This window comes from Martes martes (assembly GCF_963455335.1).
Source record: "Martes martes genome assembly, chromosome: 1".
Lineage (NCBI taxonomy): Eukaryota > Metazoa > Chordata > Mammalia > Carnivora > Mustelidae > Martes > Martes martes.
Genome location: NC_137888.1, coordinates 214,948,288 through 215,085,652, shown reverse-complemented (window position 1 = coordinate 215,085,652; position 137,365 = coordinate 214,948,288). Strand labels below are relative to the sequence as shown.

The window sequence follows — 137,365 nt, the reverse complement described above, 5'->3', positions numbered from 1 at the left end:
TCATACCTAGAGCCCCGGCTGGGAGGCATCCGATGCTGCACTGGCTCTCCTAGCGAAGCTGCAAAGAAAACATCAGACCCATTTTACAGATGAGGAAATTAAGACTCAAGGAAGGGAAGGGGTTTGCCTGAGCAAACACGGGCAGACACAAACAAGTCTTCTGGTGGCCATGGAAGGTCTCATTCCACAGAAGGTGGCATTTGGGTGGGGCCTGGAAGGATGAGGGTCAAGGCCAGAACAAGGGCCCTGGCTACAGGAAGGCATGAGCGAGAGTTAAGCCATGCTGTTGTGAAGGATGAGATCAGCGGGCAACCTGAGGGGAAGATCCTATGGGGCCAAGAGTCAGGGAAGAGGTCCTGAGCTAAGAAGTCTGTCCTGGGGGCGCCTGGGGGGCTCTGTGGGTTAAAGCCTCTGCCTTCGGCTCAGGTCATGATCCCGGGGTCCTGGGATCGAGCCCCGCATCGGGCTCTCTGCTCAGTGGGGAGCCTGCTTCCTCCTCTCTCTCTGCCTGCCTCTCTGCCTACTTGTGATCTCTCTCTGTCAAATAAATAAATAAAATCTTAAAAAAAAAAAAAAGAAGTCTGTCCTATGCAGAGAAGAGCGCTGTGGGCAGCTGATTTCACGGATACCCACCTTGGGTCCCTCCAGCCCTTGAGTGCCATAACCACGAGAGTACGGCAAAGGTGATGGTGTCACTCCCATGGTTAGGTTACTTTCCTCCCTCTTGTGTTTTTTTCTCCAATTGTGGTAAAATGAATGAAACCATTTTTAGGCATACAGCTTAATGGCACTAGGCACAGTCACACAAGCTATCATATAAGCATTTAATGCTGTAATTTTTCACCTAAGTCCTGTTTTAGTGGCATCTCATAATTTTTAATATATTGTTTTTTCCTTTTCATTGAATTAAAAGTATTCTCTTATGTTTTATGCTTTCCTCTTTGATCTGGGTTATTGAGAAGTTGGTTGTTTAATTTCCAAATATTTGGAAATTTTTTTCACATGTCTCTTTGATATTGATACAGAGTTTAATTTTGTTATGGTCGGAGAACATAATGTTGGTGACTTGAATTCTCTTACATTTATTAAGGTTCATTTCACAGCCTATGGTCTCTCACGGGGGATATGGTCCCCCTCTGAGAGAGACACATGAATATAAATAAGCGTGTAAAAGAATATGGTCTCTCAGGGAATGTTCCATGTGGACTTGAAAAGGATGCCTACTCTGTTGTTGGATGGTGTGCTCCGTACGTACCATTTCAAGCTGGTGGACAGTGTTATCTAGCTCTTTTGGACCCTTGCAGACCTCCTGTCTCCTTTTCCTTATCAATTGCCAAGGGAACAGTGTGGAGGTCTCCAAGTATAATTGTAGACTTGCCAATTTCTCCTTTAAGCTCTGTTTTTATTTCTTATGTTTTAACTGCCCGTTCTTAGGTGGTTTGCTGATTGTACACGCTTAGCTGCACACACATTCTGGATCAGCCCACAGAGCCCATCACTGGTATATCCACCTTGCCCTCGTGTCTGTTTTATCTGCTTTTAATGTATCCACTCCCGCCTATTTTAACATCTTGCTCTCTTGTACATTTCCCCCATCCTTTAATTTCATCTGTCTTTTAATTTAAAGTGGGTGTCTTGCTAATCATGAAATTTTTTTCAGCATTTGTTTGCTGAAAACCCTTCCTTTCGCCTTCATTTTCAAGCGATACTTTCATTGGGTATAAAATTCGGAGTTGGCAGTCTTTTCCCGTCCTCAAGATATCCCTCCACTGTCTTCTTGCCTGTCCGCGTTCAGATGAGAGGTCTGTGGGGAATCTTACTGTCGGTCCTCTGTACGTAACGCGTCTCTTTGTCCTCATCCCCCTTCAAAATTTTTCTCTGTATCTTTAATTTTATGCGTTTTGAAAATGACATATCTGAGTATGTGTTGGGAGGATCTTTATTGTGTTTGCTATTTTCTAAACTTTGGGATCTGTGATTTAATGTCTTTAATTTTTGAAAATTATTGGCCATTCTCTCTTAAGATATTCTTCTGCCTCTTTTTCTTCTTCTGGGATTCTGAGGACATGTGTGCTAGGTCATTTGGTCCTGTCCCACAGCCCTGGGATGCTCTTAACCCATCTGTAAAACCTCTTCAATATTTGGTTATCTTTTTAACAAAGAGAGAGCAAGCTTTAGGGTTAGGGTCAAGGTCAGGGTCAGGGTCAGGGTCAGGTTTAGATTGCAGTGTCTGGTGCATTCATCTTCACTGCTGACCTTGACTCATGGCAGCCCAAGAGGTGAGATATACTTTTCCCTTTACATACATCTCAGTCTTTTTACATAAACAGTTTGATAGAAAGAAAAATGTCTGGTGATACACACACAAAATGGAGAGGGTGAGTCACCGAAGGCTGAATGGGGCTTCCCTAATCTAGCCTGCTCATTCAGCACCTGGGGAAACTGAGGCACGGAGTGGGCAAAGATTTGGGGACCTGGGCCCTCTGCCCTTGGTATTAGAGGACAAGAAGTGGGGGGACTCACAGGGATCCAGGCCCTGGCCTAGCTCAGCTGTGGCTGAGGCTTTGGGCTGGTTCTCAGGGGTCTCCGTCTCCCTGAGCCAACAGTGTAGCTGACCAGCCAGGCCCCGGGGGCTGGAAGTGGGGGGGGTGTGACCCAGCAGCCTCCTGTCAGATGGGGTGTGGCTGGTCTCCTGGCCTTTCTTGGTCTGTCCTTGTGTTAATGTCTTTCTCTGTTTCAGTTCCTCTCTCTGCCATCTCTGTCTCTCCCCGTCCCCCACCTCTCCCTCTGTCTCTTTGTCTCTGTCTCTCTCTCTCCCTCCCTTCTTGTTTGAAGATTGCCTCCCACATCTGCCTTCCGCCAAGGCCCGGGCTCTGACCCGCCGTCTGAATGCCTTACTCCAACCGCACATCTGTGGGGTAATTGTCTCCTACGACCACAAGGTACTGAGGCAAATTATAGTTACGGGCGGGGGCCTCCATGTGGGCGAACCGCGTCCGCTGGGCTGGGCTGTGCCGGCCTCCGCTGGGTGAGGCGGCTGAGGCCGAGGGGCGGCCTCGCTCAGCCCCTGTGAGCCGGTGCCCGGCTCCTTGCCCCTCCCCACCCCACTTGCCGGACCTGGATCTCTTGCGGCAAGATGAAAATGCCTTTTGTGAAAGTCAGCAGGAAATGCCATTGTTTGCAAAACCCTGGCCCATTATTTATTCATTCACTCACCCATTCAACAGATATAGTACTGAGCGTCCATTCTGTGCCAGGCCTGTTCCAGACACCGGGGCCGGGGCCGAAGCAGTAAAGAAGACGGTGGAAAGTCTGCCTGCCAGGAGCTGACCCTCCGCAGGCGGACCGTCCCCAGGGGGACTCTCCGCAGGGGATGCAGACAGGAAATAAATAATCGTGATAAAGAGCAAACAAAGCCAGGAGGGGAGTAATTTTAAACACGGGGGTCAGAGGGAGCCTCCCTTTGGAGGGGACATCAGAGCGGAGACCTCAAGGAGATGAGGGAAGTCGGGGGGTGGATACGCGTCCCTCTCACATCTCAGGGGTGAGTTCTACCTGCCACGTGTCCCTAGGCTCCTGACCGGACTTCTCTGAGCCTCAGTTTCCCCTCTGTAAAAGAGCAACAATCAAAGTACTGCCCCCCCCCCGCGGCTCTTGGACAGGTGATCGCACACCTGGCGCGTGGTGAGCGGTCAGTAACAGCCCCGTGCGGGGTGATGCGGGAGTCCCCGTGAGGGCTCAGCTCCCGGTCCTGTCCTCCAAGGGCCCCCAAGCAGGGCACAGATATTCTCAATCCTGTGTGCTCAGAGCTGGGGCCTGGGCCTGGGCAGGTGTGGATCACACGGGTGTCTTCTTGTCCAGGAAAGTGTGGCTGATAATCCAAGCCTCTTGGGGGGAGGGGGGTTAAGTGTCTGACCCAGACAGTGGACAGAGCATGCTCTCTCTCTCTCTCTCTCTCTCTCTCTCTCTCTCACTGACTCTCACTCTCTCTGTCTTTCCATCTCTGTCTCTCCCTTTGTCTCTGTATCTCTGTCTCTCTTTGTCTCTCTCTGACTCTCTGTCACCCTTAGAGGGAGGAGCGGAATGTTGGGCTGGGTTTTGAAGGATGCATAAGAGTCCCCAGGTGATAAAAGAATGAAGGGTGTGCCAGGCAGAGGGAATGCAGGGAAGCCAGGCCCTTGAGTCCCCAGGGCCTTAGCTGGGGGACCCTGGGAACCATGGAGGGCTGCAGGCAGGTGAGAGTAGTCAGAGCCCCATTTAAGGAAGAGTGGTCCTGGTCGTTGGGGGACAGAACGGAGAGGGTGAGCCTGGGCAGCCATGTTCCTCCTGTGCAGCCCTGTGTGTGCACCACCGGGGGCTCAGCAAATCTTGCCTCCTCCGCCAGCTCCTACTCGTCCAACAGCAAGGCCGCATGAAAACCCAAAGCCAACTGCTTTCCAGCCAGACCCCCTGCCGGCCATTTCAGAGCCCGCGGGCAGCCCTCACCCGGCAGTCCTTCCTGCTCCCTACCTTCCATCCCTCCTACCACCAGTGCAAGGCCAGGACATCTGACCCACACAGAGCAGGGACCTTCTCATTGAGATTGGGCATACACTCGGCGCTCCATAAATGCACAGCAATGATTAGACGATGACCTGGAGAGAATGTCCCGGGCTTGCCTCCTCTCCGAGGTTGGGAGAAGGAAGGGAAAACGGGAAATAAAAGGACAGTAACAGCCCCTCCTATGGGCTCCGGGATTTTGTCTCCGCCCCCGCCCCCATTCTCAGTGACTCTCTGCCCTTTTCCAGAGAGGGAGCCTGGAGCCCAGAGAGGGGCAGCCACTCTCTGCGAGCACCACAGCCAGAGCTCAGCACCCATCTCCTCCTCCCCAGATCCAGGGCCCTGGAGTCCCACCCTCTTCCCACACTCGGCATCCAACCTCTCAAACCTCACCGTGGGCCGCCCCACTGCCTCAGGCCTCGGGCCTGTTCCCAGGGCGGCTGGGGTGGGGAGGTGGGTGGGTGGGTGGTGGGTCGGCCTAGGGCTGCAGGACCCCAACGCCCTCTGGCCCCAGGCGCCCCTCCCCGATGGAGCCGATGGGGAGGCAGAGAGGGGGGGGGGGCGCCCGGACAAGCCACACTCCTTCCGGGGGTGGGCGGGGGGATATTCCCAATCAGAGCCTCATTCACAAATCCACGCTCGGGCTGGTCGCCGCCGCACGCGCGCGCACACACACGCGCGCGGCCTGCGACGGCCTCCTGGGGCTGTGGGTGGCCCCTCGGCGGGGATGGCCCGGCGTGTCTCAGATTAGCGCCTCCGCACCCCTCCCGCCCGGCCCGGCGCTCCCCGCAGCGCGCGCTCCCCAGCTGAGCCGTAGGACCCCCTTCGACGCCCCCGGGAGGGCCCTGCGGGGGCCATGGGAGCCGGTTGCCCAGACCCGCACGCCCGGCGGCCGGCCCGGCCCGCGCTGCGCTCCGAGTGAGGCGCCCCGGCCGCCCGCGCCCCCGGCCGAGCATGGAGGTGCCCGGGCCCCCCGTGTCCAGCAAGCCAGGAGAGACCTCGGTCAAATGGCAGCTCTGCTACGACGTGACGGCCAAGATGTGGTGGATGGTGAGTGGGGCGGCCGGCGGGCGGGGGCGGCCGGGGGCCCGGCGCGCGCGCTCCGGCCTCTCGGACTCGGGGACCCCTGGGCACCGGGGCCGGGGGCCAGGCAGAGCTGCGGCCGTGCCATCCTTCCCCGGCCGTTTGCACGATGGGGAGAGGTGGTCACGAGGGGGGAAACTGAGGCCAGGCGCCGGAGAGACAGCACGCCCGGGCCTTCCACCTGGAAGCCGGTCCGGGGCTGCTCGGCGGGCGCCCGTGGCGTGGCCCCGGAGGGCAGCGCGGGCCGTGTCCTCTTGGCAGGTCGGCAGGCCGGAGACCTTGCGATGGCCCGGCCTTGACTCCTGTCGCCCCCGGGGGCCTGTGGCAGGCAGTTCCCAGCGCAGGGAGGGCTGGGGAAGGCGTGGGGGGGGCCCAGATGAGCTGGCTGGCCAGGGCTCTGCCCGTTTCTGTTCCCCCTGACCCCGGGCAGGGAGCGGTCGCCCTGCAGCATCCACCCTTAAAACGGAGCACCCTTCCAGAAGCTTCCAGGGAGTGTGACCAAGTTCCCCGAGCTAGGATCCCGCAGATGGGGCAAGGTGGGCAGGAGAGGCTCCGGCTGGAAGGGTCACGCTCTTGGAGCCAGCGTGAGCACACTAGAGGCCAACACGCCGTTGTCTGCTCCACTGGGACCCGTCCTTGCGTCCCTCCAGGGCTGGCTCATGTCCCATAGTCAGACCCTGAGCACTTCGCTCAACAGTTGTAGATCCTACAGACCCGGGTTTGGACCTGGGCGTGCTCTGTGACCTTGGGTCAGTGGCTCACCCTCTCTGGCTCTCAGGTTGTCCACCGGGAAAATGGTTTGGGGCCTGAATGTCTGAGGCTGTTCTGCCCGAGCTCTGCTGGTCCCTGAGGAGGTCGGACTGGGGGTGCGGTGAGGAGGGATGACACCCCACGACCTACCGCGACCCCCCGTACCTGCCACCTCTCGGGTTCATCTGACTTGGTTGGGTTGGGGGCAGTGGGATTTGTTTCCTCATGTCAGTGTCGCCATCTTGGGATCCACAGGGACAGATTTTCCCCGCGTTGCTGCGGAAGGCCATATGCTGGTTTCGTGTTTCATTCCTCGTTCAGCCAACATGTACTGAACACCTACTGTGTCTCCAGCCCCGTTCACCGGCCGGGGACACGGCAGTGAGTCAGGCCAAGATCCCTGTCCTCTGGGCTGATGTTCCAGTGGGGGAGACAAAATGAAAATATCAGGGCACAAAGTAAGACAGTTATGAATGTGGAGAGGGTTGTAAGGATCTGGAGGCTTTGAATAAGACTGGGCAATCTAGGAGGGCTTCACTGAGGAAGTGACATCTGAGCTGAGAGCTGATGAGGTCTGAATGAGACAGAAGTCATTCGAAGAGAAGGGGGAATGGCGTTCCACATAGGAACAGCCCGTGCAAAGGCCCTGGGGCAGCAGCGGGCCTGGCCTGTTGGAGGAACAGCAAGGAGGCCCATGTGGCTGGGGCAGCATGAACGAGGGTGAGCGTAAGGGGAGGGGAGGGCAGGTTGTGCAGGGCCTTGGGAACTGTGCAGAGGGCTTGGGCTTCCACCCCAGGGAGCTGGGTGCCCTAGAGGACTGTGGGCGGAGGAGGCCTGTTTTACATTTTTTAGAGCTCCCTTGGGCTTCTGTGGGGAGAAGGGATCGTCTGGGGCTGACGTGGCAGCCAGAGACCAGGGGGAGCCTAGGGCGGCAATCAGGCCAGTGATGATGGGGGCCTAGGGGTGGGAGGAAGAATGGCGGGAACTTGACAATTAACTTGAAAACTCAGACAATGGAGTCCCATAGCAAGTGGAGGGCAGAACCGGGTTGAAGGGGAAGAGGCGTGTGGCTAGATGTCGGAGGGGAGGATAGCGAGTCCCCATCGCCCATCTCCAGCATCAGGGGAAAGTCACACAGAACTGGCAGCATGAGACACATTTCTGTGCAAGCTTGAGGTCTTATCAATAGAGGTAGGAGCCCCAGTACAGGGGAGGTTTGGATCCAGGTGTCAAACTGGGGCATATCCTGAAGAGGAAGAAGCAAGGGCTCATCGGCCTGCAGGGAAAGACAGAGAGTCTGGGCTTCAGCCTAAAACACAAGAAACTGGGCAAATTTCGTCAAATTCGCCGTGTTCTCCTCTGGGCTCAGCCATAAGCTGTGTCATTTGGGATCCCTCAAATGAGCTCAGCCTGAGCCCCACCCATGAGCAGCCCCCAAACACAAGAACTGGGACAGCCAGACCTCAGACGGGTCTGAGATCTGCAGGCAGGGCCGCCCTTGGGCACAGGAAGTCAAGGAGGACGGGCAGGAGGGTCTGTGTGGCCCGGAGGGCAGAGCTTGACCTCTGCAGGCCTCAGCTCCACTGCGGTAAAGACTTTCTTCTACCCAGGTGAAAGGTAATGAGGCATCCAAGACGGGAGGCAACCAAGCCTTGATTGGTGGGAATTCCATCCTCAGAAGCAGAGTGGGCCAGACGGTTCCGAAGAGGTCCCTTTATGCTCGGAACATCAAAGACCCCAGCATGGCTGAGGGGCTCTAGGCAACATTTAACATATGGGACCAGAACGTGGAGGGAATCCAGCCTTGGCCCCCAAGTCCCAGGGAGCCTCAGTGTCTCCGTAGCCAGAGAGGGCCCAGCGCCCGGGCCCCAAAGATGCTCGGGGCCCTAGGAAATGTTGTCATTTTAACTTCTGGTACAATCAGAGAGAAACAGTGCACACGATAACAATAACTATACGGTCATGGACCGGCCTGGGTGGGTAACAATCACGTTTAATACTTTAATTTTTATGGAGGAGTCAGGAGTGTCAGGCCCTCCAAGGTCCTCGTGCAGCCTCACTGCCTCGCTTCATCTGGTCCAAGAACAAAGCTTGCCACCTCCCTGCCTCCGTGTCCTCCTCGGCGCGGCGGGGCGGGCCGTGAAGAATGGAGCCTCCTCCCGACGGCGTTCTGCAGGAAATCCGGTCAGCTGATGGCCCGGGAGGTGTCTCGCAAACTGTGAAGGGCTGTGCCCAGGGCACGGGTGGTACTCAAGCAGCTACAGCAGGAGAGACTGCGGTCAGAGTCCAAGAAGACTTCCGTGGCCTCGCTGCCTTTTCAGTGAGTGTGCGCTCCGGCCGCCGGCCACCGAGCACCAGGACCCCCCAGCCCCGCCCTTCTGGGGCTCTCAGTCCAGCCCAGGAAACAGTAAGAGAGAAAAGGAATAAACGCATGAGACTTTCAATTGGGGAGGAGGGTTACAGGACTTGGGAAGAGGGTAACAGAAGCCGGATGGGGAGGGCAGGCCTCTCTGAGGAGGCAGCGTTACAGTCTGAGTGATGGCGAGCACAGCACGTGCAAAGGCCCTGGGGCAGGACCGAGTCTGGTACGTTGGGGGTGGTGGTGAGGAGGTCCATGTGCTGAAGCAGAGTGAAGAGGGAGGGCAAGGAGGGGTCGGGGTAGGTCACGCAGGCCTTGTGGGTCTGGTGGGGTGGAGGGGGAGGCTGGGCTTTACTCAAAGGGCACTAGGGAACCCTGGGAGGGCTCTAAGCAGGGGAGGGCCTCCCCCATCCGCCTGTCTGTGAGTGCTGCCTGCCACCTCCCCCCGCCGTGTGCCCGGCGCTGGGGTGGGGGGTCGGGGGGGTGCACAGTCTCTCCAGTCCCCAGCCTGCGCCCGCCCGGCCGCCGCCCACTCTGCCCACATCTGAGGCGCCGAGGAGCCGGACAGTCTGCTGCAAACCACGGAATGTTTCCCGGAGCGCCCGGGCCGGGAATGTCGGCAGCGGGGAGGGAAAGGGCGGGGAGCCCCGGAGATGAGAGTCGGGGAGACACAGAAGGCAGGAGCAGGGTGGGGGGCGGACCCCAGCATCGCTGGACACCAATGGTGAAGCTGTCATCCGTGCCTGGGTACCACGATGTGCCCCGCTTTATGGATGGGGAAACTGAGGCACGGAGCCATGAAGGGACTCGTCCACAGAGCTGAGGAGAGGCAGCGCTGGGATTCGAACCCAGACCACCTGGCCAGAGCTAGGGTTCCACGGCTGGCCCCCAATGGAGGGGTCCGGGCAGCCTTCCTCAGTGAACGAATGAGCCGACCGTGTGAGTGAATGAAGGCAGCAAACGCCGCCCAGCCTGCCCCCAGTTCAGCCTGACACGAACCCGAAACCGGGTGGCAGCCATCAGCCCCCACCCGCCAGCTCCCAGCACTTCTCCAGCTTCTAGAAGTCCTTCCTCGGATGCCACCTGGACTCCCCTTCCTCCTTTCCTCTCCGGGGCAGACAAGCGCAGCATTCAGACTCTCCCCTGGGGGGTCCCTGCGCCTGCCCCTCCGGGAGGCAGATAGACCCGGGGCTCCGCTCGTTCTAGAAGTCATCAGAGAAGGGGAAAGCCGCGGCCCAGAGAGGGTCGGCACCCTCCCCAAGGTCACAGAGCAGCCCGCCGTAAACTCGCAGCGCTGAACAGAGGCAGCAAGGTAACAGCCTGTTGGCGCCAACGGCTGGCGGAGCCTCCCACCGGCCATCATGTTCAGTCCTCCCGCTAAGCGTAGGAAGAAGGAACTGCTGTGATCACCATCTTAAGGGTGGGGAAACTGAGGCCCGGAACCGGGCAGCCACTGTATGGGGTCGAGGAAAGTGACCAGGGTGTGTGGTGGTTCAGAGCGAGCAGAGAGGTCAGCGTCTGGCTCTACCTTCCGGGAATGGGTGTTCTTCTGGGAGGCTGCCTTGCCCGGTGGTGTGTGCCTCGCCCCCGCCCCGTGCTACCCGCTCGTGAGCTCGTGACGCGGTGCTTTCGATCACCTTTGCACTTGGTGGCCTTGCCAGCCTCCAAGGGGAATTCTCCGAAGGGCAGAGGCGCCTGGTCCTTTGATAGAAACTCAGGGAGAAGGGGAGTGGCCCCTGGTCAGGGGGTCCCTGTTAAAGGCGGTATTTGAGCCAGGCCTAGCAGGATGCTAGAGATTGCAGGCGGGCGTTCCTGGCAGAAGGACCCGCTCAGACAAAGGTGTGGTGGTGGGAATGTGCTGGGCACTGTAGGGGGAAGGTGAGGTAAGGGTGGGAGGGGAGAGCAGTGTGGACCTTGAATGCTGAGTTGTAGAGCAGGGGCTTTCTTTCCAGGGCACTAGGGAGCCATGGCAGGTGTTTGAGCGGAGAGCAACATGGCCAGATCTAAGGCAGGTGTGGGATTCGAAATGGGGACCACGGAAGCCATGATCTGGATAGGAGAAAGGAAGCCCTGAGCCAAAGCCAGGACCACGGAATGGACAAGGGGGAGACCCCAGGCTGGAGGGACCCCAGGCGGGAGAATGCACAGAACCTGGGAACCTACAGTCCGTGGAGAGTGACAGGGAGGGAAGAGGCAAGGTCAGCGCTCCGATTCCTGCCCCAGAGGTGGGGAGCGATGGGGGAATTGCCCATGAGACGGGGACGCTAGGGGAGAAGCGGGTTTGAGGAGGTCTGGGGACCCTGGGGGACCCTCAGGGCTGGGAGAGTGCGGAGTGAGGTGTGGAGAAGCCTCCTGGGGCTTCAAGGAGAGCCTGGTCCATCCTTCGTGATCAATAATTGCTTGGCAGAGGCCTGGAGGAAAGGAGGAGTGAGCCCAGTGGGGGAGGATGGGTAGATGGATGGATGGGTGAGTGGGAGGATGGACAGATGTGTGGAGGGAGGGAGGGAGGGAGGGAGGGACGGGTGGGTGGTTGATGGACGGATGGACAGAGGGAAGGATGGTGAGTCGATGGACGGGTGGACAGACAGAGGGCTGGGTGACTGGAAGCTGGAGACAAGTGGTTGTCCTGAGTGAAGGGCAAAGGGTCGGCACAGCCCTAGGAAGCCCCCAGTTTAGGCAGGAGTGGGGAGACTCAGGGTCCCAGAAGCCAGAGCCGTTGCCCCCACAGTTGTCTCTGAGTGAGGCCCTCCCACCCAAGCCCTTGGCTCTGCCCTCACTCCCTATAATCGGCTCTGGGATTTGATGTTCCCGTCCACACACACACACACACACACACACACGGCTCAGCTCTGGGGGGCCCACCGCAGGCAAATCAGTGGAAAATTAAAATAGTGCCTGCGCGCCGGTGATCGGCGGCCTCAGCTGGGCCACTTAATGAGCCCTTTCTGGGGATTGTTCCCAGCTGGAGGTGGCTGGGGGAGGGGGTCAGAGCCAAGCCACCCAATCTGAAAGGGACAGGCAGGGGTGGTCTCTGGAAAGAGTGCTGCTGGGAGGGGGAAAGAGCCATATGGTGGTTGTAGTTGAGGGCGGGGGGCGGGGGGGGGGGAGAAGGTCAGGGGAAAACACGTCCCTGGGCTCCAGGGATGGACTCCGCTAGGTCCCCGCATCCCCGCGGGTCCTCTTTCAGGATCTTTGCCAGGCAATACCTCCTGCCCACCGGCTGTTTCTCCCCCGTTTTGTCTGGGTAACTCCAGCTCATCTTTTAGGTCTCAGGTTCATGTCCCCACCTCCAGGAAGCCCTCCTAGACTAGGTCAACTCCTCCAGTTGGTTTACTCTGTGATGTTATTTTTTGGATATGCAAGGGTTAGGAGCAAGGACTCCACTTTGTCCCTGGTCTGCCGTGTGTCCTTGCACAAGCCACTTCCCTCTCCGTGCCGCACTCTCCTCACCCGGAAGCCGGGGTGATAATAATCCCTTCTTCACAAGGCTGTCGAGAGGATTAAGCGAACTATTAAAAGCCCGCTGGTGTGTGCCGAGCATTTATTACGTGCCAGGTCACAGACCGAGTCTGGTCCCCAAACCCTAGCAATCCCATTTTAGGGGTGGGGTCACGGAGGCCCCATACCATCCCCGTTGGCCTGGACCAACACAATCTCTTCTGCTCTGGGCACCCCGCTGCCCCTCCCCTCCACCCACCTCCTGGGGGGCGAGGTCCCCACAGTCCTGCCTCCCCACAGCGGCCACCAGAGGGCGTCTGTGAGCCCCTGAGTCAGGATCGCGCCTCTGCCCGTAGCCCTCCAGGGCTCCCACCTCATTCTGGGTAAAAGCCCAAGTCTTCCCTGAGGCCCCGAGGACCTGCACGACCCCCCCCCCCGCCCCCTCCCTGCCCTCCTCTCTTCCCGGTCATGCCTCAGCCACTCTGCTCCAGCCACACGGGCCACCCTGCTATTCCTCCAACAGTCCAATCAGGTCCTGCCCCTGGGCCTTTGCACAGGCTGTGCCCTCTGTTCCAGATCCCGTTGTCCAAGTTGGTTTTGTCTCTTTCCTCTGTTCTGTCTCTGGCCCCGCTCCCATCATTCTCACTATCGCAACAAGCACACTTTGAGATTATACTCTGCGTAATTCGGTATCCCCCACTTGACTTCCGCCGTGGTCCTCTCTGGGTCCCCAGCGTTCAGCACTGGGCGTGGCATGCAGCAGACGCTGAATAAATGTTTATTGGGTAAATGAACAAAGGGATGAATGAATATCATACAAACAACATGGGACAAAACGGTTGCTTGAGCTCCGATCTCTGCAGCTCGGCACTTCCGTTTCCCCCTGCCCTGGCTGACTTAAGGCTTATTTTTAAATAGTACGTCATGGATTCTGCTCTGGTTATTTTAACTTTCTGTTTTTAAGAATTGGTTATATATGGAGCAAGGCAGATCCAAGGAGCAGAAATAGACCCCAACACATTTGGGGGCTTTTCCATTTGGTGGAGAAATGACAGATTCTTCGGTAAATTTTTAAGGAAAAAAAAAAAACCTCATATGTTTTATTTTAGAAGAATTTTGGATTCAGAGAAAAGTTGCAAAGGTAGCACGGAGAGGTCTCAGATACCCTTCACCTGATTCCCTTAATGCGAACATCGTTCTTAATGGTATGCTTTCGTTTCTTATCTGATACTGAATTATGAGGGTTTTGCTCTGATTTTCCCAGCTCTGCTATTGGAGCTGTTTCACAGGGCTCCTGTGGGTAGGACGACATTTTAGCCACTGTTTGGGGGGGGGCATAAATTGCTTCCCTATACCCTATCACTCACAATATGCATCACAAAAGGATCAAAGAGTTAGCTCTTTAAAAATTAAAACATAAGGGGCACCTGGGTGGCTCAGTTGTTAAGCATCTGCCTTCTGCTCTGGTCATGATCTCAGGGTCCTGGGATCAAGCCCCGCATTGGGCTCCCTAATAAGTGGGAAGCCTGCTTCCCTCTCTCCCACTCCCCCACTCACTGACTCTCAGAAATACGTAAATAAAATCTTCTTTAAAAATTTTTTTTTTAAATTAAAACATAAAATGCTTAGGAGAAAACATGGGAGAAATGGTTTATAGAATCAGAGTGTGAAGGCCTTTCTAAGCAAGAAGAAAGCCCCAGAGACCATAAAACAAAGATTTAAGTTTCATTACATAAAATTTAAAATTTTATGGGTGGCAACAAGTCCAGAAAACAAACAAACGTGAGAGAAATATCTGAAACATACTTGCAAAAGATTATTTACCAGGCCACAAATATGTAAAGAGCATCTGCAAATCAATAAGAAAAGATTAACTGGAAAAAAATGCAAAGGACGTGAACAGACCATCACAGAAAAGACAACAGATAAAAATGGACAAAAGAGGAAAAGATGTTTAGCTTTATTCATAGGAAGAGACGTTCACGTTAAAACAACAAAGGGATATCTACCATTCCGATTGAGAAGAGTGAAAGTCTTCTTATACCCTAGTTGTATGGGCTCAGGGCGCTGATTCTCAACCAGGAGTGATTGCAACCCCAGGGGATACTCAGCAATGTCTGGAGACATTTTTTATTGTTATAACTCAGGGGAGGAGACCATTGGCATCTAGTAGGGGGAGGTTAGGGATGTTTCTCGACACGCTGCAGTGCACAGAGAGCCTCCCCCTCCACAAAGAATGATCCAGCCCAAAGTATCAATCAGAAAGCAAGCTCTTTTGTGTACCATGTGTGAGGACATACGCCTTTTAGAGGTAACTTGGTAACATCTGCCAAAATGTTCAGGGCGAACACCTTTGAACACCATTTCCACTTCCTGTAATGGATCTTAAATACCTGCAAATCTGTGTAGGCGAGGGTAGTCATCCCAATCTCATTTACGGTGCTGAAAAACGGGAATTAACAAAGACAAGTCTCAAGGGGAGACTAACTTAAAGAAACTGCGTATGGCCGGTACTATACGACCCAGCCATTTCACTTCTGGGTCTTTATCCCCAAAAACGAAAGGAAGGGGCTTGAAGAGACTTGTACACACCTGTTCACAGCAGCATTGCTTACGATCTCCAAAAGTTGGAAGCAAGGCAAGCGTCCATTGATGGATAAATGGATAAAGAAAATGTGGCCCATCCATTCGATGGAATCCAGCCATAAAAGGGAAGGGACCCTGACCCCTGCCACACGCGGAGGGGCCTTGAGGACACGGGGCTCAGTGAGAGGAGCCAGACCCAGAAGGACCCGTCCCGCAGGACCCCACTCCCAGGAGGTCCCCGGAGGAGTCCTGTCCACACAGACAGGGAGGAGAGGGTGGGAGCCGGGGATTGGGGCAGGGGGTGGGGAGTCCGTGCTTCATGGGGACAGAGTCTCCTTGTGGGGAGATGGAAGGTTCTGGAAAAGGATGGTGGGAATTGTTGCACGACGGTGTGAGAGACGCCCCTGAGCTGTGCATTTAAAAATGGTTAGTAGGGTAAATTACAGATAATGTCTCTTTAACCACAATCTTGAAAAACCGCCGCGCATCCTGCAAGGGCCCACAGGAGCTTCCAACAAGGTCAAGCTCCGGCTGTCGTGGCGCAACCAAGACCCGCAAGAAAGGCTGCAGTGCTCGTCGTGCCCACGAGAGGGCAGCACAGGACCGGGAGACCCGCCTTCCCGCCCGGCGCGGCCCTTGGCAGTTTGGGTGGTTTTCGTTCTCTTGTTCCTCCCTCGTTGTTTGCTTTACGGGTGTATCTCCGTCCGCTTTCCCCTTTTCCCCATTTTGATCTTTCAGTCCGTTACCTTCCCTGCACACACAAATTCTCCAGTGTCCAGTGTGTCTTTTCTACTTCTACGTGTCCTTGAAAAATGCATCTTGTTGTTGTGGGTTACACGTAGACGTAATTTGCATCTGAAAGGGCTACGTAAGTGAGTGGGTGTGGCTACGCGCCAATAAAACTTTATTTATAAAAGCCAGGGGTGGGCCGTGTATGGGCCGGGGTTCTGCAGAGAAACCCGACCAGCAGGGTGGGTGGGTGGGTGGGTGCGTGCGTGTGTGTCTCATGTGGATGGATAGAAATGGACATGGAGATATGGACATAAAGAGAGAAAAATATTTATTTTAAGAAGTTGTCTCATGGGCTGAGGCAGCTGGAGAGTCCAAAATTTGTAGGACAGGCAAGCATGCTGGAAATTCAGGTAAGAATGAATGTTGTGGTCTCCAGTCCCAAACGTGTAGGGCCGGCTGGGAAGCTGGAAACTCAGGCAGGCTTTCTGTTATGGTCTATGAGGCTGAACTCCTTTCCGGGGAAACCTCAGCGTCGGTGCTTAAGTTCTGCAACTGATTGGGTGAGGCCCACCCTCGTCGCCGTCATCTGTCTCCCTCACTTAAAGTCGGCTGATTATAAATCAGGGATCACATGTACAAAACAGGTGCGCAGCTAGACCGGCGTTTGCCAGAACAGGGGCAGGAGTGGGAGGGGTTCCTCTTGTGAGGGGCGTCAGAAAGGATCTGCTTCCGTCCTCTCTGATTGGCTTGTGCACCTTCGAGTCCCCCCCCCCCCCCCCCCCCCCCCGCTCTGTGGTGTTCCCCTGGTGCGTGCATCTCTGTCCACATTTCCCACTGATGAAGACACCGGGCCTGTTGGACTGGGGCCCCTCCAGCGACCATGGTGTTAGCTTGCTTACCTCTGGGAAGACCCTGTCTCCTTTAGGGTTCCAAAATATGAGTGTTTTTTGGGGGGCTGGGCTCCCAGTGGTGAAGCTGCCGTGAACGTTCGTGTGTGCCCGGCCAGCTCATTCCGTGTTCTGTTCGGAGCACCTGTTGCGGGACAGGAATCCTTCCCTTTATTGTCAAATGTACACACACGTCGCAAGTTCTACTTAAGAAACCCCTTCTGGTTCCCAAGCCATGAAGCTCGTCCCCTCCAGTTCCTCCTAGGAACTTTCCCATATAAGTCCTTAACCCAGGTGGCCCCCGCTTGGGGGGACATCTGTCAGAGGGCCAGACTCCCATACTCTGCAGGTGACAGGTGGGGAAACTGAGGCTTGGGGAGGGAGAGTGTTGCCAGAGTCGTGCTGGTGGAGCAGGAGGGGTGAGGCAACCCGGAAGTTGGGACAGGGCTGAGGGATTTCATCGGTTTGACGTCTCACCATTAATCTAAAGCAGGAGCTGCAAACTGTGTAGAGGGCTAGACAGTCAGTCCTTTCGGCTTCGTGCGCTGGATGGTCTCTGTTGGGACCACTCAGCTCTGCCTTGCAACACAAGAGCAGCTGCAGATGGCACGAAACAAGTGTGTATGGCCGTGTACGAATAAAACTTTATTAGTGAAATAAATGTTTATTGAACTCCTACTGGGTACCGAGCTCTGTTCCAGGCACTGGAGATCCAACAGTGAACAAGACAGATGTGCACAGACATGTAAACAGATAGGATAACATCAGACAAGCGGCCAGCAGGGAGAAGGGAGGGCAGGAGAGAATGTTCCTGAAAGATGAGAAGAGGACAGCATTGGGGAAGGTGTTCCAGGCAGAGGACACAGCCAGTGCAAAGGCCCTGGGGCAGGACCGGGCCAGGTATGTTGGAAGAGCAGCCAGGAGGCCCATGTGGCTGGAGCAGAGTGAGCTACAGGGAGAGAGTGAGGATGGGAGGGCAGGGGCCCTTGTGGGTCCCTGGAAAAGAAGATGATTCTATCTGAAGGGCAATGAGGAGCCATTGAGAATGTAAGAGGCATTTTAGGGATAGGAGGGGCTGTGGGGCAGGACTGAAATCGAGGAGACCAGGGAGGCCCATGGTTGCACCGCTGGGCTCCCCTGTAAAGCGGAACTCAGGGCACCCACCGACTCACACAGCAAAGCAGGAGCCCCAGGGACATTCTCGGGCGCAGGTCTCAGCCGCATGCAGCCAAGCTCTGAGCTGAGTTGGAAGCGAGATGTGCCCGTGTGCCTGCCGGCGGCTTGCCCTGGGCCCATGCAGATGCCAAGGGGCGGGAGCCGTGGCCGGAATCCAGCCACTGCCCCTCGGAGGAAACAGGGTTTGGGGCAGGAGCCTTTCCCGCCTACTGCCCTTCCTGCTGTCTGGTTCCGTGCCGGCCGTGGGGAGGGCCCCAGAAGCTGCCGTGACTGTCCTATCCGGGTCTGGAGACGGGTGGCCGAGGTGGGACCACAGAACTGCGGGGTGGAGTGCTGGAGAGAGAGGGGCAGCCCGTGGGAACATCTGGGGCATATCTGGGGTCAGGGAGCCTCTCCCGTCCCCTCCCTGCCTCCAGGGACACCAGACACCTGCAGGGGGGCAGCCCTGGCCAGGCTCCAAGCTCGGGGCCGCAGGACTTCCGGACGCTTCCCGGCCCAGTCCGGCTCCGGGGGACCTGGCAGAGGGGAGGCCGTGACCTTTCTCCCAGATCCCTGAGCTGAGTAACGGTGACTGGAAAAGTAGCTGCGCCCGCCGAGCGGCGCCGCAGCGGTGCCCTCGGGAAGTGGGGTGCACGGGCTTGGTCCCCAGCCTGGCCGCTGGAGGTGGGGGCTGTGGGACTGGGCTGAGAGTCTCCCGTTTGCACGTCCTCCGTTGCCTCCGACGCACCCACATGCCCCGTGCCCCGTGGCAGGGAGGCCCTGCGGCAACAGCGCCCCACACCTGGGCTCGGGCCAGGCCTGGTGGGAGGGCGCAGAACAGCCCCAGGCGCCCCCCCGGCTGCCCCCGTGGCCCCCTGCGCCTCGCTCGCGGTGCGCCTGTGTCCCGGAGCAGGAAGTGAGCAACCGGCCAGGAGCCTGGGCCTCGAGGGGCTCTGGGGTTAAACTCCTTGCCGTAGCTTGGCCTTGAGTTGGGGGCCCCCCCGCGTCCTGAGGCTTGGTTCTCTGCTCTGGGAAATGGGAGCTGTGAGACCGCCCCCGCCCCTGCTCTGCGAGACTCTGGGACAGTCGTGTCTCCGCAGGGCACGGCCTGGCCTGTGGCACCGAGTGGCCAACACACGCCAGCGTCTCAGCCACCCGCTCCCCAGACCCGGGCGGGGGCCTCTAGGGTAGCAGGTCCTGTTCTGGACCCTGAAGGCACCTGCCTTCATGGAGGGGACTTTGGGGGGCTGGGGGGAGACGAACACAGAATGTCCAGGAGCGCTGAGCACCGCGGGGCAGACGGGAACCGTCTCGCGTTGTTCTCGTCGTGCTGGCCGCCCCCGGTACCCTCTTAATGCATCCCCCGCGCCCACAGCCTTCCAAGGCACGCGATTATTTAGCCCTGACTGTGTACCGCGCTCCGGACGCGTCATCCCGCGAGCCCATTTCCCGGAGGACCAAGTGAGGTCTCGGGTCTGTGCAAGGGCCCTGGCTAGCTGGGCCGGCAGGGCCTGGGAGCGGATCTGCCAGGTGCGAGCTTCCGGGGCCCCACCCCGTCCCCAGGCAGAGCCGGCAGCCTCCCAGCTGCGCGCGGCCCTCCACCCGGATCTTCCCCGAGCCAGGGCCGAGGTGGGCGGCGGCCGGGCAGGGCGGGAGCGGGGTGCCAACCACCCACCCCCAGGGCTGCCTGGGGAACGCCAGCGCCTGATCCTGCCTCAAGAGGACATGTTGTACTAGATCAAGTAAACCGGCCTCTCCCTTTGTTTGTTTAATTTTGCAGGCCCCCCCACTGCCCCTCCCCCATCTGTCCCCCCCATCTGTCACCCCTCCATCGTCCTGTTCGCGGGGCTGCAGGTGGGTACTTCGGGCTTGGCCTCTTCAAGGAGGAGGGTCTACAGCCCAACCAGCCCTTCCCCCTGAGCCCCGGCCACCCTGTTCCCTCTCCGTGGAAATCCAAGTCGGGGCCCTGGCCCCCCAAAGAGGGGACCCACCTGGTTTGAGGGGCAGCCTCTGGCAGTCTGGGTGAGCGTGTTGGAGAGACGGGAGCACGAGGAACCAGAGCCAGGGCACCGAGGTCAGGCTCCGGCCCTGCTCTGGCCCTGGCCATGTCTCTGTGCCTCAGTTTCTCCCTCCTCCGGAAAATGGGGGTCCCGAAGGTGTCGACCTCCTGGTGGTTGAAAGGAGGGAGCAGGCCTGGCAAACCATAGGTGCTTACTCAGTGCTGGTTATCCACTCATTATGAACCCTAAGAAGTGTGGATGCCGCCCACACCCACCCTGGGGCCCCCAGCCCTGAGGGCCCTCACTAAGACTCGGGGTTTCCATCTGTGGAAAGGGGAGGCCAATATGAAACCCCCCAACTGTGAGTTTCGGTGGGTCTGGACAGGGAGGTCCGGGTTCGGATCTCAGTTCCTTTACCAGCCGGGCCGTCCTGGGCCCTTTGCCACTCAGTGTCCCCGTCTGTAAAGGGGGGATCGTGAAAGTGTCCCCTCCTCCTCCGGGGTCCCTGAGAAATCCACAGACAAGGGTTTAGAATGGGTGCGGGCAGACAGGAGTGTGCTAAGAAGAAGAAAGGTAGGACTGACGTTCAAGTAAACAGATAGGCCGGGCCCACTGGACAGATGGGCAAACAGAGGCTGGGGTTCACGTGGCCGGTCAGAGGCCGGGCTGGGAGCTGAGGAACTAAGTCGGCCGCCTTCACTCCTCCAGGAGGGATGGAGAGTGTCCAGCCCCAGTCGGCCGGATTCAAAGCCCTGCCCTGCCCGGCGGCCCCAACACAGTAAGCTTTGACCCTGCATTTCCCGCCTAGATGGGACGGGCGTGGGTGGCGATGTCCGGGTGCCCGCCCCCCACCCTGCTGCCCCGCCCCTCAGCAGCCGGAAATCACAGTGCCAACGACTCTCTCCCTCTTTAACCCACTTCCTGCCGTTACTGACCCACCTTGGGTGCCCGCCACCCGCCCCCCACTCTCTCCCCGGTCCCACAGTGGCAGAACAAGGAGACACCCCCCCCCCAGGGGCACAGCCACCTCGTGCCCGTGGATCACCACGCTCCCTTCTGCCACCTGGCTGGGAGGTCACTTGCTGGCCGGCTGCCTTCTCCTTCCCGCTGGAGGGTAACGGGCAAAGGGCAGGGAGCCCCCTTTGCAGGTGGAGAGAAGCAGAAATTGTCCCCCAGCTTGCAGAAGGGAACGTGGAGGCCACCAGCCCAGTCCTGCCAGGAGGGATGGCCACAGTCTTCATGCGGCTGCGCCCGTTTTATAGATGGGGAAACGGGCACAGATCGAGCACGCTACTTGGGCAGCCTGCCCAAACCCACACAGAGCTGGGGTTTGACCCTCCCAAGCCCTGACCGCCCTGGGCATGGGGTTGGAGTCAGAGAGGGAGGCCCTGGGGGGCTCTGTGGGGCCAGAAACCCCAATGGAAAGCCCCACCCCACGTTTCGGCCCAGAAGCAGACCATTCCCTCTCCCCTGCGGCGAGCCCTGCCAGGCCTGTTAGCGAGTTCCTGTTGGACAGATAGGGAAACTGAGGCCAGGAGCACAGAAGCTACTCGCCCAAGTTCCCACCACAGGGGGGATCCCCAATCTGGGCAGTATTGGGGGCACGTGTAGGCAGGGTCCCCGGGCCCCATGTCTTCTGCTGGCTCCCACCCGTGAGGTTCTGGCACGCTTGGGCCTCCGTTCCTCCCTCTGAAGGTGTGCGCACAGGCCTCGGGAGGCTGGGCCCGGGGCTGGCGTGTGCGGGCAGGCTCTGCCTTGCCAGGCGGTGCCCGGGGCCACACCCAGGTGCCCGCACCCAGGTGCGAAGGGGCTGGGCGGAGGCCTCTCCCCGTCTCCTCCACGGAGGTCTGGGCTTGACTCTGGCGGCTGGCTGCTCCGCCTTGCAGCTGTCCCCAAGCCGCCCGAGCTCTGTCCCACACAGCAATCAAATGCAAAAGCAACTCAGCCCAACTCCAAACTCCAACATCTGCAGAATCCCAAGGAATTCAGGGCCCCGCTCCCGGGGCTACCCGGCGTCCCAACCCCCGCCGGCGAGGGGCTACACCCGCCTGGGCCGCAGTCTCCTTACTGCTCCCCAAAGTGGCCTCACTAACCTGCTCCACCTTCAAGGGTATGAAACGTGTCCACAGGGGGAGAAACTTTGGGTACATCTCCTGCTCCACGGATTCGCAAACCCAGGAATTGCTGGCGGGTGTCTCACTGCCGTCTGTCTTGCTGCTTGGATCCCCCTCCCAGCTGTCCGGAGGGCCACGGAGTGGAACCCCGAAGCCCTGGGCACGGCAACAGCAGTACGTCCCACCTTGGGGAAGGGATGCGGAGAGGCTCCGGGAGCCCAGCTCGACAGAGACCCGGGCAGACCTGCAGCCTCTGCGTGTCCCATCATGGGGCCCCGCCGGGCCCAGGGAAGTCGGAGGTGACCTGGGAACCCGCATGTCGTAGGAGGCCGCAGAGCCCCAGAACAGATGCCTGCCTGTCTGGGCCCTAGCTCCCCATCTGCAAAATGGGGTCGGTGCGGTGGAGCGTGTAAAGGATTTAGCTCCGGGTCCGGCGTCCAGCAGGCTTTTGGCAATATTCACTATTGATATTCCTGTTGTGGTATGAGTAAGTGAGTCTGTCTACACCGCTCGGTGCCACCCAAAGCATTCAACACCCACCAGAGCCCAGGCTGACTGACGAGAGCAGACGCTGGCCGTGGCCGCTGGGGACCGGCCCCGGGGGTCGAGCGGGCGGCGCTCTCCCAGGCAAGCAATGGGGGCCGCACCACTGGAGCGCCTGCCCCGCGCTCTTGCGCAACCCACGGCGGGGGTGGGGGGCAGGGAGGTGGACAGGGGTCACCAGGGAGGGGACCGAGCCCCAGGCAGGACCTGGCCTTGAGGTGGAGGGCTCCTAAATTGGCTTCAGGCTGTTTGCACAACTGTGAAATAGGTTGTGCCGGAGGGCGCGAGACGAGCTCCTGGGCAGAAGCGGCGGGCGCCGTGCCCAGCACGCACGTAGTAGGTGCGCGATAACCCTTGTCTGCACCTCCCGGAGCTCTCACGGCAGGAAACCCGGGCTCGCTGGCAGCAGCCAGGGCTTGTTGAGTAAATAGTCAGGCAGCGCCTTTCTCGCAGGCCGCGTTCTCCTGTCTCCTGAAGGCTAGGCCGCTGCCGCGCGTTCCCCTGCTCCGCCGGTCTGACCTCCCGCAGGGTCGCTGCGGGGCGGCCCCAGAGACCGTGGTTGGGGTAGGGGGGTGCCCAGCAGCGTCCCTAGCCCCCTCCTACTCCTGCCTGGAGCACCCCGTTGTGACAACCAGAGATGGCCCAGTCCGGGGGGGGGCAGTACCGCCCCCTCGGAAACCACTGCTCTCTGGCCTCGTTAGCACCCCGAGCAGCGGGCCTGGGCGGCTAGGTTCCGAGAGGGCCCGCGCCGCACCCGGGGAGGAGCCAGCCCGGCCGCAGCCTGGGGCGTCCCCGCCGTGCGCGCGACTCTGGGCGCACCTGGGGAGGGGTGGGCATCAGCACCCCGGCCATGCCTGGGTTCCAGGAACTGGCAGAAGGAGCCCAGGGTATGCCACAGTTGCAACATCGGAGGGCGGCATGCCTGGGCAGGGCCACCGCCTCGGCCCGCGGGCACCGCCGGGAAAGGAAAGGCAACTCGGAAGCGGGCGGCAGGACAGAGGCTGGAATCCCGGGCACCGGCCGGCAGGGGGAGAGGCGGGGCCCGGGCGGAGCCTGAGCCCCGCTGCGCGGCCTATCGGGAGAAGCTGGGTACGTTCTGGCCAATGAGAAGGCCCCAGCGAGTCAGGCCACACCCCCCGGAGCCCACTGGCGCGGTGAAAGCGTTGGGAGCGGGTCCCTTAGGTCCCCCAAATCCAGCAGTGTCGGTCCCTTACAACTGTCCTTCTGCTAGGGCTTCCTAATATGGGGCCACTGAGGGTTGGTTGGAGGGAGCACTCGCAAACCTCCTCTGGGATGCTTAAAAGTTCGTTAAGTCATTCATACACCGCAAGAGAGGGAGAGCGGGTCCCGGCAGAGGGCACAGCGCGTGCAAAGATCCTGGGGCAGCTCTGGGTGGGACGTGTTGGAGGAACAGCCAGGCGACCCCTGAGGCTGGAGCAGAGTGAAGGGGGGGCGGCGGGCAGAGGGAGAGGGTGGAGGACAGGGAGGGGACGGGGCAGGTCTCCCTGCAGGGCCTGTTGGTTGTGGGGAAGGCTTTAGACTGTAGATATGATGTGCCACCTAGGCCCTGTGGGATTTGCGGCAAAGGCCTTTCCGTCTCTGGGCCATAATCTCCTCGTCCATCAGAAGGGGGAGTAATAATGCCTGTTTGGGGAGCTGACGTGAAGAGAGGCTCAAGTGAGGGGGGCTGGCACATAGTAGGAGCGCAGCCTTCATCTGCTCCAGCCCTCGTCGCCGCCCACCTGGAGCAGTGCAGTCCCGTGGGTCCGGGTCCCTAGGCTCCCGCCGTCGCCTCCCACAGCCCGTCCTCCCTGAAGCGGCCACCAGAGGGCGCGCCTGAGTCCTTGAGTCAGGTCCCGCCCTTCCCTGCCAACGCCCTCCAGGGCTCCCACCCTCCTGGGGGTAAAAGCCCAAGTCCTCCCCGCGGCCCCCAAGACCCTGCACCACCTATCTCCCTGTCCCTCTCACCACCTCACTCACTCTGTTCCAGCCACATGGGCCTCCTGGCTGTTCCTCCAACGTGTCAGGCCCATTCGTGCCCCAGGACCTTTGCATGGACAGTTCCCTCTGGAACCCTCTCCCCCAAGACATCCACCTGCCTCCTCCTCCTCCACCTCCCAACATCTCAGCTCCTTCAAAGTGCACCCCCAAGCCTGACCCCCACTTCCCCTCCCTCTCTGCCCCAGCAGGGTTTTTCCTGGGGCATACCACCCCTCAGCCCTTCTCATTCCCTTCTCCAACTTGCACACCGTCTGTCTCCCACCATTGGACCATCAGCTCCATGAGGGCAGAAGTGTTGACTTTTTGGTCCCTGCTTCATCCTCAGGGCCCAGAGCGGCCCTTGGCACACGGCAAGTGTACAACAAATGTTGAATGAATTCATGAACGGTGACTATAACTATCCTTGTCGTCCCCCCCCCCCCCGCCGTCTCACGCTCCGGTCAGTATCTGTGCCCCTTCCGGTCCTGCCCCACCCCCCAGCCCCAGGGGAACTCCAGGGGTTCATCGGGCTACAAGAGGGAGAAGCAGGCGTGGCACAGAAAACCAGGCAGGGCCCCCCCCACTCTGTGCCTCGAGAGGCTGGACAGGACCCCCATGTGTTGGCAGGCTCCGGCCCCCTTGTCTAGCACCACAGGATTTCTGTTTGAAGTAGAGGTGGGGGAGGAACCGAGGCGGCCCCCGGCTTGTGTTTGTGGGAAGGTTCTGTGGCCTGCGAGGCTTGGCTAAGCCGTTAGCTGGGCCTTGGTTGCGGCCAGGGTCAGAAGTCATCCGGCCCGGATCCCGGGGAACAGAGGACGTGGGTCCGTGTGGGTATGTGTAGACAAGTGTGGGGGTCTCGAAACCCCACCCTGCCCAGAAGCCCAGCTTGGACCAAGGGGGTCAGGTGGCTGAGGCCTGGGCCAGCCCTCTCCTCCTCCACTTTGGGCCCAGGGCTCCTGGCCCGCAGCTCCAGAATCTCTCTGCCAACGAAACCCCAGCGCGGAGGTTCTCAATGATGAACAGATGGTCTTGGGTCGGGGAGGAGGAGATGGGGGGGGTGAGGAGCTGAGCCCTGGAGGGGGCCAGGGGGTCCCTGGCACAGCCCTGCTGCCCTCCTGGAGGGAAACTGAGGCAGGGAGCACCCCCACGCCTCTGTGCCCAGGGTGGGGGATACCTTCGGCAGAGGGTCCCCTGGTTTGGCCACGTTGCGCTTGGCAGAGGACAGCTTGGGGGAGGGCGGAGACCCGGGCCCTCTGCCAGGTCAGATTCCTCCCGGCAGCGGTTGGGGGGGGGGAGGAGGGAAAGGGTTTCTTTCTTTTTTTTTTTTCCCCAACAGAATCAAAAGGAGGCGAGAGAGCCTTTGGCAGGAAGAAGGGATTGGAACGAAGCCTAGGCTGGGCTCACCCTGAAAATCACACTCCTGGCCTTGCACTTGGCGGCTGGGAGTGGGGGTGGCGGGAAGGGAGTTTGGAGGCTCTCATCAACCACATGCATCCCTGCATTTTGCAGAAAAGGGGGCAGCCTCCTCAAAGGATAGTGGACATGACCTTCAAGGCCCCCCCCCCAGCTGCTGCAACCCCCACCCCCCCACTGGTTACTCAACAGACTCAGCTGCCTACGTACCTTTGCTTGGACTCTTCCCTCTGCCCGAGCTGCCTTTCCGTCCACCGCAGGGCACCCCTCCAAGCCCCCTGGGGTCTGGTCTTCCATCCCCCCGGACCTCCAGGGCTGAGGGGTGCTAGGTGCGAGCCTGAGGCCAAAAACCACCGATCAGTAATTCTGACCTTGTCTTCATTGAAACGTGACCATTTTGATTCTTAACAAGAGTGTGTCCAGAGATTAGCCATCTTGAGGACTGGGTTTTTGGTGTCTCCCTCCCTGCAACGTCATAGCCCCCTGATAAGTGCCTCACCCTCATCTCGGCTCTGAGGATCTAGCTTGTGCCGGGCCCAGTCCAAAATGTAGACGAGCGTAAGGGTCGGCAACAGCCAGGCTGCAAATACGGAGATCTCAGGTCTGGCCCCCAGTCCTGGAGACAGACATCAGAGAGGGGAGAGCCTTGAGAAAGGGGTCCCAGGCAGTGGGGGTCCCAGTGGAGACCCCTAAGTGGGTGATGGGCTCCCTGCACTGAGAACTTTGACACGGAGTGCACAGGACCATCCCAGCCTCCCCGAAAGAACAGGACCCCAGCAGACCTGGTCACACCAGCGTCCCCACCGCGTGACCCTGGGCAAGTCATTTCCTTCTCCTGGCCTGAGAGATGCCTCTTGTACCAAACATACTAATCAGGGCTCCCCTGCCTGCCACCTGCTGTTTGGGCACTAAATGCATTAATAGCCGGAAATGGCTGCCTACACAATGAGAGTTATTAGAGCCCCAGGGCCACCTGTGGGCCTCAATTTCCTCATCTATAAAATGGGGGTAATGATAGCTGCAGAAGCAGACCTCCGGGGTTCCGGTGGATTGGCGGGCGGACGACGAGACTTTGCGGGAGGGAACCTCTGAGGGCTGAGAAAGTTCTGCAAAGGTGGGGACACTGGGTTCTGTTGCAAAGTGTGGATCCTCCTCCCCCTCCATTATAGGAACACCTCCTACAGCAACATTGAAAAGGAGAGTTTAGAAAAAAAAATCAGCTAACACCATCGTTGCAATTGTAATCTCTTTTCTCCTGGTCTGTCCCCCCTCCACCTTTCCCTTCTCCTACCCTCTTACACAGCTAACAGCCAGAAGCTAAGACTGGGGGGTAGGCAGATGGCCCTTGTGACCAGACTGCCTAGTTCTAACTCGCAGGCTTCCTACCTACTGGCTGTGTGACCTTGGGCAGGTCTCTCAACCTCTCTGTGTCCCAGTTTCCTCATCTGTACAATGAGAATGATGACAGTTACATTTCACGTGGGGCAGTAGCCACGAGTGAATGTCGGGATCAGCAAACTACATTTCAGGGACCAGATGTTTTTGTGTGCGACACGGGCTAAGACTTATTTTTACGTTCTTAAATGGTTGGAAGAAAGCTATAGAATAAGGTTTTGTGACATGTGAAAATTACGTGAAATTTACGGTCTGGTGTTCATAAATAAAGCTTTATTGGTACACGGCCCAACGGTTGATATGCCATCCTTGGTGGCTTTTGTCTTTCAAGCTACCAGGGCCAAGCTGAGTCGGTGCGTCTGGTTGGCAAAGTCGAATGTATTTAGTCTCCGGCTCTTTACGGAAGTTTTTGACCCCTGAGTAACTTTAAACAGTGCAGAGCACAAAATGAGCTTAGTAAACTTGTACTTGCTATTGTTATGAAATACGCGATTTGTACAAAAACCGCATGCTACTTTTCCTCCTTTAAATGTCACATCACCAGCATTTTCCCCACACCACTGACAATTCTGGGAAGCCTGCCTGACCCCCCGTCCTGCGGAATTTCCTCTACAGCCCCCCCCCGGCTGGGCACTCAGGTTATTCCCCGTGGCTGAAGCAGAGCTTGGGGTCGCACAGCCTCACACCTCCAGCTGGCTTTGGTCTCTCGGGTCAGACACTCCCCTATAATTCGCTGCGTGCTGGGTCCAGTCCAGGCACCTTGCAAATAGGAACCTATTTAGTCCTTGTGCGGCTCCTGTGATCCTCCGGCTTCGCAGATGGGAACACGGAGGCTCAGACTGTTGCCGTGACTGGCCCAGGGGCACACGGGCAGGATGCAACCCCGGGCTGGGTGACTCCTGTCTGGACCTTGACTGCTGTCCTGGTTCCTTGAGGTAGAGAGCCGGAAGCCAAATCCCTGTACCAAAGGCAGACGGGATTAAAAGGTTCTAACTGTTCCCTGGCACGCGGCCCCCCCACACCCTGCACGGTACACATATGGAGGTCACTTAGGGCCAATGTGAGGTTTGACGCTGGAATCCCAGCATGGGCCTCCCAAGGGCAGGTCCTAGAATCCCAGCGCCGTCAGGAGAATGGGCCTTGCCTGCCCGGTAGGGAAGCAACAGTCCCTCGTTGCAATCCAGGCACAGTGGCTGTGCCCCAGACAGGCCGCTGCTTCTCTCACGGGGACCTGGAGGGCGTGGCCAGCAGGGTTCTGCAAACTCGGCCCCTGCGCTCTCCCATCTGTCATCTTGCCTGCTACCTACCCCCCCGCATTGCCCCTTTCCCCTTCATTTGCCCCGTCTGAAAGGTCCCCTCTACTTCTCTGTTCAAGCTTGGCCACCCCAGGTGGGGTGGCGAGCACCACCCATCCCTGCTGGTGGGTAGTGCCACCACTGTGGGAAACAGTGTGGCAAGTTCTTAAAAAGCCAGACGCGCGCCTACCACCACGGGATCCAGCGTGAGCCGGGTGAGCAAGCTGTGACCTCTCCCTGCACAGCGGAACGCCGGCCCACGAGAGAAAGACGTGAGCGGTTGGGGTATGTGACAGGTGGATGAACCTCCAAACAATGCTGCAGAGAGAGCGAAGCCAGACGCGTGGCTGCGCCCCTGGGCTTATTGTCCGGGACGGCTTCTGTGTTCCTGGGGACAAGGGTGAGTAGAAGGGAGCTTTGGGTAATCAGTAACTCTCTGGGTCTCAGTTCCTACAACTGCAGAATGGGGCTAGGCACGGCTCCTGCCCCACAGGCCGGGTAGGGGCGGGGGTACCCGCTGCGTGGCCCCCCCGGGGCTCTGGCTCTGATCTGGCATAAAGTACAGCTTCATCATTCAGTGATCTGGCTTTTCATTTTTTCCCCACCCATAACAAAGCATCTTGGATATCTGTTCACGCTGGAGCTGTGATTGAGTAACCGGGGGGTGCGGGGGAGGTGTGTGTGATTCCTTTAAATATGTTTAATTATTTAATTAACATATTTAATAGACACACATACATAATATATGAAATGCATTATAGAATATATAACAATACATAATAGTTTTGAATGCATTTACATTTCATGTAAGATATGTTGCATACATACATATGTATCCTACATAACATATTTAAACCATAGACATTTTATATAAATACACTATGTAAATAATACATGAGTTTTGTATACATATGTAATACATAGTGCATGTCAATATATTATATACTCATATACATGTGATTTGGCTTTTTCTTTTCTTTTCTTTCTTTTTTTTTTTTTTTTTTTTTTAAAGATTTATTTATTTATTTCACAGACAGATCACAAGTAGGCAGAGAGGCAGGCAGAGAGAGAAGGGAGGAAGCAGGCTCCCTGCTGAGCAGAGAGCCCGATGCGGGGATCGATCCCAGGACGCTGGGATCATGACCTGAGCCGAAGGCAGCGGCTTTAACCCACTGAGCCACCCAGGCGCCCCTCTTTTCTTTTCTTTCTGAAGTGGGAGGTAGGGAGCACAGAGGGAGAGGGAAAGAGAATCTTTTTTTTTTTTTAAGATTTTATTTATTTATTTGACAGACAGAGTTCACAAGTGGGCAGAGAAGCAGGCAGAGAGACGAGGAAGCAGGCTCCCCGCTGAGCAGAGAGCCCGATGAGGGGCTCGATCCCAGGACCCTGGGATCATGACCTGAGCCGAAGGCAGAGGCTTTAACCCACTGAGCCACCCAGGCGCCCCAAGGGAAAGAGAATCTCAACCAGGCCCCATGCCCAGCATGGAGCCCGATGTGGGGCTCGATCTCGTGACCCTGAGATCATGACCCGAGCCAAAAGCAAGGAGAGTCGGACGGTTAACGACTGGGCCACCCAGGTGCCCCAGTGATTTGCTTTTAAAATGGGATTCTACAAGGCCTTGGGTCCCTCTGAGGCTTCCATTCATGCAACAGATTCATTGAGCACGTACTATGTACCAGGAACTGTTGTCAGGGTCAGGGACGCAGCTGGGAGCCGACTAAAAGGACACCCTCTTCCCCCCCAACCCCGCCGCGCGATGACCGTCGTCTCTCGCACACTCTTCTGAGCTAATGGTTCAGCATGTTGTTTGGGCTTTAGATGCCGACATGAGTTGAGCCCCAGTCTGACTCACAACTTACTCTCACCACTGTTCCATGTATCCGTAGTTAAACTTGGCTCATAGAACAAATACCCACCAAGTCAGCACCACCTGGATATGGAGAATTTTAGCAATAACCCCATCCTGCTGTATGGCTTCTCCCTCTGGAAGGGACCCCACTCCCCAGTCTGGAATTCATTCTTTCCCCCTGCTTAAAAATAAGTGTATCTCCAATTGTTATTCCCCCACCCAAAAAAATATCATTTCATTTCAGTACTCTACCTTCATAAGGAGGCTGTCATGTTCTGTGTAACACTGGGGGCTCCTTGCCCACTGGATGTCCTGTTGCTTCGTCCCTCCACACTGTTCGCCTGTGGCTGAGGACACCGCTGGCCCCTGATTAATATGCCAGGAGGTGAATTTCCCACAATGCATCTCTCCATTCTCTCGGCGATGGGCATTCAGGTGGTTTCTGGGTCTTTGCCTTCCTACGGTGCAGTGGTGACTGATGTGGGGGCATACTTCCCAGAAGCAACGAGCGAAGGTTTCTTGTGGATATGTATCTGGGAGAGGAAAGGCCATGGTACGTGGCTTGTGGATGGCCAGGCTGTGATTCACGTCAGTCTGTTTTCTAGAGCGGATGGAGTGTGGAAATGCTCTGTGTACCCACAACCTTGTTGACATTTGGTATTGCTGGACATTTTTATTTTTATTATTTTTATTTTTTTAAAAGATTTTATTTATTTATTTGTCAGAGAGAGAGAGAGAGAGAGAGCGCGAGCATAGGCAGACAGAGTGGCAGAGGGAGAAGCAGGCTCCCTGCGGAGCAAGGAGCCCGATGTGGGACTCGATCCCAGGACGCTGGGATCATGACCTGAGCCGAAGGCAGCCGCTTAACCAACTGAGCCACCCAGGCGTCCCTATTATTTTTATTTTTTTAAAGATTTTGTTTATTTATTTGACAGAGAAAGATCACAAGTAGGCAGAGAGGCAGGCAGAGAGAGAGGGGGAAGCAGGCTCCCCGCTGAGCAGAGAGCCCGATTTGGGCCTTGATTCCAGGACCCTGAGATCCTGACCTGAGCCAAAGGCAGAGGCTTGACCCACTGAGCCACCCAAGTGCCCTACCAGACATTTTTAGTTCATGGCAATGATATGGGGGACCTAGGGCCTTATTATGGCCTGACCATGCATTCCCTTGGTCCTTAAGGAGGTTGGACAGCATCATTCCCTTGCTGGCCACTCCTGTCTCCTCATTCATAGTATGCCTGTTCATTCTTTTCGCATGCTTTTCCTTTCGAGTGGTTGTCCTGTTCCTAATGGAACTTCATTCTTTTTAAAGGACCGTATCACATTTCATCAGAAGGCAACATCATGATTGGTAACGTGCCTTCTCAACACGGGCAAAAATGGGTCCAGGGGATGAGGGGGGGTTGCATAAAATCTTACTCTCCTAATGTACAAAAGAGAGACATACAGAGAGTATAAAAACAAAAATGCAGTATATACGTGGTATAAAATTCATGAGAGGTGACCAGGAAAGAAAAAGTCAAGAGGGAGTATCATGAAAAAAAAGGATGTGAAACATGGTTTTGGAGCAATTTGCACAAGCACAGGGGGAGGGAACATCTCCAGGGGCATTCATATGTTAAGTTAGAGACAGACTCCCAGAAGCTGGACCGCAAGTCCTGAACTTGTCTTAGGCCTTTGCTGTACAAGCCAACCTGCTTTCCCAGTTCACCTCCAAGCACTTTATGAAATTGCCTGTTTCACCGCATCCTCACCAGCACTAGCTTTTATCAATGTAAAAATCTTTACCTACTTTGATGAGTGCCAGAGCATGGTATTTTCTTACGGGTTGTCCTTTCTTTGGTCTCTGTAAGGTTGGATACTTTTCATACGTTTACTACTCAGTCCGTCTCTCAGGAATGTAATGGAGTCAAAGAACTCCGGGCCAACACATCTGGAGGAAAGGGGCCGGGGTGGGGGCGGGGGCGGGGTGCTTGTACTGCAGAGGCAGAAACTCAGGAAGCAGGAGTTGATGACTGGAGAGATTCTCAGCCTATTCAGATCACAAAAGAAGCTAAAATTATGAGGAGGTTAGTCAGGAAAGTGTCCTCCAGACCAGCTGGGTGACCTTGGGCACTTGTTTATACCTCTCTGGGCCTCAGTTTCCCCACTCCTGAAACGGGGATGGAATGTTAATAGCACCCATTTCATTGGCTTGCCGGGAGGGTAACAGAACTGCAGCCCAGGGGTGGCCTCTGGGAAAAATGATGGGTGGGGCTGCTTCTGTGCCCCCCCGGCTGTCCTCTGGACCCCAGTTCCTGGGGTCTGGCAGCTATCAACCCATTCCCCCTCTCTTCCTCTCAGGTCTCTAAGAGGGAGGGGCGGAGGATTCAAGCTGGGGATTAACAGAGGCAGCTTAGAGATGGCAGGGGAGGGAGAGGGTAAAAGAGACAGAGGGTGGGGGAAGGGGTCTCTATCTACTTAATCCTTCCCTCACCAGAGTCAGACTCGCCACCCTACTTCCTCCGGCTTCAGGTTTGTGAGAGGGAAGGCCACCTGCAGAACCTTCCCCTCCCAGCAGCAGGGAGCCCTGGAGAAGGAGCTGGGGTTAGGGTCCTCAGGCTTCCAACATGCTGGTTGACCTGGGGAAGATAAGGCCCCCTCTCTGGGCCTCAGTTGTCCCTTCTGGAAAGCTGGGAGAGCGAGCAGATGTGATCAGTTCTGCCCAGACTTACTGAGCACCTACTATGGTAGGCAGGCCTGCTGTCACATCTTATTTGTCCGAGATCTCCCAGCCTCCGGGACGCCCGGCAGCGCATACGGAACCGCAGATGAACTTCAGAAGCCCCCAGAGTCCTCCATGGCTCCAGAAGGGCGGTCCAGGGCCTGATTCTCGTCCTGAGATGCCACCGGCCCCCACGCTAACCCCTGGCGTCCTCCCCGGGGGAGCTAGGAACCACTTCTCCAAAGGGGTCCCTGGGTCCTGGAGCCCCCAGTGCGGGGAACTGGGGTCGCAGGCTGAGAGAAACACAGACAGTAGGACGATAACAGAATCTCCTCCACCCACCGGGTTCGGGCAAGACCCCTCCCGTCGTCCCCCAGCTGCGCCAGACGCAGAGCGAGGAAGGGCGGGGGGGGGGGCGGCGCCTGCTCTGCGGCTGCGGGAGGAGGGGGACTGCGGGAGAGCGCTCAGGGGTGGGGGGTGGGGGGCGCTGCGGCACCGCGTCCCATCTCACCGCGGCCGGCGCGGCAGGGGCGGGGGGCTGACCCTCTTCGGCCCGCCCCTCCCCCCGCTGCAGAGGCACCTCTATTAATCCTGACCCGGGGAGGGGGCGCCCGCTCACCCCCACCTGTGAAGCCGCAGCGCGCTCTCCCCGCCCCCCGCCCCGCTGGAGCCCCTGCGGGACCCCCAGGGGACCCCCGCCCCCCAGGTCTGTCGCCCTCGGTGTCCGAGTCTCTGTCTGTGTCCCCATCTGTCCCGTCTCCCCGCTATGCGTGCTTGTTGTGACTGCGTGACCGCGGGACACCTGCACTCACGGGCCCGGGTGGCTGACGCGATCGCCTGGGGGAGGGGTCCTGGGGGTCCGTGTGCAGGTCGGTCCGAGGTCTGGAGTGTCTTTCTAGGATTGTCCATCTGCGTGAGTGTCCAGGTGACACCCTGCAGGCTGTGAGTCTGTGTATGTGACAGCGTGGAGGCTGTGGTTGTCTGGGTGACACCCCCCAGGCTGTGAATCTGTGAGTCCCCGAGTGTCTGCCTGGGTGACACCCGCAGGCTGTGTGAGTCTGTGTTCGTGGCATCCTGCAGGAGGTGTGCGTCCCTCGGCTGTGAGCGTGGGTCCCGTGGGTCTGGATGAGCCCGCAGGCTGTGTGTGTCTGTAACACGCTGCAAGCGCGACTGTGTGGGTCTGCGCGCGTCGGTGTGCGTTGTGTGTCCGCGTCCGAGTCGAGGAGGCCCGGGCCGCGAGTGTCCCTGAGCCCTCTGCGCGCGTGTGTGTGTGTGTGTGTGTGTGTGAGCGCGCGCGCGCCGCGGCGAAGGTGGATCCGCTTCCTCCGCAGCCAGCCCGACCTGGGCCCCACGACCCGCCGCGGCCGCCGCTTGCTCGGCCTCCCCTCGCGCGGGCCGGGCCGGGGATGGAGCCGCAGCGGGAGCCGCCGCAGCCGGGGCCGGGGCGCGGAGCGGCCTGAGGCGCGGGCGGCGCGCGGGGCCGGGGGGAGGGCGGGCCGAGGGGAGGGTCCTGCGGGCCGGGGGGGCGGGCGCGGCGCGCCCCCTCCCTCGCGCGCTCGCTCCCTCCCCCGCGCGCCCTCCCTCGCCGCCTCCTCCCGCCGCCTCCGGCCCCCCCTCGCCGGGGACCGAGCGCGCTCGCTCCGGCGCCGGCCTCGCCTCCTCGCAGCAGCGCCATGGTACGTCGCCGCCCCCACTTTCGTTTTCGCCCGGGGAGTTTTTGGGGTGGTGCGTGGGCTCCCGGCGAAAGTTGCAAGGTCTGGGGGGGGCGGGGGGCGAGGGCCGCCCAGGGGAGGGGCCCGAGGCGGGGAGCCCCCCCCAACACAGCCCGCGGCTGCGGGACCCCCGCCCGCCGATCTCCCCCCCCACCCCGCCCGCGGCTGGGGGCGGAGCTGGCGCGCGGGGCTCAGCGGGGGACCCCAAGTGGGGGGCGCCTGGCGGGCGCAGCGGAGTTGGCGGGGAGGGCGGGGCTCCCGGGAGAGGGTCCCCCCCCACCCAGACCCGGCTCCCGCCTCCTCCCTGGCCCCAGCCCGAGGCGGGAGGGCGCGGCGAGGAGCGCGAGACCCCCGAGAGCGCAGCCCGCGGGGGAACGAGGGTCGAGGAGGGGGCGCCCGCCCGGGCCGTGCGGGGCGGGGGTCGCGGCGGCCCCCGCAGGGTGCCCCGGCCCGGGCGAGCGCGGCGCGCCAGCTAGCGGAAAATGGCCGCTGCGGAGAGGGGCGGAGAGCGCGCCGCGGCCGCCGCCGGGCGCCTTGAACTTGGAGCCGGGCGGGCGGCTGCGCTCGGCGCCGCGCGGGGGCAGCCACCTCGCCTGCCCTTGCGATGCCTGAGCCCCGCCCCCGGGCCGACCCCGGGCCCCTCCGCAGCGCGCGCGGGGTCCCAGCCGGGAGGGGTCACCAGGTCTCGGCCCGGCGCGCCCCAGGCCCGCTAGCGTCGGTGGCTGCACTTGAGGGTTCCGGTGTCCAGTCCGCGGGCGTCGGTGGCATCCGGCACTCGAGGGGTGCGTTTGGGGGCTTCTGTGCTCCCAAACGGGTCCGCACGGGATGCCGGGGATGCGCCCGCGTGTGTGTACGGCTGGGTGGTCCCGTCGCCGGCCGTGGGTCCGTGGGTCTCGGCGCGTCGAGTCCTCTCCTTTATGTGTCTGTGTGTGCGCATCCACGTGGCTGTGTGTGTTGTGTTGCGTATGTGTTAGAGCATTGTGCGGCTAAGGGACAGTGTGTGTGTCTGGGTAACCGTGCGTCTCTGTGGGAAGGTGTTGTGAAGCTGTACGGCGGGGTGTGTGTCCCCGAGGGCCGTGGTGTCCCTGGGTGACCCGTGGGGTGTCCCCATGTGAATGTGTGGCGGCCTGGGGGTTGCTGGTGAGTGGAGCACTGTCGTATGCCTGCGTCCCGGGGGACAGTTGGGTGTCGCTGTGTGCGTGTGATCAGCACCGAGTGACTATTCCTGGGGATGGGTCTACACTCTTCCTCGCCCTCCCCCCAGGTTCCTTTTTTCCTGTAACCGGGGTTGCTGAGTGAGGACGGGTGTTTCCTCTACCATGCCAAAACTCTGTCCCCTCATCTCACCACCACCCCACACCGTCCCCTCCACTTCCCTCCGACTCGGGGTACCCCATCGGTGGGGCCCCAGGTGGTCCTGGCTTGAAGATCGGGCGCGAGGTGGCGCCGGGACACGGTCGCCCGGTGGCGGCGCCTTCTCCCGCCAGGGGCTGCGCGTGCGCGGGGACCTGCCCCAGAGGGAGGCGGGGCGGTGGGGGGGGTCCCCCGACTCCGCGGCGGAGGAGGTCCCGAGGGATGGCTGGTTACAGAAGCTCGCGGGCCAGCTCGGGCCCAGGAGGGTGGCCGCGGAAACCCCCTCACCCCCTATGCTGGGAGCCCCCCCCCCAGTCCTGCCTCCCTGCACTTGCCCCCTACGAGGCCAGACGGGGCGGGCACAAAGGGTTGTTTTCTCCCCTGCAGGGGAATCCCCGCCGCACCCCCACCCCCACACCAGGGCACTTTATATAATTTTCTAAATATAAAAGCACCAAGGCCAGGCCGGAGTCTCTGCTTTTTGCTTTGAACCTGCATCCCATTGTGGGGGGGGGGCGGTTTGGGAAAGGGAAAAGGGCGTCCTACATGGACACGGGGATGCTTTAGTCCCCGTCCCTCAGGGTTGCATTGTCTGCTAAACTTCCCGCCCCCTGCCAGTCCTCATCCTCCCCTGCACTGCCCTCCCCCAACAGCCCTCCCACCCCACTCCTGTGCAGTGGGACACCTGGGCTGCCCCCGGCTGCAAGCCCCTCCCCTTGCCGCCCAGCGCAGTGGCACACACCGGGAGCAGGAACATTCACAAGCACACACCCACAACACAGGTGTATGTAACTCCACGTGCAGACAGAGGTCCACACGCAGCCCCCCACAGACATGACTGTGGCCAGGCACCTGCACTTGGGAGGCTGGAGAGATAAGCCATCCCCCCGCCCCAGCCAGACCTGGAGAGCTCTGAGCCGGCTGGGGGGGGAGTTGATTGGGGGGAAGGGATGTGGTTATTTCACCGGTATGTGCCCCTCTGCCCGTGCACCTGCATAGGGATACTGGGAGGGGTTCTGCTTGTGGGCGTGTGTGATCATGAGTGTGTATGGTTGTGTTGGGGTTGAGTATGTGATTGTGAAGGAGTGTCTGTGTGTTGTGGCCATGTTTGTATGTGCACTTGAGTGGGTCTGTGCATCTCCTGTGTGTGCCCATGTCTGTGTGTATGGGTGTGCTTTGTGTGAGTCCCCGGGTGCCCTCTGTTGTGATGCCCGAGGCCAGGTGTGCGGAAGTGCGTGTTTGTGGGTGGGTGTGTGCTCAGGGGAATCCCTATGTGTTTGTGTCGCTAGGTGTGTGACATGGGTATCTGTGTGGCACGGTGTGTGCGCCTGTATGTCTGTGCGTCTCTTCGTGGCACGTTGTATGTGCTGTGTGCATCTGCCAATCTTGTGTCCCGTCCTCTTTTTACTTACCAAGACCAAAGACCTTCACATCCCCTTCTAGAACCTCAGTGTCTCCTCCGTAGAATGGGAACACACAGGGGCCGAGGAGGGGTGACGCTGTCCCAAGCGTGCGTTCCCAAGGCCTGGCATGGTGCTGTGCCCTCTGTGCCCCGGGGGGTGGTCGCCCTGGAGTTCCTGGATGGACACCTAGGAGGTGGCCTTCCCCTGCCTCAGCTGCTTGGTGAATGCCACGCACTTTTTTAAAAGTTTGTTTTTAATGACACAAACCATTCGTGAACATCTGAAGAGTCTATACCAAACTACCCCCAGTGGAAACCAACCCACCTCCTCACCCCTACCTGTGTGGGACCCCAGGGAGACACTGGGCCACGCCTGGGGACATCGCTGATGGTCAGGACTGGAGGTGCTCCAGCCAGGGATGGTGCTCAGCACCCCTCCCCCACAGCGTCCAAGATCCCTGGGCAGAGAATGGTCCAGAGCACCTTGGGGGAGAAGCCCTGGTCTCCGGCTTATTTCCCCCTGTGACATCTGCAGATGGGAACCTCTTATTCTTTTATGGAGCTGCGTAATAGTCCGGCCTGTTCCCGCACTGGCGTTACTAACCTGTTCCCCCGCAGAGGGACGCCCTGGCTAGTTCCCAGACTGTTACCGTTAGTGGTAGAGAGTGGTAGTCGACACGCTTGTGCATCTGGGTCATGGACAGTTAAGAAAAGGCAGAATGAATGATTAAGGAGAGTGCATTTTTAATTTTTTAACCAATGAGCTCAATTGTGCTCCCAAGTGCCGCTGCTAAATCACGTGGCCCACTCCCCTTCCAGACCCTCGCACAAACAAGGTCCACATCCACCAGTTGCTTTGTTCAGGTAACTGCCCGGTGCAAAGCCCTGTTCTGACCTCAGCCCAGTCTCCTCTGGGTCACCCATAATAACCCAAGGGGTGGGAACTCCCTTCGCCCTTTTTCACCGGGGGGAAACTGAGGCACACAGGAGCGTAGCTGGCGCTGGAGGAGACATAGACCAGGCTGCAAGCCTGCGCTAGAGCTGGCTGGCAGCTGTAGACCTACTGTGTGCACCTCAGGGCCCCTCCCACCCGAACTAGAATATGCAGATTTGTAACAGTCCACTGGCGTTCGGGAATTTGCAGAAGGTTCTCCTCTCCGCACTGTGTCCACAGCGTTCACACGAGTAACCTCAGGGTTCCCATCTCCAACCCTCCTCCACGCGTCCCAGCACTGTTGCCATTTTACAGATTCGGAGACTGAGGCTCCGAGACAGACGGGCAGTCTGTGCTCTCCGGACCTCACCTTGGAAAGGAGCTCAGGTGGCAGGCTGGGCGGGAAGGAGGGGGGCGAGCTGGGAGAACTGTCTGCAGTCAAGTGTAACTTTTAAATGTCTGTGACTTTGGAATCTTGTGCTCTCTGTATTCCTAGCCATTTTCAAATAATAAAATCCTGTTGCATGTTATGTTGGCATTGGATTCCTAGACACCTGCCTTCCCCATTCATCCTGGGGTTTCAAGTGCACCCCCCCACCGGCCTGACAGCAGCCAGGGGTTTTCAAACCTTTGTGAAGCGCTCACGATATGCTAAGCACTGTTTGTTTGAATTCAAACAGTTTGTTTGAATAATAATGGAGTGGAGACTCGGAGTGGCCCAGGATCGTTGCCTTCTGCCTTCTGTAGGAACCCTGCTCCCCCCTAGTCTAGCCCTGGGACCCTGAGCCTGTTTCCTCCCGGTAACACGGGAGGATAACGGGATTCCCGGCCCCTCCCATTACCCTGGGCGTGGGGCGGCTGCCCCACGTTGGCAGGAGGGTATCATTTGGCATCAGGACACTGGGAGAGACCAATGAAAATCACCAGGCTTTCTAAGAATGTCTTGCTGCGCATTTGACAGAAGGTCAAGGCTCTGCTAAGTGTCATTACCCTTATGCCCATGGACCCCATGGGCGGGCACTGTTCGTGCACGTTACAGGGGACAATACCAAGGGGCAGTCTGTGGGGTGGGAATGGGAGCTTCGGCAGTCGAGGTTGGGAGGATTCAGGGGGTGAATGGGGAAGGCTTGAGATCATGGTCATCAGGAACCCTGGGGGCTTAGGCTGGGGGAGGTCAGGTCTGTGCCCAGTTACTCTAGAGGGAGAACAATGGAGCTTTAGGAAGGTGGGTTCTGGGGCTCCAAGCCACTCCCAGCGCCTCAGTTTGCAGATCCGTGAAATGGGCATGCTCCTAGTCTCCATAGGAATTACTGGTCGCCCAGGGAAGAGGCTGCGAGGGTTTCCGTGGCCAGCCTGAGATTCTGGACCTACCCTCCTGGGATGCTGGGGGAGACTCATGGGGGATGCCAGAACACCCCGCACCACACACACCCAGTTCCCCTTTGGTGCCAACTAAAGAGGTGAGAGCAGATTCCTGGAGGCTCTCGGGTTAGTTGGGACTTTGGGGGCCGGTGGGGTGGGGGAGGAGTGCACTTGGAGCCAAGCTCCGTGCCCAGGGAACTGCAGCCCGTGTCTGGCTCTAAGGGGAGCAGAGGGAGAGGATGCTGTGGCCCCCCCCTCCTGCCCTGCACCCCGGGTCGTACATCTTTAAGGGGAAAGACGCGCGCTGGCGCTGGGCCTCTGCACACGTCACTTCTTCATTCTTTCCCTCCCCCCCCCAACTTGGCTCTTTTCTCCAACTTCCCGGCCAGCGCGGGGAGGGTTGGGGGGGTCTTAAAAATCCACCTCCGGCCCCAAAGTGTCCAGCACCAGCCCAGCACCCCCTCCCCACTTGACTCGGGTGGGCGGTCCTGGGGGACCCGCGGCTACCGGGCTCTGCGCCGCCGGTTGGTCCCCGTCCGGTGCCCGGGACCGGGGCGGTTCGTAATTCGTAATAATAGCTATGATGGGGGTTCATGGGGCGTGGGGGGGGGAGCGGCTTTCCTTCCCCGCTCGCGCTCTTTTTTCCCTCGTTTCTTTGAAAGTTGGATGTTGAGAAGTGGGAGGCTCGGCTGGGAGGGGAGGGAAATTGGGGGGAGGAAGGGGGGAGGCTGCCAGAGGGAGGAGAGACAGAGACACGGAGAGACAGAGACGGAGGAGGAGAGAGGGAGGGGGGACAGGAAAGGAAGAGAGAGGGAGAGAGAGCGAGCGCGGGAGGGAGGGAGGAGGGAGACCGAGGGAGGAGGCGGCGAGGAGCGCGCCGGCCGCGGCCGCGGGGGGGGGGGGGTTTGGAAAAATGACTCAGTAAGTTCAGCGCGCCCGCTCCGGCCGGCCCTGCGCCTCCCGCCGCGCCCGGGATGTATTCGTCCCCGCTCTGCCTGACCCAGGTACGCCCCTCGCCCGGCCCGCGCCCCCCGCGCCCCCCGCCGCCCGGCCCCGGAGTCGCGAAGCCGGAGGAGGCGGGACGGGAAAGGCGCGCGTCCCTCCCGCCGCCCCGCCGGGGGTGCCCCCGCCGCGGGCCAGGGGCCGGTGGGGGCTGGGCTGGGCCGGGGACCCCTGCCCCGACCCACCCTCGGGACTCCCGCCCCGCCCCGGGCGCCCCGGCCTCTTCCCCGCGCGGACGCGGGACTCGGGGAGCAGCAGGCTGGCGGGACGCTAGCCCCCACCCCACCCGGGAAGGTCTGGGGGCGCTCCCCCCACCCCAGGGCCGGAGCCGGGCCTCTGCGTGACCCCCCGCCCGGAGCGGGCCTGCCCCTAGGAGGAATCGAGGGGTCCTGACCCGGCCCCTCGGCACTGTTGAGGAGAGGATCCCTCGGATGTGCTCCCCAGACAGCGCCCCCCCACCCCCCGCCAAGGTTGTGCCCCGCCACCCCAGCCCCGGGACGCCTTTCCCCCCATTACTGGCCCACGTGTGCTGGGGGGAGGGGGCGCGCGGAGTTGGAGGCGCCAGCAGCGGGGGTGGGGCGCGCTGACATCCCGGCTCGGCCTCCCGCGCCCCCCGCCCCCCCCACACCGATCTGATATTTTCGCCGCATCGATTCTGGGTTGTTGAGCCGCCGCCGCCGCCGCCGCCGCCGCCGCCCCGGGAGGAGCCGGGAGGCCGGGCGTTCCGGGGTCTGGCCCGGGCACTGCGGCGCTGCGGACGCCCTCGCCGGCCCGGCACCCGGCACCTGCCCCTGGCCCCCTCCCGTAGCCTCTCACCCCTGGCGGGGCTCCCGGACTGCCCCGGGCTGAGCCCTTGTGCAACGGGCAAGGGGGTGTGTGGGGAGGGGGCGGCTGCCCCTGTCCCAGGCCGCACCCCCGGGGACTCCTTTCCTCCTCCAGCCCCCTCTGGGACACCCCCCCCGCTGGTCGCCTTCCAGCCCCCCCATATCCTCACGTGGGGTTGTGGCCTCAGTTTCTCCTGAGGAACAAAGCAGGTTCCGGAGACCGGGCGGTGCGGCCTCCAGACTGCTGAGTGCGGGACTCTGGGAGGTGGGAGTCCAGCGGGAGCCTGCCTGTCCCTTTTCCCTCCTCTCTCTCTTATGGGGAGCACGTGGATGCCTGGCTTGGGCCCCAGGGACCCCCGGTCTGTGTGGGAAAGGGTCCGCTATTCAGGACTTGGGGGCCCCCTCCTTCGGGGTACAGTCTTTCTTGCTGCACTGGGGAGTTCCCAGCTCCCGCCAGAAAAGGAGAGGGAGGGTGCGGGGGGGTGTCCTCAGGGCTTGTCCTACCCATGATCCCCTGAGTGACCTTGGACAAGTCCATGCCCCTGTCCAGGCCTCAGTTTCCCCTTCTGAACAACTTTGGGGGCCCCCCGGAAGCTGTCCCTGCTGCCCCAACTCTGCCTCCCGGCTGTCCTGAGGCTCCCCGCAGGCAAGTAGGGTTCTAGGGAGGGTTGCCGTGTGACCTTGGGCCTCCCAGTCTCGGCTTGCGGGGCAGCCTGGGTGGCTGTGGGTGCCCCCGCCCCCTCTGCCCTCCCTGAGCTTGCCAGCTCCCGAGAGCCACACAGGGGGGCTGAGCCAGGGAGGCTATTCCAGGGGAGGAGGTTGGAAGGCCGCCTTTTGTCACCGAGCCCTGGAATTCCCCCATCAGGACTCCTCCGGAGACAGGCCTCCATCCACGCTGCTGCCGAGAGGCTGTGGCAGCGAGAACCTGAGCGGAGCGCCGGCGTGAGCCTGTGTGCTCACGGGGTCGGGCTCGGCTCTCCCCAGGAGCAGGGCAAGGATCAGCCGGCCGGGCAGGTGGACAGGACCGTGAACGCTCCCTGAGGTTGTCCTGGGCCAGTGATGGGGACACGGGAGACAGAGATAGGCAGAGACAGCCCGAGAGCACCCCCCACTCCCACTAGGGTGGGGATGGAGTGGCCCAAATGCAGGGGGCTGCCCTCCCCTGCTCCACTCCTGCGTCCCCCACCCAGGAGCAGAGCCCTGGGACCACCCCCCCCCCAGGCAGAGCTCCTTGCAGACCCAGCCTGGTCTGGGGTCTCTGGCTGGGGGTCCCCCTGGGAGGACCCCGACTGCCCGCTCAGGACGTGCACTCCTGGCTGTCCGGGCCGCCACCCCACGTCTCTCTGACCATCTCCATCTCCCTGGCCCGTCCCTCTGTGTCTCCTCCGTCTCTCTCCGTCTCTGGTCTGCGTCTCCCTGTCTCTGCCTCCATGTCTCTCTCCGTGCCTCCGTCTGTCTCTGCGTCTCTCTCCCCCATTCCATCTCTCCCGCGTGTCTCCCCATCTCTGGGCCTCCGTCTCCCCCCTTTGCCCAACTAATTTTACAACCTGAGCCCATCCAAAAATAGCTCCCTTTTAGCTGATCCGACCGGGATCCTTGTCGGAGGGAGCCGCGGGAGAGCGGCGGGGGGGAGAGCAGTGCCCCGGTGCCAGCGCCCCGTGCCCCCGGCCCTGCCCGCCGAAGGGGGGGGGGTGGCGGTGGCGGCAGCCCTGGAGGATTCTGGGAGCCCCGTCCCTGTTTCAGTGGTGACTCAAGAGCTTTTTCACTTTTACTCTTAAGAGGAACTGTGTGGAGCAGCCGTTACTTCCATAAATCCTGGCGGCGGGAAGGCCGGCCTCCCCGCGCTGGCCCTGCTCCGGGCCTCCCTCCCTGCCTCCCCCCACCCTCCGCACCGCCACGTTAGTTATTCCGGGTTTGGGGCCAAATCCCTCTTGGCTGCAGTGCCCAGGATTCCCCGGGGCCTCGGCCCGGCCACGCCAGCCCGCCAGGGCCACTCCCTCATTCATTCATTCCTCCCTTCATTTCTGCCCTGGGATCCCTCTCAGCGTGGTACCCCTTGTGGGGAGACCGAGGTGGGGAGGGCAGCCCTGGCTTTTGATCGGTTTAGTAGGCTTTTTTTTTTTTTTAAGTGCCTCTGTGGAGCCTAGGCCTGGCCTGAGCTTTGTGGGATGGGGGTCCCCCAGCATCTTGGGGCTAGGAGAGGAACCGAGACCAGAGACGGCCAGGGCCTGCCCAGAGTGGCACAGCACTATGGCTGGCGAGGCTGGGTTTGGGGCCACTTCCCACTTGGCTTTTGAGGCCAGCCTGGACAGGTGGGCGCTCCCAGTGCCGCACCCCCCACCCCACCCCCCACCCCGCCCCGGTCTGGTGGCCTCTGCTTGGCTCCTGCAGAAAGCACAGCCTCACTCCAGGTCGCGCTCCCTCTCTCCATCCCTGTGTCTGGGTCTCTCCCTCCTCCCCGCTCTGCGGAGGTGCCTCGGTGAGCCAGGGCCAGGCGCCTTGTAAATCACGAAGCTGGGATTCTGGCCGAGTCAGCGTTCTCTCCCTCTCTCTCTCTCTCTCTCTCTCTCACTGTCTCCCTCCCTCCTCCTCTCCTTCTCTCACTCCCTCTGTCTCTGTCTCTCTCCCCCCCAACCCCTCCCTTTCTCTCCTCCTCCCTCTCTGTCCCTACCCTCCCGCCAGCCTGAACGGTCCTCCCTCCCTGCTCTCACACCAAAGGGATGGGAAACACTCACTGCATCCTGGGTCCTTCTGCCCCGCACGGCCCTAACACGCAAAGGCACGTGTTCCCGGCAACCCGCACACGCGTGTGCTCCCTGCTCCCCTCGGTGGACCGCTAGTGCCCCCATGCAGGGGCTCCCCTGGGACTGAACCACACCCACGCACACGCACACGCGTGCTCACTGACCCTGGCCCGTGAAGACGCGGCCCTGCCTCCGATGGGTCCTGACGGGGGGCACCAAGGCAGAGATTGAGGGCGCCTCCGTGTGCACACGGGCCTTGCTCGGGAACCTCCGAACTGAGTTCTTGGCTTTCCGGCTGCAAGGTGGGGGGCAGGGCCCCGAGCCCTTCGGTTCGCCCCGGTCCTCGCTGTGAAATGAAGCCAACGGTAATCTTCAGCTGCCTGCGCCGCCGCCGGACGGTTTGGGGAGGCAGGGCCCCTGTGAGGTGCTCAGTGCAGGGCCTGGCACATAGTAGGTGCTTACTAACGTCTGTGGGAGGAAGGAATGAATGGCCGGTTCTGCCAGCCGGGAGAAGGACCTCCTTGGAGCCTCAGTCTCTGCCCACGTGACCTGGGGAGGACAATCACGCCTTCCTCCGAGGCTTCACCCTCGGCGCGGTGCCTGGTATACAGTGGGTGCCAAATAAACGTGGCTGTGATTATGGTGGTCGCTCAGCTAATGACTGGATGAAACGTCCTGGAGGCGTTTCCAACATACCCTCCTCCTCATTCGGTCGTTGCCTGGACCAGGTGACAGGAACAGCCACGAGCCCGGAGGGGTTTTGCTCGGGGTCATTCCCCCTGCCCCTGCCCAGTCTTGTCCAGGGTCTTCCTGAGTGTAACCAAACCAGTGGGGGGGGGGGACGTGCCAGCATCCTCTGTCGTGGGGGGTGCTTGGAGGTGTCACTTAGACAGGATGGGGTTGCTCCCCCAGGGATCCAGACTGGGTGCTAGGGCACGGCAGTGAACCAGAAGGACCAAATCCGTGTCCCGGAGGGGCCGCAGTCCAGCGGCCCGGCCAGGCTGCCGCTTTGGCTAAGGAGGAGATGGTCTGTGACCTGGGACTGAGCAGGGGAAGGGAGTCACACGGCATTCGGAGACGCATATCTCTGGGGAGTCCCAGTGATGGGGCCAGACCACGTGCTTGAAGGGCTCAGGAGGGGGGCTGTCCTCAGTCACCCTGAGGACGTGGGTTCAAGCCCCAACTTGGCTCCTTCCTGGCCGCGTGACTTTGGGTGGGTGGTTTCAGTGCTCAGGGCCTCAGTTTCTCCCTCCAGAAAGCAGATGCTAGGCTAGTCCCTATTTTGCAGAGTTGATAGCTCAGTAAATGCTCAGCCTCTGAAAGGTGTGACCCCACACCCTGTCTCTCTCTCCCTGGCCCTCTGGGTCAACCCCCGTCAGCCTCCCGGAACATGAAGGCACAGAGAGGAAAGGCAGGAGATCCAGGGTCCAGACTCCCTGGTCAGTTTGGTGGGACGTTTTCACTCCCACCACTCCGTGTACGCAGATTCCTTTCTGGGGCCCACAAGACCCTTCACAACCAGCCCCTGGCACCTCCCCACACCCACCCCCTCCACTCTCCTCCTTGTTCACTCTGTTTCAGCACACCACCGTCTTCACCATTCTTGCAAAACATGGGGCACAGTGCTGCCTCGGGGCCTTGGCACATGCTGTTCTCACTATCTAGAAAGCTCCTACCCTGGCCCGTCATTTTTTAGGTCTTTGTTCAAGTGTCATCTCCTATGAAAGACCCTCATGGACCACTGCCAGCTAAAAAAACAACCCCAAGGCATTCCCTCGCCCTCCCCAGACGCCTTTAGGCTTCTTCAGGGTGCCTTGTTCCAAGTGACGTTTTATTACGTATCTGTCTGCTTGTTTCACATCCTTCCCTGCCCCAGATCAGGATCCAGGTGAGGACTGAGCCCGGGTCACTGCTGGGTCCACAGCACCATGCATGAAGCCGGCACAGCAGGCACACTCAGTAAATGTCGAACAATCACACGCATCTCGCCCTCGTTAGGTGGGTGTCGTGCCTGAGCTGTGATGCTCTGAGCTGGAGGGAGGAATTACCTGAGGTTAGGGACACCGGCTCTGGTGCCAGATGGACCTGGGTTTGAATTTGAGCTCTGCTATTTGCCACTTCATCTGAACCTAGTGGAAAAGACGTCGGAACTAGGGCTCTGAAGGATGTGTAGGAGTTGGGGATACGAATTTAGGAGGGGCTAAGATAGTTCTCAGTAACGTTTGGTGAGTCACTGAACAAATGAGGGAGACAGAATCGTTCCGGGAAAACTTGTGGTTTGTGAATAGGAGCTTCATGACCCAGCCCATCCAGCAAGGGCTCGGACCCAGGTGTCCCCCACCTAGCTGCTGCTCTCCTTTTTGGCCAGGAAGTCCCAGGGAGCCAAGTAGCGTTCTTGGGAAAGGCCTGGCCTTGCTCCCCCTCCCCCCAACGTTGCCTCTCTGGTTACCAGGAACTGGAAAAAACCCTCAACACCCTGCAGCTGCCGTATCTCATTCTGCCCGTTGTACAGACTGAGAAACTGAGGCCCAAAGCAGAGCAGTGATTTGCTCCGGGGTCAGGCACGAGTGCTTTAGCCCTGGGCCTCAGGTTTGGAGGGTGGGAATGGGTGGCAGTAGAGCCTGACTCAGAACCCCAGCTTGTATGGTCCAGGCTAGGTCTGGGGGGATCCCTGAGGGGAGCAGGAAAGACTGCCTGAAGGAGAAGGAACACTGGAGACAGGGCTTTGAGGGATGCGTAGGAGTTCGGGAGGAGTCTTGGCAGCTGGCTTGCCTTGACTGTCTCCTTTGCCTGGTCAGCCAATGAGGGCATTGGGAGGTGCCTGAGGAAAATGCCTTGGCCTTGGCAGGTCTTGTGGGACAAAGAGAGTGACAGACCTGCCTCTCACCTGGGCTGACCTCCCAGGGAGAATGAGGGAGGAGAGGGCAGCAGGTCCCTGACCCAGTTACAGACTGTTTGTCTTCCTTTCTCCCAGACCAGCTGGGGTCACTGGTGACGTGGGATCCCGCCCCTGCCCGCCTCCCTGGCACCTTTGCTGACAGTGGACCCAGAGGGGGTAGGGCCCAGAGAAGGGGTGGGGTTCAGAGAGAAAACGGTTCAAGCAGAGGAGGCTGGAGACCTGGCTGACCGTCCAGCTGCCCCTTCCCAGCCACCTCTTATCGCTGTCCCAGTAAAGCACCAGACCTTGGGCGGCAGCCGTGGCCCAGCGTCAACACCACTGCTTGGCCTCTGGCCGCCCTGGCGTCCCTGCCATCAGGAGCAGCGACCTGGGCCTCTCTCACTTCCCCACCCCCAGCCCCTCGGGCCAGGCAGCCCGGGCTCTGGTCCCAGCTCTGCTGCCCAGCTCTGTGACCCTGGGCCAGTGCCTCCCCGTCTCTGGGGCTGGCGGGCCAGGTGGCATTCAGGCACCGGAAGGCCATGTGGAGGTTGGACACGCACCAGCCTAGGATAGGCCCCTCCATTCTCCCTTGGCCTCGGCAGACCGGCCGGGGTGGGGGAGTGGACAGAGGAAGAGAGCCCTGAGGTCCAGTCCCCTGGCACAGCTGTTACGGTGACTCACACTTGGGGGACATTAGAGTGGGGAGCGGGGCTGGCTATCCCGAGCCCCATCCCGCCCCCCACCCTGCTGAGGGCGGGAGGCTATTTTCAGAGCCTCAGTAATAGGTGAGGTCTGAGGTCCCCCCTCCCCCGTACCCCATGGCCAGGGGTGCACAGAGCCCGGAGAGGGCACTGGGTGGGGGTTCCTGTGAGTGTCCAGCCTGGAGGTGGGACCAACCCCAGCCACATCCAACCAGAAGGCCGAGCATCTCCCCGAGACCCCAGGCTGTTCTGGGAGAGCGGCCGATGGTCTTCACGGGGCCCGGCGGCCTGGGCCCCGGTCCTCACACAGGCCCGGAGACCCCGTGGGACCCCCAGGTTAGGTCTCCGCCCCTCTCTGGGCCTTGGATCCCATCACGCAATGGGGGAGCGGAGCCCCGGCCCTTCCCTGCTCCTGACAGATTGTAAGCGACCAGAACCATTGTAACAACGTCAGGGATAGTACCAAGAGTCTAGTGCAGGCTGTCCAGAGCTGGGCGAGGACAAGGCTCATCTCCCAGGAAGAGACCGCAGTGCTCCCGTTCTGGAAGCCCGCACGAGCCCCAGCTCCTCCTTGTCCTCCCTTTTCCTGGAGGCTGAGAAACCAGGTCCCAGACGTTCTGCAGACTCCGTTCCTCTGGATGAAAAATGGAGAGGGAGAGACAGCCCTCCCACCCCCACAGGAGGGGGCAGGGGTCTCCACGGCCCCATGTTGCTCTCAGAGGGGGACTTTCTGCACAGCTGGTCTATAGAAATGACCTCCGGACCTCATTTTTGTTTTCTTTGTGCCTAGGGCCCGCAGAGGCAGCCCTCAGACCGCTCCCCCCCCCCCCAGTGTCAGCTTTCTTTGGTGTTGGGGACACTCTCTGAGCCTCGTTTCTCCTGCCATCCAGCACCTGCTGTGTGCTTGGCCCAGCTCTCGACATTGGAGCTCATACTTTATTTTTATTTTATTTATTTATTTGTCAGAGAGTGCACGCATGTGCACAAGCAGGGGGAGGGGCGGAGGCAGGAGCAGGCTCCCTGCTGAGCAGGGAGCCCAATGTGGGGCTTGATCCCCTGGACCTGGGGGTCCAGGGGATCATGACCTGAGCCGAAAGCAGACGCTTAACGACTGAGCCCCCCAGGCACCCCTGGAGCTCATACTTTCGTGCAGGAGCTTACAAACTGCAGGCCTGGGGCCCAGTGTCTGCCACCTGTTTTTGTAAAGAAAGTTTTATCGGAACGCAGCCTCACCAGCATCTGTGTGTCCTATCTAGGGCTAATTCCGAGCTGAGCTGAGTAGTTGCAACAGAATGAAATACTCACTATTGTCCTTTAAGGTGCTCTCAGACTGGGGTTTGCTGCCCCCTGCCCCCGTCCTAGTAGACAGCGAATAGTTCCATAACATCCCCCATTCTCGACCTTACTTTCCCCGTCTGTACAATGGGCTGGCCCCCATCGAGCGTCTGGGGACCCTCAGCTTGACCTGTCCATATACTGGGGTTCAAGACAGCCCTCCATGAATTTCTGCTTGGCCTGCGCCTCCCACATAGTTCAAGCCCCGGTCTCCCCATTTGGGCAAGGGGTTCACGCCTGTCCCCCATGCACTTCTGCTGGGTCCCCTCTGGCCTCGAATTTCCCCCAGAGGTGACCGGGTCTGCAGTGGCCCCCTGCCCACAGGCGCCTGGCCCTCCCTGGGGGAGGGGGGTGTGTGTCCCTGGGGCTTTCCCCAGGCCTCAGTCTCCCGGGCTGGGCAGTGGGCGCGCGGTCCCCAGCGCCTCCTGACCTCTGGCCTCTCGCGCCTGCAGGATGAGTTCCACCCGTTCATCGAGGCGCTGCTGCCTCACGTCCGCGCCTTCGCCTACACCTGGTTCAACCTGCAGGCGCGGAAGCGCAAGTACTTCAAGAAGCACGAGAAGCGCATGTCCAAGGACGAGGAGCGCGCGGTGAAGGACGAGCTGCTGGGCGAGAAGGCCGAAGTGAAGCAGAAGTGGGCGTCCCGGCTGCTGGCCAAGCTGCGCAAGGACATCCGGCCCGAGTGCCGCGAGGACTTCGTGCTGGCCATCACCGGCAAGAAGGCGCCGGGCTGCGTGCTCTCCAACCCCGACCAGAAGGGCAAGATGCGCCGCATCGACTGCCTGCGCCAGGCCGACAAGGTGTGGCGGCTGGACCTGGTCATGGTCATCCTCTTCAAGGGCATCCCGCTGGAGAGCACCGACGGCGAGCGCCTGGTCAAGGCGGCGCAGTGCGGCCACCCGGTGCTCTGCGTGCAGCCGCACCACATCGGCGTGGCGGTCAAGGAGCTCGACCTCTACCTGGCCTACTTCGTGCGCGAGCGAGGTGAGGCGGGCGCGCGCGGGCGCCCACGCGCGGGGGGCCGGGGGGGCGCGTGGGGAGGAGATGTGTGCGCGGCCCCGTGGCGCGCGGAGGCGGGACGGAGCGGGGGGGGGGTGGCGGCCCCCTCACCTGCGTCGGGCTGGGGAGGTGGTTCAGGCTGGACTGGGAGGGGAGGCAGGTGCGGTGGGCGGGGCCGAGGGGGCCTGTTGGCCTGCGTTAGGGTAGGACCGGCACCTGTGCTGTGAAGGTCTAAGGGCAAGAGATACGGTTGGAGGAGAGTCTGAGTGGGGAGGCGGTCTTCAGCCCGTAGCGGGTTGAAGGTGAGAGGCGGGCTCTCGAGATCTCAGGAGGTGAGATTTTGGCCCAGGAGGTCCGAGAGGCAACTTAAGGCCTTGTTGGGAATAGAGGTGAGGACACGCCAGTGACCACTGGGAGAGACCCAGTCTGAGAGAGGGCTGGCCTTGGGCGCTGTGAGTGCTGGTGGATCAACTCTCAGACCTTCAGCGGAGGTCTGACGGGTCCCAGCTTCATGCAGAGGGGGAAGATGGGTGCTGTGTGACTTTGGCTGGGTTACCGCCCTCTCTGGTCCCCTGTGTTCCTGGCTCTGGCCGTTCCAGCTGGGTGTGTGCTGGATCCAGGGTCAGCGCCCCACCTGGAGGCCAGCAGCACCTGTGAGGGTGGGAAAACCCAGGGCAGCTTCCTGGAGGAAGTGCTGCGGCAGAGCTGAGCTCTGCAGGGTGGCTGGACAGTGCTGAGTGTGGGGTGTCCCAGAGGGTCGGCAGCCTGACCAAAGACATAGAGGCCAGAGGGGTGGTCTGGCCTCTGGATGTCAGCAGGGCTGGTGGCCCAGGGCCCGGGCCTGGCTGGGAGGGCGGCAGGATCTGTTGCCCCTGCTGCTTCCTGGCTGTGTGGCCGCCTTGGGCCTCAGTTTCCCCCATCTGTCAAATGGAGATTATCAGGGTTCCCAGCTGGATGAGGCCCCAGGGGAGTCGCGGGATCGTGCATGTGGCAGGTGAACGCTGGCCTGCCACGTGGCAGGTGTCAGCTGGGAATGTCTTCATGTGGACAGTCAGGTGTGCTCACAGAACCTGATGGTCATGTGGCCCATGCCCACCAGCCCCCCCACCCACCAGGGCTGAGTCTGGTACCCAAGTGGGCACACACCTGGGGGTGGCCTGAGCGTGTCAGGTGGGTGCCCCCAGGTTGCAAGCCCGCCCTGGCGGATCCCACGGAGCACACTACCAGAGACAGACTGGAGGAAGGCTGGGGGCAGGGGGTGGGGGGTGGAGTCTAGCGGGGACAGCGGGAGTCTTGCCCCCTGCGGGCTGGGTGACTCGGGACACATCACTGTTCTGTTTCTTCTGTGAGTGGGGGTAACAGCGGGGCTTCTCCCAGCAATGGGATAAGGATTCGATGAGGTTGTAGGACTCCCGGTCCCCAGGGCCTGTGGGCGGTTTCCCAGTCTCGACCTTGATTCCTTGACCTTGACCTCTTCTGCCCCCTCCCCCGCCCCCACCCATCAGCCGCAGACCCCCTGGGGGCTTGGAGCGGAGCTGCCTTAGGGCCCGGGGAGGCAGAGGGGTGGACAAGGTGACTGGCTGTCCCGGGCAGGGGGCAGGGGTGGCCTCGGCGGCAGACGCATTGCCATGCTGGTCCAGGCCTCTCCCACCATTTCCATCCTCTAAGCCTGTCCCCGCCCCCACCTCCTCCGCGCTGAGCTGATAAAATTTTGAAGCGAGTTTTCTGCCGGTGTCAGCACAATCTCCAGGCGCCTCCCCTCCCCCAGCCACCCCCCTCCCCCCTCGGCTCAGCAGGCAGGCCCGGCCTCCAGGCTTCCCCAGACACCTCCTGGTCCAGCTGCCCCCCGGCTGCCATGCCTTTGCCGGCCAGCGGCCAGCGTGATCGGCCTCCTGGCTCGTGGGCTGGGGAAGGTCAAAGCTGTACCCGCCCCTGCTTCCCGCGGGCTCCATCATCCCCATGGGAACCCCTGCTCAAGCTGGCCCCAGCCGACCGAGCCGCAGCTGGCTGGGACTGAGGCGAGGCCTGATTCCAAGCCTGGCTCAGCGGCTGGCCAGCTGGGTGATCTGACACAAGTCGCCTAGCCTCTCTGTGTCTTCTTTCCTTGTCTTTAAAATGGGAAGCTCAAATTAGCTGCCTGGTTGGGTCCTCGTGGTAAGTGCTCACAGGCAGCCCCTGGCGGGGGGAGGGGGGCGGGGGCGAGGCGGGGGAAATGCCAGGCTTGGGGCAAGGGCTCCGCGGGCCCCTGTTCTTACCCCCGTCCCCCGACCCAGCCCAGCTACCATCCTCATCACGGTTACCATTTGCTAATTCTACCCCCGTGCCTCGGTGCTGCCCGTGCCAGGCAGGCCTCTCCCGTGGGGAAAACTCCTATGTATGCTTGAGAGCCCTGACTCCTAACTCCACTTTCTGCCCCACCCCCGGGCATTTTTTCTGAGGGCCTGGGTGTTCGTTCCCATTCTCTCTGCAGCCTGGCGAGGCGGGAATCACTGTTGTACTCAGGTCGCAGGTAAGGAAACAGGACCAGCGGAGGGCCCTGCCTGCCCGAGGTCCCAGAGCCCAGGGGGACGGAGGGGGTAGGTGAGTGCCGGCGGCTACTGTTGAGGACAGCCCCCAGCCCTCCACCCTGGATGGTGGTGGAAGAGGAGGGAGGTAAATCGTGGGGTACAACGTTGGCAGCCTTGTTGGCACCCCGGGGCTGGGTCTGTGGTCTAGGCTCCCATGGGCCGAGGTCACCCTCCAGGACCTCCAGCCTCATTCTGGGTCCCAGTGAAATCTCTGTTCTTGGTCGGGCAGGTGTCAGTCTGACAGCGGAGAGAGCCAACTGCCCGCTGCCCTCCTCCTTCCGTCTGGAGGGTTCGTGGCCTGACCCCCTTCAAGGAGCTCCTCTGGGAGGCCAGGGGTTCAATGAGGAGGCTGAGGACGGAGCTCCGGGGGGTGGGGCTCACGTTTATTTGGGGGATGGAGGGCTGGGGATGAGCTCTGAGAAGGCCCTTTCTCCGCTGGGGCTGCCAGGCAGGTCAGAGCCTGGGGCACCTCCTAGGGCTAAATTGGGCCACCCCAGGTGTCCATCGGGCACCCTAGGGCCCTGATTCCAGGGGCTGGACTCAGTGTGCCCTGGGGGCAGCCTAGGGGCCAGCTGGGGGGACCACGATGAGGGGGTGATGTGAGCTCTACTTTGGGGCACAAGGGGGCTACCTGCTACATGGGTGCAGGGAGGGGTGCGACTGAGCGGGGGACCCGGAAACCGACAATTTGCAGTTCAGTGACCAAGAACAAGGGCAGAAAAACAAAGCAGGGGCAGAGTGTGGAGAGGGGCGGGGAGGGGGGAAGCCCCAGACTGAGGGGTGAGGAGGGAGGGAGGCCCCAAGGAGGTGGCTCTTAGGATGAGGCCTAAAGGACTCAAGGGAGCCACAGAGGGATTTGCGTGAGTGCGGCGGGCACCGGACTGGGGGTGGGGGGCGCACAGCCAGTGCAAAGGCCCAGAGGCCAGCATGGCCTGGAGCCTGAGGCACAGAGCAGGAAGGCCTCCGGGGACTGTGGGGGGCAGCGAGGCCTGCTGCGTGGCTTCCCGGGGAAGGTGGTGGAGAGGCCAGCAGCGGGCGAGCCCGGCACTCCCCCACCTGCCTCGCGTTTGGGAGGAAGCCTGGAGGAACCGGGGCCCAGAGAGGGAAGCCGCCTGCCCAGCCCTGAAGCCCAGCCAGGCCTCCCCGCCCCCCTCTGGCGGCCTGAGAAACCTGAGGCGCGGGCGGGCGCGGTGCCAGGCCCGGGCGGGGGAGGGGCTGCCAGGCCCGCCCGCTCCGGCAGCTGCCAGCCCGCCCCGAGCCGCCAGCCCAGATGGTGCCCATCTGGTGACGCGGCCGCGGGCTGGCCTCCCGTTCCCGCCTTGTGCGGTGCCAACCGCCCAGAATGGCGCTGTGGGCAGGGGCCAGCTTGGAAAGCTTGTGGCTGCAGGAGGGGCTTCCGGGGTGCCCCAGGGAGGGTCCCCAAGCCCTCCTGGATGGAAGCGGGAAGCAGGCTGTCGCGACAGAGGTATTGGTAACAGCCAGCGCGTGTCGCGTGTGCCGAGCGCGGCGCACCCTGTTCTGAGCTCATCGCACGTTATAGCTCGTTCCATTCTCTCCACCGGCCTGCCAGCGAGGGGCTGTCAGCTTCTCCCATGTGGGAGGGTGGGGAGGTGGGCCCAGAGACCCTCAGCCCAGGGCCCAAGGTCACACAGCCCCTGCGAGTTGAACAGAATTCAAACGCACAGAATCCTGAGTCCTCAAACCCTGAAAGGAAGAAAAAAAGCTGGAAAATACTCTGGAGGTTGTTGGGTGGTACCCACACCCTCCCAGTCCTGCCGCCCATGAGAACAGGGGGTGCCAGACAAACGGGGAATGAATGAGTAAGGAACAGTGAGCCACGTCCCAGAGCCCTCAGGCCGTCAAGCCTGGGGGCCAAGGTCACCATCAAGCGCAGCCCGGGCTCAGATGGCAGGAAAAGGGGTCTCAGTCTGCAGCAAGGGGGCCTGGGTCAGCCACCCGTCTGCCCCTGGTGTGCTGTGTGACCTAGGGCAGAGCCCTGCCCTCTCTGGTCTGAAGGCAAGAAGGTGGGGCCTTGTGGGGCCCAGAGAGGAGCAAGCCGGCCCCCCACCGAGGGCCCCCCTGCCTCCTCCACCCCCCTTAATCTTCATCCCAGCACTGGGTCCTTGGGAGACAGGGTGGGCAGGAGGGTGGGAGGGCCCCCATTTATGTGGGTGTCCGACACAGTTTATGCCCATGACTGCTGCAGGCCCTGTGAGACGGATTCTCGTCTCAAGCCTCGGTTTCCCGTCTGTAAATGGGGACTGTGAGAACTGCGTCTACCACACTGAGGACCCGAGTCAGTGACCTCAAAAAGCATACAGGAAGCACTACATAAATGCTCAGTCCCTTCTTGGATCTATTCCCCAGCTCCAGGAGACACTGGGGGGCGGGGGGGGCACCTCAGTTCTGCTCTGGGACCCTGGGCCTTGTTCTCCCCTCCCAGGGAGCCCACGGGGGCACCTGTGACCCAGGACAGGCTCTCCACTGGCAGCACGCCGCGTCACCCGCTCCAGGTGTCTGGGCAGCGGAGGGGTGAGGGGCTCCCGGCAGCCTGGATTCCTCCCGGGCCAGGCAGCCAGGTGTCCGGGCCGTCTGTCTGTGCAGGGAAGGTGCCTGCACGGGGCCGAGGCCCAGACGCCAGCTGACGGTATATTTATAGTGATGGCCGGCCTCCGGGCTCATGGTCAGCAGCAAAGAGACAGCCAGCAGGTGAGGGTTGTGCACACAGAGCAGGCCAGGAGCCCGAGAGGGGCGCTGGCAGTGTCAGGAAGAGTGGGGATGACCTTGGTAAGTGACGTCACTGCCTGGGCCTCGGTTTGCCGCCCTCTCAAGTGCGCGTGATAAGAGCAGGGCCCGTGGGGTTAAATTAGGGAGTGCGTGCAGGGTGCTAGAACACGGGGGTACTGCGCAATAAGCACTCCAAAGTGATATGTTGCCTTAGAACGGAGGGGACCCTGCCACCTGCCACCACATGGAGGGACCCCGAGGACACGGGGCTCCATAAGAGGAGCCAGACCCAGAAGGACCCGTCCCGCAGGACCCCGCTCCCAGAGGAGTCCCGTCCACACACACACAGAGGAGAGCGTGGGAGCCGGGAGTAGGGCAGGGGTGGGAAGTCCGTGCTTCGTGGGGACAGAGTCTCCATGTGGGGAGATGGAAAGTTCTAGAAACAGAGGGTGGGGTGGCTGCACAACGTGGTGAGCGTGCTTCCCGCCGCCGAGCTGTGCGCTCAGAGACGGTTGGACAGCAGAGATGGTGCGGTGTGTATTTTGCCCTCGTGGAAGCAATGATTTGTTGCTGTTCCTGAGAAATAATAGCGTGTTCTGTGGGTATCTGTCACGATAAATAACTCATAAGAACGTCCGCTGTCGTCCTGTAGTCACAGTGATTATTACCCTCAACGCGCTCGCGGCTCCGGTCCCGGCTCTGGCCCGCTGGGCACCCTGGGCCAAGTTGGCACCCCCCTTTGCGCTTCGGTTTTTCTGCACAACAAGTGCAGGGTGTGTCGGCGATGGAAGCCGAGAAGCATCCTCCTCTCAGCGGGTGCTGGGCGCTCAGAAGGGGAGGGGGGGCGCGCCCCTGAGTAGGTGCTCCCCTCCTGGTGTTGCACCCCTGTGGCCCAGGCAGGGGTGAGGGTGCTCCCGAGGCCGCCCGCAGAGTGCTCCTGTGTGTGTGTGTGTGTGCGCATGCACACGCACACGCGTGCGCACGGCCACACGGCCGGGCAGGGCCGGGCTCCCCAAGGAGCCAGCAGGAGGGGGAGCCAGCCCGTCGCACCTGTGGCGGCTGCCTCTGGCACGGCGAGGCTGTGGTTGCCCCCTTGGCCCTCCGCCCAGGGAGCCCAGGGGAGGCGGAGGGCAGCTAGGGACATCTCGGGCACCCCCTCCCCCAGCCAGCTGCCAGGCCAGCCCCTCTTCCTCCAGCTGGGTGTGGGCAGGAAGTCACAGATGGTCAGAGTTGGTGACAGATGAGGGAGGGGGCACACGGGGACACTGCGTGTCTTGTCCGAATGGGGAAACCGAGGCCCGGAGAGGGGTGGGGACAAGGCCCTGGGCTTCCCAGGAAGGGCCCTGTGTTCGGTCCATCCTGACCCATCTTGTGCTCCAGGCTGACTTGGAGGGTGTTGGGAGGTGGAAGTCGGGGGGACCCTCGGGCCTCAGAGAAGATGCCTTGCAGGTGGGGAGGGGGTTTTCGAGGCTGGGGGGAGGGGGACTCTAGAATGTCAGAGCTGAGGTGGCTCCCTGGTTCCCCAGGAGCCAAGTTCTGGAGTTCCCAAGGCTGGAGTTCTAGAGTCTTCAAAGCTGGGCTCTTCACCATCCAGGCGGTTCTACAGTCCTCCTAGGTGGGGGGCGCCTTGGGGGGCTCATTCAGTTCGGCATCTGACTCTTGATCTCAGCTCAGGTCTTGATCTCAGGGTCATGAGTTCAAGCCCCGCGTTGGGCTCTGTGCTGGGCATAGAGCCTCCTCAAGAAAAAAAAAAAAAATTCTCCTAGGTGGGCTTCAGAACGGCTCCCTCCAGGAGAATACAGTGGGGGCCACATCGATAATTGCATTTTTTTTTTCTGGTATCCACACTTAAAAGTACAAATGTACAGGGGAAATGAGTTTTAACAACATATTCTGTTTGGCCCGGGGCATCCAAAATATTGTCATTTTGACACATAATCAGTATGGACAAGTTATTGAGATGTTTGACCTGATTTTATTTGTTCTCCGTTTTTGACTTTCAGCGGGTGTGTTACACTCACGCCCCGACTCTGACCAGCCACGTGTCGGGGCTAGGAGCTCTGCTGCAGAGCATCTGAAGTCTGGGCAATTTCAAGGCTGATCTCAAATCTGCCCCCAGTTGGATAAATGAGAATATATGAGGAGGAATTCTAGAATTCCCCAGCTGGTTTCCTGAAAATCCAAGGGGAAGGTTCTAGAAGGTCTCACCTTGGGGCTTTTGACTATAGAAAGGCAGGGTCTCTTCTCATCAGCACTGTCATGGACATCCCAACCCTCAACCCCCATGATGCCAAGAGTGCCCCAGCCCCCCCAATTGTGACAACCAAAAATATCTCCAGACATCGCCAGATGTCCCTGGGGACAGAATCACCCCAGTTGAGAACCGCTGTGCTAAGGGAAGCCTTACAATTATTTGAGGTTGGGTTATTTAACAACCCAGGAAACCGTTCTAGAGCCTTGATCTAGAACCCTGATCAGCGAGCTGGTTCCTTGATGCAGACTTCCTCCAGTGCGTTCTTGACTGCCAGGGAGCGGGATCCAGAATTTCCTGAGGGGGGGTTTCTGGGTGTCTAGAAGCAGGATCCAGAATGTTTCTTTGTGTTTTTTTTTTTTAAGATTTTATTTATTTATTTGACAGAGAGAAATCACAAGTAGGCAGAGAGGCAGGCAGAGAGAGAGACAGGAGGAAGCAGGCTCCCTGCTGGGCAGAGAGCCCGACGTGGGGCTCGATCCCAAGACCCTGGGATCATGACCCGAGCCGAAGGCAGAGGCTTTAACCCACGGAGCCACCCAGGCGCCCCTAGGATCCAGAATGTTTTATGTTGGGTTTTGCTAACCGAGGGACAAGCTCCAGAATTCCGCAGGTTCTGGAACAACTGGGGGGCGGGTTCTCGCATTCTCTGAGGGGAGTTTTTTCAGCATCTGGAAACAGATCTCACGTATCGCAAGCTGGGTTCTCAGGATTATGAGGATTCCCAGACTGTGAAACCTAGCAGCACTTCTCCAATCAAGTACTGATTTCATCAATACCCAAGAAACCTGTTAAGTATATTTTTGATCGCTGAGGGCAGGCCCCAGAATTCCTGACATTGGGTGTTTGCACATCCAAGGATGGGCTCTGGGATTTTCTTGAGCTGGGTTCTAGAACTCCCATGGGTAGGTTCTAGAATTCTCTGTGTCAAAGATCTGGAACGCTCAGGTCGGTCGAGGAAGCCTGTCCTAAGACCAGGGTACAGAGCAGAATGTTCCAGAAAAGATGTGTATGGAGGGGAAGGAGGCGGGTTTTCATTTCTTTGAGGTTCCCTCCAGACTGGCGGAGGCAGGGGCTGCCTTCTTAGGGGCAGCTGGCTGGCTGGCAGCCCCAGTTGGGGGCAGGATGTTTGGGAGCATTTCGTGGGGGTGTGTGACCGTGAGCGTCTAAAACCAGGCAGTCCCAGGGATAGGAATCGAGATTTCATTTGATCCCCGGTAGGTGCCTGTCGCTTATTGGATGTGGGGACACGGAACCCTGGGCGTGTTTCCGGAGGCCATTGTGGAGCCAGGGGACACCAGGGCAGCTCCTGTCCGCAGCAGGAAGGGTGCTCAGTACGTCCTCAGTTGAAGGCAACGTGACACCCGATGGGAGCACAGTCACACGCGAGTGTGTTGGTCGGCGGAGTGCACGTACGGGGCCCTTGTGGGCGGCCCGAGGGCTCACCAAGTTATGATCTCAGCAGATGTTCGGTTCTCTTAGCTCCGTTTCATTTTATCATAATCCCGGCGAGTTAGAGATGATCGTGAACTGCATTTAATAGTTGGGGAAATTGGGGCACCTGGGTGGCTCAGTGGGTTAAGCCTCTGCCTTCGGCTCAGGTCATGATCTCAGGGTCCTGGGATTGAGCCCCGCATCGGGCTCTCTGCTCAGCAGGGAGGCTGCTTCCCCCTCTCTCCCTGTCTGCCTCTCTGCCTACTTGTGCTCTCTCTCTATCTAATAAATAAATAAATAAAATCTTTAAAAAAAAAAAAAAAAACAGTGGGGGAAATTTAGGCCCAGAGAGGGAAAGCCAGTGGCCTGAGGTCACATAGCTAAGAGACTGAGTCGGGACTCACACCCAGGTCTGGTAGATCTGAGGGCCCACAATGGTCCCCTGGGAAAGGGCTGTTTGAGGTGTGACAGGGACCTCCCCAGAATGTCCCAGGACCCCCCCTTTGGGCTTACAGGACTTCGATGCTAGTGAGTGGGTGCCAGGTTCAGTGGGATCAAGGAGCACCTTTGGGGGCTGCTCCTGGCTGGGAGTTGGACCGGCCTCAAATTCTCAGTTCAGGGGAACCAGGGAGGCAGGAGGCACAGCCTAGAGGCCGGGTGTCTCTTTCTGGGTCCCTGTCTCTTCGTCTCTGTCTCTCTGTCTCTCTCCTGGTGCCTGTCTCTGTCTCTGCTCACACGGAGTCTGTCCCTGCCTTTGCCAATCTCCTCCCTGCCTCCCACCCAGGCCAGCCTGTGGGCTGCCCGGAGGTGGCAGCAGCAGCTGAATGGGCCCCTTGTTCCCGACCACACCCGCCCCTTGGGGTAACCCCGGGACAAGCCCTGGCAGCAGCTGCCTTAAAGGGCCAGTGCCCAGCAAGAAGGGAAAAGAGAGGGGCCGCCTCCACTCCCAAGCCACACCCCTCCCAAAGACGGCAGGACCGATATGTGAGGGTGGGAGGCAGGACCGATACGTGAGGGTGGGAGCCATTGGGGGGTTCCATACGCAGACATCCCCAGGCTCTTGTAGTCAGAGCCTGGTGGGGCTTGGGTTTGACCTCAGACAAATCCCGGCTCGCTGAGCCTCAGTCAGTTTCCCCGTCTGTCTCCGGGGCTCCTTGCGTCCACCCTGGGGCTTGTTGGGCAGACAGAACAGCATCTGGGCCAGAATCTGGTATACAGTCGGCGCTCTGCGCGAGCCCGTGGGGCCGTCCTGTGGTACCTGAGGCTCGGGCATTCACCTCTCTCCTGGCCTGCGGCTTCAGGGTGGAAAGGCCAGTGGCCATGTGTGACTAGAATTAAAAGGCTTTTAAAGCTTGTCCCAGGCTGAGCTGAAGGCTGCATTTATAGAGTACCAGCTGCATACCAGGCCCTGCGGAGAATCTTCCCGTTCTCAGCCCCGTTTCACGGAGGAATTCAGAAGCAGAGGCTCTGGCTGGGGCCACACCATGTGCCTCTCACGACAGGCCTGCCCCCTCCGTCCTCTGCCCGGGGCTGGGAAGCGTGGGGCTGCCCACTTGCCCTCTCTGGGGCTCAGTCTCCCCTTCAGAGCTATGGGAGCGGCCCTCGTCTGCCTGCAGACTGGAAGCCTCTCGCTTGCCCGCACAGAGGACGCTGAGTCTGCGGGTCCGGGGCATCCCCAGGGGCCCTTGAACGGGGCTGCACCCGGTGGCCACTCTGGGTGGCCTCGGCGCTCCTGTGCCCCAGGCCGGCCCCACAGACGGCCCGGGACAGGTTGCTGCCGGATGGACAAGCCTGTTCCCTGCTTCCTTATGTAAGCAGGTTATGCAAGGGCAGCTGGCCTGCTTACATAAGGGGAGGCCGGGCCAGCGCCCAGCTGGGGAGGGGGAAGCTCTTAAAGGGGCCGGTGTCCCCTGAGTCTCCCCTCCGGGGCTCTTGCACTAACCCACACGGGGGAACCTCGTCAACGGGCTGATTCCGGGCTCGTCGCTGCCACTTTGTCCTCGTTATTATTACTGCTGTTGATGTTGTTTACGCTCGACTCCGGTCTCTCCCAGCCGCCGCAGGTCAGCGGCTGGGGCACCAAGCCCTGGCTTGGCCTGCTCTGCTTCTGACGTTGCTTAGCGCCGTCTCTCCCTGGGCCTCAGTTTCCCCACCTGTAAAATTCGCTTGCCTCGTGGGGTTGCCGAGGGAGCAATGAGTTAAGACCTGCGAGAGGTCCAGGCCGGCACGGAGCACATACAGGCTCCGCGCTCAGCCGGTTGGTAGTCAGGAAATATGATTCAGTGCTCAGGATGGGCCAAGCACAGCTCTGGGGCCTGGGGCCCTGCAGGGAACCAGACAGATGAACCGCAGCCCTTGTGCGGCTCACAGTCACCGGGAGAAACAGACAAAGGACAAGAACGAAATGTCAGTTGGTGATGACTATCAAAAAATAAAGGCAACAGAATAGATAGGGGGCTGTCTGCAGGTGGGAGGAACCGCCTGTGCAAAGGTCCTGGGGCAGCACTGGGCCTGGTGGTTTGGGGAGCAGTGAGGGCTGGTGGAGAGTGGGTGAAGGGGAGAGGAGGGTGAGGGGAGGGGAAGGAGGGGACGGGGCAGGTATGATGGGCAGGGCCTTGGGGGCCTCTGGGAGGACTTGGGCCTTGCCCCAAGGAGGTGGGAGCCCTGGAAGGCTCACAGGCGCCCTCTGGCCACTGTGGGGAGCACACACACTGGAGGGAAAGGGAGATGCTGAGAGTTGAGGGACCCAGGCCACTGCACCGGTTCAGGAAAAGGATAATCGAGGCGGAGGCAGGAGCCCTATTGCAAGTTGGTTCCCTTGGCTGTCAGCCTGGGCTCAATGGGGCCGTGCAAGTTGGTCACCTGCATCACGTGGCCTGAGACTGGCACTGGGCCTCCTGCCCCCTGCCTGCGGCCAGGCACATGCCTGGGCATATGCAGGGGAGAGAAGGTTGAAGTGAGAGCAGGGCGCCCCTGACATGCTCAGGGGCTCTCCTGGAGCCGGGCGCTGCCGTCAGACAAGCTGGATATGATCCTAGGAGGCCCACAGGGCTCTGGGGGTCCAGGAGAGCTGCTGCCAGGTGCCCAGCCCCCGCATGGCGTTATTTTGCCCATTTTTATCCCCATTCTCACTGTAGGGGACCTCGGCCCAGCTCCTGCCTGGCTCAGTGCCTCGTTTCTTTCTCCGTGAAATGGGAGTGATGGCCTGTAACTGTCGGGTGGGTTCGGCGAGCAGGTATCCTACAACAGGCGCCTTTCCAGTGACCGTCAGCAATAAGGCAGGAGACCCAGAAGGGAGAGAGCCCGCCGGCACGGGGGGTGTGCATGTGGAGCCCCACCACAGTCACTGAGATGGGCCAGCACATGGGTAACGGACTCGCCCTCTCTGAGGCCCTGTTTTGTTCCAATAAAATGGGACCGCAGACCCAGCATCCCCACGGTGCCTGGCCACATTCCAGCACAAAAAGGTGCCGAGGCTAATGGTATGCTCCCCAGCCCCTGTGACAGCTGGGGAAACTGAGACCCAGAGTGAACAGGGGGCGAGGCTGGAGTCACATAGCTGAGCTGAGGCAAGACGGGGTGGGGGTCGTCTCATCGTGTGGCTCTGATGCCCCGGGAACAAGAGCCCCTGACTCCAGTCCACTCACTGCGCCTCAGTTTGCAGATCCGTGAAATGGGCACACTCCTAGGCTCCCTAGGAATTACTGGCCACCCAGGGAAGAGGCTGCGAGGGTTTACATGGCCAGCCTGCAGTTCCGGACCCACCCTCCTGGGGTGTTGGGGAGACTCACAGGGGATGCCAGCACAGGCCTTCGCCACACACACCCAGTTCCCCTTTGGTGCCAACTGAAGAGGTGAGAGGAGATTCCTGGAGGCTCCCGAGGTAGCTCCGGCTTTCTAGCTGATAAAGGGGGAGTTGTTGTGCTCCCTGTGCCCGGGAACCTCAGCCCCTGCCTGGCCCTGGGGCAGGGGGCGGGGGGGCTGACCTGGCCTCATGCACTCTGTAGAGACACTGGTACAAGACCGTCTTGTGAGCCGGCAAGGGCCAGACACATTGAGGGAGGCGGCGGGTGGTGAGGCTAAGCCTCGCTGCACAGGTTGGAGGGCGGCCTGTATCCTTCCCGCCCAGCCTAGCTGCCTGACCTTCCCAGGCACCGTCAGCCCTTCTGTTCGGAGCTCCTGGCGTATAAGCACTCAATCCATGGAAGTCGTGATGCTTATCTTCGTACACTAGTCTCACTCCCCGCAGGCCCCTTCTGTGCCTGGCAAACTCCTACTCATGCATCAAGGCCCCAGCTGCAGTGTCCCCTCCCCCCAGGAAACCTTCCTGGGCCCCCCGGGACAGATTCCAGTTACTTCCTTGGGCTTCTCCAGCTACAGGTCCCCCCCTCTGATATTTAGGGCCTGGAGCAGTCGGGGGACCTACTCAAGAGAGGATTTTTCTGCTCCTCAGAGGATCCAGGGGCCTGAGACGGACAGTGTTTGGGTGACATCCCACGCTCTGCCCTGGGCAGAAACCTCTTGTGTCACACCAATGGGAGTCTGTATCGCCCTCAATCTGGCCTTTCCCTCTGAATATTTGCCCAGTTTTCCCAGCAGTCCTCCGATTCCTTTAACAAGCATTTAGTTTGCGCCTGCTGTATGCCAAGCCCTATCAGGGTAATTTCAGTCATTCATGCGGCAAGCGTGTACTGGGTACCTCCTATGTGTTGGGCCCTGCTGGAATGGTCATCACTGGTCTGCAAGCATCAATCGAGTGCCAACTACATGTGAGCATTGATTGAGCACCGACTGTGTGCCAGGCTCCCTGAAGAGTGGTCTCAGGAAGGCCAGGGGAGTAGAAGAGTCTCTTCCCACTGCCTCTCCCTCTGGGCTCGGGCCCTCAAGTTTCCAGCCTCCACCAGCATTCGAGGCAGTGGGCTTAAAGCGTGGGCACCGGAACGAGGGTCCCTGGGCTCGGATCTGCTCGTCTGCTTACTGGTGGTGAGATTTGGGCCAAGCCCCTGCCCGTCTCTGGCGCTCGGTTTGCCCCTCCGTCACACGGAGTGCCCAAGGTCTGAGGTGTTTGCACCTGACGTTCACTTTGTACGGGAAGGGACAGAGGCACGAAGGGGGCCTGCAGCCTTCGGGGACCCCCTGCCTCCCCCAGGCAAGGCTGGGATGGGGCCCCTTCTACCAACCCCTCTCCAAGGCCAGGGTGCTTTCCTGGGGCCCAGAGAGGGGATGCGCTGGCCTGCGGCCACACAGCCCCAAACAGGACCCTGCCCCCCTCCGAAGCCCTCCCTCGGTGCCCGCCTCCCTTGGCAAGGCTGCTGGCCTCCAGCCTCCTGACTGCCCCGGGGCTGCTGAGTGGGTGGTGCGGCCCAAGAAACATGTGAAGCAGGGGTGAGCTGGGAGGGGCCGTGGCCCCTCGGACGCCCCCCACCCTGGCCAGGCGGCCCCCATCCCGGCATCCATTTTTGGGAAGAGGGTGTTCCCTGGTGCTCCCTGGTGCTCCCGCCGGTGCCGTCCACCCTGCGGTCACAGATGTTGCTGGGGCTGGCCGTCCCCTCCCGGGCCCGCACGCGTGTGCTCAGCCCGGGCCCATGTGGCCCCCGAGCTCCCCCCCCAGCTCGCCCCCCGGTCCCCCCACAGCGGCCGCCAAAGCGGGCCTGCCAGGGAGGCGGGCGGAGGCCCTGGCTTGGCTGCCGGAGGAGCCAAGAATTTGCTCCAAATGTAAACAGCAAGTTATTTTAAGTCTGCCCCCTCCCCGGGTGGCGTTGACACATTTGACATTGGAGGGGACCGGGGTGGGGGGGAGGCCAGGCGTGTGGGTATTTTTAACCTGTTTTTCCCGGCCCCGGTGCCACCCGGAGTGCGGAGCGCGAGTGGCAGCGAGGGCCACCCGGGGGGTGCGCGCGCTGAACCCCTCGGAGCCCCGAGAGGCCCCCCCCGGCCGCCCCACCCGCCCCAGCCCCGTGCCAGCCTGCGCCTCCTGCGCGGACAAAATGGCCGCCGAGGCCGGCAGAAGCATCTGGAACCCGAGGGAGGGAGAGTGGAGAAAATGGCCGCCAGAGAATGATGTCATAAGGTGGCGTGGCGGCCAGCAGCGTCCCGGGCTGGGACTAGTCCCGGCCTGCAGGCCTCCGGGGGGGCCCTCGGGCCTGCGGGGACCTCCCCACCAGGGGCTCGGGCCGGGCGCCCCGAAACGGCAGGGCCGGCGCTCCCGCGGGGCGTCTGGGGACGGGGCGGCACCCCCCAGCGCTGCCCAGGGCCTCGGGCCGGTGCTGGGGAGGCAGCGGGGGCGGGGGGGGCGGTGGAGGGCCGTGACCCTGACCCGCTGGCCCGCGGCGTCCACGGGCGCCCGGCGGGGCCGGAGCCAGGCCACGGAGCAGGCCGGGCGGCGGGGGAGCCGGGCTGGGTGGGAAGAAAACAGAAACTTTTCTTTGAAAGTGACTCCGAAGCAGGTTGGCTCGGGCCCAGGCGGCCGGCGGCAGGGAGAGGAAGAGGGAAAGTGTGGTCCAGACTCGAGGAACACGCGGGTCAGGAAGCGCAAGACGAGGGAGGCCCCGGCGGAGACCGGCGTCCCCGAGGTCACCCGGCCGGGCCCTCCCTTGCCTCTCGGGTCCCCTGCTTCTTGTCGGCATTTCCCAGACCATTCCCCGGGGGGCCGATGAGCGCATTGCCTTGGACGTCCGGCGTCTCGCTTTTTTTCCCTTCGATTTGTCCAAGTGGCCCCTGGAGAAGGGGTTTCGGATCCTCTGGAGGGAGACGTGAGGGCTCAGAGAGGGCAAGCGCGTCTGCGGAGGTCACACAGCGGGGCGACTTCGTCGTTGCTGGGTTTGGGCGTCTGTGTTCTGAGCCCCCCGGGGCTCTGCTGGGGGAGCGGGGATTCGGGCTGGCGTTCCTTACAGCGCAGGGCGGTCTAGCCTCTGCTCCCGCTGCCATCCTCCCAGTGAAGGCCAAGTTTAGCCTGAAACCCTCCTTCTGCCGCTCGGCCCCCGGCCCTCCTTGGAATGCTGGGCACGAAACCCTTGACCGTGAACCTCGTGGGGCAGGACTTTGGGTCTGTTTTGTGCATTGCTGTGTCCCCAGAGCCTAGAACAGGGCCTGGTGCACAGTAAGTGCTCGGTGCGTGTGTTGAATAAAGGGGTCACTGTTCCGTCTTGTGCTGGGATTCATGCGGACACTAGTGTGGGATGGGGGTGGAGGCTCAGGGGCACGAAGCCAGTCGTCACATAACTGGACATACATGGGTGTCTGTGGTCACACTTCTTGGGAGGGACATGAGGAAGTAGATTCCCGAACTTCTCTAACGTCAAGCCCAGATCCTGTGCCCGGGGGCTGTGGACACATAAACCACATTTGAGCAGAGACTTGAGTAAATTGAGGGGGATGAGCCAGGCAGGCATTTACGGGAAAGGCATTCCAGGCAGCTGGCACAACCTGTGCAAAGGCCCCGGGGCAGCACTGGGCCTGGCATGTTGGAGGACCTGTGGGAGGGGTGTGTGTGTGTGTGTGTGTGTGTGTGTGTGTGTCTGTAGCAGAATGAGCAAGGGGAGAGAGGAAGGAGGGGAGGGCAGGGAGGGGACGGGGCAGTGGGGGGAAGGGCAGTTTAGGCAGGGCCTTGGGGGCCACAGGGAGGGAGGACTTTGGAACTGCATATATTTATAACCCAGACTCAGTCCAGTGTGCTGGGGACTAGGGCACAGGCTTGGACAAGGGGCCAAGGGAGAGGGTGTTCGGAGAAGGAGCTCTTAGAACGGGGTCGGGGAAGGTAGCTGCCGCCTGCCCGAGGGGGAGGGGGGCAGGGAAGGCTCAGGGCAGCGGCGAGGAGGACAAAGGCCAGGGTCGTGTGTGCAGCGCGGCCTTCCAGGACAGAGAAAGTTGAACCTGAGCTGGCTAATGTTTAAAAATGGCTGGTGACACCGGGAGCTGGGAATTCCAGGGCCTGGCTTTGGCTTCCTCTCTTGCTGGCTGGTGTCGGCAGGCAGACGTGGCAGCCGCCAGAGCCAGCTACGTTTGGAAGCCCGCGAAGGTTGGAACGTAAATCCGGCTCGCTCTCCGGGCAGCCCAGGCCGGCCGGGCGGACACGCCACGGGGCCCAGGCGGGAACTCTGGGCTCTCCCACGTCCTGCCAGGTTTGAGAGAAGTGTCGCTCTGATCTCATCACGTCCTGTCCTTTCTACATCCTAACGACAAGTTAACAATGACCCGTCTGTCCGTCCCCAGCCATCACCCTGGACAGGGCTCTTACATCCACCGGGACACCTGCCTGGGCTCCCAGCCCCCCAGATTCTAGAATCCACCCAGCACCAGAGACTTTTGTTTAATGTGTGTGTTTTCTTGTGGCTAAAAAAAAAACATAGAACGGAAAGTGTACCATCTTAACCGTCTCTAAGCGCACAGCTCAGCGGCGTGAAGCACTCTCACACCCCCCACCCTCCGGCTCCAGAACCTTCCATCCCCCGACATGGAGACTCCGTCCCCATGAAGCACGGACTCCCCACCCCCTGCCCCAGCCCAGGCTCCCACCCTCTCCTCTCTGTGTGGACGCGACTCCTCTGGGGCCCTCCCAGGAGTGGGGTCCTGCGGGACGGGTCCTTCTGGGTCTGGCTGCTCTCACTGAACCCCGTGTCCTCAGGGTCCCTCCACATGATGGCAGGGGTCAGGGTCCCTTCCTTTCTGAGGCTGGACCGTGTTCCCGCGTGGGGATGGACCGAGCTGTGTGTGTCCACACACTGCGGACACTGGCGTGACGTCCATCTGTGGCGGCCGTGAGCCCCTCTGCCATGCACACGGGGGTGTGAGTATCCCCGGGGAGTCCCTGCTTTCCGCTCTCTGGGGTAGACATGCGGGAGTGGAAATACTGGGTCATGTGGGGTGTGGGGACTCTGTTTAACTTTCTGAGGGAGCGGCTGCCCCGTCTCGCGTTCCCGCTGCCACGCTCCAAGCTCCTGGCTCCTGCTTGGCCTCCTGTCCAGTGGTGCTGTCGAACCTACCAGAGCTGAAGTCATGTCACTCCACAGTACGCGAGAATCGGGCCCGAGCCTCTCACAGCAGCCCCGTGGCCTGCGCGGCCCAGCTCTCTCCCCTGGGCTCCCCATGTTGGAGCCGCATGGCCTGTCTCTGGTCCTCAGACATCCTAGGTTTATTCCTGCCCCAGGGCCTTGGCACTTGCTGTGCCTCTGCCCGGCTCCTAGGACGCCCTGGCTAAGACCCCCTCCTAGAGGCCCCGCCTGACATCCGTGTCGAAAGTCTCCCCCAGAGCCACTCTCTGTCCCCTCACCCAGCTTTCTAGCCTTGCTGGAACGTAGAACCGGGCAAAATTATCTCCATCTTCCTCTGTGTGTTCACTTCCTGCCTGTCTCTCCCTCCCTTGGCGCGCTGCCATCCTCCCCCCCTCCAACGCCTGGCGAGGAGTAAGGGATCGCTAAACGTCTGTGAGATGACCGTCCGGCTGTGCGTTGATCTCCCGGCTATGAGCGGCGGAAGTCGGAGCCACCAGGTTGAAGGGAGTTGTCTGGTGCCAAGGGGTGGGTACTCCCGGGGCGGGAAGGGCGGGACCGGAGGCCCGGCGGCGCCTTTGTCCTGGGCTGGGACAGACCAAATTTGGGCTCACGGCCATGGACGGGAAAGAACAGCTTGTACAGTCCATCAGTGGGCTCCAGTGTACATTTCTACTGTCACCACGGTCATGTGCTTGTTTGAGCAAAAGGCTCCAGGAGGTGGTGACGTTCTGGCCACACGTGAACGCCCTGCAGACCCAGGAAGTTGGGAGAACTGGGCCCAAGCCAGCGCAGGGACTCACTTGCGATATGGCTGTCGTCGGTGGCCAGGGTGTCCCTTCAACACGCACGAGTGTGGTTAACTGTTTCCTGTGGGAGCCAAAGCGCCTCGTGTGTCTCGTGGAGAAGGAGGCCCTTGAGAAAGGTCCCAGGATGACGGGAGAGGGTCGGCCATGTAGATGCTGAAGGAACAGAGTTCCAGGCAGAGGGTACAGCCCCTGCAAAGGTCCTGGGGACAGTAGCTGCCTGGTGTGTTGGAAGACCAGCCAGAGAGGCCCGTGTGGCTGGAGCAGAGTGGGCGACAGGGGAGGGGAGGAGGAGGGGGAGGGGAGAGCGGGGAGGGGACGGGGCAGGTCTTGCAGGGCCTGGGGGACCGCGTGAGGGGGCCGCAGGAGAGGGGAGCCCTGGAGGGCGGTTGGCAAAGGAAGGACTCAGTTCATTTAAATTCTGAGTTTGGAAAAATACTGTCACCAAACCCCTTATCTGCGATGGGCCCTTCCTCTTCCAGAGTGCCTCGGGTTTCCACCGCGTGCCCGTGCAGGAAGGCAGCCCCCTGAGAATATTCCCTTTATAGATGGGGACACCGAGGCTCAGAGTGGGGAGATGTGACTAGTGCCAGGTCACACGCCGGGGTCGGGACTGACAGCGTGCGTCTCTGGCCTCCATGAGGCGCCCAAGACCGGCCTGGCCTGGGAGCTGCTGGCCCTCCCTCGGGCTCCAGTGTGTTTCCAAAGCCCTGGAAAGCCCACAGCGGCTCCCGGATGCCGAGAGGCCCTCCTTTTTGACCATGACGCCTGCGCCCGGTCAGGTCTGGAACCACAAGCGCGGGTCCCGGGTGGCCACGTCCTGCTTCAGTTTTCACACAGAGGACACGTCTTGTGTTTTCCTCGTGTGGAGAAGACCTTCTGAGCAACACCGAGTGCCAAGTGGGAAGGCTGGGTCGGAAGTGGGCCGCAGGAACGGTGTGCTCAGGGCGGTGGGGGAGTTGGCCAGGTCCCGAGGAAACTCACAACACAAGCAAACAGCATGTTAAAGCCAGCGGTGGACGTGGTCTGAAACCCAACGAGATATTTGCATATATGTGTTTCTAAGAGAAGAGAGAGAAAACCAGTCTGGCTGTGTGGCCTTGGGTAACTTGCTCACCCTCTCTGAGTAACACCATCCACTGCTGCTCTAGAGTGTCAGCCATATCACCTGATGTCTGGCGTGTGGGGGGTCGTCTGGCATGTGGGGAGCCGACCCTGCAAGGCAGGTACCACTGGCCTGTACAGTAGGGTCTGGGGGCTCTGCTGAGCTGGGACCCCCAGCCAGGGCTTTATCTGATGGGTCAGAGACCAGGGTCTGGACCCCCAGGATCACTGCAAACCATCGACAAGAGAGGGGACTCCTGGAGCAGGGCCCCCGCCAGGCCTTGCCTCGTCAGCAGCACGGGAAATGACGAGGAGCCTGCTTCCAAGCTATCTTGTGCCTCAGTTTCCCTCTCTGGCAAATGGGGACGAGAATTGAATGTCCCTCCCGGGGAAGTTGGGTTTTTTGTTTGTTTGTTGTTTTTTTAGTCAGGGTAAACTTTTAAAATAAGTTTTTAATTTTAATTCTGATCTAGTTAACATACCGTGTTGGGTGAGTTCATCCCAGTTTCAGGGATACGATATATGGTGAGTCAGCAGTCCACACGTGACCCCATGCTCGTCCTGATAAGTGCAGGCCCTAATCCCTGTCACCTGTGTCCCCCACCCCCCACCCCGTCCCCTCTGGTGACCACCTGTTCGTCCTCTACAGTCCACAGTACGTTTTCTGCTTTCTCTCTCTTCCCCACTCCCACCACCGTCTTTTTTATTTCTTCAATTCTACGTATGGCTGAGATCCTATGATACTTCCTTGCTCTGACTTACTTCCCTCACCTTTCTTCTCTCCAGCTCCATCCATGTTGTCCCCCTGGGGGAGTTTTGCTGATTAAATAAGTCAGTGGAGGTGAAACATGGCGGCCCAGTATAGTCAAAGAAATGACTCACTAAGTATTAACTACCGGAATGGACCATTTCACGTGGAGTGGCCTTATCAGCCCTCCCAGGAGCTCTGGCCTAAGCCCCTCTCCCTCCTGGTGGTTTGGCCTCCCTTGCACTCAGCACAGCCTGAGGTTCTCCTCCTGGCGTATTTGCTCACTTAGTCATGGCCTGTCGCTCCCCCATCAGGACATGAGTGTCATGAGGGCAAGGCCTTTTGTCCGTCTTGGCCACTGCTGTGTCCCCCAGGAGGTGCCCAGCAATCAGCTCCTTTCAAAAGGAAAGGAATAAGTGTCGTGTGGTTCACATCCAGTTTAGGCATGAGGGAAAGGATGCTCAGAGATGTCAAGAACTTGCCGGACGACACACAGCGGGAAGTCAGCCAACTTTCAGTAAAGGCCCAGAGGGTCAATGCTTACGACCTGGCAGGTCTCATCCAGTTTCTGTCACCTACTCTCCTTTTTCCTTTTACAATCCTTTAAAAATTCACTAGGGTACAAAACGTACCCCCTCTTTTTATCATTGCCGCCCCAGCAGATCCTTTGTAGACATTTTTTCCTTTAATCCCTGCACCCCGTGAAGGTTTCATATCACAGGTCCGTATCTATTCCGGTGCCATATTTATATTCATGTTTTCATGTTTTCTACACAAAAGAGCAAAATTGTCTAGCTCTTCCATCCCCCCCGCCCCGGCCAAGAGCGCTTTCACCCCCACTGAAAATGGGTGTGTCCAGACCGGGGTCTCCTCTCTTGGCACTGCAGGCTCTGGGCTGGGTCGTTCTCCACAGGGGCAGGGGCGACCTGGGCACTGGCGGGGAGGGGCACCGAGTAGCATCCCTGGCCCCAGTCACTCAGTGCCAGGAGCACCCCCGTCGTCATGGTGACCTAGGGACGTCCCCAGATACTGCCCTGAGCAGCGAAGGTACTCAGTGCTAGGCACACAGTTACTTTAACTTGACGTCAGCTTTGGGGAATAGACTTTCTGAGGTGGGCCTCAGTTTACCAAACTCACCGGCCAGGCGGGTTGAATCCGATGGTGCCGGAAATTTTTCACCTAGTGAAACTCGGCTCGTGAAAGGTCCTCGCCTGGGGCCTGGGGCGTCATGGGGCATCAGACACCAGCCGTCCTTTCGACATTGTCCTCTCTGGGCACATCTGCTCAGACCTGAGGAGAGTGCGTTTTAGGGCCGGCTGTGTGCGGAGACGGGACAGGAGGGCTTACCTGTGCCCCTTTGCTCTGGAGTTTTCATGGAAACCTCCAGGGGCCCTCAGCCTGGTGGAACTTTCTGTGCGGATGGTGATATTCGGCGCCGTCCGGTTCGGTCACCGGCAGGCTTGTGGGCCGTTGAGCATTGAGAGGTGACCCGTGCCACCGAAGTCTGGAAGTTCTAACTCAATTTCAGTTTAGCGGATGTGAATTTCAAGTCACACGTGGCTAGTGGCCTCCATGCTGGATGGCTCTGGGAGGTGGGAGGGTTCAGGAGCCGAATGACAGGCAAATGGCCCACAGATGGATGAGAAAGATTCTGAAGGTGAGAGGTAATTAAAAATAAGATGGCATCATTAAAAGGAAGGACATTCTGACCCCTGCCACACTCAGAGGGACCCCGAGGACACTGGGCTCAGGGAGAGCAGTCAGACCCAGAAGGACACATCCCGCAGGACCCCACTCCTGGGAGGGCCTCAGAGGAGTCCGGTCCATGCAGACAGAGAGGAGAGGGTGGGAGCCGGGGCTGGGACAGGGGGTGGGGAGTCTGTGCTTTGTGGGGACAGATGGAAAATTCTGGAGACGGAGGGTGGGGGTGGCTGCAGGATGGGATGCGCATGCTTTGCCACTGAGCTGTGCACTTAGAAATGGTTTTTTTTTTCCCTTTTTTTTTTTTTTTAAGATTTTATCCATTTACTTGACAGGGAGAGAGAGACAGCGAGAGAGGGAACACAAGCAGGGGGAGTGGGAGAGGGAGAAGCAAGCTTCCCACCGAGCAGGGAGTCCGATGCGGGACTCGATCCCAGGACCCTGAGATCATGACCCGAGCTGAAGGCAGACGCTCAATGACTGAGCCACCCAGGCGGCCCTTAGAAATGGTTTAAATGGTAAAGTGTATGCTGTGTATCTTTAAGCACAATCTAAAAACTAAATTTAAAAAATGTAATGAGATAGTATATAATTACAGCATCATTGTTTAGAAGCTACACTTATTTCATTAAAAAAAAAAAAAAAAAAAAAGAGCTCCCAGGACTCTAGGAAGAGAAGAGAACCCCTTCCGCCCAGTGAAGGGGTCAGCAGAGAGCCACGCCTACCTTCGCACTCAGTGGTGAGACTGAGGGAGCTCCCCACCCCGAGATCAGAAGCAAGGAGGCACCCTTGCTCTCAGCCCTTGTGTCGGGTACTGTGCTGGAGGTCCTCGCCAGAGCCATAAGGCAAGAAAAGGAAATCAGAGGCTTACAGATGAGAGGAAGAGAGAAAAAGCAGCATGTGTTTGTCCAGGGACATGACGGCCCTGGGCTAAGAAAATTCCGAGGAAATCTATACAAACGTAGTATCTCCTAGAACTACCGGGTGTGTCCAGCGGGGCTGCCGGATACAAGATGGACACACGAAACCGGGCCCCGTTCTCCGCGCCAGCAATGAACACTTAGAGACCAAAATTAAGAACACCGTCGTTTTCGGCCGCTCCCCAAACTACCATTTTTTGAATGTCAGTACATGCCAACCCTTTTGCACATCTTATTAGCTGACTTGGTGCCCTGACAAAGCCGGGGTGTGGGTTTTACTGTCTTCCCTGTCTTACTCTGAGGAAGATGAGCCTCAGAGAGGTCACATGGTCACGGTCAAGGTCACAGAGTGAATGAGCACGGGGATAAGGGCTCCCAGCTGGAGCCAGCCATAGCCCAGGGCCATCGCTCTCGGTGGGTGCAAAGTACCAGCGCCCGGAACATAAACGGGGGACATCGCACTGATGGTAATAAGACACCCCCTTCCGATTGCTGAGGTGCTGACGGTGAGCCCCCCACCGTGTGGGCCAGTGTGTTGCCCCCATGACCACCCTTCTGGTTCAGCGCGGCCTCTGTAGTTCCTCTACAGAGGAACTGTAGTTGCGCCCACTTGCCGGATGAGGAGAGTGAGGCTCAGGGAGCAGTGAGCCCCAGCCCCGGCGCCCTGATTCCCCGGCGTTGGCTTGCGGGCGGCGCTTGGGGAACACGCCCCCCTCCTGGGGCAGCACCCGCGTGCCAGGCGGGCACTGCCGCCTGCTGAGTCCACACGGGCGCCAGTTCCGCAAGAGGGTCCCGTGCCCGAGGCCCGCGGCCCGACGGCCGGCTGCCCAGGCTGGGCTCTTCCCAACGCAGGGGTCACCCGTGCCCAGCCGCAGGGCCGTCCAAGCAGGAGTGGCCAGCGCCAAGGGGCTACTGGCTGCCCAGCCCAGGAGCAGCCACAGGGCGTGAGGCCGAGCCGGGCACACTCCCCTCAGCCGCTGTCCAGCCCAGTGGGTCACGACTGTGGCTGCCCTCAACCGTTCCTGTCGTGGGTGGGGAAACCGAGGCACGGGTCCTCGCTCTGGTGCCATTTTAGGACCCCGCCAGTCTGGGCAGCCCGGAGGTGTCAACGCACAGTGTGTGCAAAGGCACAGGGCAAAGGGTGAGGGCTCATGGATGCTTTGGGAGGCATCAGCAGGACCCCCGGGGTTGCCGCAGGCCCCGTCATCACCGCCGAGGCGCCCTCAGACTCAGGGATGGGCACCCAGCGTCTGAGCCCAGAAGCCAGATGCGTCAGGCACGGCCACATGGCGATGTCTGGGTGCGCATGCAAACTAATGCAGATCAACCTCCTAAGGGAGAAGTGGGCGCTCCTTGTTTCAACCTCAGTTTTCCTCGTCTGTAAGATGGGTCCAATGACGACGCCAGCTGTGTGGCTCTCTTAGGGATTTAAGGGAACGTCTCAAATGGGAACAGTGAAGCATCACGTTGACGGTCATGTTCGGGATTTAAACATGACACCAACAATAACAACAACGTGTGGACAGCCCCCGGTAGCCAGTTCTCGGTAGTCTCTCTTTCCCGCCTCTTGGTGCTTGCACCCATTTGAAAGAGAGAACTGAGGCTCAGAACAGTTCAGCAACTTGCCTGAGGTCACACAGCAATTGTGTCTGGATTTGGGATGCAGCAGGTAGAAGGGGCTGATTCTCTTTCTTTGGCCTTCGATGGTGATTCCCACCACCTTGGTCTTTGACCTGAGAGACGACTAGGTAGGGCCGGGGGTTCCATCTGGCTGGGCTTGACCATGGGCACCCCCCCAACCCCTGCATCGGTCCTGGGTGGACATGGAGGGAGTGCAGAGGGGGGTTGGTGCTGCTCGCCATCCAGTCCGCCGGAGCTGATAATGCTGAGCTCAGCGTCTGTCTGCTTCGCCCGTCTGCCAAGGAGCCTGATTATTTTTAGATAAGATGGAGAGGCGGGCGCCAGGGTGGGAGGGAGCCCCCAAGCCAGGGGGGTGGGCGGGGGTAGAGTAGCTGCAGGGGGAAGCCCCTCTGCCCCCTCCTAGGGGCCCCTGCGTGACAACCCAAGACCAAGGGTTGGACCCCCAGGACCTCAAGGGCAGAGGCTGAGCAGGGGGGTGGGGTGCTGAGGGCTCAAGGACTCATCTCTTTGGCCCTCAGTTTCCCTGTCTGTAAAATGGGCATAACCATAGCTCCCGCCTCCTGGGTGAAGGCAGGGTGAGTGAGTTACCCTCACGAGTTAGGAAATGAGCTCCCTTTATTTCAGAGATGAGGAAACAGGCTCAGGGAGGGGAAGATCTCCAGCCTGCGGCTGAGCCAGGCCCTGCACATGGGTTCTGCTGCGTAGGGGACCCTCTGGACGCCCATGACCCCGCGGGGCAGCAGCCAAGGGAAGGGGCCAAGCGGAGATCCCGGGGCCCGGGCACATCAGGGACCACTTTTCCACGGCACTACCAGCCTGGCCCCAGCACGGGGGTCACCTCTCCCCCTGGGGTCGGGTTTCCTGCAATGTCACCACCTCCTCCCCCTTCTCTCTGCAGACGCGGAGCAGAGCGGCAGTCCCCGGGCCGGGATGGGCTCCGACCAGGAGGACAGCAAGCCCATCACACTGGGTGAGTCTGGGGACGGCGTAGGGTAGGCGGGAGGACCCTGTGTGCCCTGCGCGGCCCTGCATGGGCGCCTCACAGACATTCCTGGGTTCATTCGCCACAGCCATGCCCCGGACAGGGGCCCCTGTTGATCCATTGTGTAGATGGGAAAGCTGAGGCTCAGAGAGGTTAAAGGGCCTTCCTGGGGCACCCAGGAAGATGGGGTGGGAACCCACGACCCTCAGCTCCCAGTGTCTGGTCCCTGAGGTGCTCACCCCACAAGAGAGGCCCTGGGGGGCCCTGCAGTCCCATGAGACATTTAACAGATGTCTCCGTTGGTGGGAAGTGGAAGGGCCTCAGGCAGGGCTGGGAGCAGAGCCCCAGAGAACAGAAAGGCCCGGCTTCTGCTCTGGTCTGCTGCCATGAGTGCCCCCAGACCAGAGCGGTCACCTCCACCCTGGTCCCCTGGCTTCTGTCCTCTCACTCCCAATCTGTCCTCCCTGAAGTAGCCCGAGAGCACCTGTGAGCACCTGAGTCGGGTCCTGCCTTCCTCTGCTCACAGCCGTCCAGGGTTCTCACCTCCCTGGGGGTAAAAGTCCTTCCCTGACCCCTAAGGACCTGCAGGACCTGTCCCTGTACCCTCCCTGCCCTCCCCTCCACCCTGTCTCCCCCTCACTCTTTCTGCTCCAGCCACATGGGCCTCCTGGCTGTTCCTCCAACGGCCCAGGTCCAGTCCCTGCCTCAGGGCCTTTGCATGTGCTTTGCTTGCTATTTGGACAGCTAACTGTGCTCTCTCTCCATCTCTCTCTCTGGATCTGCCGAGTCTCACCTCACATGCTCCCCTCCCCCCCCCCGAGAGGTCTGATCTCAAGCAGCCTTAGCCACTCTCAATGGCCGTCTTCTGTTTTATTCCCTTCTGAGGAAGTTAGTGATTGCATATGTATTTGCTTAGTTGCTTAGTGACCGCACACGTGTGTGTCTCTCTCCTAATGCAACATCACCTCCTTGAGGGCAGAGGCTTTCGTCTGTCCTGATCACTATTGTGTCCTCAGTGCCTCGAATAGGACCCGGTACACAACAGGTGTTCAATAAATAATTGCAGAAAGAAAAAGAGAGAGGGAGGGAAGAAGCAGAGAGAAAGAGAAACTAGAGAGATGGCATACCAGGGGCGAGGAGGGAGGACAGATGAAAAGGAAGGAAGGAAGAATGGAAGAAAGACCGGGTGGGTGAGGACATCCCTGTAGGAAGGACCAGCGTGGGGAGGCCGGATGGTTCCAGGAGGTTCACAGCCCCCCAGGCTGCTCACCACTGGGCGTCTGTGACCCTGAGTCCTCCTTGGCCTCCTGTGATCTCCAGGCGCCTGCCTCCGAGCCAGATGTTCAAGGCAGGCGGGGGCAGCTGCGCTTGGCCTGGTCCCATGGGGAGCTCCAGCGTCTGGCAGAGGAAAGCACTTCCTCCCACCCGCCAGGGAGTCCCGGAGCCGGGCGAGTGCTGCACAAACAGGAAACCCCGGTGGGGGGGAGGCGGAGGGGCGTGCTGACACCAGCTGGCCAGCTGGGTGGCAGGAAATGGCCATGGCCACTTCCCCTGGACGCTGGGGGGCCTTTACCCTGTCCTCCCAGGGATGTTGTGGCGCTGAGCCCCCCAGCACGGGGGCTGGGAATATAGTAATTGCACAAGAAATGGTGTTCGCAAAGCTCCTAACCAGGGAGGCTGGAGTTTCTGGACGGGCCAGCGTTTGGGTCTCCCACAGCTGGGGAAACTGGGCACCAAGGTCAGCTCCCTGTGGCCCGTGCTGCCCCCTGGGGGCCTGGAGAAGAACTGCTCTCACCTCCCCAAAAAGCTTAGAGCTGCCCACCTGCTGGTCTGGTCCCCACTCTGACCACCCTCCCTGGCTCCTTTCACTCCAGCCCTCTTGGCCTCCAACCCCAGGGCCTTTGCATGGGCCACCGGTGGGAAGACCGTGGCGCCCGGGGAGGCAGCCAAACAGCACGTTTAAGATCACTCCAATCACGGCCACCAACACTTGCCGTTCTTGCCATCTCCTCAATTTTAATGCATCCGCTCCTCTTATCCACCCCTACCTGGAGGTCTTGGTAAAATGTCACCCACAGCAAGGCCTCCTGAGAGTCCTTTGTGTGAAGCAGCTCCCCTTTCCAGCAGGCCCCCCACCTGCCTGCCACCGCATGACACGTGGCGCCTTGGACTTCATGATCCTAAATTTATTTGTATTGTGGTTAAATTCACGTAACAGCAAATGTACAGTTAGTGGCATTAAGTGCATTCGCGCTGTTGTGCAACCATCACCGTCTAGTTCCAGAACATTCCATCACCTGAAAAGCAACCCCATCCCCTCCCCCAGCCGCCAGCCCGCACGAACCCCCTTCCTGTCCGTGGAGGAGCCTGTTCTGGACGTGTCACACGCGTGGACTCACACCCCATGTGGTTCCCTCCCTGAGCGTCATGGGCTTGGGGTCCATCCCCATGCAGCATGTGGGCGCCTCACTCCTGCTCGTGGCCAAGGGACGCTCCCCGTGTGGATGGACCACGTTTTGTGGCTCCATTAGTATGCTGATGGATTGTTTCCAGTCGGGGCTGTCGTAAACCATGGCTCTGTGCACATTTACATACAGGGTTTTGTGCCTTACTGATGTCACGTGGTGTCCACTGCCCACACTGGACAGTGAGTCCCAGGAGAGTGGGCCACTGTGTCTGCCTCGTTCCCACAGTGTCCACAGCGCCTAGCTTGGAACTGGATACTGAAGGCACTTGGTCAGTGCTTGTCGAGTGAGTCAGCCCGAGTGGACCTCTGGGGGCACAACAGGCCTCCCAGCTGTCTGAGGTCAGCCAGGTCTCCCGCCCTCTCAGAGCCAACCTGTTTCCAAACCCATAAAATGAGTCCTGGCCACCCCACACCAGAGAGGCGGGTCCCTCTTCCTCTGACATTAGGCAGAAGTGGTTCTGGGGACACTGGGGATTTTTCACTGCTGCAGGGGGACCCTCCATTCAGCCTTTGGTTCTGAGCCACTGCTGCTGGCCAGGTTCTGGTCTGGGCGCTAGGGACACTCTGGGACCTGGGCACACAGAACATCGCAGAGCTCCCAGTCTGGAGGGGGAGGGGTAAGAAGATGGGACATCGCGTGGTGTAAGGAGTGACAGGAAGAAAGCAAGCCAGCCCCTCCTGGGCAGCCGATTTCTATGTCTAAGCCTCCCTCGATGGCGGGGTGTGCGGCCTCCACTTCCGAGATTGGGGAGCAGGGAGGCTCAGGAATGGGCAGTGACTTGCCCAAGATCAGATCTGGACGGCAGAGCTGAGATTCGAACCAGGATCTGGCTTCTACCTCCGTCTTGCCGCGGGGCTGCAGGGGGTAGACAAGGCGACCTCTCCAGCGCCTGGCATGTCGAAGAAGGAAACAGAACCAGTGAGCCCCGTTTTCTCCCTGTTCCAGACACCACGGATTTCCAGGAGAGCTTTGTCACCTCCGGTGTGTTCAGTGTCACGGAGCTCATCCAAGTGTCCCGGAGTGAGTGTCCCCGCCCACCCTGTGTTGGGATGGGGGGGGGAGGGACCCCCACAGGGGAGGGGCACTGGAGAAGGAGAAGGAGCTTTGTGGGGGGGTGCCTCTGAGAGAGAAAGGGTCTCAGGGAGAGACGAGGAGCCCATCACCCTGCCCCACTCCCCTGTCACCAAGCCAAGGTTCCTAAGAAGGGTGGCATCCAGGCCCTCCCTAGAGCCCAAGGTCAGGGCGACATGCTCCCTCCCAGTTAACAGACTCCACATGCTGAATGGAGGGTGCTGGAAAACCTTCTGCCCCTGTGTCCTTTCCTGGGGCCTCCCGACCCCTCCAGGAGGAGACCCCAAAGGACCCCACCCCCCCTCCTCTCTCTGCCTCCTGTTCCCTTATCTTCCTAATGGACCTGCTGGGGACCTACTCCTGTGACAGCCCGACTGAATTCCACCCCAGGAAGTCCTGGGCACTGTCCGGCCTTTACCCTGACCGTCGTCCTCCCTGTTCATCAGCAGAGCCTGGCCTCAGGGAGCACTCGGAAGCTTGGCTCCCAGCTCTGGCTCTGCCTCGCGGTGTGCACCTGGCCTCTCTTGCCGGCTTTGCTCTTCTGATCCATAGGATAAGGACAGTTTCAGCCAAATTAGGAACCAGGCCAATCAGGGAAGGGGTTCCCCTTGGGACTGGCCAGCCCACAGATGGCTCTCGGCACCCTGCAGGGCACAGGGCAGCCCTGGACCTTGCGCCCTCTCTCACTCTGCTCTCTCTCGCCCTCCGCAGCCCCCGTGGTGACTGGGACAGGACCCAACTTCTCCCTGGGGGAGCTCCAGGGGCACCTGGCCTACGACCTGAATCCAGCCAGCACAGGCATGAGAAGAACCCTACCCAGCACTTCCTCCAGCGGGTACGTGCCTGGTCCCCGCCTCGGGGGCATTCAGTGACCCCTCCCTCACGCCCATCTGAGGCCCGCAGGTTCAGTCCTCTCCCAGCAGTGCCTGCTTTCAAGGGCCACGTGGTAAACTCCTACCGATCCTTCAAAACCCAGCCCCAAACGCTGCTTTCCCCAGCCCTGACGCCCCAGGCAGAGTTCCCCTAGCCTTGGGTCCTGTGAGCCCGGCCCTTGAGAGCCCACAAGAAGGCAGACACCGGGTCTCGCTCTGCAACCTGGAGCAGGTCACACCGTCTGCGCGGGCTTCCCCATCTGTAAAATGGGACCGTGGTCCGGCCGCGGTGTTCTGAGGCCTACGGCAGGCCCCGTGACGAGCCAGGCCTCCCGGGTTTTCGTCCGCAGCCCGCTAGCTTGCCGCCTGTCGCCGCCCGAGCCCCTCCCCGCCCCCGGCCGCGAGCGTCCGGTCCGCGCAATGGGCAGGTGGAGGCAGGTGGAGGCAGGTGGAGGCGGGTGTTCACGCGGCTCCCGCGACCTCTCGCGAGAGCACCCCGCTCGCCCTGCCCTCCAGGGCCCGGAAGTCAGCGCCGCCCGCCCAGCACCCTCGGGTGTCCGTGGTAACCGGCTTGCTCTCTCCTTCCCTCCCCCTTTAGGAGCAAGCGGCACAAATCGGGCTCAATGGAGGAAGACGTGGACACGAGCCCCGGCGGCGATTACTACACCTCGCCCAGCTCTCCCACGAGTAGCAGCCGCAACTGGACTGAGGACATGGAAGGAGGTGGGGCTGGCGGTGGGGGCGGAGCCGGCCCCGGGGTCGGCCTGACGGCGGCGGGGACTACATATTCCGGCAGGCACTGCGCGGGCCCGCGAGGGCGGGAGGCTCGGGGTCTGGAGCCGCGGAGCCTCCTGGGAGTTGTAGTCGCGCGGGCGGTTCGCCGCTGGGAGGCGGGGCTGCGGCTCCCGAGCTCTGTGGTTCCGCCGAGACCCGGAGAGCGGAGCGTGTCCCTCGCGCGGCTTTCCTGCGCGCCGCCCGGTAAGGCTTCATCCCCGTGGGGTCCGTCTCCGCGGCTTCCGGAGTGGACTCGGCAGCGCTTCCGATGAGCAGGGCGCTGCCCCCCGGGGCCGGCCGCAGACCGTCGCCAGCGGGTCCCCCCTGCCTGCGTCCTCGTGTTCTTGGGGAGCGCGCATCCCCGCGAGTGAGTGCCGCGCCTCCGGGCCCCGTCGCTCTTCCCCGGCGTCCTTCCCGCGGGGCTCGCGTCCGCCTGTCGCGCTGCTGCCTGCGTGGGCCCTCCGCAGCGGGGGTCCCGTTCTGGGGGGCGGCGGGTCCCTCGGCTCCCCAGGGGCCCCTGCGCGGGGGTCCCCGTCTCCACCGCGGCTCTCCTGAGGAGTCCGGCCTTCTGCTCTGCAGCGCGCCCGCCTCGGGGATGGTCGCGACCTGGGGCGCAGGGCGGCCCCTGCGCTTGCCTCTCCCCGAGCACGTGCGCCGCGCAGAGCCTCCGCGGGACCCGCGCCCCAGATTTCAGAAGCACCGCCCCGTCCCGACCCTTGCGCCTCAGGGGGGGCTCACGCCACGGATTAGCCTGGGATTGCCGACCTGGACGCTGGGGAGCCCACTGCGCTGAGCCTCAGTGTCCTGCTCTGTGAAATGGGGTTGTTAGCACGTGCAGTACCCGCCTGCGGTGGTTGTGCGGGTTGCGTGAGTTAATGCATCTGGTGTCCCTAAAACAAGCCTGGCACATCCTGCGCACCCACTAAACCGTTAAGAGTGGTTTGCTTGTCTCCCCCCCACTCTGTCCCTCCTCCCTGCCCTCCCCCCCCAGGGCCCGCTTGCAGATAAAATTGTGTCTGTGCAGAGTGTCTGTCGCACCTACAGGCCTCCTGGAAGGTAGTTAACATTACCGTTAAGAGCAGGTTGGGACAGCAGAGAGACCGGGATTGGAAATGTAGCTGTACCGCTGGCTCGCTGTGTGGGCTGTGTAACGTTGGGCAGGTGACTTGACTTCTCTGAGCCCCCGTTTCCTTATGTCCCAAATGGGATTGATGAGCTAACTGTTCTCTCCTGGAGGCAGAAGGAGGACCGTGCTTAAAGCAACTTTGTTAAAGCACAGGGTAAGTGCCCCGGGGCACAGTTCATTGTTTGTGTCTTTATAAAATTCTCCTCTCTAGCAGTCGGTCTCTAAGACATCTGGTGGTAGCATTCGAGCCCTGGAGTCCTTGGGTTGGCTCTCAGAGCAGCTACCTAACTTTGGGAGGACCTAGTTCTTATACGCTCTGATTTATGGGTCAGTGTCTCTGTGACTCGCTCTCTCTGTGCATTCCCCATTTCTGTCAGGTTTGCCTCTATTAAAATCCTGCATTTAATAGGCTTTAAGTTTGATTGGGAGAAATGGAAAATCTAAAAGGGCGGGGCATTTCTCTCTAAAGTAAATGTTCAGCCATCAGCAGCCCTGGACGTGTATCGTGTGCAGGACTTGGGCTCCTGCCTTATGCTCCAGTGAATGTGGTTTTTGTTCCCACCTCATGGTCCAAGACAGCTGCTGGAGCTCCAGCCATCATGTCTGCTTTCCAGGCAGCAGGAAAGAAGAAGGGTCAAGTCTGACCATGTCCTTGCCCTTTAAGAATCATGCTCAGAAAATGCACTTAACCTCTTTTGCTTATCTCTGTGCCCGAGTTGGTCGTATGACCACACTGTGCCCCAAGGGACTAGGAGACGTCATCTTATTTTCAGCAAGTATGTGCTCATCTCAAATTTAAGGGTTCTGGTACTAAGGAAGAAGGGTAGAGCGGATACCGGGGAGACCGTTAACTTCTGCCCTGCCATTTACTGATTGGAAGCCGAAAGCACTCTTGATTGGCTCTGACTGGCGAGACGGTCTATGTATGAACATGCTGTTTAGAGGCAGAGGACAGCCTCTGTGATGTAGCCACCGCAGCCCCGAGAGGAAAAATTATAGCCTTGAGTCTGTGGATGAGAAAAAGAGAAGGGGTAGAAGTAAAAAAGCTAGCTTTCAATGCAGGAAGCTCCAAAAAAAACAAAAACATTGAAAGGAAGGAAATGTTTGAGAGAGTCACTGGAGCTTGGTCTGAACTTCCTGCCTTGAGCATGAAGTGGCAGCCGTGGGGGAGGACGGGGAGGAGCCCACACCCGCTTTTGCTGTGTACAGGCCCGGAGGGGAACGTCAGAGGGGATCTGTCCCCTCTAGCCTCAGTTGGTTGCCTCCGGTGATGGCAGACTCGCTCCCTCCTTCAAGGCCCTCAGTATAAACCCCCGCTGTGTGGGTGCCTGGGCCCCTGCAGATGCTCCCAGCCTGGTGGGGAAGATAGATTCATCTCCTTCCCCTCCCTCCTCCTCCCTTCCCCCTTCTCCCCTCCCCCCACCCTTTTCCTTTCTCTCCTCCCTCCCCTGCCCCTCCTCCCTCTCCTCTCCTCCCCATCTCTTCCCCCTCCCCCATTTTCTCCTCCTCCTGGCTTCCTCCAGCTTCCTGTCTAGACAGCCCCCAATTAGCTGCTCATTAAGAGGGTTAAGCTGATTAGAGCACTCTCTCCCTTCCTCTGCTCTGGCCACAAGGGCAGTGCTCAGCTAACAACCCCCCCATCCCACCCCAGCATCCCTTACCTGGGCGGCAGAGGCCTGGGAGTGGGGGAGGGATCATGTCCCCTCTGCCCCCAGCAGCATCCCGCAGCCCCACCTCTCAGGCCTTTGCCCTTTCTGTGCCCAGGTTAGGAGTGCCTTTCCTCCTCCTGGCCGCCCCCTCCCGAGGCCTTCCCTGATGGCGCACCCCTGAGGGCCCGAAAGGGGCACCCTCCAGACTGCTTGGTTCCTGCTGCTCCTGGGGCCGTCCTGCCAGGGCCGTGGGCCCCCCCACATACAGTTACGGTACTGGGCGAGGCAGGCGACTCCCTGCTCTCTCTGTCACGTGGGGGGGCTTCCCCCTCCTCTCCTCGAGCTGCGGCGGAGGCAGGAGGGGTGCAGAGCGTGGCTGGTGAGGTCGGAGTCGGTTCTACCACATCTCAGCTCCTGGGCCTTGAGCCAGGGTCCGCATCTGTGGAGTGAGGGTGACTCCTGGGTGCCCTGCCCGGGGCTGCTGGGAGCGGGCCCAGACGTGCCCTGCCCGCTCTGCCCCCAGGGACCCCAGGCTGACATCAGGACAGGGCTGTCGCTGCTCCGGCTCTGGGAAGGGGCTCCTGGCTCCGAGGTGTTGGGGCTGGGGACACTGCTCAGCCCCCCCTCAGCCCCTCCCAGAGGGTGATGGGGCCCCAGGTCCCCTTGGTCAAGTTCCCAGCATCATGCACGCTCAGCAGCTGATGGCTGTTTCAGGCAGAGCGGTTCCCTGGGGAATCTTGGCTGCCCAGCGTCCGGGCCCACCGACCCTAGGTCCCGGGGCTCACGCGCTCCCCGCACCGCGTGCGTGTAGGTCTAGCGAGCAGGGTTGTAATAGCAGAACCGGCTGGCTGCCCCCGTGGCTGTGGGGGGGATGCTGGTTCCCAGCTCTGGTCACCACCAGCATGGCTGTGGGAGGGACCAGGAGAGGCAGGACCCAGCGGCGTGGCCAAGGGAACACAGCGCAGGAAGGGGCTGGGGGGCCTGTGTGACCGGATATCCCGGAAACTGAGTGGCTCCCACCAGGGCAACTCGGCCCGGGGACCGAGTGTGTGCTTGTCACACTGTGGGCGCTGCTGGTGGGGGGTCAAGGACGCTGCCTGGCCTGCAGAAAGCGGGATGCCCCCCGCCCCGGGATGGCCGGCCCCTACGTCCGCAGTGCTCGGTGGGAGGGAAGGCGCACCCCCAACATGCCTGAGTCCACTCTGGGTCTCTGTGGGTACATGTCACTCTGAGTAATATTCTTAAAAATCATTTCTAAGCGTATCTATCTGCAGACCCCATCCCCCGAGATTCTGGTCGCAGGGGTGGAGCCGGGCCTGGGACCCTGCCCTTACCACTTTCCACCTACACATCTGGGCGATGGCAGGGGTGGGGGTGCAGGGGGCTCGCCTGTTTCTGGAGGGCCCCCGGGTGCCCAGCAGCGGCAAGGGGGACGCCTGTGCCCGTCGGTCTCTGCAGACTCTGTGCAGGCCCGACTGACAGCGGTTGTTGGTGGTGGGAGGTGCCAGGGGCTGAGCTGGAGGCTGTGGGGGTCCCAGAGGGCTGGGGGGGGGGGCGCCCGGGCAGCCGTGGGGAGGCGGTGAGGCCCCCGTGCTGGGGCTGCAGGCCGGGCGGGTGCTAGGCCCTGGTCCGACAGCTGTCGTGTCCCATCTCCCTTGCCCCTCACCAAGGCCCCACAGGAAATTCTGTCTTCACCGCAGCGAGGGTGAGGTCCGCAGGCGTCCTGCCGGCTCACCTCTGCCGGGTGGGCCTTCCCGAGGGACCCTGGGGCCTTCTGTCCAGGGCCCTGGTGGCCCCCAGGGGGTCGGGGCAGCCCCGAGCGGACCTGCCTGTGTCCAGAAGGAGAGAAGGCGGGGGCCAGGCCTGATGTCCGCAGCCCTCCGTGGGCACCAGGCTCCTTGCTCTACGGCCCACGGGACCCTGGGCGGTCACCCCCTCTGTGCTCGGAGCCCCGGTTTCCCACCCACCCCCCGGACGGTGGGCTCCCGGGCCCTCGCCCCCCGGGACGCTGGGAGAAGGAAGGGGCGGGCTCTGTCTGCCTGCGGCCCTGTGACCTCCTGACTGCCCCCACGCAGGCATCTCGTCACCGGTAAAGAAGACAGAGATGGACAAGTCGCCTTTCCACAGCCCGTCTCCCCAGGACTCACCTCGCCTCTCCAGCTTCACCCAGCACCACCGGCCTGTCATCGCCGTGCACAGCGGTGAGCGCGCGGCGGTCCCTCTGACCGGGTTCCTCTCGGCCAGGGACGTCCCTCTGGCCCTCTGAGCATGAGTCCTGTTGCCTCCGCCTCCCGGCCAGGCAAGGACACCTGGAGGCGCCATGGTTCGCGGCGCCGGGCCCTGATCCGTCTCTCGGGCCTCAGTGTCCCCGTCTGTACCAGAAGGGGCTCTGGGCTGGGCTGGCCCCCCTCCGCCTGCTCGCCTTGTCTCACGCTCGGCCCGCACAGGGTCGGGAGATCCCAGAAGGGGGTGGGCACAGGCCAGGCCATGTGAAGGCCACCCAGGGGAGACAGGGGACTGTGTTTAGGACCAAATGAGCTAGATCGAGGGCTTGAATGTCGCCGGGGAGCCGGTGGTCACGATGATGATGCTCTAGTGCCCCACAAGGGCAGACACGCACCCGGGTTCCGTGGCTGCCTGGGCGGGTCCACCCGTCATCTGCGGCAGCTCCCAGGCGGAGGTGGGCAGAGCCCAGTAGCTGCAGGACAACCCGGGGCCTGAGAAGCCAGAAGTGCGCACTGTTCACCGGCAGCTGGAGAGAGGAGGGGGATCGAGTGGTCACGGAAGCAGGGCTGCTGTCGGGGGGGGGATGGAAATGTTCTAGAAAGAGAGTGAACATACGAGGAGTAACTGGGTGGTTTAGAAAAAGAAAAGGAAGCAAGTACGACGCAGGCCCGTTACTCACCGTGAGCAGGTGAGGTGCCCCCACGGGCGGACCCCGAGCCCGTGATGCTCGGGGAGGGAACCAGACACAGAAGGCCACACCACACGGGGTGTGAGTCCACGCATGTGACACGCCCAGACCAGGCTCCTCCATGGACGGGAAGGGGGCCGGTGGGGACTCATGGTTGTTGGGGAGGGGACAGGGTGTGACCGCTAATGGGGACAGGGTTGCTTTTCAGGATGATGGGAGTGTCCTGAAAGGAACTGTCGTACTGGTTGCTCAGAGAATGTGCTAGAAACCAGTGCACTGTCTACAGAGAGCTGGCTGAGCCCTGGGGTGGGCTGTGGGGCAGCCCTTCCCCGGGTCTGCCACCTGCCGGCTGTGTGGTCTGGGGCGGGAAACGTAACCTCAGAGAGCCGCCACGTCCTGTCTCAAAACCAGACGGAACCGGGGTGCCTGGGGGGCTCCACTGGTTCAGCGTCCGACTCTTGATCTCAGCTCAGGCCTTGATCTCAGGGTCGTGAGTTCAAGCCCCGCGTGGGGCTCCATGCTGGGTGTGGAGTCTGCTTTAAAAAATGGTGATACCAGAAACCCACAGGCTTATGGTGGAAGTACTCAAGCTCGAGCGTGTGAAGCCGGGATTTGCTGTGTCGTCGGGCTCGTGCCCGCAGACCCAGTCGCAGAGAGACCATGTCCCCAGCCGGAGCCTGCACTGACCGCCCCTCCTGCTGTCCACAGGGATCGCCCGGAGCCCTCACCCGTCCTCCGCCCTGCACTTCCCCACGACCTCCATCCTGCCCCAGACGGCCTCCACCTACTTCCCGCACACGGCCATCCGCTACCCGCCTCACCTCAACCCCCAGGACCCGCTCAAAGATCTCGTGTCGCTGGCCTGTGACCCAGCCAGCCAGCAGCCTGGACCGGTGAGTCTGGGGGGGCTTGGGGCCTCCCCTCTGCCCCACGGGGCCACTTGCCCACACGGGGCTCCAGGGGACCTCCCCGGGGGGCCCTCCGCCAGGCAGCCCCCGTCTTAAATGGTTTTGTGGACGGCGGGGCCGCGTTCCCCTGCCCGAAGTGCCCGGAGCCGGGCCAGGTCAGCGCGAAGGCTGTTCCAGGTGCTGGAACGGACGGCACACAGTTCGCCCCCCAGTCACACACGGTCCCGGGGCCTCAGTGCAGGCCCACCTTCTCCAGACTAGCTTTCGGGGTTCAGAGCCCTCCGCATTTTGGAGCTGTGGGCGAGGTGGACGAGGGGCATGTACAGCCCCAGCCGTGGGGTCAGACCCCGGTCGGGTCTAGGTGGCGTCTCGTAGAAGGAACAGGTAAAGAGTGGCTTCAGGAGGAGACACAGGGTCCCAGGATGCTTCTAGAAGCCTACGGGGCCAGGCGAGGGGGCGGCCGCGGTACCCACCAAACTCGCCCGGTCACGCCAAGCCCGGCCCTCCCCCGGCAGGGCCGCCGCCGGCCGCCCGAGGCAGAGGGGGCGCCCGCCGCCTTAACCACCTGTCTCTCTGTTCCTCCCAGTTAAATGGAAGTGGTCAGCTCAAAATGTCCAGTCACTGCCTTTCTGCTCAGATGCTGGTACCCCCGCCCCCTGGGCTCCCGCGGCTGGCGCTCCCCCCCGCCACCAAACCCACCTCCGAGGGAGGAAGCACGTCGCCGACCTCGCCCTGTAAGCACTCGGGAAGCGGTGCCCGTGGCAGGGCGGGCGTCCCTGAGGGGCCCCCTCCCCCCCCTCCCCGACTGCTGGGGTCAGGGGCTCGGGCCCGGCCCGCGGGGTACCGGTGAGTTTGGTGGGTCCCCGGATAGAGGCCCGGGGGGGGCCGTGTGGTCGGGCCCACTTGGGGCCAAGGCAGCCCTAGGGAGTGGCAGGAGAGGACCAGAGGGGCGTCTGGGGTCCCCGCGTGCCCGCTCCCGGTCCCCTCCGCCGTCCTCCGTGCAGCAAGCAGGTGGCAGTAGGTAAAGATCTCGGACTGGTGGCCTTGGGGGCAGAGGTAGCCCCCAGATGCCTTTTGTTGGTGGAAAATGAGAATGTGTTGTTGTCTCAGAGTCAGGACAGTTGACGTGAAAATTTCAGAGTTGTGGGTTCTCGACAAAAAAAAGGCAGCCCCGATGGGCCCCGTTCCTGCTGGTGACCCAGGCTGGGCCACGCCTCTAGGCAGGATAGTCCCCCCCTGCCCACCTGACCTTAGAAGGCCTTGAGTTGACTGCCTCGCCTTCTAGAACTTTCCGCGCTCTGGGTATGGGGTCAGGTGACCGTTCGCTGGCCTCTCCTGCGCCCCCAGGCCGGGGCTGCTCCAGGCTGGGAAGTGGCTCCGAAAATCGCAGTCCTGGAGTCCACCCCCATCAGCAGTGGCTCTCCCTGAACCCTAGTGCAGGCGCGGGGGGGCCATGCACCCTCCTCCAGGCTGCCTCACTCTCGGCCGTCCCCCCACGCCGTCTCGGTTGCCGTCCCGAGCAGGTGATCTCCGAAACCCCAGACCTCTCAGTCTGCCCGTCACACTCCGAGCATCTCTCTCACCACACCTGGCCGGGGGTGGGGGGGGCCCCGCAGGCACGCCCCTGCCCCCACCATCCGGGGCCAGCCAGGACCCAGGGCAGCTGCAGGAGCGGAAGGGCTTTCTGTGTGCCAGATGTGGTGTAGGTGCCGGGTTTGACTCCCGTCTCTGCAGCTCAGTCCCCATGTGTCTTCACGGAAATGTCCTCGTCCTCTGAGCCCCCTGCTTTCTCAGCCGTAACATAGCAAGGTCGCGGGGTACCCAGTCGGCTGGCTGGGAGCGAGAGGAGGAGCGAGACCAGGGAGAACGTTCAGCGCCATGCCAGGCAGGGAGCAGACAGTATTGGCCCGGGTACCCCCTGCCCTGGCCACTCTCATCTGTAAACTGGGACCAGCCATCACGTTGGCTAGGTGGAGGCCTCTGCAGGTCCACGGGACCGGGCCGTGAACTCCCTCTCCTCCTTCCGCACCCGGTTCTAGGGGCACATGCAGCCTGCCCCCCCACGCACCCCGCTTTACCCCAGCCTGGCCGATCCCACGCAGGGACCCTCCCGCCACCCTGGGCCCAGCCTGTCCCAGGCCCCCAACCTCCCCGGCAGCCTCGGGCTGGGAATTATTTCCTTGCCAGCGGAACGTAGCTGGGGGAGGACGATACAACTCTAAACGTGAGCGTAACTACCAACACGAGACGCCCAGCTTTCCCCGTGTGGCCTCTGAGAGGAGGAGGAATCAGTAAAGCGCCCTCCGTTATGCCCGTGCCCCGTGCGGGGTGCAGGCCGCGGGAGCAGGCGCCCCGAATGACGCAAGGGTGGTCTCTGGTTCTGGATCTCATCTCGCGCCTTCCATCAGCAGATGCCCCGCCTGCGGGACCCCAGGGCCCGGCGCTGTGGGCTCTCCGGGGCGCCCAGAGCAGCCGGGGAGGGCAGCAGGTTTGGAGGCGCCGGGTGCTGGGTGCGGAGGCCCGGCTGTGTGACCCTGGGCAGCGGCCACTCTCTCTGGGTGCTCCCGCGCAGCCCCCCTTTGCTAACGGGCTCTCGGTCTCTCTCCTCCCCACAGCCTACTCTACGCCCGGCACGTCCCCTGCAAACCGTTCCTTTGTGGGATTAGGACCAAGGGATCCAGCGGGCATTTATCAGGCACAGGTAGGGGCCAAGAGGCCGGCTGGGGGGGCGCGGGGCGGGGCAGGGCAGAGGGCCCCGCCTGGGGGCGCAGGGAGAGGCCGGCCTGCTGGTCCCACGCCACTCCGACTGTACCACTGGCACGGTGGCTGTTGTGTGTGGTAGGGGGTCCAGCTGCCCGTACCCTCCCAGGGCCTCGAGCCCCCAGCCCCGCTTGCCGCTTCCCAACGGGGAGACCCTCATGGCCAAGCTGCCACGAGGCCGGGGCTGGTACCACCCCAGGCCCATTTGTACAGATGGGAAGACTGAGGCCCGCAGAGGCGAGGGGATTTGCCCAGGATCACACAGCACGTCAGCCCAAGCTTGCAGCCCCCAGCCTTCGTCCCCTTCCATGCTGCTGGCCAGAGGGGGCATGAGAAAGGGGGACCAAGGGTAGCCGCGGACTCGAGGCAGGCCAGGGACGGGGCCCCCCAGTAGAGCCTGTGCACCCCACGCCCCGGGCTGTAGTCTCTGATGTGGATAGGGGAGCCAAGGCTGAGTGTGTCCCATGGAGCCAAGTGTGCCGCAGGGGGGTGGTGGGGGGAGCAGAAGACCAGACCCGGAGCCTCAGAGAGGAACAGCGAGTTGCCTGAGGCCACGCAGGAGGGGAGGGCAGAGCCCTGATGGGTCCAGAGCTAAGATTCGTGGCTCTCAGCTTCCGGGGGGTTGGGGTCTGAGTCCGTGCCGCTGTTGGCTGGCAGTACCGTTGGCAGGTGGTGCCTGGGAGTGGGGTCTGGACCCCGGAGTCCCCGCTCCCCAGTATGTGTCGGGGAGGGTGTTGGAGGATGTCAAACAGCCAGGCTCTGCAGGCCCCCCAATGCCCAGATGTGCAGAGCGAGCAGCCTGGGGCTCCCCAGCATCTCCAGATTGCCGGGTTCCCAGAACCTGCGCATTTGTGGGACCCCGAGGCTGCATGTGGTCCCTCCAGTCGCTGGGGGAGGGTTTCCTGCCGCAGGGCATGGGCAGGGGTTGGGAAGGAGGTGGAGAGGTGGCTTCGACCTGTCCTTAGCTGAGACCAGAATCAGCTGGGGACCCTCCTGGGCAGACCTGGCTGCTGCTGGCAGCTGGCAGGGGCTAGAGTGTACGGGGAAGCCGTTGCCCGCCCTCCCTCCCTGCCGGGGCCTCAGCAGTGATGCTGGGGTCGGGAGGCCGGGGCCCACACCACTCTGAACTTCTGTCTCATCTTCTGGCCTCAGACACCTCCCAGGGAGCGCTCCTTCAGGACCAGTTTTCTTTAGAAAGAGCACCCGGGGGCAAAGACACTGCCCCACATACACTTGCCCACTCCGAATATTGAGTACTCTGCCTCGGCAGAGCTCTGGCCAGGATCCAGACAGGGACCCCTTGGTCAGGGGCCCTCAGCAAGCTGGGGCGACTCCAGGACGCCGCACCTTGGGTTTTGGGTACCCCGTGGCCACCCTCTTGTCTGTCCCAGCATGGACGCCCCTCTTCCCCAGGCCTCCAGAGCCCGTGGTTCCTCGCCTGCCTCCAGTGGGAGGCTGGGAATGTCCCATCCGCTTCAGAAACCGCAGTGGCCAGGGGGACGCCTTGCCTGCTTAACTCTTCTCTGGCTCCCAGCCCCTCCCCTCCCCCGGCTCAACCTTTACCTTCCAGCAGATGCTCCGGAAGAGGAGGGAAACCGAGGCAGGCCAGGGCGTACTTTGGTTCTCTGTGCTTCTCGTGGCCGCCCCTTGGCCAGTGGGCCCCAGCTGGCATGGAGGAAGGTCGGGGAGAGGGCCCCTCGCGCCCTGCCTGGGGAGGAGGGATTGGAGCCGGTACAAAGGCTGGCCAGCAGGAGAGCAGGACAAGGGTGCCCAGGCAGGGGCTCGGCCCTGACAAAGGCTGGAAATGCTGGAGGAACATCCTGAAGGTGGGCTTCATCCTCAGGGCCGTGGGGAGCCATGAAAGGATTTTAAGTGAGGGAGGGGCACAGCTAGGTCTGGAAATAAGAAAGAACTTTCTGGGGCTGGTGGTGCCCGGGCACACAGGACATGGAAGGGAGATGCCAGGTGGGTGAGAGGCTCCCGAAGGGGCCTAGGCTGTGGGCAAGGTGAGGCCCCAGTCTGGGTGAGCGGGGACTGCCACTCTGGGGGAGCCCCTGCCGCCGGCTGCACCCCTAGCCCCTGGACTAAGGGCGCCCCAGTTCCCTAGTGGGGTCAGGCGCCTGCTCCCTGCCCCCTGCAGACCCTTAAGGGAAAGGAGGAGACCATGAGACCCTGCTGCCCGCTCCTGGAGCCCTGATACAAAGGGCTCTTAGCTTCAAGGCCTCTCATTTCTGACCCAGTCGGCACTTCTGCCTCCACCGTCATTATTCCTGGGACGTTTGCTTTCCTGTCCCCCGCCAGCCCCCAGCTCCGCCCCCCAGCCTCCAGCAGCTTCTCTCCCCCCCACACCCTTCCATCTTCTGTCTTCCTCTCCCCCCACATCAGTGCCCTCCCCCAGCCAATGTCCTCTTCCCCATCAACAGCCCTTCCCTAGCAGTGTCTCCCCCGTCAACAGCCTCTCCCTCAACAGTGCCCCTCCCCTATCAATATCCCCCTCCCCGAGCAGTGCTCCTCCCCCTTTGGTGCCCCTCTCCCATCAGCATCCCCTCCCCCAGCAGTGTCCCTTCCCCCCTCAATATCCCCCTCCCCGAGCAGTGCCTCTACACCCTGGTTAATATCCCCTTCCCAGACTAGTACCCCTCCCCCTGATCAACATCCCCTTCTCCCCATCAGTGCCCCTCCCCCTTGGTCAGTTACCTACCTTCTTCATCTCCCCCCACCAACCCCCCCCAAGTCCTGAGCCGTCCATCACTTCGGTCCCCAGAGTGGGGCTCCATGGGCCCATACACCTCCACCCCCTCTCCGCTGTGATGGGGACCCCCCCCCCGGGGCCCTGCTGACATTTGTACCAGGATCCTTTCTGCCCAGAAGCGCATGACGCCCACCCAGCAGATGAGTAAGCCAGGACCAGAGGGGCTAAGCCACATGCTGGAGGCACACTGGTGGCTCCAGCCGGGCCGGGGGGCCCAGAGCCGGGACCTCACCCCGCGGCACCCCAACCCAGGGCGAGGATGTTAAGTTACTGGGACCAGAGGTCTGGGAGGGAGGAAGGAGGAAGGGCCGAGGGGAGGCCACCATGGGGGAGGGTCACGCCCAGAGTCTGTCTGGTTGCCAACAGAAACCAGACATGAGGTAATGGCCAAGATGAACTTGAACTTGGCTGGAGGTGGGGGGCTGGGAGCCAGGGCGCCAGGTCACTGGGATGGCCCACAGGGGCGGCCTGGATGGAGAGGCACAACTGATTGATAGCAGGGGTGAGGGACGACGCTGCGGCAGCCTCAGTTGGGGGGGGCGGTCCCCGGGCTGCGGCCTCCTGCAGCTGGATTGGATGCCTTTGAGGGAAAGGGCTGTTCTGTGGCTTCCCTGTGGAGACCCAGGCAGGAGCCGGCCCTGAGCCTGTGCCCCAGTCCCCCCCACCCCCACCCCTCCGCCCCGTGGAAAGTGGAGGTCATGATCTCTCAAGCGCCAGGCGGGGGCCAGGCAAGGGCCAGAGCCACGCAGGCCCAAGTTGGAATTCCCCTCTGGTGCCCCCGCGCTGGTGGCCCTGGGCAAATTCCTTGACTTATCTGAGCCCATATTTTCTTCTTTGAAACAGGATGGCGGGAGGCATAGTCCATCCTTCATGGGGAATCTGGCGGGGGGATCCTTAAATGGGAGAACATTTGTTCAAAAACAAAGTGAACAGCTCCGGTCGCCTGGACGGGGTGGCACTTGGTACAGATTTGGGGTGCAGAGGGAAAGCGGGTCAGAGCCACAGCCTCTCCCCACTTTGTAGACTCGGGGCACTGAGGCGCAGAGACCCAATTGTAAGCAGAACCCCAGGAGGCTCCGATAGGTTTAAATCCCAGACAAACAAGTGATAAAAATAAGTTCCAAAAAATTGGTGCAGCGTAAGTATAGACCAGAAGTTGCACCGTAAATGTATTTTCTCTGTGGTTTCTCCAGAGATCGGGTGTCACCGGGCACCCTGCGTTTCATCCAGCAGCCTTGTCCAGGGTCCCCTAGCAGGTTCTGACACGTCTGGGACACGGGAGACAGGGGTCCCGGGGAGGCGGGGGCCCCGGGCAGTGGCCAGTGCGGTCCATGTTGGGAGCCTGACCCCCATTTCTCTCTCTCTCTCCTCTCTCCGTGTGTCCCCATTGGGCACCCAGTCCTGGTATCTGGGATAAGAAAGATTTTTTCCCACGCCTGCTCCTTCGTCGCGGGAATCCCAGGGGCCGCACTGCCGGCCCCGGCCCACGTTTCCAGTGGAAAGTTAGAGTGAGCGAGACGACCCTGCCGACTCCCAGCCTGGCCGGAAAGACAGAACAGACACACACGCAGGAGGGAAACAAGCAAAAAGAAAAAAGGCAAAAAAAAAACCCCACCAACCACCACCACAACAACAAAAAGACAAACGGAAAAAAAACCACCATGAAAATAAACCCACCCATCCAAGACGACGAACAGTAAAGACGGCCGCCCTTCACAACGCTCGGGACGCCGCAGCCGGACCCGAGGGCCGGGCCCTGCCACCGGTCCAGTCCGTTCCGAGGCCGCTTGCCGCGCCGGGCGCCGTCCTCAGTCCTCACTCACTCATCTCTGGCTGCTGCTCTCCGAGGGCGGGCGCCCGCCCCCCGCCTCTGCCCCAGACCAGGTGAGCGCGGCCCAGTGCCCCGGCCCGGGCCCCACCGGGCAGGACACCCAGCAAGGCCACCTCTCCCTGTGCCCCCGCCGCCGGGACGCCCGCCGGGCCTCTGCCACGGTGTCTGCCGAGTGGGGAGGCGGGTGCTGGTGGGGTCCTGGGGGGGTGGGTGGCAGGCAGCAGAGGCCGATGTGGAGGCCCGGGCGGGCGGGGCAACGACACGGGCAGAAGAGGGTTTTGGGGAGACCCTGGGTGTCGCCAGGGCACTGGGACACGTGGCAGGAGCGTTGTCAGGAGCGTCCTGTGGCCGAGGGCCCTCCGCCTGGCCCCCACCGGCCCGGCTCGGACTTGGGCTCGCAGCCGCACGCCTACCCTGTTTGGGAAGAAAAGTCTCTATGCAATTGCCCCCCAGCTCCACCCCCGGCAGAGGAGGCCCCCCACCCCGCATCCCGCCGCCGGCCCTGCTCCGCGCCCCCCACCCCACCCCCGGGAAGGGACCCACGTTGCACACACTGTAAGAAATGCACTTTCCGAGGAAGGGGCTGGGGGGCAGAGTGGAGAGACTCAGAGCTCCCGGGGAGGGGACACCCTGTCCGGAGCCTCCATCCGCCCGAGCCCTGGGACGGGAGGACCCCCCTGCCCCCCGCTTAGCCCACGGAGGTGGGAGGTGGGAGCGAGTGGTTTAAGTGCCTGATTCCCACCGCCCGCCCCCCTTCGTCCAGCTGGAATGGGAAGCGGCCGCGGGCCCCTTCCGTTCCCTCCCCCGACTCAGCCGCCTCCAGTCGCTGACCCTCATGGCTGTGCTCCCCTCAGAGCTAGAGAGATGGGGACCCCCCCACGGGTGGCCCAAGGGGCAGAGCTAGACTCCCCAAGCCCTGCCGTGCTCAGGCACGGGGGTGGGATCTGGGGAAGCCAGCGGGCCCTCCCTTGCCTCCTCTGCCAGTGCCTTACATCCTGGAGCGACACCCCTCCCTGGCGCCTCCCAGCCCAAAGGGGGGCCACGGTTTGCACTTTCATCTCCCCCCCGCCGGAGTGGGGCACAGCCGGGGTGTTGCATCAGAGCTGGGCCTCCGGGCACCCACGGTGCGCATGAGCCCGGGTGGGGGGTCGGGGGCTTCTGTCCGGGGCAGGGGGTGTCGGCACCTAGGGGGGGTCCCCCGTGGCCATGTGGGGAACCTCCCATCTGCTAAACGTTTTCCGTTGAGCCGCTCCAAAAACACTAAGCTGGGGACCCCGGGTGCCGCCCCCAACCCCGGCTCCCTGGCCCCATCCCCACCCCCACCCCAGAATGGCCATCTTGGGTGGAGGAGCCTGGGAGGGGGTGTTAGGTGTTCTCGGGTCACGAGGCCCGAACACAGGGACCCCTCCCACCCCATCCATCTGAGTCCCAACCGGCCTCCTCCACGCCTGGCCCTGGGGAAGACCTTCCCCCCCACGACCCCCAACCCCCTGGCCTGGGCCAAAGCCATCGCCCTGGGCTGGGCCTCCACCTCATCTGCTCCCAGCCTGGCCCCCCTGGCCCTCTCCCGGTACCCCAGGCCTGGCCAGCCTCCCCCCGGCCTCCCCAGAAACTGGACTTTCCTCCCAAACCAGCCCAAGGGGCTTGGCAAACCCACTCAACCATCAAGAGAAAGACCCTTCCCCACCAAGCCCCCTCCCATCGTCCAGAGGCATTCGAGAATCCTTGGTCCGTCCGTCTGTCCCCAGGGCCCCCCTCCGCGGGGTCGCTGTCGGGGACCAAAGCATGGGCCGCTCTCCGGGAGGGCAGGAGGGGGTGGGTCGTGCAGCTGGGGTATCCGGAAGCTTCTCCGCCGGGAACCTTAGGGTGCGGGTAGGCAGGGTAGGGGAGGGCGTCTGACAGCCCCCAGCTACCTAACTTTGCATGGTGCTTCGTCGGGGATTCCTGTGACCTGGCTCCCGAGGCCAGCTCGCTGCGGCTGACCCTGCATGGCAAATCGTACCTGGCTCTATCCCCCTCCCCCCGCCCTTCCCCCCCCCAACACTACCCCCCTCCTCTTTAAAAAAAAAAAAAAAAAGATACAAAAAAAAAACCTTAAAAAAAACTCCATGTTTCCTAATTTGCACGAAATTTTCTACCACATGATGTGCCTTGCCTTCCGAGAATAAGTATTACCTTTAAACAATATCAGCGCACACAGATAGCTGCATGCTCTGCTCGTGTAGTCCAAAACAAAAAGACGAAACAATGACATGAAATAAAAAATAAAAACCGAAGGGGGATGTATTTCTATTTGTAAAAAATAAAATTAAAATTAAAAAAAAAAAAGAACTAAAAACAGAAAAAAAGGAAAATCCCACGCTTAGAAAAGCTATCCACAGAACAGTGGCTCCGTGGCCGGCCCTGTCCCCCCCCCACCCCCACCCCCGTCGCCACGCCTCCCGCTGCAGTGGGGGGCGCGCCCTGGTGCTCTGCCGCCCCCAGTCCCACCCCTGGGCTCCAGAGGAGTCCCTTCCGAGGCCCCCGCCCACAGCAGTGGACGGACCTCGGGGGTGAGCCCTGGCCCCACGGGGTGGCCGTCCTGCCCCCCCTTTCCCGCAGGCTGGCGTCCCCCTGGCTCAGGGTCACATTGCCGCCGCCCCCCCAGGCTCCCTTCCTTCTCCCTCCAACCCCCTTTCCTTCTTGCCAAAGGACTCCCCAGCCACCCCCCCATCCCTGGAGACCGGCCTGGGGCGGCGCTCCCCTCCTGCCCCAGCACCCACTTCTGTCTTCCAGCTGTGAGGGGCCGGGGTGGGGAGGGGGGTGGTTATCTGGGATGAAACAAACAGAAAACAGAAGCCAAACCCAATATATGCAATATCTGTCTGTCTGTCCCTGTAGACCTAGCTCGGCCACCCCAGGCCCGGCCGGCGGCCCGCGGGTGCGGGGACGACCCCTGGGCGCGGGCCGCTCCGTCTGGTGGCTGTCACACGTCTGGTGGCTGTCACACGTCTGGTGGCTGTCACACGGTTGTCTTGTCCTTGATTCCAGATCCTCTTTTCCTTCCTTTCTTCGTTGTTGTTGGTTTGTTTGGCTTTTGTTCTTTTTTTTTTTTTCTTCTTCTCTCCCAATTTCCTTTGCTTTTTACTCGACCAAAGCTGAGACAGTAGCAGCCGGTTAGCGCGGTGTCCGAGGGCTGGACCCTTCAAGCTCCGGCCCCCCCGGCACCCCCCATCTTCTGTGGGGACACGGCAGGCAGATGGCCGCCCCCGGAGCAGGGCGGAGCCCCACAGGCCAGCCCGACTTCCATCCACCATCAGACACTCATCCCATGCCTTCTTTTAAAAAGACGCCTCCACAAGTCAGGGGCAGGTCGCAGGTCGCACTCTCAGTGGCAGTGGCCGTGGCCGTGGCCGTGATTTGTCCTTTAGTCCGAGAGCTCAAGGCCCTGCGCGTCATGTTTCCTGCGGTAGATTTCTGGGTTTTATCCCTTCCCGCTCTTCCCCAGAATTGTGGAGCAGACACCCAGGGGAGGGGGGGGACTGTCCCACGCGGGACCCCTCCCCCAGGGTCTTTGCCGGGACCACGTTGTCCCTCCGCAGCCCGCCCCAGGTTGTGTGCCCCGCTGAGCCGGTCGTGCCGTCCAGGGCCCGTGTGCCCCCCCCCACCCCCCCGGAAAGCTGAAGGCAGAATAAGGCGGAGACACAGGGACCAGCCGGACCCCTGCCCCCGCTCTCAGTGGGGCTGGTGCTGCAGACACGGGGAGGGGCCGCTGGGCCCTGCGTGGTTTTTCACGTGTGTGAAACTGACATGTTCTCCAACCCCGTCCCCTCCCACGCCTGCTGCCGCCACCACCCATGGTCCTTCCCCGCCCGTGGGAGGCCCCCCAGCCTGACCCTGGGCTCCAGCCCTGCCGAGGAGGAGAACAGAGAGGCCTCCGAGATGTATGCACGTCGCCCTCACGCCTCTCTGGGATGAGGGCACGGGCTCCAGACGAGGGTGGAAAAGGAGGTGTGGCGGGGCGGGAAGACCCGGTCCCCTCCCGCTGCGGAGAAGGGGGTCCGGGGCCCCCAGGCTCCTGCCAAGTTCCAAGCCCACACCACCCCCAACCCCTGGCCCTGAGCTAGACAATCAGACCCAAGAGGAACCCCGAAGGAGAACTGGGGGGTGTCTGCACCCCCCAAGCAGCAGACAAGTCCAGCCTCGGCCCCACACATCCCTGTCTCTGCTCTGGAACCTTCTGTCCCCGGGCACGGCGACCAGTTAGGTGGGAGCCTGGGGCCGGGAGCAGCTCCTGTCCCCCGCAAGGTGCCACTCTAGGACCCTCTCCCCACTCTGGCCCCTCCCACGGTACTCTGACCCCCCCAGTTTAGGGCTATTCTGTACACACACACGCATATATATAAATATATATAATTTTTGGAGTTTTTTCTCATAATACAGGTTCTACAATGGCTACTTTTTATTTTGACCTGGATTCCCTCTCTGAGACCCCGGTTTCTCCTTTTCTTTGTGGAGGGTGTCGGGAGACGGGTTCCAGAGACCCGTCCTTACATCCAGCTTCCTCCGCGGGCCCCCATCGTTCCCCGCTTCTGCCCCTCCGGACCCCTGAGGCCCCCACCTCTACACTGACCCGGCCTCCCCCGTCTATCCCTCCATCCATCCCCCCACCCCCCAGGCGAGGCAGGGGGGCCAGACCCAAAGCTGTGCCAGCGGGACTTGTTGCCAGCGATACCAAAACAAGACTTTTCCCAAGCAGTGCCTCACATGTCTGCTGGTGTGGTTTTGGGGTTCTCCTCCCCTGTTCCCCAGGGGTCCCCCCCAGGCCTCAGGAAAGAGGCGGTAGGATCCAACAGGAGTCAGGGCTCGGACCCGAAGGAAGTCACGCACCCCCAAGCTTCTGCCCTCCCCGTAGCCCTCCATTCACACCTCCGGGCTAGAAGGGGACCCCCGGGAAGGGGACGGGAGCTGTCCCAGCCCCCTCCAGTTGGGAACCCCTGAAGTCCACTCCCCACCCCATCCTCCCACTTTGGGTCCCAGCCAGGCCTCCAAAACCAAAGTCCCTTCAAATCCGGGGGGTCCTGGCCTCTGCCCCCAGCTTCCTGCCCTCCCAGCCCCAGGACCCTACATGGGGGAAGACGAGAGGGTCTGAGGGACAAGGGCCCACAGTGCAGGCAGGAAGGACAGAGACCCCCTGAGTTGCCTGCTCTTTGCTCTTCTTTCCCTTTTGTTTCCTTCCTTCTGGAACTTTCTCTCTCTCAAACACTTTTTGGTGGTGTTGCTCATTTTCATTCTCTTTTCCCTCCGAGATATTTTTTGAGGTTCCCCCCCATTTTGTATTTTACTGATATTACCAGGATAGTTTACTCTGTCTCTCGCTTCCTGCTTGCCACACACACCGGATCTCTCACACATACACACACACACACACACATACACACACACACACCCCATGCTCGTGAACCCAGGTCGGGAGAAGGTCCCGGCTGGGTCTGCCGCCCGCGGCTCCCTTCCCCTCCGGGACGGGGACCCCGGTCGGCTGGCAGACCAGCCGACTTCCCCCTCGCCCACCCGCCGCCGTCCCCCCCCCCCCCCCGCAGCATATTCTGGTCATAACCTTGTATTTTACGCAGTCATTCGGTTTTTGCAGATGCGCCTACCTACGTACCATTTACAGAAAGTGACTCTGGCTGTTATTATTTTGTTTGTTTGTTTCCCTATGCAAAAAAAAAAAAATGAAAAAGTGAAAAAAAAATGAAACAAGGGGGGGTTCCATAAAAGATTCAATAAAAAGCAAAAAAAAAAAAAAAGACAAAAGAAGGAAGAAAAAAATGTATAAAAATTAAACAAGCTATGCTTCAACTCTCGCTGACTGTCCTGGGTCCTCCTTTCTGTGTTTTTTGGGTGGTTCTGTGTGAGAGGGAAGGGAGGGGGCTGGGGCTGCGGGACGATCGGGCAGCGGCTGAGACCTTGGCCTCTGTCCAGCCTCCAAGGACCCTCCACAGTGCCTGGGGACTGGCACTGAGGGCTGGGGCCAGGCACCCAGGGCGCTCGCACAGAGAGCAATCTGGACCCACATCCGTGTCCGCAGGGCCCGTGGGAGGGACACCCTTTCCGTGCTGACGTCGGTGAGCTCAGGGCCCAGGTCCTTCCTGCAATGCTCCCGGTGGCCCGTGGTCTCCCTGCCCCTATGCTGGTCTGTTTCACAGCCCTGAACCTTGGTTCCTGCTGTTCTTTTGCTCATCACTGCCTCCCCACTCTAGGCAGACCCCTCAGGCCCCACAAGGACATCCTCTTCCTCCAGGAGGCCCACACACCTTTCCCCAGTCTAGCTTCCTCCCCGACCAGCCTCGGGTCTCCCCAGGGTCTTCAGTCAACAAACCCCACGGGCGTCTGTGCAGCACCTGCTCTGTGCCGGGAAACCCCGCCCCCCTCCCCGGCTCCAAGGACAAAACCTGGCAGCAGTCAGCGCTCCATAAATGTACAGAACACTTTCCCTCTTTTCCACCTGGCAAACTCCCATTCATTCAGCAAAGATTTCCTGAGCATCTGCTGAGTACCAAGTATTGGGGACACAGCAGGGAACAAAACGCCCAAAATAACCTGCCTTCATAGCCCTTACAGTTCCAAGTTGGGAAGATGCATGGTAAACAATAAAAATAAGTAAGATATGTATCAGAGGAGGGGCGCCTGGGGGGCTCAATGGGTTAAGCCTCTGCCTTTGGCTCAGGTCATGGTCCCGGAGTCCTGGGATCGAGCCCCGCATCGGGCTCTCTGCTCAGTGGGGAGCCTGCTTCCCCCTCTCTCTCTGCCTGCCTCTCTGCCTACTTGTGAGCTCTGTCAAATAAATAAATAAATGAAATCTTTAATATATATATATATATATATTTCAGAGAAGGTAAATGCCAAAGAAGTAAAGCAAAGTAAGGGAAAGGAGAGTGGGTCTCACGTGAGGAGTTAACATTTAAACAGATGAAGAGGAGGGACACAGCCCCCTGGAAATCTGACAGATGAGTGTTTCAGGCAGAGGACCCAGTCTGTGCAAAGGCCCTGGGGCAGGACGCTGCCTGGCTTGTTGTTTGAACAGCCAGGAGGCCCGCGTGACTGGAGCACTGTGAGGGGCCCAGGGAAGAGGGGAGGACGGGGAGGGAACGGGCCGGTCCTGCAGGGTCGTGGGGGCCTGGGGAGGACTCGGGCTTTTACCCCAGGGAACCGGGAGACGAGACACACAGAGGGACCGGCAGGCACAGTGCGCTCCACCACACGCGGATGCGCGGCCCCGCGCCGCCGCCCAGGCAGGAACAGACGACAGTCGTCGGGCCGGGGGCGGCGGTCCGAGGCCCCCCAGATCCCTCACGCCCCCTTCCCGCGTCCCAACCCCGACAGGGCCGGGCGCTTCCGCCTCGGCAGCGAGGTTCTGGCGCCCCCTTGTGGACGGGCGAGGATCTGGACCCGGGAGCCGGGTCTTGCGGGGTGGGGGGTGGCGCGCAGCCCCCTGCGCCCCATTCCCGCCCCCGGCCCAGCCGCTCCCCGCAGCGGGAAAGGGGGCGCCAGCAGGAGCTTCTTTGGCGGGGCGAAGGCCCAGCCTGTGGTGGGGCTCGGGGTCGGGGCTCAGCCGGGGTGCGGGTAGGGGTCCGCCGGCGCCCTGGGCCCCCGACTCAAGGCCATTAAAGGGGTGCGGGCTTGTGACAGCCACACGACCCCCACGGACGCCCCTAGGGGAGAAGTCTGCCCCCCGCCCCCGCGGAGAGGGCGGAGTCGCACAGCCCCGCCTTCTCCCCTCCCCGCGACCGCGGCGCCGCCTCCCGCCCGGACCCGCCGCGGCCCCGTCGGAACCGAACCCGCGCCCCGGGCAGGGACGAGAGGCGGAGGCGCGCGGAGACGGGCTGGACACGCCCCTGTGCCCTTCCCGACCCCCCACCCGGAGCGGGAGCCTCCCACGCGCCGGCCGCATCCCCATCATTTCAGCCTCCCGAAAAGCGGACGTTTATTAGACACCTTCTGGGTTCTGGGCTCCGCGCTCCGGATTTTCATGGACACTGTTTCGTTTAATCCTCGTGACAATTTATAAAGGATCAAGTTACCCGCTCCCTGCCCCCCCCCCGCTTTTACTGGACAAGAAGCTTAGGCACAGAGAGGTTAGGTTACACGCTGAGGGCTGCACAGCAAGGACGCGGGGAGTTCAAGCCTTACGGAGAGCTGCCCCGGGGGTGGGGGGGGGAGGACGCTGCGTTCCCTCCCAACCTCAGCACACGCACCCAGGAACAGCTTGCAGACAGTGACCAGCAAATCAGTGCCGAGAGGGGGGACCCCCGTCTCCCAGGACACGGCCATGTGCTGGGCCCACTCAGCGGGACAGCTGTGCCTGATCTGGGACCCGCAAACACTGCAGGGCCTTTGCGGTTTCCTCCCACCGTCCCTCTTACCCTGAGAAGGGGGCTGGGGAAGGGGGTGCATAAAGGCCCAGGTAAATGCAAAGGAGGGGGCGCGGGGCGGGACCTGAGCCCTCCTCATTCAGGGACACTTCATCTGAACCCCACATGGCATCATTTCACTGGCCCCAGGACCAGCTCTTTGCTTGTAGGGTGCAGAACAGGCATTGGGCATCCCCGGGAGGCCTGCCTGGAGGAGGCAGGTGGGAAGCCTTCATTCAGAGGAGCTCTCCACTCTCTCGTGGTTTGGAGGCCCCCCTTTCTCCTCCAGCTCCAGCCCCCCGTTGCCCTCTGCTTCTTTCTCCTCTTCTCTCGCGGTCCGCCCTTCCTTCTCTTTCTTGCTGCGGAGACAAGGGTCGAGAAAACCCCACATCATAAGAATTTCGTGTCCAGGCCTTGCGATCCCCCCTGAACCTCTGAGCCTGCCCTCCTGCGGCTCCCATCGTGCAGAAGCTGAGCTGAGCTCAGACAGGTTAGGGCACCGGTGCTGTTTGAACGAGAAGCGCGCGGGAGCCCACGCGGGAGCTCGGGGAGCCCGGACCCGGCTCTTCACATCTGGCCCCCCCTGGCCTCCCGGGTCTCAGGACCGTGGGTGAGGGAACCGGCCGAGAGCCAGGGAGACGGGCCGATCCGCGGGCGGCTAGGCGAATGAGTGGATGGGTGGACGGATGGACAGATGGACATGCGGACGGAGGGTGGGTGGGAAGGTGGACGGAGGTGCAGACAGCGGGATGGACACACACACAGGAATGGACGGAGGGACGGATAAATGCGTGGGGTTTGAAGGGAGGTGATGAGGACCTTGCGGATCCCATCTGACACATACGTGAGCTGTGGGGACTCAGGGAAGCCCCTGGCTTCTCAGCCAGGGAGTCAGGAGGGAAGACAGTGAGGTTCTATGAGGCCCCCTCGGTTCTGAATCGAAGAATTCCCCCCGGGGCCCTGCCCTGCCTCCTGAGAGGCTCTGCCAGGACAGGGGGGAGGGGAGGGGCTCTGAGCCCCAGCGGGTTCCACGGGGGAGGGACTCACGCAGGAGCGGGGCCCACCTGTCACCGGACTGGCTGCACCAGATGGCGTAGACCACTGTGAGGATGAAGACGAGGAAGAGGGCGGCCAGCGCGGCCCCCAGCCCCGCCAGCCACGGCTTCCTCTGGGCCACTGCGGGCAGGATGGGGCGGGGTCAGCAGCTGGGCCATGGTGGGTGGGGGGGATGAAGAATGGGAGAGTGGGGGGAGCTCCCTTCCCACCTCCTCTCCCTCCCGAGGCCTTACGACAGGGTTGGGCCTGAACCGGTTGCAGGACCAGAGCCGCCAGAAGGGAGACTGGGCCAGAGGTCACCCAGAATCTGTCCATCTGTCCGTCTGTCCTCGCCTCTAGCCAGCGGTTTCTGGGGATGCCACCCCATCAGAAGAGGAAGTGGCCTGCCCGGGACACCCCAGGGCAGGGTGTGGCCAGTGCTGCAGGAAGTGGGGGGTGGGGCCCCCTTCCTGGGGTTCCCAGTATGCTGGGGAGGGGTCCGGCATCCAGGGCATCCCAGCACCTTGTCTCCCTAAGGTCCCCCTTGGCCCTCCCTCCCCATAGCCAGAGCTACGGGGAGGCTCAGGAAAGGTGGGGAACGCATTCCCCAAGCGCCTACTGTGCGCCAGGCCTTGCCATGGTTCTTGGGCCCTGGAAACTGCTTCAAGCCTCTTAACTCTTGTCCTCAGGGTGCAGACGAGGGGCTACCTTCCCGGGGCCACACAGCATTCCAGAAGGACACCGTGCTCCCAGCTAGGATCCACAGCCAGGAACGGCCCCCCAGCGCTCCAACCCTCTCCCATCCTAGGGCTTAACCTCCAAATCCGACCTCAGTCTATAAAGAGCCTATAAACTCCCTCATCACGCGGGCCGCCTGGCCTTCGTCCCAGCTCTGCCAACTGCAGCCCGCGAGACCTGGCCGGTGGCGTCTCTCTTTCTACGCCTCCCTATTTTCAGCTGGGAAATGGGACTAATTGTGTACTGATGGAGGCGGAGGACGGAGATGCCCTGGGCTCCCTGGGAGCATCTCTGCCGGCCTGTATGATCTTGATTTTATTTAATTTTTTTTGCACCCCCTGGTGGACGATTCTGGAAGTGTTCTAGCAGCCTGGGTTACATCCTACCAGCAACCCCAGCGACCAGCCCCAGAACCAAGCCCGGATGCGTCTTTGTCAAGGTCCTTATTAAGAAAGAGTTAACATCCAGGGCAAGGTCCAGGGCCCGGAGAAAGTGAGGTGAAAGGGAGGCTGGAAACTGGGAGGAGAAAGTACTTGCCCCTTCCCAGGGGAATGCAGAGCCCTGGGGCACGCAGCCTCCCCGACCCAGTTCCTGGGAATGGGGTCATGTGACCCCCAGACGAGGGGTGGGGTAGTGAGGATTTCCTAGGATATGGTGCTCTCGGGGCTCAAAGTCCAGGGCTCAGGGAGCAAAATCAAGATTGCAGGGAGAGGGCGGGGTGGGGGGGGGCGCTTCTGGGCACCGTGCAACCTGCTCTCCCATACCTGCAAGAGCATTGACCCCAACCCAAAAATCTGCCTCCCCCAGGGGGAAATGGAGTCCAAGAGACATCAGGAACCCTTCTGAAGGGCTCTTATCAATTCTTTAATGCAGGTCTCGGAAAGGCAACCCCTACCTGGTGTTGGTCCCCGAGGCTGAGTGGGACAGGGGAGGTTCTGGCCAACAGAGAGCAGGGAGAGGGAAAAGAAATCAGGCAGTGGGGAGAAGTAGGGGGAGCCATGAAGTGGTAGGGGCTTGGGGGTTTCTCCACAACCAAGAACATGCTCCACGTGCAAGAAAAATCACTAGGCGGACAAGTCGGGAAGGAGGGCAGAAAGAGCCCACACATGCGCACCCAGAGCCCTCCCTGGCGGGGCAGGGCACGTCCCACGCCTCTTCACTGGGTGCTCTCGGTTCTACATGGAGTTGTCATGATGGGTTCACGTCCGGGCCATTGCTCACACGGTGTGGAAGCCGCCTGGAGGAAGTGAGTGTCGACTCTTCACATGGCCGTGTTCGTGACCTTCCCATCACCTCCGGATGCCTTCTCCTCCAGCTCCAGCCCTAAGTTCGTTTCTCCTTCTTTCTCGGCCGTCCTGCCCTTCTGGTCCTTTATCCCCCCTTTCCTCTCCCTCTTGCCTTCTTCACTGTAGGGATACAAAGGGCCCAGACCACAATGAGAAACAGTCACTCCCATTTAATTGGCACCTACCTGGGCCGGGTGTTCTACACCTTTGCTGAATTCTCAAAACAGTCCTCAAAACAGAGGAAGCCTTGCTAGTTCCATTTCACAAAGGCAGCAACTGAGACTCAACCATCCCATGGATGGACAGGTGGATGGAGATGGGTGGGAGGATGGATGAATAGGTAGATAGGTAGAGAAGTGACCAGAAGGTTGCAGTGGAGGGTTGAATAGATACACAGCATGCGAGGTTAATTAGAGGAGGGAAAGAATGACGGGCTAATGGATGGTTGGATAGGAGTGTAGAAGGGAGGATGAGTAGATAGATCATTGGGCTCATGGATGGGGGAAGTGGATAGGTGGAAGGACGGGTGGGTGAGGAGGTAGATGGGTGGGTAAGGGAATGGATGGATGGATGGTTGGGTGGGTGGGTGGGTGGACGGATGGGCGATGGGCAGGTAAGTGGTTAGGTGAATGGATAGCTGCATGGAGAGACAAATAAATGAATGGGAAGATGAGTGAATGAACAGGAAGAAGAGAATGACAAATCAATGGATGGGAGTATAAATGGGTGGGCGAATGGCAATGTACAAAAGATGAATGGATCAGTGGGTTACTGGGTAGGGAGACTGATGGATGAATGATGGTTGGTTGGAAAGTGAAGCATGGGTAGGTGGATGGATGGATGGATGGGTGGATGGATGGGTGGGTGGGTGGATGGAAGGATGGATGGGTGGGTGGGTGGGTGGATGGATGGATGGGTGGGTGGGTGGGTGGATGGATGGGTGGGTGGATGGATGGAAGGATGGATGGGTGGGTGGGTAGATGGATGGATGGGTGGGTGGGTGGGTGGGTGGATGGGTGCGTGGGTGGGTAGATGGGTGGATGGGTGGGTGGTTGGATGGATGGATGGATGGGTGGATGGATGGGTGGGTGGATGGATGGAAGGATGGATGGGTGGGTGGATGGATGGATGGATGGGTGGATGGGTGGGTAGATGGATGGAGGAATGAACGGGCAGGGAGAAAACTACCAACACGGGAGCTCGGGTGGGTTCGAGAACCTCCAGCATACCCTGGGAATGAGAATCACATTTCCTAGGCACTGCACTGGGTCTCAGACAAAGCAAACAATTGGGACTACACCTCTCCCTCAAAGTACATCTTGGGCTTGGCTGAGAATCTTCTGGTCAGGTTGGCTTCCTCCCATCTCCTGCACTCCTATTCCCAACCCCCAACTTTGCCCAAGCTGGGATATTACACTGAAAGGGCCCCCAGCCCTGCCACCTCCCTGAGCCGTCCACCAGAATCATGTCTGGAACCAGTTGGGACCATAGAAAACACGGAGTCCAGGAGAGTCACCCATCCCAGATCACACGCTCGTGCACAGACACCTACCCAATCTGATGCCATGGTCTTGTTCAACAGACCTACTGTGTGCCAAGCCCCATGCTGAGCCCTGGGAACAGCTAGGACCAAAGCTATGTTCTATTCATTGGTTGGAAGCTACCAGCTAGCGTCAAGAAAGGGTGTAATGACTAAGATAATTTCAGCTGGTGGTAAGTGCAAAGAAGAACGCACAGCTGTGGGGCACAGTGTCAGGCAGGTTGGTGGCCAGGGTGGGCTTCTGCGAAGAGGAAATATCTGAACAGGGACTGAAGGAGGAGCCAGCCAGAAGATATAGGAAAGGCTGTTCCAATCAGCGAGAACAGTGTGTACAAAGGTCCTGGGGCAGGAATGTGTTTGAGGAGTTCAAGAACAGAAAGAGGTCATCTGTGCACACCCATCTCTCCTCACCCCACTGAGGGGGCTCCCACAAACCCCCCTAACCCTGCACACACCCACACACGCCCACACAGGCAGTACCTCAGGGCTGTGTCATGATAGGGGTTGGACTCCACACCGAATGCGAACCCCTCATCCTCAGCTCTGCAAGAGACAGAGGGGCGAAGGTGAGTGAAGGGCAGGAGGTCGCCTTCAGAGTCTCCCCTGGCTGGGGCACACGAACCCCACAAAGCAGGGGGGCTGGGCTGCATGGCTGTCCCAGACCGTGAGGTCGTGAGGCCTGCCTGAGCAGGAGTAGGGAAATGGGGAGACAGGTGGGAGGGGACCAGAAAGAGTGAGGACGCAGGAGGGGTGCCCAGCACCTTGGGGAGAAGAGGAGGACAGGGACAGTGGCTGCGGGGAGTGGGGAGAGAGGCTCCCACCTCTTTTTGGAGCACCAGACGCGATTAACCAGCATGAGGATGAAGACGATAAACAGGAACCCCACGACGGCAGCCAGGCCCACCAGCCAGGGCTTCGGGCGATACTGCGAGGCTGTAGAGGTAGAGCAGGTGGGACTCAGAGATGGGGTCAGGCCGGGGGTCTGCCCCCCCCCCGGAAGGGGAGAGGGGAAGGGTGCTGGGGAATGCTGATGGGGTGCTGGGTGTCAGAGACCTGTTCTAGAGAACGGGAGGGGCCTGGGAGCATCTCAGGGATGGGGAGAGAGGCCCCGAGGGAGTGTGGGGATTGGGGGGTGCTCCAAGAGGGGTCTGGCCCCATTCCTCCTCTGCCTGCCCCTCCTTTCGGAGGTCTTGATTCCTCATCATGAAAAATGGGGAGACGGTGAGCCTATGGATGAGCTCCTCCCAGGAACCCCCCACCCCTGTCCCCCACCGACCCCCCCACCAGGTCCAGATCAGGTCCTACCCTGCTGAGCCTCTGCAGGTGACAGGAGCAGGGCGCTGAGTAGGAGAAGGACCTCCAGGGTCTCCATGGTCATGGAAGAGCCGCGGCGGTGCACGGTCAAGGTTGGCTGGGTGAGGCCCTGCCCAGCCCCTGATATGGCAGCAGGCAGGCCGAGGGGCGGGGCCGGTCCTGCAGGTCAGACTCTGGACCTGGTGTAACAATTAACGCGGGAGTCCGGGCCCTCCACCCTGTGCCCGCCCCAGGACCCAGCCTCCAGGTCCCCCAGGCTCCGTGCTGCAGCAGCCAGGCTGAGATGGGCCTGGGCTCGGGGCCGCCAGGCGTCGTTATGTCTCCTTCTCTGAACACCCCACAAGGTGTCTCGGTCCCCATTTTGCAGAGAGGCCCAAGGAGGCCAGGAGAACGGACGTCACGCAGAAACAGCTGGCGCTGGGGTCTGACCCCAGATCTCCCCCTACCACCAGCTTATACGGCCATGTCCTGGCTCCCGGACCTCTGGGGACCCACAGCCAATACTGGGATGAGCACAGGGACAAGAAGCGACGGCCACGTGCCCACTATCCATCTCCAAGCCCAGCCACGCCTTGATGGCGGGAGAATGGGACACCAGGTAGCTGATGACTCAGGCTCCAGGCTCTCCTGTCCATCAACCTTGGTCCCTGGCTGATTAGATAGGGAACCCTGCCCAGGAGAAGGAGTGCCCCACCCCAGCTGCCACCGGACAGCCACGGCCCAGGCACGTGGCAGGAAGCCCCTACACAGGAGGGGGGGGGCTCCCCCTCCTGCTCTGCAGGGCCCTCAGGGGCTGGGAGGGGTGCCACCGTCACTGCACACACCTTTAAGGAGCACCTATGCATACCTGGGGACTCCCCACACCCTGAGGTCTGGCTATCATCATTGCTCAGTGGGCCATCAGGGGCGGCGGAGCTCAGGCAGCGGCCCGAAGCGAGCCCATCTCAACCCCCCAAGCGGCGCCTGCGAAGCTCTGACCCTGTGCCCAGTCCTATGCCCAGCTCAGAGGGGAGGGAGGAAGCCTCAGGCACTGTCCTCCAGCAGCTCTCACATTAGCTGGGAAGCCGGTACCCCCCAGAGACCAACAGGTCCAGTGGGCAGAGCAGCAGAGCTGGGGAGTGTAAGGGAGGAGGTGGGGGGTGTGGCTGGAGCAGATTCAGGGGAGCAGGGCCAGAACCCCGTCCTGGGGCTCCTGCTTTCCTTCGGAGCCAGGTCGTGGAACTGGCCTCTTTCTGCAAAAAGTTCGCTCTGCTCCAAGCAAGTCATCTCTGGGCTTTGTGCCTCCATGTTCCCATCTGGTAAGTGGGAGCGAAAAGTCCTGGCCAGTGGGGATTAAACAGCGTAATACGTGGGAAAGGCTCATTGAGCCCAAGAGCAGGGACAGACGAAGGCCTCGGTTACCACTGTTACTCTTTGAAAAACTTCGCAAGCAGAGTTTGGGCGGAATCAGGCTCTGGGGCTACCGGGTCGGGGTGGGCAGGAGTGCGGAGTCCCAGGGATCAACCATGGGAACCCGCCAGCCAAGAAAGACAACGTTCTCTGCCAAGTCCGGCTGCTCAGGGGAGCAAGGGATCCCGCGTGCACAAGTGCGGTCCACACAACTCCCAAAGGGGTTCAAACCCAGGTCCCGGGGCCAGAGGGCAGGGCCCGGCTCAACCCAGCCTCCAGAAGGAGCTGCGAGCAGGCGGGTCCTTGAAGGCAATAGAAGAGCGGCGGGGAGCCGGGGCGGGGGCTTCTGCAGGGGCTGTATCTCCACCCCCAGCAGGGTCCTCATCACCCCGCCAGGCCAGGGCCAGCTGGAGGTCGAGCTCCTCCAGATCCTCGCCCTCCAGGCTCGAGCGCAGCTCCCGGGGGGCATCCTCCTGGTCTGGCTTCGGGCCGAAGGCCCAGTCTGCAATAGGACACGGGTGAGGAACCTCCCGGGGGCTCATCCACCTTTGGTCCCCTCCCCTGCTGTGAGGGTCCCTGGAGCGCCTCCCCCCCCCCAACCCGAGAGTAGCCCAACACTGTCCCAAGACGGGCTCATGGCAGACAGCAGCTCACCCACCGGCCAGGTCATGGGCGAGGTCCTTGATGAGATGCCCCACAATGGCATAGGCCACGGCCACCACCAGGAACGCCGCCAGCAGCAGGTACAGCGCATACCTGGGCAGGCGGATGGTATCCAGAGGTGGTGGGCGGTACTCCTCATACAGCGGTGGGGCCGGGCTCCAGCCCTCCATTCCCTCCTCGACTGCCGGCCCTGACATGATGGCCACCCAGAGCAGGAGAGGCCCGGAGGTGACCCGCATTGCGGAAGTATTTAGGGGCTTTGGGTAAGAGGATTGGGGCTCCTCCAAGGCCACCATCTGCCTGGATTAATCACAGCGCAAATCGCTTCCGCCCAGCGCCCCCCCCCCATTCGGCTACTTTGCATACCCATCCCCACCCCAAGGCCTTTGCTTGAGCTGTTCGGTCTCCTGGGAAAATCCCTGCCTTCGTGGAGATGACATTCAAGATAACCTTAGAGTAAGTGATGTATTGGGTTAGAAAGTGAAGAGTGTTACTGGGGTGGCTCAGTCGGTTGGGCTTCTGACTTGTGATTTCAGGTCATGATCGTGGGTCGTGGGATCAAGGGGGAAGTCGGGTTCGGTGCTCAGCAGGGAGTCTACTTCTCTCCCTTTCCCTCTGCCCCTCCCCCACCGCCCTGCTTATGCACGTGTGTGTATGTGTGCGTGCACTCTCTTTCTAACATAAATAAAATCTAAAAAAAAGTGGTATTGGGGTGGCCGTACCAAGGTCTAAGGGTTGGGACTCCTAAGAGGGGAGTTCAAGCTTAAAATAGGGTGTCCAAGGCCATATGGAAATAACGTGAGCAGAGACCCAGAGGAGGAAGGGAAGCGGGTACGGGAGTACCAGGGGGAAGAAGAGTCCAGGCAGAGGGCACAACACAACAGAGGGCAAAGGCCCTGGGGAAGGACTGAGCCTGGTGTGTTGGAGAAGAGCAAGGAGGCCGGTGTGCCTGGAGCAGAGCGAGCAGCACGGTGAGAGGGGGGAGAGGTCAGGCCCCCCCCCCACCTCCTGCAGCGTCCAACCACGTTAGGAAGGATGCGGGTTTACCCTGTGTATGAAGAGCTTAGTACCGTGGCTGGTGTGCAGCGGGTGTTCAGTTCGCTCCAATACAGATCGGGCACTTCCTGCTCGAACGCACAACCTGGCAAGTCATGCAGGGCCTTGGGGGTCAGGGGAGAATTTGAGCTTTTATCCGGACCGAGGTGGTAGCCCTGGAGGGCCGTGGGCAGAGGAGGGCGGGGACTGGCTCACTGGCCCACAGGTGGCCTCTGGTGGCCGCTGCGGAGATGACAGACGCCGAGGGGTGAGGACAGCAGCCCGGAGGGCAGGCTGGAAGGGACTGCGCGGGTCCAGGTGAATAAGCGGGGGGGGGGGGGGGACACGCCCCACCCCGAGGCGTAAGAGGGGCTACACTTGACTATTTCTTCCGATTTTTTGCCTTGCCACTACAAACAGTGTTGCAACCGGGGCTTCTTTTCCACATGCCGAAGTTCGACCGCTTCTCCCGTGGGCTTCGCTGGTCCGAGCGCTTCAGGCTTCTCCGCGCCAGAGGACACGCCAAGTCCCTCTTAAGTCTGGTGTCTCTCCCGCAGCCACCCCCGGGCTCTCTCCCGCACCTGCCCGGTGTCGACCCGCACGTCACCGCCGGAGCCCCTGGCCACGCCTCCTAAGGCTTCACGTCGCCCTCGAACGATGCGGCTGAACAGGTGTCCCCGCCTGGGGGTATAGCTCAGGGGTAGAGCATTTGACTGCAGGTGTCCCCGCCGGCCATGTATTTTCCGTATTTAGTGCTTGTCCGACTCCCTCAGACAGCCGGGCTGTGAGGTTTTCGAGGGTCAGGATGGCAGGCTGTCTCGTCCTCAGCCCCCATTAACTATTTGTTAAGTGAACGATGAGCGAACGACTCCATCGGGTCGGAAAAAAAGGGCGGGCGTCCTCCCTCCCCGGGCTGGAGTCCAGGCACCGGCGCCATCGGCCCCGCCCCCTGAACTCGACCACGCCCCGGGACCGCGGCGCCGGCGCCGTCGCTACCCCGCGCCGGGCTCCGGACGGAATTGGCACAAACCATTTGCACGCACCTGGGGGGGGGAGAGAGTGGGAGGGACTGCCTTCCGCGGAAAGAGTGGACGTTGCCCTTCCCTTCCCTGAGGGACGCCCTTAGACGCCGTCTTCTGTGTGAGTGTGAGCTGTGGCACCGATGCCGACTCGTGCTTCCAGACCTCCCTCCTGCCGCGGAGCCTCTGGCTGGACACCCCCCCGGCGCTGCGTTGGTGCCGGCCAGCCCGGTCACGTGGGCGAGAAGATGGCGGCCCCCGGAGAGCGCCGCGAGCGTCGCGGGTGGTGAATTGCGGGTGGCGGCGGTGACAGCGGGTGGTGGACTCGGCGGTCTCGTCCTCCCGGAGCTCGTTTGGGCGTTTCGGCGGCAGAGAGCACGGTGCGTGGCCCGGGCCAGGCGGGCAGGTACGGTGGGGGGCACGCCTCGTGGGGAGGTCCCGTCTCTAGGATTGACTGGTTGGGAGGGTCGAGGGGCATCCTCCTGAGGCGTTTCGAGTCCTGGCGAGCTCTTTCCCCAGGTTCTGGGGACCCTGTTTCGCCGGGGATTGGATTCCCAGGTTGGGGGACCCTGGGAGCCAGCGCGTGTCGGGAGGGGTGATCTCTTCCTCGAGTTTTGGGAGAACCAACGGTATGAGGGATCCAGTACTTGGGGGCCCGCGTAGACAGATCTTGAGGCATCCGGTAACTCGGGGTCTCTTCCAAGGGGAGGGATCCTGCGAGCGTTCCTGGGGAAATCCTGTGTTGGGACGACCCCTTTCTGGGGCAGAGTCGGTTCCCAGAGATGTTTTTGTTGGGAATTGTTAGTTTAGACAGGTCTCGGGTGGGGGCGGGAGGTCAAGGAGCCCGGTCTCCTCTTTCTCCGTCCCTTACTAGCTCATCAAGAGGCTTTCATAGGGGTGAGCGGATTCCAGATTCTGCTTTGGTTAGGGGCTGATCCCCTCAACCCCACGCCCACACCCTTGCCCTGCTTACCGCTGAAGAACGTGCTAAAGGTATCGGCCGTGGGCTTCCAGGAGGCTAGGGGAGCCCTCCTTGGTACAGAGAGGTAGGTTTGGGGCTCCCTGCAGGAACATTTAATACTAGCTCTGGTTTGTCAAGTGCATACTAGGTGCCCCGTGAACACGCCCCCCCCTTTTTTTTTCCTTTCCTTCTTTTTTTTTTTTAGGATTGTAGTTTTTAAGTAATCTCTACACGCGATGTGGGGCTCGAACTCACAACCTGAAGTTCGAGAGTCAAATGCTCCATGGACTGAGCCAGCCAGGCACCCCTCCATGAGCACAACTTCACTCGCAGTAACTGTGAGGTCCAGGTGCCCCTTCTACCCACCTTGCGAATGCAGTGGGTGTTCAGTTCACTCAAATACAGTTTGGGCATTTCCTGCCATGGGGACAGATCCCAGGCTAGGCCGTGAGGACACAGCCGTGCACAAAGTAGCATAGATACCTGTGTGTGTGTGTGTGTGTGTGTGTGTGTGTCTGTGTGTACACGTATGTATGTGCGTGTGATTTCTTTATTTTTTAAAAAAATTTTATTTATTTATGTGACAGAGAGGGCACACATGCACTAGCAGGAGGATAGGGAGAAGCAGGCTCCCCACTGAGCAGGGATCCCCATACAGGGCTCTATCCCAGGGCTCTGGGATCAAGACCTGAGCCGAAGCCAGACGCTTCACTGACTGAGCCACCCAGGCGCCCCCAGATTTCTTTTTATTTATATATATATAAGGTCCTGTCCTCCAGGCACTGATTTTCTAGAGTAAGAAACTGATCAGTGAAATATCCTGGACACCAGGTGCTGTTAGATGCGCAGGGAAGCCGAAGGGGAGTGTGGCACAGAGAGGGCTTACGTGGCGACAGCCGGGCGCTCAGAGAGTTCCTGCTTGCACGTTGAATATCTGAGCAGAGACTAGAAGGAAACCTGACTTGTGAGCTATTTATAGTTTTCTTCCAAATGCAGAAACCAAGCCCAGAGACTTTTGCCCCAGTTCGGGTCTTGCCCTGGAGATCTGCTGCAGATCCTGTAGCTGGAGCCGCCCTGTTGGCCAGATATCCCCTCATTCCCGGGAATCTAAGGACTCTGGGGCTGGGTAGGTGATGAAGGGCCTTTTCCGGGTGTCTTGAGGGTGATCCTGCAGAGCCCGGGAGTCAGGAGTCCTGGGCCCTATTTGCCCTTGGCGTGCCGTGTGACCCCACGCAAGTCGCTGCTCGTCCGTGTAGCAGAGTCCAAGCTCGGGGCCCCTGGCGCCTGGCCAGCTCACTCGCGCCTGGCTTCTGTGGTTTCTGGTGCTCTCCCTGGATTCCTCAGGCAGCCTCCCCTCCCTCCTCCCGGTGCCGGCGCTGCAGGGAGCCAGGGGCTACGGCGTGCCACGGCATGCTTTACGAAGCGTCCCCCAGGTTGCCCCAGAGGACAGAGATGGTGCCCCTCCTCCCAGCCCAGGCTGTGTCATTTTGTCTCCCGTCCATCCACTCAACCTAGCATTTGTGGCTTAGAGCTTGACTGTGGAGCGCAGCTCCCTGGATTTATGACTCCTCGCTCAGCTTGTAAGCGAGTCACTAACCTGTGTGTCTGCATTCTCGCCTGTGAAAGGGTGACAAGCCTGGTGCCCATCTCAGAGGTTTATGGGGAGAGGTAAATGAGTTTATGAGTGTGAGGGGCTTAGCAGAGGGGCCTGGCACTTAGTAGGTCCTCTGTAAACGTCAGCTGCTGTTACCGGTAGGCCTGGTTTTTATTGAGGGCCTACTAAGTGCTGGGAATATAGTGGCAACAAAGATAGTCTCGGTCCCTGCCTTCAGAGTTCTGATGAGGGGTAAGACCCACCATAGGCAGCTGAGCTGTTAAACGTCCTATATGGTATCTCGTAGGGGTAAGGGCTCTGAAGAAAAGTAGAACAAGGGAAAAGAATAATAGGGACAACTATAATCAGGGAAGGCTTCCCTGAGAAGGTGACATTTGAGACCCAAAAAGTGAGAGGGTGAGCATGGGGGGGCGGCATTTGGGGAGGAGTGTTCCTGAGGACGAGAACAGCCCATGCAAAGGTCCTGGGGTAGGCCTGGTATGTTGGAGGAACAGCCAGGAGGCCTATGTGGCTGGAGCAGAATGAGCAAGGGGTAGAGGGGGAGGAGAGGAGAGGGCTGGCAGGGGTCAGGGCAGGGCCTTGGGGACTGTGAGGGAGTTTGGAATAACGAGGTGCTGTAGGAGGATTGTGCAAGGGTCCAGTTTACGTGCTGAAAGCATTCGCGCCTCGGTTACCTGTCACATAGCAAACTGCCCCACGGTTAGCAGCTCTGAGCAGACACGCTCTCCCACAGTCTGTGCGGGGGATCTGCGTCTGGTTGCCAGGAGCTTCCGGGCCCGCTCTCTCGTGAGGTCGCAGTCAGGACACGGCTGGGGCTGCCTCGGCTGGAGGCTGGACATGGGCTGGAGGAGCTGCCCGCTCTCACATGGCCGGGGGCCAGAGGCCTCGGTCCCTCACCTCGTGGGGCCCTACATAGGGCGAGGAGGGTGCCGCGGCGTCTCTCGTGACCCGCTCTCAGAAGCCGGCCCGTCATTGCTTCCATACCCAGTGGCTCGCACCGGTCAAGCCTCTTCAGTGCGGGAGGGGCCGCAGGGATCGGGGGTCGTGGGGGCCCCACAGCCCCTCTGGCGACCGTGTGGAGGGCAGGACAGCAGAAGTCATTGCTGACGCACAGGCGAGAGGGCCAGGGAGGGGACGTAATAAGCCGGAGGCCACGCAGCAGGTGGCCGGGCCAGGCTGGGCCTTCAGCCCAGACGCCCGCCCCACCTGGGTCCGAGCTCTTAAATGAACGAATCCGCCAGTGGATGAAGAACACCCCACCCAGGGGCGCCTGGGTGGCCCAGTGGGTTAAAGCCTCTGCCTTCGGCTCAGGTCATGGTCTCAGGGTCCTGGGATCGAGCCCCGCATCGGACTCTCTGCTTCGCGGGGAGCCTGCTTCCTCCTCTCTCTATGCCTGCTTGTGATCTCTCTGTCAAATAAATAAATAAATCTTTTAAAAAAAAAAAAAAGCACACCTCACCCAGGCTCCTCACTTTCTGCCCGTAGGTTCTCGCACCTGGGGGCCCCCGCCTTCAGCTCAGGTGGGGCCGCGGAAGGCCCGTGGGCAGGAGGGAGCGGCGGCGCCATGGTGACAGAGCAGGAAGTGGAGGCCATCGGCCGGACGCTGGCGGACCCCCAGCAGCCCCTGCAGGCCCGCTTCCGGGCGCTCTTCACCCTCCGTGGGCTCGGGGGTCCCGGAGCCATCGCCTGGATCAGCCGGGCCTTTGGCGACGACTCGGCCCTGCTCAAGCATGAGCTGGCGTACTGCCTGGGCCAGATGCAGGACCCCCGGGCCATCCCCGTGCTGCTAGACGTGCTGCGGGACACCCGACAGGAGCCCATGGTGCGCCACGAGGCGGGTAAGTGGCCAGGGTGGGGGCGCCGGACCTTCACCCCCTCCCCTGCCCCGTCCCTTCTGCCTCGTGTGCCCCCTCTCCCTCCCGCGTGATCTAGAGCAGGACTTGGCGGCCTTTGCCTGGAAAGGGCAGGCGGCAAAGTGTTCAGCCCCGTGGGCCGGACAGTCTCTGTGGCCAAGACTCACCTCTGCCCTCGTGATTAAGTCGCCATAAACTGCCGTCCGCAGAGAGGCATGGCCACGTGCTGGTGGGACTCTATGGGTGCTCAGGTTTGAATTCCATGGAAGTTTCACACGGCAGGAAATATCATCCCTTTGATTAAAAATATATATGTATATATTTTTTTTAAGATTTTATTTTGAAGTCTTCTCTTTACCCGACATGGGGCTCGAACTCAGGACCTCAAGAGTCGCATGCTCTCCCGACTGAGCCACTTGGGCACCTGTAAAGAAAAGACATTTAACAACATGAAAACGGGGCACCTGGGTGGCTCAGTGGGTTAAGCGTCTGCCTTCGGCTCAGGTCATGATCCCAGGGTCCTGGGATCGAGCCCCGCATTGGGCTCTCTGCTCTGCGGGGAGCCTGCTTCTCCCTCTCCTGCTGCCGCTCCCCCTGCTTGTGTGCACTCACTCTCTGTCAAATAAATAAAATCTTTCAAAATAAAAAAATGGAAGGATAAAAACCATTTTTTGCTCATACAAAACCAGGCGGCAAGTTTGCCAGCCGCTGGTGTCTGTTTCATTTGTTCGTGTCACTCCCTGGGCCAGTTTCTTGAGCACCTGCTGCAAAGCAGGCCCTGCGATCTTGGGGGACACCGGAAACAGGAGAAAGGAGTAAACTCCGTGGCAATCTGGGGCTGTTGAGGGTGTGTCTCTGTGACCAGTAGCTCCTTTGCAGATCGGGGGTAGGGGGTGCTCTGTTTCCATCTCACTCATTTAGGCATTTCTCATATCCTCTGAAGTAGTCCCTGGCTCTGCTGGGCCTCCCCCGTCCCCAGGCTGACCCCCGTAACTCTCAGGGTGCCAGGCGCAGTTTTTGGGAGGTGTCCTCACCAAGAACATCCTCCAAACCTCACCTTTGCCATGAGTTCCGCTATTTTGAGTGTCCAGTACTGCAGAACGCCTTGTCGGGTGATAGTGGAAACAGGTGGGGTGCTGAGGAGGCAATCAAGCAGGGAGCAGGGTGAGAGGACCAGAGGGCTCACCCTTTCTAATCGGTGGACAGAGATCTGAGTGAAGGCAGGTGGTTATCTGGAGAAAGGTGCTTCCGGCAGAGGATGCAGCCTGTGCAAAGGTCCTGGGGCTGTACCGTGCCTGCTCCCTGGAGAAGTGGCAAGGAGGCCCCTGTGGCTGGAGCCAAGAGAGTGACAGGGAGAGAGGAGGAGGGGAGGGGCCTGGGGGGCCTCGGGGAGCACTCCAGCTTTTACCCTGAGGGCTGCAGGCAAGGAGGGCAGGCCTGACCCAGATTCAGGTTCTTTAGGGTGTTCGTGACTGTGGGCAGCAGCGTCCTTTACCGGCTTGCAAAGGGATTGAGTGCGTGTTTGCTGGCTGCGGGTCTCTTCCCACTCGGCGCCGGTGTAGGCCCACGGGGACCCACAGGGAGATGGTCGGGCTCTCCCGCCAAGCCCTGCCTTGCTCTGCTGACCTTCCTCTCCCACATCGCAGCATGAAACCTCCTCCTCCAGGACTCACTCCAACGAGCTCTACTCCCCTGGGTGTTCTTGGGGTTCCATGGTGACCAATGTCCCCGAGTTGTCACGTTTGTCTTTGTCTCCCCATCTAGACTAGGAGCATGGGAGGCATGGGCCCAGGGAGGCATGGGCCCAGGGAGGCATGGGCCCAGGGGTGGGGGTGGGTCCCAGCTCAGTTCCACGCTCCGGCTCCAGTGTGTGGGTCAGATATAAGCAGAGCTGTGGGGCGCGGGGCGGGGGAGGGTACAAAGGAGGTGGTGTTGCTGGTCATCCTCCCCCGACCCCCGATCCCCACCCCAACCTATCTGCGGCATTTTCCAACCAACCGTGAGCTGTCTGTGTGGTTCTGCTTAGGCGAAGCCCTGGGGGCCATTGGGAACCCCGACGTTCTGGAGGTCCTGAAGCAGTACTCCTCCGACCCTGTCATCGAGGTACCGTGGCCTGACCCCTCCCCCCACCCCCCCCAACTGGACCAGCCTCCCTCTGTGTCTGGTTGCCAGGGCGACCGCTCGGCCTGGGTCCTGGGAGACAGGGCAACAGCCAGGGTGGTCGCGGGCCACTGCCCTGCTTGGCAAAACCAAACCGATTCCCTGCCCGGCTGAGCCACCTCGCCTCTCTCAGTCTCCCCGCTGCCTGCCTCCCTTCATTCTTTAGGGGACAGTTTTACTGAGATAGAATTCACATAACATAAAGTTCGTCCTCTGAAGGGGTACGCTTCAGTGGTTTCTAGAGCATCCACAGAGGTGTGTAAGCCTCTCCTAATTCCAGAACATTCCATCGCCGCAAAAGAATCCCCATCCCCATCAGCGGTCACTCCCCATTCCTTCCCCATCCCCGGTCCCCACAAGCCCCCTTCCTGTCGGTGGAGGAGCCTGGTCTGGACGTGTGACACGTGGACTCACACCCCATGTGGCCTTCTGTGTCTGGTTCCCTCCCTGCGTGTCGTGGGCTCAGGGTCCGTCCCCGGGGCTGCATGTGGGGACCTCGCTCCTGCCCCGGCTGATACTCCCGGACCCACATCTTGTCCCGCCCGTGGATATTTGGGTTGTTCCCACTTTCCGGCCCCCTGAACCGTGCTGCCGCGAGCTGCGTGCGGCTTTCCGGGTGGACGTGTGTGTGTGTCCACCTGCCGCTTCTCCCCGCCAGCCCTCAGCCCCAGACTCCTCTCGGCCCCGAGAGCGGAGGTCTCCTGACCTCTCAGACCTAAAGCACTCACGTTGCCTAATGACCTCGAGGACAGAGCCCCAGGTTCTCGCCGCCTCTTGCGGGGCTGAGCGGTCAGGCCTGGCCTCACCCTCCACACGGTCCCGCGGGAAGGACTCTGCGCCACCGTCTCCGCCCGACGCCCCCTTCGCCGGCGGCGGGTCTCCGCTCCGCTCCCGGCCCTCCGTCCTCCTGTCGCTCCCTCGTCACACAAGTCCCTGCGGGTTTCTCTCCGGCCAGAATGACTAGAGCCCCCAAGGGTGGGGGAGGGGGTCCCCATGTCCACCGGGCGCGCCTGTCCCCGCAGGTGGCGGAGACGTGCCAGCTGGCCGTCCAGCGGCTGGAGTGGCTGCAGCAGCACGGCGGGCAGCCGGCGGCCGCGGGGCCCTACCTGTCCGTGGACCCCGCTCCTCCCGCCGAAGAACGCGACGTGGGGCGGCTGCGGGAGGTGCTGCTGGACGAAGCCCGGCCGCTCTTCGATCGCTACCGAGCCATGTTCGCTCTGCGGGATGCCGGCGGCGAGGAGGCCGCCTTGGCGCTGGCCGAGGGTGAGTTGGGGGCGGGGGTCACGGGCAGGGTGCGGGGGGTGCTCAGGAGCCGCCTCTGCGAGACGGAGCAGCAGAGTGACCCAGGGAAGGTGCGTCCTGGGCCCTGCGGGCGGGCAGCCTTCCCTCCAGCTGTCCGTGGGAAGCCGAGGCCGGAAAGGCGGGGGGAGTTGCCTGGGCAGACAGCGGTTGGCGAGCCGCGGACTTGGGAGCCGATCTCTGGCAGCGCGGCTCCGGCTTCCTGGGCCCCCCTTTCTGCTCCTGTGACTTGAGTCGCTCTCATCCCAGCTCTGCAGGGAGCTCTCTGCAGGCCTCTCCCCGGACAGTCGTGGTCCCCTGTGCCCCCTGCCTGGGGTGTGCCGGCAGAGGATTTGGACCCCTCTCTGCGCTCCCAGAACTTCCCGTTTGGCAGGGAGATGCCGGCCGGTCGGCTGGCCCCTGGGCCTCGGGGTGGGGGTCCCCGGGGTTGCCAGGCAGGAACACAGCGGGGCTGGGTGGTGCTTGGGAGTTGGGGGCCACAGGCAGGCAGTGGCCTTGAGCCCTGGCCCGGCCTCAGGGGCCTCTGGTCCCGGGCAGTCACGGCGCCCCTCCTGGGGGTGGTTTCCCCATCAGTGTCAAGCATGACCTGTCTTGTGCCCCTGACGGTTTCCCATTAAACACTTGAGAGCGTAACATAGGCTCAAGGAGAGGTGGGAGCAGCTGTCAGGGGACCTTGGGCCCGGGAAGGCCGCACCTGCCCGGTCCGGCCTTGCGGAGGGCAGAGCTGTGTTCCCAGTGCCGGTTGGCGGGGAGCTTATTACCGGGCTCTACTCTCTCCGACTCCTCCTGCCGCTCTGGCTGCTGGTCCCTCCCCCCGAGCAGCACTGACCACCGAGGCTGGGGCAGGGTGTCTTGGGCACACGGAGCCCCCTGTCCACCTCTCCTGGTCCTTTGTGCCCACAGGCCTGTGCTGCGGCAGCGCCCTCTTCCGCCACGAGATCGGCTACGTCCTGGGCCAGCTGCAGCATGAGGCGGCCGTGCCCCAGCTGACGGCGACCCTGGCCCAGCGGGCCGAAAACCCCATGGTGCGGCATGAGTGCGCCGAGGCCCTGGGAGCCATCGCCCGGCCCGCCTGTCTGGCCGCCCTGCGGGCCCACGCAGCCGACCCCGAGCGCGTGGTGCGGGAAAGCTGCGAGGTGGCCCTGGACATGTACGAGTATGAGACCGGGTCGGCCTTCCAGTACGCCGACGGGCTGGAGCAGCTGCGGGCAACCCCCTCCTAGAGCCGCCCGCCTGCCCTGCAGGGCTTGGCACACCAGCTTGTGCGATTGGGTCTGGCTTTCCCATCCCCCCAGCTGTTTACTTGGCCCGGTCTGGCTGCTTTTGCATCCTGACTCCCCCAAGGCCAGCCTGAGGTGTCCCGTGTCCCCCACAGAGGGGGGCCTGGCACAGGGCTGCACACCCAGGTTTCTGGTTATGGGGTTGGGGTGCCGGCATGGGAGCGGGAGTCTGAGGGGGTGTTGGGGGGGTTTGGGGTTACCCTGACCCAGCCTCTCGAGGAACCAGGGGTGCCCTGAAAGGTGCTGTGGGCAAACCCAACCCCACTGGGCCTGGGCAGAGGCTGGGGCTTCCAAGGGCTGGCCCTGGGGCCTCTGACTCCCCAGCCCGGGACTAGGCAGGGTGGGGAGGTTGTTAGGGGCTCGGGGGCTGGGGAGGGACAAGCAGACCCCAGGGTCCAAATGAACTATTAAATTATTTTGGCCAAGACGTGACTCTCAGAAAATGTGGGGGGTTCTGTAGCAGGCTCATGTGAAGGAACGTCTCGGGGAGGGGGTCAGGGTGTTCACGGAGCTCCAGGCCCAGGCTCTGGTTTCCTCTCCAGCCAGCCCACTCCCGGGGGGCTGGGGGAAACAGCCCCCAGCCTGGCCTTCCCCCCTCCCTCATTCTCACCCAGCCCTGTGGGGGTTTAGTGGTATGGCTAAGAGCCCAGGCCGTGGGTTCCCATCCCGGCTACCCGCCTTGTTGTCCAGTGCGGCGTGGAACACCCTGTTTTATGGTCATAAAACAGGCGTGACCATAGAGCCTAAGCTCACGTGGGACATTGTCACCTGCTGCTGTCTGCCGGCCAGCGACATCCCTGACGGGTCACACGAGGGCATAGACGCCCAGATTGGGGGTCCTTGGGCACTGTGACCATGAGCTGGGTCTGCCACACCGATGCTTCTGCCCCCGGCCCTTCTGACACCAGGCACACGGGGTCTCCGCCCAAGCAAGTCACGTCTCCGTGGTTGTCCTGTAGTTCGACCCTGTTCTGCCGCTCACCGCCCAAATTCACGTAGACCCCTGGGTCCCCTCCCCACCGGTGATGATTTGCTGGCGCAGCTCCCAGAGTGCAGGAAAGCCCCTGACTTGCCCGCTCCATATAGAGAATGTCACGAGCAGCCAGACGAAGGGTCCTGGGTCCGGGGGCTTCCTCCCGCGGAGTTTGGGGCACAGCCCCCTCCGCTACTGGGGGCACTTCCCCGCCCCGCAGCTTTCTGAGCCCCCAGTTCGGGGTTTTGTGGAGGCTCCGTGTGCCCACAAGGTTGATTCAGTCGGTGGCCGTTGGTGACTCTCTCTCCTCCAGGGTCAAGGATGTGGCCGAAAGTGCCTCCAGCCGCTAGCCCCATCCTGAAGCCACTGTGAGCCCGCAGCCCCTGGCCTGGCTGGCGAGCGCAGGTGCAGCGGGAAGGCCGTCCTCCAGCCCTTGCCTCTCGGGAAGTTACAGGCTTTTTAAAAACTTTATTTTTATCTATTTTAGAGCGAGGGGGAGGGGCAGAGAGAGAGCCCCAAGCCGAGTCCATGCTGGACACTTAGTCGATCCTGCGACCCCAAGATCACGACCTGAGCTGAAACCAAGAGTCAGTCACCCAACCGACTGAGCTACTCAGGCTCCCCAGGAAGTTACAGACTTTTAAAAGGGACTGGGGCCCGGAGTCCGGGACACACATTCCCCGTTACCTCAGTGTCATGGGCACCTTGTCCACGGGCCCACCAGCCACCCTCCCTGCTCTCGTCAGATGTACCTGTGCCCAGCAGCAGAGACCAGTGTGGATTTCTTAAAAACAAGGGGAAAATCGACCGACAGCCTTCCTGACCTTGTGGAATCCCCGGGTTCTGTCTCCCGCCCGCTTTCTGCTTCTCTCCAGCAAGAGCCCCGGGAAGAGGCAAACCCTGACTGCCTCCCATGGCTCGCCGCCTCCCCGGCCTGCACCGGCCAGGCTCTGCTCTCCTGTCCCCAGACCTGTCACACTCTCTGTCCTCCTCCCCCTCACCGTGGCGTGGCGTCTCACTCATCTGGCCAGCCCCCATCCTCCTGGGAGCTCCTCAGGGACCAGGCTCCTCTCCCACCCCCTCCCCCATGCCCAGGCTGGGCCCTCAAGCCTCTTCCTGCCTCCCTACTCCCCGGTGGCCAGCCTCATCCACTCCCCCCGCCCTGCCGCCCCATGTCTCTGGCAGGATGATGCCCACAGCCCTCTCTCCAGCCCAGCCCTCTTGGATATTGGCAAGACACCCCAAATATAGCGTGCCCTTAGGATTCCCCACATTATCTCCTAAAACTGTTCCCACAGGAAGCGGAAACTATCATTCAGGGGCTCAGCCTAACGGATCCGGGTTGGATCCGTTTAAAATTGGCCCCAGATCTGTCCACATCTCCCTCCTGTGCCCTCAGCCTCCATCACCAGCTGCCTGGACCTGCACAATCCCCTCTGCACCTCCCCCCACCCCCATCTCCCTTCCCTGAGTCTGGCCTCTCCGCAGGGGCCACCAGAGGGAGCTGGGGAGCACTCAGGGCTGCTCTCCGTGCGTGCGCGGAGGGTGGGGAGCCCAAGTCCTCCCCAGGGCCCTCAATCGGCCCGCCGGGTCGCTCCCGGTGGCACCCTCTGCTCCAGCCAATCAGGCCTCCTCAGTGTTCTTGAAAGGGCCAGGCCCAGTCCTGCCCCAGGACTTTTGCATGTGCTGTTTACCTGGAACCTTTTTCCCTCCAGGAACCTCACCTCCTCGCCGAGGCTTGCCTGAGCACTTGCGTTGAAATCATAACCTCACTCCCGATGTCCCTTTATCCTGTTCCGTCTATAGTTCCCTGTACCCTTTTCTTAATTAGCTCATGGCCTGTTTTCTCCACTGGAATAAGAGCAGCGGTTTTGTTTGCGCGGTCGCCCGGGATGGGACGGCGGGGTGGTGGTGCAGCGGCAATCCGGAAAATAACGACGAAGCCCTCATCTATAGCGTCTGCCGTTGCCGTAGCGTAAATCTCCCCGCCGAGCGCCGCGCGTGCCGCTGCTGGCCGTGACTTCTGTAGTCAGCACCCACGGGCTCCCGCACAGCCTAAGTGGGTCCCCCGCCCCGAGACACCGCAGGTGTCTATTTGAGGAGTACCCGTCCGTAGGGGTGAAGCTTAGACAGTGGTGCACGTATCCGTTAGCAATCGGACGCTCGGATGGGAAGACCCGCCTGTGGTAGGGGCGGGCAGTCCAAGGCGGACCTCCAAAGCGGAGCCGGAGAAGCAGAATCCTGTGATGTCGTTGGTGCAAATGGAGCGATGTAAATTACATACGGGTAACGTGTTTGCAAAACACCCCAGCATTTACCCAAAGTACTTTCAATCCTATACCTCCCTGGGCTACTTGGGATGTTTTACCACGGTATTTACCTCCACACTTGTTCGGGTCGGGGATGGTGGCCCCTTCGGAGGGAGCAAATAGCCTGCACAAGGGGACAGGTTTTGCCTGGCCACCCAGGGCCTGCTCTTGGCTCCCTCTTGCTTCCTGGGCCAGGCGGAGAGCACAGGGAGGAGGCAGGTGCGCCCATGTGGTAGGATGTTCCCATGTTTAAAGGCGGACAGACAGCAATGGATTCGGCGTACCATCTCTTATTGAAGAGATGTGTGCGGGGTCCCTGGGTGGCTCAGTCAGGGAACCGTCTGCCTTCTGCTCAGGTCGTGATCCCAGGGTCCTGGGATCGAGCCCCGTGGCGGGCTTCCTGCTCAGCGGGGAGTCTGCTTCTCCCTCTGCCTCTGCCGCCCTCCCCCTGCTTGTGCTCTCTCTCCCTCAAGTAAATAAATAAATAAAATCTTTTGGGCGCCTGGGTGGCTCAGTGGGTTAAGCCTCTGCCTTCGGCTCAGGTCATGATCTCAGGGTCCTGGGATCGAGCCCCGCATCGGGCTCTCTGCTCAGTGGGGAGCCTGCTTCCGCCTCTCTGTCTGCTTGTGACGTCTCTCTCTCTCTCAAATAAATAAATAAAATCTTTAAAAAAAAAAAAAGTAAAAAAAAAATTAAATCTTTTAAAAAAAAATTTTTTTTAAGTGGTCTTCACACCCAGCCTGGAGCTTAAGCTCACAACCCCGAGCTCAAGAATCACATGGTCTACCAACTGAGCCAGCCAGGTGTTCCCAATATTATTTTCTTTTTGTCTTCCTTTGTGTTCGAGAGTTGACTCCAGACTGACTGCGGTGACCTTGGCTGGCCAGCAAGGACACCATCTCGACCATGTTTTGTGGCTCATGCTAAGATTTGCGCACGGCCTCGCCAGGGGCCGGGCGTGGTGTTGACTCTGGAAGGCTCCCAGGCAGAGTGCCAGGTGTGACTGGCCCCCAGGATGTGCTGGGGGAAGGAGATAGACCCAGGGGTGCAGGAAGCAGATATGGGAAGCCACGCCCAAAAGCGAGACGCCTATACGTCAGGGAACTTGGAATCTCGAACCTACAGACCTGGGACAGGCTGATAGCAGGACAGGCATCTGCGCTAAACGCAGACACCCCACACCTTCCATGCTGCGGCTCCTTTACACCTGAGCAAGTCCAAGCTCAAAGTGTCAGCGGCGCCCTGCGCCCCCGAGCCTCTGGGGAAGGGTCCCCCTGTCTCCAACAGCTTCCTTGGCTTGTGCACACACCTCTCCAGGGTCCGCCTCGTCCCCGCATGGCCTTCCCCTCTTTCGCTACGTCTGTGTCCGGATGGCCCTCTTGCAAGCACGCCACCCGCTCGGGGGCATATAACCTTGTCCTAACTTGCTGACTGCAGAGACCCTATTTTCCAAGTAAGGGTCCATTCCTAGGGGCTGGGGGGTTGGACTTCAACACGCCGTGTTTGGGGGACACAGTGAAACCCATAAGCCTTTGTCATACTTCTGATGTCAGGTCGGGGGTCGGCCCCGCACCGCCCCCAACGCAGGCTGAGTGAGAGAATTCATCCGGGCTCCTGCACGGCCAGTTCCCAGTGCCCAGGACCGAGCTCAGCACTGACTCATGGAATGTTTCCCGGGCTCTCACCCCTCTGGATTTCTGGTTTGTCAAAAATAGGAACCTCTGCTTAAAAAAAAAAAAAAAAATTGGGAGCCCCTGGGTGATTCAGTCAGCAAAGCATCTGCCTTCGGCTCAAGTTGTGATCCCGGGGTCCTGGGATTGAGTCCCACATCATGGGGATCCCTGCTCAGCGGGGAAGCCTGCTTTCTGTCTCCCTTCGCCCCTCCCCTGCTTGGGCCCGTGCCCTCTGTAAATAAAAACAAAATACTTGTTTAAATACATAAATACTCGAATTAAGTAGGAATTCCATGATGCCCTCCACAAGTGGAATCAGAGAAAGGTTTGTTCAGTCGTGGGGCAGTGTGCCCCAAATCAAAGGGGGACCCCAAACCTCAGCACGTAAATCAGCAATATTTTAAGGCTTTTTTTTTTCTTTTTAAAAATTGACGTGTAGGGGCGCTTGGATGGCTCAGTGGGTTAAGCCCCTGCCTTCAGCTCAGGTCATGATCTCAGGGTCCCAGGATCGAGTCCCACATCGGGCTCTCTGCTCAGTTGGGGAGCCTGCTTCCTCCTCTCTCTCTGCCTGCCTCTCTGCGTACTTATGATCTCTGTCAAATAAATAAAATCTTAAAAAAAAAAAATCGACGTGTATGTTGAGATCCTTGTAGGGCCTCATTGCAGGTGTAAGAAATAATCCGGGAGGCCCGGTGCCACCTGCACCCGGTTTCCCCCGAGGCTACTGGACACAACACACACACACAAACCAGTCGCATAGTCTCGTGACCACAACACTGGCGCTGATGTCCTGCCCTGTCTTTGGCAGCTTTCTCCAGCGCTGCTTGGACATGGGTACGTGTTCGTGTGTATTGAGTTCTCTGCCGTGTTACCCCGTGGAAGCCTGGGGTGTCCACTGGCACGATCGTAACACAGGACAGTGCCACACCACAAGCGCGGCAGGGCTGGATAACGACACCGCCCCAACGAGACCGGCTCCCTGATCCGTGTGCCACTATAGAAGGAGCTTTGCAGATGGGGGTAAGTTACAAATCCTGATAAGGGGCGATCTTGGGTTCCCAGTGGGGGGGTGTCCCCCCCGTCCTCACGAGAGGGAGGCAGAGGGTGGGGGTCCCAGAGATGGTCAGACCCTGCACTGCTGGTGGGGAGGATGTAGGGGGGGTGGCTCATGGGCCCAGAAGAGGCAGGAACCAGGTTTCCCTGGGGTCCTGGGGGGACTAGCCCTGCCCATGAGAGGTTTAGACCCCCTGAGACCCATGTCAGATTTTTTTTTTTAAGATTTTATTTATTTGACAGAGATCACAAGTAGGCAGAGAGGCAGGCAGACAGAGAGGAAGGGAAGCAGGCTCCCCGCTGAGCAGAGAGCCCGATGCGGGGCTCGATCCCAGGACCCTGGGATCATGACCTGAGCCGAAGGCAGAGGCTTGAACCACTGAGCCACCCAGGCGCCCCCCATGTCAGATTTCTGATCTCCAGAATAGTGAAATAACAGCTATGTTGTGCTGAGCTGGTAAGTTTGGGATGGGAAATCACATTCAGTGATCTCTTGTGCTATCCTTTCTTCCTTCATCAATATTTTAAAAAATCAAAATCAATGCAAAAAATCCAAACTCTTATTGTTTTTTAAGTTTATTTATTGGAGAGAGGGTAAGCGAGAGAGAGAAAGAGAGATCATGAGTTGGGGGAGGAGCAGAGCGAGAGGGAGAAGCAGGCTCCCCGCTGAGCAGGGAGCCCGACGACATGGGTCTCCATCCATCCCTGAGATCATGACCTGAGCCGAAGGCAGACGCTTCACCAACAGAGCCACCCAGGTGCCCCCAAATCCAAACTTTTAAATAAAGACAGGATCCAAGTTTGACCTCGCCCAAGCCCCCTCCCTGGCCTCAGACAAATCCCAGCCTTGTCAGAGGCTGTCTTGGATTCAAAATAAAACAATCCAGTCGGATGGCGGGGGTGGAATTTTTGATTCATGTAAAACTTGCTCCCCCCTCCCCCAAGTGTGCATCACGTTCTGTTGGAAACGAAAGTAAGAAATACCAGCGATCTGGCCACTTTTTCATCACCATCAGAATGTTTTTTGTAAATACAGCATCTGTGGGGCACCTGGGTGGCTCCGTGGGTTACAGCCTCTGCCTTCAGCTCAGGTCATGATCTCAGGGTCCCGGGATCGAGCCCCGCATCGGGATCAAGCCCCACATCGGGCTCTCTGCTCAACGGGGAGCCTGCTTCTCCCTCTCTCTCTGCCTGCCTCTCTGCCTACTTGTGATCTCTGTCAAATAAATAAAATCTTAAAAAAAAGAAAAGAAAATACAGCATCTGAATTGTTCCCTTTAGCTCCGCTGCTCCACTGGAGCTGGAGTGCTGACTGTGTGCAGTGAGAAGCAGCAACGAGCAGACACGGTTATTTTTTTTTTTAAGATTTTATTTATTTATTTGACAGACTGAGATCACAAGGAGGCAGACAGGCAGGCAGAGAAAGAAGCAGGCTCCCCGCTGAGCAGAGAGCCCGATGCGGGGCTCAATCCCAAGACCGAAGGACCATGACCTGAGCCGAAGGCAGAGGCTTAACCCACTGAGCCACCCCGGCGCCCCCAGACACGGTTATTGAATCTGGTGGTGGGTCTGAGGAAGGATGATTGGACCTTGTCTGGAACGGTAGATATTCAAGCAGTTGCTTCATTTGACATTTGTTTGATTTTAAAGATTTTTTAAAAACTTTTTAACAAAGATTTTATATATATATATATATATTTAAGTAATCTCCACACCCAACATGGGGCTCAAACTCACGACCCCGAGATCAGGAGTCTCGTGCTGTACCGACTGAGCCAGCCGGGCGCCCCGCTCATCTGACCTTTATTGATCTGTTCTGTGCCAGGCACTGCTCTGCACCTTCTTTGTTCAGTAGAATTTTCTACGACAGACATATTCTATATCTGCACCGTTCAGCCGTTCAGTAGGATAGCTACTAGCCAGAGGGGGCTGGGGACTATGGAGCATTTCAAAGGTGGCCAGTGTAGCTACAGAAGTGACTTTTTTAATTTTCAAAATTTAATTTAGGGGGGTCTGGGGGGCTCAGTCGGTGAAGCATCTGCCTTCAGCTCAGGTCATGATCTCAGGGTCCCAGGACTGAGTCCTGCATCGGGCTCCCTGCTCAGCAGGGAATCTGCCTCTCCCTCTCCCTCTGCTGCCCCCCCAGCTTGTGTGCACTCTCTGTCTCAAATAAATAAAATATTTTTTAAAAATAAATAAAATTTAATTTAAATAGAGGTGGAAAAATCTGATACTTGATCCAGTTATTGGAAACGTTTGAAGCACGCTTGTACCTGAATTTACTTGTCCCACTGTCAATTTTATACATTGTAGAGATCAAGGTTTAACAATGACAATTAGCACCTAACTGAGATGGGCTGCGAGCGTACACATACTGGGTTTTAAGACATTATGAGGAGAGGAACAAACGGTAACTCACTGGTAACTGTCGATTGTGATAAAACTTTGAAATGTAACTATTTTGGACACATTAAGTTAACTAGATATATTAAAATTAATTACACTGGTTTCTTTGTATTTTTAAAATGCGGCTAACAGGAAAACTTAAAAACTACTTCTGCGGCTCGGGCTCTGTGTTCATCGGACGCCGCTAGGTCCCGCGGTGTGGGCGGAGCTCACTGAAGATGCAGGTGCGCCGCCTACGTGCATCATTTCCTACCAAACACACAGAAACCGGGTACCACGGCCTATTTCTTTCCTTCAAGCCTTCGCCCGCGTGTCCCCGATGGGCCGCGTTAGAGACCCCTCCTTCCTGGTTTTACTACTCCGCCGAGGCCGTCCACCGGGCGCCCCGCGCCTTCTCACCGCCAGCCGGAGCGCCGCGACCCGGACAGACGGCCCTCGGCCCGCGCGACCCCCGCCAGCAGACCCCCGCGCCGTCTGCCCTGCTCGGTTACTGTGACCCGTGCTCTGGGCCTCCGTGCGCGGACGCTTCGGCGGACCCGGCTCCGGCTCCCCCGGGCAGACGGGCGCGCAGGAGGGGACTCGCCCGGGCCGCCGGGGAGCCCGCGGGGGACCGAGTCTCTGCGGGGCGGCCGCACCGTCCGCACGGCCGCTGCCCACGTCCCACCCCACCCGCGCCGCGGCCCCGCGGGCCCCCGCACTCGCCGCGCCTCCCGCCCTCTCCTCAGGGCGCCCCGGCGGCAGTGAAGGGGCCGCTCCGTGGTTTCGACTCGCCTTTCCCGGCGCGTCACGGTGATGAGCGCCCGTGCGCGGCTCGGCCCGTCGCCCCCTTGCCCTTTGGAAGATGTCCGGATCCTCTGCCCACGGCGGGTGGCGGCGCGGGGCAGAGACGGCCAGCGCCCGGGCGAGCAGGGGTGGGAGCGCGGTAACCGGGCCGGCCGGCCGGAGGTCCCGCCGCGGGCGGTGCGGTCGTTCCGGGCCGGACGGGCACAGGCCGCCGCGCGCACCCGCGCCTGACCACGCAGCGTCACCGAGGACCCGGGCCTGGCACCGTCCCCTGCGGAGAACCACGTCCTAAACGAAGCGGAGCCGTTCCCGCAGATCCCACGCAACCGGCTCCGCCCGCCCCCGGGGACCCCGCCGGCCTCGGTCGCCCGTGGCAACGCGTGTCGCCGCGCTTCCTGTATTGATTCGAATCACGGGCGACGTCACGTCCTCCCGAGATGCCCGACGCGCGCAGGCGCAGTCGTGCAGGGTGGGCGGGGCGGGGCGCGGCCCCGGCGGGAGGCCCGGGCGCGCGGGGGCGGGGCGGGGCGGGGCGGCCGCACGCAGCGCGCCGGCGCGGGGGCGTGGCTGGCCGCGGGAGCGCGCGCGGCGGAGGAGGGCTCCGGGAGGCCGCGGAACAGCGACCGCCGCCATATTAAGGAGCGCGGAGCCCGGGGTCCTGTCCGCGGCGGCCGCGGCCGGACCAGTGGAGCTTCGGGCGGCTGAGGCCGGTGTGGCGCGGCGCCGGGAGAGGCGGGTCGGCGCAGCCAGCGGGCGACCGGAGCGAGCCAGGTGAGGCGGCGGGGTCTGGGGACCCGCCCCCCGGGCCCGAGCCGCGACCCCCCGAGCCGGGCCGGGGCCTGACGGCGGCGCGGGCCTTCCCACCGCCCGACACCGGGCCGGCGGCCCCCACGCTCGGGCCCCTCCGGGAGCCGGCCAGCCCCCCTGAACCCGCCCCGCTGCCGAGCTAGGCCCGGGGTGACCTCCGCACCTCACTCCCGTCTTCACCCCCAAACCCGGCCCTGCGTGAGCGCCCCAGCCCGAGCCACCGGCCGCCCGAGACCTGCGCCGCGGCTCGCGTCCGCGGTCCGCTTGACACAGGGGCCCGAGCCGACCCCCTCCCGGCTCGGCGCCTCATCTCTGGCCTCTCCAGCCCGCCTTCCAAATTGGGGCATCCCGGCGCAGGCCCTGCGCGGTCGAGCCTGCCCCCCATGGCTGTCACGACGCGGCGGGGCTCGAACCGGGCCCCCGAAGCCAGTAGACGCAGGTGTGGGGACCCTGTCGGTGTGGGCGCCCCTCCGGGTTCCTGGCACCCAGAAGCGCTTGGGCATTGCCGTTGGGGCGCATCCGTGATCCGCCTCGCCCCCAGCCCCACGGCCTTCTGCTCCCCCGGCCTCCCGGTTTGACCCTTTCCACCTGCCGTCCCGCCCGTGTCCAGCTCTCCGTGTGGGCCCTGACCCCACCGAACTCGGACAGGGCCTGGCTCTGCCCAGCCACCCGCCTGCCCCGCAACATCCCGCCTCTTCCTGGAAGCCCCGGCCGCCAGCGGGAGCCCCCGGGGTGGCCGTCTTCTCCCCATCTCAGCCGTGCTCCCGCACCCGCTGGGTCTGCACTGTCTAGACTGGCCCCCCGCGCGAAGCCGGAGACCCTGCGCTCTGCAGCTGTCTAGCCTAGGCCTGTTTTGTTCTTCCCTGTTCTTTTCCCCGCGAAATCCGCCCCTCTTTCAGGCGCCTGTCATGCTGGGAACTAGCCCCCCCTTCACTCCAGTCCACAGAGTGATGACCTCATGCCTCCGGCTGGTGAGGCTGCACCACACCCTCGCCCCCCCCCAACTTCTTACTATGTTTGAGATGGGGAGGATTTACCAAAAGAAAACCAGTCGGCGCCAGCATACACAGCTGCTCCCCCTTCCCCCGACTGGGGGCAGGTGAGGGGGTCTTCGAAACGCAGGAGGTCGGGTGGTCTCTCCTGGCGGACGGTGGGGGGGGGGATTGCACACTAGAGGCTGATGAGATCTTCTGGGGACAGTCCCCAGAGTGGTACATTGTCCCCTAGAATGCGTTCTAGGCTGCTGTTTGTGCAGGATTTCTCGTGGGCCGTCTCAGCCCTGGAGGTCACGCGCCCCTTCTGTTTCAACAGAAACCACTGGACTGCTGTGCCTTCCGGGCCCCAGAGCAGGCAGGTGTGCTGGCGTTAGGGGCACTTGCGGAGGGAACAAGGTTCCGCTGTTCCAGGAGGGTTTTGTTGAGCATTCTGGGCTCTCCCCCTCTGAAAACCGGGCTTCTGGCCCTTGGACAGCTCTTGGTTCAAAGGACGGGTGCTTTGCTGGGTGGTGGGCGGTGTCCAGGGAGCGAGCCGTGCTGGCCGTTTTGGAGCACCCCTCCACCCCCCGTGACTGTTTTCTGGGGGAAATCTCAGACCCCTGTGGCCCAGCCAGTGGCAGTGGCTGTTTGGGGCTAGGGGAGAAGTGCCCAGAGGCAGATGGGGAGGCGATGAGTTTCCAGAAGCTGGTCTGCCTCCACTCTCACACGAGGCTCTGTTTCAGCAAAGTCTCCCAGTACTGCTTGTTGGGGCCTCTGGCCTGGCCGGTTTGGGGACCAGAGTGGGGCTGGTTGTGGGGACCTTTGGCTTGGTAGCACTGAGCAGGGTGAGAGGGTCCCAGATGGTTCTGTTTGGAGGGCGGATCCTGGACCTTCAGGTCAGGCGTCAGGATCAAGGGACTTGGTCTTTTAGGAACCAGTGAAATGGCACTACCGTTGTCACTTTCTTCTAGAGCAGAGGTTCTCAGCTGGAGACGTGGGTGCTGTCTGGGCACATCTGTGGTGATCACGGCTGTGGGCGCTCCTGGCATCGGGTGGGTGGGGTCAGGGATGCGGCTGCCCCGCCCCGGCGTGCAGTGCTCAGGATGTCTCCAAGTAGTAGCGGTGTGGAGGGACTGGAGTTGAGCCCAAGAGCCCTGTGAGGGCAGGGACTCAGTGCCCCGTAAGGCTGGAGCTCGAGAACACTGGCTGGAGTGGGAGCTAACGGGTGGGGACAGCCAGAGGGTAGGGTCCATCTGGGCCATCCTGGGAGCTGGCACGGGGAGCGGCTGGCCTTCAGAGCTGGGGAAGGAATATCGAGCTGCCCCTCTTCTGCCCCGAAGCTTCCCGCCGTCCGGTTTCTGATCCATCGCCAGCCCGTAGCCTCCCCCTTGTCAGGGCCACTGGTCACCACCCTGGCCACCTCTCACTCCCCCTGCCCGAGCTTTGCTGCTGGCAGAGCAGCTGCAGGTGGCGGGCGGTTTGGAGCTGGGCACGTCCTGCAGCTGCTTCCTTCTGTCGAGCACCGGGACTCGCACACAGAGCTCCTTCTCGTGTGGCACTAGCACTCCAGACACTTGTGCCCCCAGCCACCGTGCATCCTTGTGTCCTTGCTTTCTCCTCCTGTGGCTTCCTCACTTGAGACCGGAACAGGCGTACAGGGCGCGTCCCAGCAGGCGCAACTGGTTTGGTCCTCGACCGTCGTGCTGAACGAATGACCCCCGGCCCCCGCAAAGTGGACTGTGGATTCCCCTCTCCCCTGTCTTCCCACACCTCCCTGCCAGCGAGCAGCCTCCTTTACGGGCCCTGCTTTTCCTTATTTGCTGAATCTTTGTTGGTAACAGATCGATTCGGATAGAATTGCCATGCCGTGTGATTTACTGATTTAAAGTGTACAGTGCAGCGCTTTTCAGCTTGTGCGTCTATCACCTTAATTCCAGAACATTCTTATCACTCCGATCAAACCTTCTTCCCTTTACCCACCAGTCCTGCACCCTCCCCAGCCCCAGCCACCACTGCCCCCTTTTCTGTCAGGCTGAGTCTGGTCTGGGCGTGTCACACGTGTGAACTCTCACCCCATGTGGCCGTCTGTGTCTGGGTCTCTTCCCGGGGCAGCGCGTGGGGGCCTCGCTCCTGCTGGCAGCCGCCGGACGCTCCCGCGCGTGGGGGACACGTGTGTGTCTCCTCCCCAGGTGGCGGACACTTGGGCTGTCATCACCTTTCTCCCGTGGGTAGCAGAGCCGCTGCGAACAGTTGAGCACAGGTTCTTGCGTGGTGACCTTCGTGTTTGATCTGAATTCAGATGCGACTCTGCTCTCTGCACACCTTCTTGGCGGGCACACTTCACTTCCTGTCCTCATTTGCTGCTGGTGCCAAGGCTGGCTCTGGAACTCCAGGCCCACGTGGCCAGTGCCAGTTGTCGTCTGGGTGTCCTGCAGGCGTCCGGGCTGCGTTAGCCCAGGAGAGGTCACTCTTTCCTTGAACCTTTCCCACCCTGGCCTCACAAGGTCCCTCGTCTCCATCCCCCTGTCCTCTCGGGACCGCCTGCTTCCTCACCTGGCCTGGGCAGGCACGGTCTGGTCCCCTTGGTTCCCCTGCTCCCCGGCGCTCTGCTCAGTCTCCGCGGGACGCCACCTTCGGTGCCATTCCCGGTCCCCCTGTCCTGCCGTCCGTCCCAGGACGCGGCCCAGAACAGAGCTCTTCCGGCCTTCCCTGCCCCTCTTCCTGCCCCCAGCTCGCTCCTCACGCCCAGCCTCCCCGAGCCTCTGTGTGGTTCTCTAGGACAGCAACTGCTCCTTCCAGATCCCCGTGCCTTTCGCTCGTGCTCTGCCCGGAAGAAAGAACGGTGGGTTTGTGCGGGAAGGGTCTGGCTGTATTTGCACGGGGCCCTACAAGAAGGAGAAAGACGCAGAGGCGGGCTGGGGCGGAGGTGGTGTCGAGGGAGGCTGAGGGGGCAAGGGCCGGGGCCAATGGCTGCTGGGAGCTGTCTGTCTGTCTGTACTTACGGGAGGCGGAACGTAAGAGATGGGTTAGCGCTGGTGTCTTGGGCCTGAGAGAAACCGCTCCTCCCCCTGAGGCGTCCCGTGAGCTCGGAGTTCACTGCGGGCCGTGTCTGGGGATATTTGTGCTTGTCGGTAGGTGTTCTGGCGTTGGGGGTGGGGGCCAGGGATGCTGCTCAGCCCCCGGCCGTGCCCACGATGGCCCCCTACGGAGAGTGACGTGGCCCCAGTGCCAGCAGGTGGGGTTGGGGGTCCTTGCCCTAAACGTACTAGGTTTTAGGGCTTTCTTCTGCCCCCACCTGGGACCCAGAGGTGGGATCCATGGAGAGACATAATTGAGGAAGCACTTTGTGATGCTCAAGGCTACCTGTGAGGGGGTGAGTTCCCCATTCCTGCAGGTGTGCGAGCAGATGCTATTGTGAGGGGGCTCGCCCTGAACCCCTTTAAGGCCTGTCCAGCCTGTGATCAGGCTCTCTGACATAAGCCACAGCTGCAAACACGTACGCGAGCATAAATCATTCGGGGCTGTTGCCAAGTCATCCTTCCTTTGCGGGGGAGGGCGGGTTGCGTCCTCTGTGCTGGTGTGGACCCTAATGCCCTCGGGGGCTGGATGTCTCACCCCATCTTACTGGAGAATGGGCGCCTAGCAGCGCCCAGCAGAGCTGGGAGACGAGTGGCCTCACCTTGGGCACGTTTCTGGGGCTTCGCGCAGCTGTGCTCTCCTGGGGAGCTGGCCATGTCTCCCGGGGC

At 60.9% G+C, this 137,365-nt stretch overlaps 5 protein-coding genes across 14 annotated transcripts in view; 3 read left to right on the top strand and 2 right to left on the bottom strand.

Annotated features, from left to right (window-relative positions):
- The first annotated feature begins 34,321 nt into the window (after positions 1-34,321).
- On the top strand, positions 34,322-94,878 carry NFIC (nuclear factor I C). 8 transcript variants are annotated; one of them, XM_080807925.1, is made up of 11 exons: positions 34,368-34,498; positions 49,522-50,053; positions 75,853-75,924; positions 79,350-79,424; positions 80,187-80,310; positions 80,946-81,070; positions 85,972-86,097; positions 87,519-87,703; positions 88,305-88,452; positions 90,334-90,419; positions 94,630-94,858. In XM_080807925.1, exons 1-11 carry the CDS (start codon positions 34,496-34,498, stop codon positions 94,645-94,647), a joined length of 1,494 nt encoding a protein of 497 aa, XP_080664051.1. In that variant the 5' UTR covers positions 34,368-34,495; the 3' UTR covers positions 94,648-94,858. The 8 variants fall into 8 exon arrangements, with proteins under 8 accessions (XP_080664053.1, XP_080664051.1, XP_080664050.1 ...); XM_080807923.1 differs by lacking the exon at positions 34,368-34,498 and adding an exon at positions 40,381-40,589; XM_080807927.1 differs by lacking the exon at positions 88,305-88,452 and having other exon boundaries at positions 34,322-34,498.
- Positions 94,879-106,488: 11,610 nt separating this feature from the next.
- SMIM24 (small integral membrane protein 24) lies at positions 106,489-109,431 on the bottom strand (the record flags this gene model as incomplete). The annotated part of the gene is made up of 4 exons (XM_080822757.1): positions 106,489-106,633; positions 108,534-108,596; positions 108,875-108,986; positions 109,359-109,431. The coding sequence occupies 4 exons, from the start codon at positions 109,429-109,431 to the stop codon at positions 106,489-106,491; spliced, it is 393 nt and encodes a 130-aa protein (XP_080678883.1).
- A 1,588-nt stretch (positions 109,432-111,019) lies between these two features.
- Positions 111,020-111,715, bottom strand: SMIM44 (small integral membrane protein 44; the record flags this gene model as incomplete). Its single annotated transcript, XM_080811300.1, has 2 exons — positions 111,020-111,258; positions 111,415-111,715. The coding sequence occupies 2 exons, from the start codon at positions 111,713-111,715 to the stop codon at positions 111,020-111,022; spliced, it is 540 nt and encodes a 179-aa protein (XP_080667426.1).
- Positions 111,716-113,711: 1,996 nt separating this feature from the next.
- On the top strand, positions 113,712-123,064 carry DOHH (deoxyhypusine hydroxylase). Of its 2 annotated transcripts, none has more exons than XM_080813893.1 (5): positions 113,712-113,879; positions 117,535-117,887; positions 119,929-120,005; positions 121,085-121,325; positions 122,265-123,064. In XM_080813893.1, exons 2-5 carry the CDS (start codon positions 117,614-117,616, stop codon positions 122,582-122,584), a joined length of 912 nt encoding a protein of 303 aa, XP_080670019.1. In that variant the 5' UTR covers positions 113,712-113,879; positions 117,535-117,613; the 3' UTR covers positions 122,585-123,064. The 2 variants fall into 2 exon arrangements, with proteins under 2 accessions (XP_080670019.1, XP_080670018.1); XM_080813892.1 differs by having other exon boundaries at positions 113,718-113,853.
- A 9,327-nt stretch (positions 123,065-132,391) lies between these two features.
- Positions 132,392-137,365, top strand: part of FZR1 (fizzy and cell division cycle 20 related 1) — a 20,559-nt gene continuing 15,585 nt past the window's right edge. The window contains exon 1 of one of the 2 annotated variants that reach the window (XM_080823757.1): positions 132,392-132,609. The gene's annotated coding sequence lies outside the window, so the exon portion shown is untranslated. The remainder of the gene's footprint in view (positions 132,610-137,365) is intronic. The other variant, XM_080823756.1, reaches the window with a different exon arrangement.

Bases quoted from the DNA above. Each gene is read 5' to 3' on its own strand.
- DOHH (XM_080813893.1), top strand. From the start codon at position 117,614: ATGGTGACAGAGCAGGAAGTGGAGGCCATCGGCCGGACGCTGGCGGAC. The intron at 117,888-119,928 runs GTAAGTGGCCAG...GGTTCTGCTTAG, and splicing joins CATGGTGCGCCACGAGGCGG to GCGAAGCCCTGGGGGCCATT. The intron at 121,326-122,264 runs GTGAGTTGGGGG...TTGTGCCCACAG, and splicing joins CGCCTTGGCGCTGGCCGAGG to GCCTGTGCTGCGGCAGCGCC.
- NFIC (XM_080807922.1), top strand. From the start codon at position 40,560: ATGTATTCGTCCCCGCTCTGCCTGACCCAG. The intron at 79,425-80,186 runs GTGAGTGTCCCC...CGCCCTCCGCAG, and splicing joins GCTCATCCAAGTGTCCCGGA to CCCCCGTGGTGACTGGGACA. The intron at 88,453-94,629 runs GTAAGCACTCGG...TTGGGCACCCAG, and splicing joins CACGTCGCCGACCTCGCCCT to TCCTGGTATCTGGGATAAGA.